Source organism: Furipterus horrens, unplaced genomic scaffold (assembly GCF_987537825.1).
Source record: "Furipterus horrens unplaced genomic scaffold, mFurHor1.1.pri manual_scaffold_12, whole genome shotgun sequence".
Taxonomy (NCBI): Eukaryota; Metazoa; Chordata; class Mammalia; order Chiroptera; family Furipteridae; genus Furipterus; species Furipterus horrens.
Genome location: NW_028327182.1, coordinates 91596213 through 91737891, shown reverse-complemented (window position 1 = coordinate 91737891; position 141679 = coordinate 91596213). Strand labels below are relative to the sequence as shown.

The 141679-nt window shown below is 47.7% G+C and overlaps 4 protein-coding genes, 1 long non-coding RNA gene and 1 pseudogene across 12 annotated transcripts; 3 read left to right on the top strand and 3 right to left on the bottom strand.

Annotated features, from left to right (window-relative positions):
- Window positions 1-5096: 5096 nt before the first annotated feature.
- Window positions 5097-11812, bottom strand: CASP3 (caspase 3). 2 transcript variants are annotated; one of them, XM_090258389.1, is made up of 6 exons: window positions 11708-11796; window positions 9596-9720; window positions 7865-7993; window positions 7133-7308; window positions 6739-6859; window positions 5097-5354 (listed from the first exon to the last, which is right to left on the bottom strand). In XM_090258389.1, exons 1-6 carry the CDS (start codon window positions 11758-11760, stop codon window positions 5125-5127), a joined length of 834 nt encoding a protein of 277 aa, XP_090114515.1. In that variant the 5' UTR covers window positions 11761-11796; the 3' UTR covers window positions 5097-5124. The 2 variants fall into 2 exon arrangements, with proteins under 2 accessions (XP_090114515.1, XP_090114516.1); XM_090258390.1 differs by lacking the exon at window positions 6739-6859 and having other exon boundaries at window positions 5232-5354; window positions 11708-11812.
- A 13831-nt stretch (window positions 11813-25643) lies between these two features.
- On the top strand, window positions 25644-47225 carry PRIMPOL (primase and DNA directed polymerase). 4 transcript variants are annotated; one of them, XM_090258843.1, is made up of 11 exons: window positions 25644-25742; window positions 26645-26774; window positions 29228-29375; window positions 33479-33775; window positions 37902-38064; window positions 38451-38539; window positions 40222-40311; window positions 40391-40499; window positions 44178-44260; window positions 44342-44388; window positions 46836-47225. In XM_090258843.1, exons 2-11 carry the CDS (start codon window positions 26754-26756, stop codon window positions 47082-47084), a joined length of 1296 nt encoding a protein of 431 aa, XP_090114969.1. In that variant the 5' UTR covers window positions 25644-25742; window positions 26645-26753; the 3' UTR covers window positions 47085-47225. The 4 variants fall into 4 exon arrangements, with proteins under 4 accessions (XP_090114969.1, XP_090114968.1, XP_090114966.1 ...); XM_090258842.1 differs by lacking the exon at window positions 25644-25742 and adding an exon at window positions 26281-26497; XM_090258840.1 differs by lacking the exons at window positions 25644-25742; window positions 26645-26774 and adding an exon at window positions 27840-27909 and having other exon boundaries at window positions 46830-47225.
- CENPU (centromere protein U) lies at window positions 46547-64059 on the bottom strand. Its single transcript, XM_090258235.1, has 13 exons — window positions 64019-64059; window positions 61190-61235; window positions 59387-59504; window positions 57238-57340; window positions 56433-56493; window positions 55730-55957; window positions 53054-53123; window positions 51851-51959; window positions 51581-51659; window positions 51312-51359; window positions 50464-50525; window positions 49490-49646; window positions 46547-47701 (listed from the first exon to the last, which is right to left on the bottom strand). The coding sequence occupies exons 1-13, from the start codon at window positions 64057-64059 to the stop codon at window positions 47588-47590; spliced, it is 1236 nt and encodes a 411-aa protein (XP_090114361.1). The 3' UTR covers window positions 46547-47587.
- Window positions 64060-64454: 395 nt separating this feature from the next.
- LOC149996590 (uncharacterized) lies at window positions 64455-66898 on the top strand. Its single transcript, XR_016507494.1, has 3 exons — window positions 64455-64759; window positions 65506-65605; window positions 66355-66898. It is a non-coding gene; the product is annotated as an uncharacterized LOC149996590 (long non-coding RNA).
- A 5799-nt stretch (window positions 66899-72697) lies between these two features.
- ACSL1 (acyl-CoA synthetase long chain family member 1) lies at window positions 72698-127342 on the bottom strand. Of its 4 annotated transcripts, none has more exons than XM_090258447.1 (21): window positions 127259-127342; window positions 109527-109753; window positions 100182-100296; window positions 97420-97484; window positions 94532-94633; window positions 92314-92413; window positions 91923-92101; window positions 88458-88490; window positions 88279-88330; window positions 87683-87756; window positions 85258-85335; window positions 83302-83436; window positions 81873-82007; window positions 81121-81216; window positions 80415-80487; window positions 78805-78893; window positions 77740-77856; window positions 75952-76095; window positions 74901-75002; window positions 74738-74809; window positions 72698-74369 (listed from the first exon to the last, which is right to left on the bottom strand). In XM_090258447.1, the coding sequence occupies exons 2-21, from the start codon at window positions 109719-109721 to the stop codon at window positions 74229-74231; spliced, it is 2097 nt and encodes a 698-aa protein (XP_090114573.1). In that variant the 5' UTR covers window positions 109722-109753; window positions 127259-127342; the 3' UTR covers window positions 72698-74228. The 4 variants fall into 4 exon arrangements, with proteins under 4 accessions (XP_090114573.1, XP_090114574.1, XP_090114575.1 ...); XM_090258448.1 differs by lacking the exon at window positions 127259-127342 and adding an exon at window positions 111378-111441; XM_090258449.1 differs by lacking the exon at window positions 127259-127342 and adding an exon at window positions 85112-85189.
- A 9316-nt stretch (window positions 127343-136658) lies between these two features.
- On the top strand, window positions 136659-137445 carry LOC149996588 (ribosome biogenesis protein NSA2 homolog pseudogene; annotated as a pseudogene).
- The last annotated feature ends 4234 nt before the right edge of the window (window positions 137446-141679 follow it).

The window sequence follows — 141679 nt, the reverse complement described above, 5'->3', positions numbered from 1 at the left end:
GAGGGGCTCGCTCCAGGGCAAAAGGCTTCCCAGGACAGTATTTTTCTCAGGGTGTGGTATCTGGGAATTTTGCTGTGATTCATAGAGTATGTTCATTTGGCAAGAAGGAAAACCACCTGGCCAATTTTCAAGTGAATCAAGAGCTGACTCCACTGTTAGTCAGTCCGTCGCCTGTGCCTCTGGAGGCCCGGAGACACCGAAGGGGAACGCTGGTCTGCTTCTTCCCTCCCCGCCCCCCTCCACGTGCAAGTCCTCTCATGTTTTTTTGGGGGGGTGGTGACCTGGTGAGCAGAGCACCAGAGTAAGTCACTGGTGTGGGCCTCAGAGAAGGGGCCCTACTCTTCAGCCCCTTGGATTTGGGGTTCTGCAGGGACTGGTGCCATTTCCCACTTGGAACCCTGGAAGAGAAGCTCCCGTGGTGCCCTCTGTCCCTCCTGGTGGCTGTAGAAACAGCTGTATGGGAAGTGGGCCTGAGACCTTCCCTCCAGAACAAGCATGCACCACATGAGTATTAAGAGCAGTCCCTAAAAAGCTGGGCAATGCTGATCCAGTTTGGCCTGAAACTTAGTCTTCTGTGGGAAGTAGGGTATACTGAGACCCATCAGTTGACCTGCTTTAGGATTGGCCAGAATCATTTCTATTTGTTAAGCTATGGAGTTACCCAGATTCCCTTTGCTTTCTTTTTTTATGACAAATAGGTTGAGTTTAGGAGGCTGGCCAAAAGTTACCTAGGATTAAGTAAGGGTTCTGGAACTTTCTTTGACTCAGCTTACTCTTACTGCCCTGAAAGGAAATAGCCTCTTATCAGATGTTCCCTGTTTATACCACCCAAGTCCCCGACAAACTCCTCAAGGGCATGATATTTCTATAGTCCTAGCATCTAGCACAATGAAAACTTTCAATTCCCCAGGTCTATTCTGCACACTTAGGGCTAAACCTGCCTCCACGGGTGACAAGTCAGGAGGCTCTCTCACGGTAGCTGAGTGCAGTCATTAAGTGGGCAGAATCTACAAATAAACCTCTGGGTTCAGATCTTGACCCTGCCACTTAACTGCACTGTGTCTGTGGTCAACTTACTTCATTTTCCCCCCCTCTGAAAATCGGGGACATCTCATAAGGTTGGTAGAATTACATGACTTAATACGTAAAACTACACAGAACAGGGGTCACAAATTGGACAGCGATATGACTTGGTGAGTAGTTTCCCTAGCTCCACTGACATTTTCAATGACAGCAAAGGGATGGCTATCCAGAAGAAGCTACCGTGGTTCTGCAGCGCTTTGTCAGACAACTTCTCCAGCATTATCTTTCCAAAAATTGTCATGTCCCTCCTACTGGAAGGAAAATATCACTGCCCCCATTTTAGAGAAGGAGAAACTGGAGTTCACACTGGGAAGAGGCAGCTAGTTAGCCAGTTCCAGAGCTGATTCTATCCAAGCTCCATGAAACCCAATGGAGGAAGTGTAGGCGTGGGAGCTCTGAAGGTGGGAGGGAGGGATTGTGAGTTGAAATGAACTGTCTCTGGTTTGTGAAAAATATTTCTTAGTCATAGCTACGATCAATGACATAAACCCAGCCATTTCAGAACAGTCTGAACCGCCACTCCAGAGGAATTGCCTTGCACGTCTTGTTCCTTGAATGTTTTGACTGGGCTAAAATCAACGTGGTTTCACAGATAATTGTTGGTTAAATCCAGTAGGAAAGCAGACAGCCTGACCCAAGGACTGACGATTATGGTCTCACCATCTGAGAAGGGAGAATCAGTAACCCATCATGCAGAGCCAAGAGGAGCCCCTCCTGTTAGCGCCAATAGGAATCCTTTCTTCTTTTCACGTAATTATTTACTTTCTCATAAAGCCCCCTTGCCTTCGCCTTGTAACTGGGACACTGCTGGGATTTCTGCCTATATCCATGTCCCCAGATTTCAATTATTTGATCCCAAATGACACATGTTGCTTCTCATTTGGGCTTTTTAATTTTAGTTTAACGTTGTTGGCCTTTAATTCACACACTGAAAAATATGGCCTGCCCAATGAACCTACCACCTCCAAGTATGGTATCTCCTGGAATTTGCCTGATGCCATTTGAAATTATGCCTCTCTTCACCTAAGGTCATTGGGGTCAGTGTTGTGATTTGATAGGACATTTACGTCAGGGCCTGAACACAAAGTAGACGCATCGTAGTTTATTGATCCCGTCTTTACAGTTGGGTTGCTGCCATTTTTTAAAATCATTAAAGCAATGTTGTGCTGAATAATTGTGTATGTAATTTTGTACGTGGGTATGGGTATTTTGAATTCCAAGAAGTGAGGCTGCTACTTCAGAGTAAATAAGTTAATAAGTATTGCCAGATTCTCCTCTACAGGGAATTATACCATTTTGCACTTCCACTGATGGGAAAATATATTCCCCCATAGATGTGCCAACAGAATGTTACCAGACTTTAGGGTTTTTGTCAATCTGATAGATGAGAGATGATACCTTAGTTCAATTGCATTTCATTATAATGGAGGTTAAGCTCTTTACTGGAGTGTAAGGGACACTTGGTATTTTTCTGTGAACTGTCTGTTGATGTCCTGGTTTTTTTCTGTTGAGTTGTTGGTCTTTTTATTTTCACAGATTTTATTTATTTTTAGAGAGGTGGGGAGGGAGGGAGAAAGAGTGGGGAAAAACATCGATCAGTTAGTTGTCTCTTGTATGCGCCTTGACTGGGGACCAAGCCCAAAACCTAGGCATGTGTCCTGACTGGGAATTGACCTGGTGACTTTTCATTTTGCAGAACGATGCCCAGCCAACTGAATCACACTGGTCAGTTCAGTCTTTTTATTTTTAGTATCTAAGACTTCTTATATAGTAAACAGATTAGAATGGGATCAATTTTCTCAACACATTACAGGACTATAGCTTTAAGAGTCTTAAAAATGTTATTCACACCACCCTCTACTCCTTGGCGACAGAAACTCCCAATCAGGAGAACTTTATTCAGTCTTCTGACTTAAAAGTACTATCTATTCATTAGAGAAATACTGGAAGAAATTTAAAACCACCATGTTCACACTTCCTTCTATTCTTTTCTAAGTATGTACACATAAAAAGGGATCATCTTCCCTTGTCACGTCATCACCTCCCAGAGGTGGCCATCTGTGAACATCAATGGTTTGTTGGGTATCCCCCTAGTTCTCGTCCCCCCCCCCCCCCAAGCCATATTTAAAATCTATGTGGTGGAAAATGTTTCATTTCAGCCACATGCTTCCCACTATTGCCTTTCCACAGAGCAAAGAAACAAACACAAATTTGGTCATGTTAGGGATTGCGATCTATGCAGACCTCGTAACCTTCCTGGGCTCAGGGTCTTTTTTATGAACAGGGCCTTCTGAGAGGGCTGGGGAAGCACAGGTTTCTGCTTACCCTATTGGGTAATGCACCACCATCCCAAAATATGTGACCTTAGGGTCCTGTTGTGTCCTCTTCGGCCCTTCCAACTGAAGCTGTTGCTTAAAAGGTATTTTAGCCTCAGTTGGTCACACAACAGCAGGAACAACAAAAAACACAAACATGTTGGTAATTTCGTTAGAATTTATTTATATTTTGGAATAAAAATTCATAATAATGAATTTAGAAATATTTAAAAATCATCACATTGCATGCTTCATTTACCTAGAAAAAATTATAGACGCAGTAAAAAATGTAGCTGTTATTTATAAATGTGAATTTCTTTCTGAGCAAAAGGAAGCCCGCGTGTAATGTCAGGATGACGGCAAGGACACGCGACGCTGTGACGGCTCTTCACCGCCCTGAGCGGGGTGGGCGGCTTGGAGCCCGGCCCCTCACGCTGGGGGCTGTGCGGCTGCTGCTTCTCCTCGCTGGCCTTCTGGGCACCAAAGCAGGGAAGACTGGTGACTTCTAAAGTCCTGTGTGTCATGGTCCTTTCGTTTCAGAGGACAGTATCTAATTATAACAGTATCCTTTCCTTTGATCATAAACTTCGGCTGAAAATAACACGCTCAACAATTTTGCTACGAAGGGGACTCTGGATATTATTGTAACTCGCACCATCTTTGGGAATTTTCCATTTCGTGAGTTTCTGATTTGGTTCACTGTCTTGGAGGTCCCTGCCCTGCGGACGTTGTCCATGCGTGCCAGGACACAGGAAGAAAGGAGCAGCCTCTTCTCTGAAGCCAGTCTGTGCTCCTGCCTTCACCGTGTGCCTCTGCTCAGGCCTAAATCTCCTTCCAGTTACAAAGGGCCCAGCTAATGGGCTTAGGATTTCTTCCTCACACCTCACTGTTGATCATACAAGTTGTATTTCACATGTCCTGATAGAATTTCTTCGGTTCGTGATGCTATCGGTTTGATCGACAGCCTGAGGTTTGTATGTAACAGCTCTCCAGGCGGTGCAGGGACAAACGCGGGGCGCCTGGGCTGGTGGAGGAGCTGCCTCGGAGCCCCTCACAGTTCTGACTGCATGTCCCTTCAGTGGCGGGGCACGCGGCCTTAAAACTGTCAACGTGGATCACTCACGCGTTCAAGTAGTTTTCAATATTAAACATGACTTTGTTACAACAAATACAAGCTCAGAAAAAAACATTACAAATCCATATGCTCAGATAAATAATCTACACACATAGTTAATATTTCGCCAAAGACCAATTCTACAATTAAGGTCTCCACGCCATGCACATGGCTCCGTAAAGTCTAGATACGTTATTCCATCATTACACGTTATTCTACCATCATTTCTATAGTTTGACAAAAACTAGGATGCAGACTCAAAATGAGAGCATGTCAATATCATTGAAATTCATTACTCAATGTTCAACTCTCACCATAATTACGTGAAACTCATGGCATAGCATTACTAAAACTTGCTAATAATGACAGCTGTTCACTTACAATCAGTTTAATTATATCACTACCGCATATTTATTCCTAATTCAATTCAACTACCTGATTCTGAGTCTGAGGTAATTTCATAGCAGTTCTATTTTGCTATGAAGGCGGCATGTTTCAAAGCACACACGGCAGTACCCGATTAGATTGAAATGGTGGGGAAGTACAGTATCAGCTATACCATTTCCCTCACTTGGCATACAAACTAAGAAAAAAAAAACCAACCATATTGCTTTAGTGATAAAAATAGAGCTCTTTGGTGAGCATAGACACAATGCACGGGATCTGTTTCTTCGCATGAAAATTAGAGGAAAAGGAAAAGGACTCAAATTCTGTCGCTACCTTTCGGTTAACCCGAGTGAGGATGTGCATGAGCTCCAGCTTGTTGGCGTATAGTTTCAGCACCGCGCAAAGGGACTGGATGAACCAGGATCCACTCTTGGCATTCCGCCAGGAATAGTAACCTACGAGGCAAAGTACAACCAAAATACCATGAGTCTCTGATTATAAATTACATGACCATAAAGCTAAAACAAGCACGAACTACCCCACAGGCACTACTAGCCATCAAAAGAAAAAAAGAAATGACACCTCCAGTTTCAGGGAATGACGCAGGAGAGAAAAATCCCAGAACACAAACATGTGTCGTACAGACACCGCTGCTTTCGACATGGCAAAAGGAGCCGTGGACAAACCTCCCCTCTGAATGTCTGGGAGTTCTACTTTCTGGGCTTCCCTCCCGAAGGGGAAAATCAGGCAAACACGCAGATGAAGAGGCGAAAGGATCCTTATAAGTAGCACAGTGTTAGGGAAGACTGTTGGTTTACCCAAGAAATAAATGGCTTCTCTGTGGCCACACCTGAGCATCCTAAACCTGTCCACAGGGCATCCTAATCAAGTATAATAAACACACTACAGAGTAGCAACGCTCATAATGGGAAAACAGTGTATTGACTGTACTTCTTTCAGATTCACTATTGGATCCATTGCTTTTAATTTGGAAGTACTTTATCTGGAGAGATGCCTGGAGGTTAAAAAATCATATTGCGCATATTTGGAAACGTGACACTGCTTAAAAATACATCTGTCTGACATTTCCAAACTCTGTGACATCCTAAGTTAGTTGTATAATCAATAAATAACTGCACGCTCGATGGTCATCCACACGATGCCATGTGTGGCACCAACACAAGAACGTGGGAATGAATAACCTAGTCATGTATCATTTTTTATTTTCTTTCTTTTCCTTCATTCCACTTCTACCCTCTCACATACCATTCATACTCATCTTTTCTATTTCACATATTCCAAAGAGTTCCTGGAAAACCACCTCTTCCCTATTCCAAGAAGCGGTTGCACCCTAAGTCGGCCTATATACAGTATCCCGTCTGACATTAAGTTCATGAATGACACTGTGTGAGCTGCTTTCTTTTATATGCATATTTTCTAGCCAAACTTGGCTAAAAATCACTTTTTGAGACTCCTCTGTGGTTCATGTGCCCTAAAATACAGACAAGTCAGCTATTTTTTATGGGTTTCAATTTTTTTTTTTTTTTTTTTTTAAGTTTTGAGAGAGAGAGGAAGGGAGGGAGAAAGAGGGAAACAGCAATGTGTGAGAGAAATGTCAGTTAGTTGCCTCTTGCACGCTCCCAGCCAGGGAAGTAGCTTGCAACCCAGACATGTGCCCTGACTGGGAATCGAACCAGCGGCCTGCTGGTTTGTGGGACGATGCCCAACCCACTGAGCCACACGAGTCAGGGCTGGATATCAAAATCCTGACAGCCTTTGGGACCGCCTCTACATTGTTTAAACCCCACAGAGAACGCCCATGACCTGTGACTGTCTCACCAGGGGCCGTGGAGTACGCATACAGGAAGTCCGCCTCGACGGGTATTTTCTGACAGCCCATGTCGTCGTCAGCGCCACTGTCGGTCTCAATGCCGCAGTCCAGTTCTGTGCCTCGGCAGGCCTGGAGATCAGGGGGTCAAACATTTGTTTTTAAAGATGTGTACACACATACCTAATTTCTAAGCAGTGTAGAGGCTATGTCAAAGTTGATGTTCATTGTGCAGAGTCTGTTTGAGATACGTCTAAAATTTATTCTATACCTCCTAGTGGTAGTTACACAGAAAAGTAACAACAGTTCAGTAGCTCCAGGGGAAAAAGTCCTTTGGATAATCTACAATTGAGTGAATCAATCCCCAACACATACTTCTAACCAAGTTGCTCAATTATGTATTACCTGAATAATGAAAAGTTTGGGTTTTCCAGTCAGACTTCTACAGTAATCCCCTCTGAAAAAACTTGTTAGTTTTTTCAGCTCAATGGGTCCGTCTGTTCCAAAAATTACTCCTTCATCGCCATGGCTTAGAAGCACACAAATAAAACTGCTCCTTTTGCTATGATCTTCTTCAGAAACTGTAAAAACATGTACAAACAAGAAAAAAAAATCCAGCACAACTTTATTCACCAATCTCATATATATTATACGGGAATACGGTGAAGAAATCTGAGACCAGAACTACAAGATTGTCTACACCTAACCTGGAGCAGAGGAACACACCCCAAACCATTTTAGAGTTAGAAAGAGTGACTTTTAATTTATTTATTTTTTAAAAGATTTTTATTTACTTATTTTTAGAGAGAGGGGAAGGGAGACAGAAAGAGAGGGAGAGAAACATCAATGTGTGGGTGCCTCTCAAGTGCCCCCAACTGGGGACCTGACCCGCCACCCAGGCATGTGCCCTGACTGGGAATCGAACTGGCGACCCTTTGGTCTGCAGGCCGGCACTCAATCCACTGAGCCACACCAGTCAGGGCTGTATTACTTATATAAGATATATAGAGTAGGGTTATGTACAGTGTAGTTCTATAATTCTTACACTTTATTATTATATGTACAATTATAGCTAGACGTTGGACAATAATTGTCCTTGGATAAAACTGGATAATGAATGTTGCCACTTTTTCTCACCACTGTGCATCAATTCCTCCATTTCTTTGCATGTAAGATCATTTCTGTTCCTGACTTCGTATTTCAAGTTCATGAATGTTTGCCTGAGGTTTTCTGCATCTACATCTGTACCAGACCGAGATGCCATTCCTTAGAACAGAAAAAAGGTACTATTAATTATATATTTTTAAAAAGATTAACTGCTCTGAAATGAACTATTCAGTGATTCACACAGTCCATAATAAACTTCCTTTCAAATGCTAAGAGAATTCAATTATTTTTCCCATAGCGACAGTCTTTTCAATCTCTTACTACACAGGACACTTCATAAGCTACATCAGTTTATGTGAGCAATGGCCGTGTGTTGTAGCTACAAAGATATCTTTCAGGGCTGCTGAGTGAAAAACAGAAACAACTTAAATGCTTAAAAGAGGGGTTTGGTTAAATAAGTTACAATTCAGTCATACAATGGAATACTATGTTGCCATTAAAATTTTGTAGACAAAATTTTGCCACAGAAAATGTCATTAAAAAAAAAAAAAAAAAGACTGGAAAACAATAGGATCCTACCTTTGTTTAAGAAAAAACAGTATATATCTAACAATACACACATCTCACACACTCAGAGGAACTGTATTTCTTTTTTTTTTTTTTAATAATTTATTTGTTTGGTTTATTTATTTTTAGAGAGAGGGGAGAGGACAAAGAGAGGGAGAGAAACATCACTGTATGGTTGCCTCTCACTTGCGCCCCCAACTGGGGACCTGATGTGCAACCTAGTCATGTGCCCTGACTGGGAATCGAACCAGCGACACTTGGTTCGCAGGCCGACGCTCAATCCACTGAGCCACAGCAGCCAGGGAGGAACTGTATTTCTTTGATTTTTCAGTTCCCCACAATGTTAAGATACATCACTACTTCCACACTATCTTTTCAGAGTGCACGCGCGCGCACACACATGCACACACACACACACACACACAACCTGTTATTCTAGTTCATCAGCATTCTGCTATGGGCAATCTCCCTTTCTCCTTCCAGCCGCCATGAGACCGTTATCATGACTGGCTTCACTTGTACAGATGCTGGACATGGAGCACATAGGAGCTCAGGCACTTTTCCCAAGTAACAAAGCTAATGTTAGACCTCTGTTGACCCAGAGGGCCTTGGCTTTCATGGCTCCTTTATCGTACCTTCCCATAAATGCACAGTTTGCTTGTTAGTAGGCCCTCAGGTTTGGAACACACCTTGGAACTGAGTAAATTTAAGATCCATAAATAGAAAAAAGAATGAATGTATTTCCAAAATATTATTTCTGATTAGTGTGATTGTGAGTGATTTTAATTTTTTTCTTTGGCTAATCTGTAATTCCTGAAATTTCTATATGGCCATATATTATTTTTATAAATTTTTCCCAAGGTTTTATTATTGGAAAGACTGAGGACATGCAGCTGTGTAATAAAGTGACTGAATTCTGGTCCTGTTTGTGGGCCCCTAATGGGAGGACAGAAGACACCAGACTGCCAGAGGTCGTTGTGAAAACCTGCCCTGCACGTCTCAACGCAGAAAAAAGGTTCACTCTGAGGCTAAAGTCACATGGCTGGTCGCAGCGCTAGGAGAGTCCCGGTCTCTCTCTTACTTCATGGCTGCTCTATGTCACAGCTGAACACCATCAATACTATTTTTTCATATTATACCAAATGTTAATGGTACAAATACTTGAAGAGTTAAAAATTATGTTAGGATACATACCAGTCTTTTCATTAAAGTTCTTATTATTGATTATTATGCATAAACCCATTTCAGGATAATCCATTTTGTAACTATCATCCAAGGATATTCCGGAGTCCATCGATTTGCTGCCATGTATGAGCTTTCTGTTTGGAAACCAAACACCGGTTTACAAAGGTAGAAACCCATGAATACCAGTCTGTAACGAACACGAGCAGTTAACGTTTGCTGAACCCGTTGCACAGATAAGGAAATGACCACCAGAGAGCTAAGTAACGTGCTGACGGTCCTGCAGGTAGGGCCTGGGCCCAGGCCGAAAGCATGTACTGACCTCCAGAGTGCAGGCTTTTAATGTCTATACTCCATGTTTTCCTCTAAATTCTATTAAAATTTCATCAACTACATTTACTTTAAAAATTTCTTCTAATTTGATGAAATAGTTTATCTTTCAAGGTAAGAGTAAGATCTTAAAAATTATCCTGAAATGATAGGAAACCAACAAGGCAAGTATGCGTCAAAGTCCAAGATTTAACACAATTCCTAAATTGTACCTTAAAACCTATAAGCTGAACAAATCGATAACTTAATAACACATAGAATCACTATTGTAAATAAATGAAAAACTTGTCCAAAGTTCACTTGTCCAAAAACCTCTGTTATCTAGACCAGAGTCAGCAAACGTTTCCCCCAAAGGGCCAGATGCGGAGTGTTTCAGACTTGGGGCACAGTGTCTGCGGCACCACTCCCTTCTGCAGGTGGGGGCAGCCCAGGGCAACATTTAAACGAATGGGTGTGGCCGTGTTCCAAGAAAACTTGACCCAAGTAGAGTGAAAGCCTGAACCTTGATCTAGATCAAGAATCAGGAAATAACAGGTCTAGGTAGAAACATGGCTATTTACGATCCATGTACTCATGCATTTTATCTGAGAGCATTTCACATTGTACTCGATTCTAAAAAAATTGTTGGAAAAAGATTAAAAGAGTAAATTGTAAATTAAAGAAGTCAATGTCAGAGACCAACTACTACATTTAACTAAAGGTGAAGATACTCACATTTTACAGGTAAGAAAATTAAAATTCTGAAAACTGACACACTTGTTGAAGGCCATACAGATACTGGGTCACAGAACTGTAGTTCCCCAACCCCTCCGGCTGCCTCCTTAGGAAGTAGGTGCTTCTCTGAGGCTACACTGGGAGAGGCCACGCCCGATACAGAGCAGAGACTCTAAAAGCCTCAGAACATGGTAACTTATCACAGGACCATAATCGACCTAAATCTATTTTGGGTTCCCATGCAATTTGCTATTAAATTATGCTCTGTAGGATATGAGACAGTAGGAAAATGTGTAAATCACTTTAAGTGGGTTAAAAAAAAATAAAAACCCTCTAAAATGAGGTTGTATTTCAAAGTTTAATTTCTAGGGAAAGTCCTTTGCTAAGCAGTCATAGCTAAATTCTTATTGGTAACATGCTAATAGCAACGCTGTTGTTTAGTAGTAGAATTAGTGTATAATTCCCTGGATGGTCCAGAATAATAATGCTAGGTCTCAGAAATAAAGTTTTACAATTAAAAGTATCATAAGAGAACCCAAATGGATAACAACAGACATAATTTAAGAGTGTTTGAGTTTTATCTTTTTCCTTTCTCTATCTGCTGGTTATTGGAAGTATTCACGTACAGAATATTCCAAACAGAAAGAGAAAAATAAATGGTAAAAGATCCTCTATAACCAGGTAATTCTTCCTCAGACTGAGAACTGCCATTTCATTTTAGTCTTAAAACTCATAAACAGGAGGCCAAGAAAAAAAAAAAAACCCTCCCCCAAACACAAAAGATCTCATCCTACGGGGCAACTTGGGAAGGTAAGGAAGGGGAGCTGTCCACACCCCACTCCCACCCCATGAGGTCCTTCTGCTTCCCGGACAGGTTTCCGAGCCCGCGCCACGCACTGGATGTGGTCTGTCCCATCTCACCCACACTTGCTGGCGTTTCTATTTTAGAGACGAGATTCAGGGGAAACAGGTTCGCACATGCAAAGCCACACAGCTGTTAAGGTAGAAAGCGCTCACTCTCTCTGCTTCCCCTCTCCTCAAAGTTTGCTGATTACATGCAGATCCCCTTTAAATACTCACGTGTCTGAAGTTTTAATGGACTTTGAATCCACTGAGTTTTCGTTGTCCTCCATGGATACTTTTATTAACTAGAATATAAAGAAGTAGAAGTTGGTCAAAATCAGTCACTATAAGATCCCTGCACTATATCAATTATTCCAGAGATCATGTCTCCAAACTGATACGTAACATAACACGGACATTTTCACAGGAGGCTTCCACGTCCTGCTCACCTGTGCCGTTGAAGGTTTTGTGAGGCACACCCCAGAACGCACCTTTGTAAAGGCGGGTGTGGTAGAGCCTCTCTCTCTCTCAATGGCTTTCATTTTTAACTGAGGAAGAATAATTACAGGTTGATAAGAAGTTGCCAGGGGCTATGAAGAACATAAAACAGGGTCAAGTAAAAGAGACTGGGAGTGCGAGCTGCTTTAGCTACTGTGGTTGGAGAAGCCGTCTCAGAGGTGACATTCGCACTGAGATCTAAATGACATGAAGGCCACCAACAGGGTCTGTCCTTGCTGGGGGCAGGACCAGCCAGGACAGAGTCCTCAGGGCGCCTGGTGTATGCATGATGCAGAAAGACCAGTCTAGCTAGTGCATGCCGAAGGAAGGCATGAAGGGAAGTAGGAAACGCAAGACCACACATGACCTTGGATCCAAGAGCAGCTTCCATTTCTATCCCCGTTGGGAAGAGAGACCACGGAGTGTCTTAGGCAGAGGAGAGACAGCACGCTGTAAAAGGGTCACTCTGGCTGCTGAGCGGAGGGGAATCAACTGCGAAAGGCCAGAGCAGAAGCACACAGGCCAAGGAACGGCCTTCTGGAAGAGTCCTGGCAAGGGACGATGGTAGCTGAACTAGAGCCGCACAGCAGATACAGGGGTGGTGAAGAGGCTGGAACGCAGGGAGAGGGCAGGCTGGAGAAACACTGGGCCACTCAGCTATTTAGAAGTTCCTAGAGGAAGGAGGGTCAGCAAGAGACTCAAGGGGGCGTGGGGGTCAGGTGAACGTGGTCTACAAAGCACGCAGGAGTCTTTCAAGGCGTGTTCCACTGTGTCAGAGCCTGCTGAGAGGTCAGTTCAGGAGACGACAGAAGATCACGGAATCAAGGTCCTGGGTATAGTGGGGGCTGGGAGGGAAAACTGTCCAAGACCTGGAAATGGGGAAAACACACTACTAGATGTAATTTCTGCGTGGTGCTGGGCACGGTTTCCACTCTACGGGAATCTCTGGGTTATCTAATTTTATAGGATGTCCTAGCTTTACCCCGAGATGAGACAGTTTTGTTTCAGTGGTTGGTAGCGGAAATTAAAAATTAAAACAAATTAAAAAACAAAACAAAAAACAATGAATTCTTTCAGAACAGGATTTAAAACAGTATCCCATTATTTGACACTATAATGTCTTTTGTTCCTTCATTATTAGTACCTGAATAATACATACTGCAACAGTATCGGTCAACCGTCCTATACCATTAGAAGATTACAGAACGGTAAATAGAGTCCTCATTGCATCAGACATGTGCACATTTGCTCCGTAATTGTCACCATCTGCTCTTCCCGCAAGAAAGCAGCAGCTCCACACTCCCGGGAGCTGAGCTTTGCCTCCTGCAGAAGTCAGTGCCGCACTCGGCGTGACCTCACGCCCATTAGCTAAAGCCCGGCTGCACACATGTTGTTTTGGGGATGATGATCTCATCCTGGAAGGATAAAAAATTATCCCCCGAGGGAAAACTTAAGGCTCTAAATGACGGCAGGAGTTTACGTTCTTAGAACATTTCCATTTGACAAAACATAAATAGAAAAATATACAAGGGGTTTTAAAAATATATCTGGGCACAGCAATGGCTTCACACCATTTGTTTTTTACTGTACTGATGTATGTAATTATTTCCATCAATTCAGGATGTTGGTGATAATAAATAAAACTTCTAAACATATATTAGTTTCCAGAGAAATTCTAAGTGTACCAAGTGAAATGAGACATCAACTGGAACTCAGGTCTTAGAATCTTCTCTAGTTCCTAGATCCCTTTAACACTCAGAAGTGACACTACCACAGTCAGAACTTCAAAAATTAATGCAATAATAAGTAAAGCAGAATAAATCATCTACAGAGTTAAGGCAGAGGAATAAAAATTAATTTTTTTTCTTTTTGCACACATATGCCCACTTTCTGTTTTTCTAAGAAAGAAGTGTTCAATCTTTTAACAATTCTTTCCCTGCAAAGGAAAAATTAATTTCTAAAACTGAAATTTCAAAATGAAGTTAGAGGGTATTAAACTTTTGATTAAAAAACCCTTGGCATTAAAAAGGAGTAGTCTGAAAGTGTGAGGATGGTAGAGATTTCAAAATGAGATATGAAATCAGTAGAGCCGGTCTGAGAGTCCTGACCAGCTAACCTGTCCCCCACCAGGAGGCTGTTTGTTCCTGGTGCCTGGTCTCTGCCCTCATCTCAAAATGGGACAAATGAACTAACACTGCTCATTTTTGGATCACCTCCATTAATATGAAGACCTTAAAAGAAAATTATATTCACCAAAATGGGTCGCCAAAGGTGAAAAATTCACAACGCTGTATGTGACTTGAGTGTTGGGTACAAAGTGTTACGTAACAGTTCCTCTTACTATTGGCTCATAGGGGCAAGGCTCAGGGAGGAGGTACTTTATGGATGTATTCTTTGTTGATGTGTTTCTGGTGAGTCCTTCCAGCCACGCTGAGGCAGAATGATCCCACTGTACAGTCTGGGGGGCTGAGGCGTAGCGCGGTTCAGTAAATCTTTAGTGGCAGGATCTGTCTGGCTTGAGAGAACAGACTCCCACTCCTCTACACAGCTAGTTATGCATAGAAAAGGTAATATCATCGACAGTTTCAGAGAAGCAAATAAAAACCCATAACCTAGAAGCTCCAGGTAAGAAGAGACAAGGAGAGCTGGCTGGTGGCTCAGTGGGTTAGAGCACCGACCTATCCACCAAAAGGCTGAGGGTTCGATCCCCGGCCGGGGCACCTATGGGAGGCAACCGATCGGTGGGTGTCTCTCTCTCACATCAATGTTGCTCTCTCTCTAGTTCTCTCTCCCTCCCTCTCTAAAATCAGTAAATTAAAAAAAAAAAAAAAAATGATGCAGAAATAGTCTAAAGTAGGCTTACTCTAATCAATGAAGAAATAAAAAATGATGACTGTGGTGTTTCTGATGCCTCTGGGTAAGTTACTTCTAAAAGTAAAATAACTAGTTTCATGTTAAGCAGTCGGTATAAATCATTAGGACATATTTTCAAATCTCTATTGGCCTCTCTAGGAAAAGTAAAGCCTTCACAGTATGACTTCAGGGAAGACGACACCTCTGCCACAGAGCATGAAAATCACCAGGATTTGTATATATCACCTGTCAGAGAGGGCAGAGTCTCAAAAGCAGTCACATTTCCAGATTTAGTAAGTGAAACACGAAGGACATACTTTTCACCATAGTGTGGGAAATATTTCAGCTGAAATGTGCTAGCTAGTGGTTTTCTGAAATTGTTTCCCATTTGGTCTCCAAATTTCTTTGGGGACTTATAAGCAGCACCAAAACTGGATATTGTCACTGGCCCTGACAAAGTTGATCTTTTAATATTTATTTTGTAATTAAGGTGAAAACGCACTACTGGCAAATTAAATTAAGCACACGAAAGGACAGACTGGAGTGCTGCCCACTATTAAAAGCCATACGCCTTGCATGGGGTCTGCCATCCCCTCACCTGAGGTCCTAAGGTAGTATCTTTGCGGGACAAAAGGAGAAATGGGGAAGTCCTTGCAGACCTCAGTTTTCTGTATGATATACAGGTAGAGTGAAGGATCTTTCCTAAACATCAGATAATCTCTAAGGTGTCCTCCATCCCTCTGCGAACCACTTAAGTAGATTCCGGTTGACAACTACCTGATTAAATACGCCCTGCCTACTGGCAAAGGTTTGAGAAGAGTTAGTGTCAGTAGTAATGCTTCATTTGTCCCATACTAGTCTACTGAACACCAACTGTGTGCAGGGGACTGTAGTAAACCCTGAGTGTAGCCAGTAATGAAACAGACAAAGATCCCATCCATAGGTGGGACTCACACCGATGCTCAGTGGTCTTCCAAAGTGGCTCAACAAGGCAGGGGCCAGACAGGGTTAAGTTTGTATCAGATAACGCTATCTGTCATCTTACTCTACTTCAAAAGCTCTGTTAGCAGTTGGAAGGCAAGACCAAAACAGGCAGAGAAATAACATTACCCAGAGGTTCACGAAGCACTGTCACAGACATCTCATTTCGGACTCCAACAACCTCAAGATGTATGTATATTACTTATGCCTGCTTTGAGGATGAGCTAGTAAGTGTAGCCCTGGCACTTGGCCTCTATTAACATTTGTGTTCATTAAAGGTGTACAAAAAGTATCTAACAGTCTGTTCGTTACATGTGTAAAAACAATATCTAACAGTCTAAGAATTCCTCTCTTCTCCCAGGCCCTCAAACACCAGTGCTTCCCATCTTTGAGGCAGAGCTTAAAATACTATCCAATATTAGGCACCAGGAACGATTAAATGCCACTCAGGAAAATAAAGACTGCTTTCTAGCACTAGAAGCAGGAGGGACTGTGTTAAATTAGGTTTGAAAGCAAAACAGCAAAGAAGTATTGTAAATGTCTACATAAGATAAGTCAGTCTTTTAAAATGGCAGGAGGCAAGGTCTTTTTTTTTTTTTTTTTTTTTAGAAGAGCAAAAGCAAATCTGATTTAATTAGGTGCAGCGTTTCACCTCTTTTTTAGCGTGAACAGATTTTACTGCCAAACTCCAATAAATCGTTCATTCATTCATTCATTCATTCAAACACATGATAACTTTCAACAGCCTTCTTTTAGCAAAGCAAACCCGAAGCTCGAACACCAGGCTGTGCGGTCGCAATGATTTAAACTTTCCATTTCGGACTTAAGAGATCATGTATGGGCAACACACTCAAACTGGCTGAGCGCGCTCTGACGCAGGCCGCTCTAGCCGCTTTGCCGAGCACCTGTTACCAACTTGCACACCCACATTGCCACCAGCAACTCCACATTTCGCCTCTTACCATCCCATTCTAATCCACCCCTTTTAACTATAATTTGCTAAGTAATCCTAAAACAGGTGGTATTTTTTTTTCTGGACAGGGCATAATTATTAAAAAACACCACTTTGCTGGGCGGGCATTCATTTGTGCCAGGCCCTGGGTGCGGGGAAAGATGGTAAAGAGCAAGCCAAGGAGATAAACACAGTCCCTCGTGGACTCCGCTTACAGCAACTGCAAAGGCTATGAGTTTTTCCCCTTAGGTGATGACACCTACAGAAGGAACATGTCATAGGAGAGCTCAAGGCTTAAGTGTTTAACGGGAACAGAAAGGTGAGGGGCTGATGTGACGGCGGGAGAGAGGGTGCAGGAGTGCTGCAGGCACAGAACAGGTACTCGGATCCGCAGGGCTACGGATAAAGTGGGAAGGTGCTGTAATAAAAGATAAGGCGGGGGGTGGGGGGGACCAAGGAGCCAACCGGTGCTCGGCTTCGTTAACCACGTTAAGTGACTGGGTTCACCACCTGGGCAAAAAAAAAAAAACCCCAGCTCTCTAGATTTCTATTTTGTAGCGACCTCTCGGCTTGTGCGACACAGAACGGACCGCGGAGGGGCAGCCGGGCCGAGGGTCTGGAAGCACGGAGCCCGGGAGGCGGCTGCTGGGGGCAGGGGAGAGCCTAGGGCGGCTTAAGTCGGCGATGGAGAGAGAAGCGGGCCGATCTAGCGCGCCTTTCGGAGGCCGAGGAGGCTTGGAGGGTGGCTGGGGGAGAGGCTGGGGGGAGACGGCGGAGCTGGTTTTTTGGTTTGGGTGCCCCAAGACAAGCAGCAGCTGCCTGGGAGCAAGGACACGGGGGTGACCAGGGCGGGGGATGGGGAGGGGGTTCATGCAGCTCCCAGGTGACGCCGGCCTCGGATACGGTCACAAGGATGAGCTGGAAGGGTTCACGAGGTCCGGAAAGGAACCGGAATGCTTCCCATTAGTCCTCCGGAGCGCGGAGTCACACAGCGAACGCGAGAAAGCCGAGCCCAAACCCTCTTCCCTTCCCGGGCGGTTCGGCCCCGAGGACCAGCTCCCCAGGACGGCACCACGCCCGCCTCCTGCCCTCCCGGCGCTGCCGCTCGTCGCCGGGCTGCCATTCCGCCCCCCCGGACCCAAGCCTCGGCCCGCGGTCACGGCCACGCTCACCGCCCAGGGACCGCCGCCCCCCGCTCCCAGGCCTCCCGCCCACCTCCCCAGCCCTCGCCGCCGGCCCGGACGCTCTGAGCCCGGCCTCGCGGCCCCCAGGCTGCGCATCACCAGCCGGGTCTCCGCTGCCCGGCCCCCACGCCCCCCGCCCGGCCCATCCCGCGCTCCGCGGGCTTCAGTGCACGTCCTCGCGCCCCTCGTCGTGGCAAAACAAAGGGTCCGCCGCCCGGACCGTGCCCATCTCCTCCGTCGCCCCGGCGCAGCTGCAGGCACGGGCGGGTCCCACTGGCGGGCGTCGGGCTTGGAGGGACGCGGGGAGCGGGTCCAGAGCTGACGGCCCCGCGGCGAGAGGGGACGAGGGCGGCACTCACCGCACAGCCGCCGCCACCAGCCACCTGCCTCCGCAGCTCCAGGCCGCCAGGGTTTCTGCGGCCGCCGCGAGTAGGTGGCCGGCCTCGGCGGGCCCCGCCCCCCTCCCGCGCCGCCACGTCACCGCGCGCCCGCCGCGCCCCGCCCCCGCCGCGCCCTCATAGGCCCGCGCGCTCCCGCCGTCCAGCCCGGACGCTCCGCCCCCGCGCGCAAATTGAATCGCGGATTCCGGCGTCCGGGCGCCGCCAGCTGCCGAGGCCGCCCGGTCTTCCGGCCGCGGAGCTGCTTCTGCAGGTAAACCGAGGGGGACCTGGGAGCCGCGTCGAGCGCCAGGGGTGGAGAGCAGGGAGCCCCGGGCGGGCCGGACGCGCAGCCGGAGCTCCGGCAGGAGGGGAGCGGGCCGCGATCCGCTCCGGCGTTCCCCGCTTCCGCGCAAGCCGCTTAAATCAAAAGCCCGAGCTGCCCCGCCGGGCCCGCGCCTGCTCGGGGTCCGAGCTTCTTCCCGACGTGGCGCAGACGCCGAGTTGTTGTCGCAGTGGACAGCGAAGCTCTGCGTCCCGTTTCAGGGGCTTCGGGACCTTCCGATGAGTCGGGGCCCCGCGTTCAGAACCGCGGGTGTCCCCAACGCGGCGGCGCGAACCGGGCGCTAGTTGTGTGCGCAGGCAGACGGCGGGAGTTACATACACGGCTGCCGCTGGTGGGGTGCTCGCCCCGGGCTCTGACATTCCCACACTTTTTCTTATTTATCCTTTCACCCGGGCCTGCAGCGCGTAGGTGGTTTGCTTTTGCTAAAAGCGGAGTCGCGGGAGTTAACCTCGGATCCCGGGAATAAAATATAAGCCTTTCTTAATTCCGCCCAACTGGGGAGAGGACCGGCGTTGGCAGGCTTTATTATTATTATTTTTCCTGCAGGAAAAGTGAAGACGGGGCCCCCCGGCACCCGCCCGGGGGCTCGGCCTGCAGTTACTGCTCGGGCGGCGCCGGCGACCAGCGCCCCTCGCTGCGCAAACCCAGCCTGTCTGGGCGTTTCCCAAACGAGGCCCCAGTTTTCTGGTTTCCCGTCCATCAGGCTGTTGCTCGGTCTGCAGACACTTTGTATCAAACAGTTGGCCGGAGGCACGGTCTTCGGAGTCAGTGATTTTTTTTTTTTTTTTTGGTATATAATTTTTATAAAAATTTATTGGGGTGCCCTGGGTTCAATAGGATCATACAGGTTTCAAGTGGTCGTTTCTATGCGACCAGGTCAGTGTCGCACCGTGTGCCCGCCCCCGGAAGTCGCGCCATCTCCCGTCATTTCTTTTGGGATCATAATTTCTTTTCACGGAGGGCTCCCCGCAGGTGGCAGGACGTGATCTGGCTGTGAAGGGGGAGAGACTGGGAAAGGCAAGTGGGACCTGAGAGTGACCCGGTGCAGGGAGTGGTCCCTGTCACTCGTCTGGGGAGAAGGCTGGACCACCAGAAAGGAGCCGGGTGACTGGTTCAGGGCTCGATTCTGCAGAGCGGGGGCTCCGTGAGGCCAGCCCCGGTGTGAACTGAGCGATGCTCTGAGTCGTCACTGACGATCCCTATAAAAAGTCGCTGGAATGGATTTAGGGGTGATTAGTCTGGCAGATGGGAGATCCTGGGGGCATGGTGCAAAGCGGGAACTGGACAGGAACATATGTCTTATCCCGTATTGGAGACTTTTAGGAAATTTAAATAGGAGTTACTTCTCTTCAAGCCTAGACAGGCATAGCGAAATGGGGAAAGACACAAAATTCAGTCTGTTGGTTTTATTTAATTCCTTAAAGCGTTATTCCTCTGGAAAGTAAACTTACACAATAATGGTACTATAAATTAATTTTAATGACATACTTTATTATGACTACTTTAGCAGTGGGAGCAATAGCATAAATGCTATTGCCAAGAGGCCATAAAAGGGATTATATTAAGAAAACATTGCCAAATACCAGAACATTGTTAAACACTAGAACACATGTTAGAAAACACAAAATACTGATCTATCTATTCTCAAGGCAGGGAAGAATTGGAGTTGGGGAATAAGAATTGATTAGGCCGAAAACAAACAGACTAACAACAACAACAACAAAAAACCTCCAAGAAACAAAGAAACGAGGAGAGCTGGGCGAGGGAGAAGCGTGGCAACGGCCGGCTTCAGATCTGCCTTGAAGCCTGGGCCCCGCAGTCCCGCTGGTCCTGGGTACCAGGCCAGGAAGTGTCGCAGGTGGGCAAGTCTCTGCATAAACCCCGGGACCAGGGCCATCGTTCAGCCTGTTCCTCTGAGTCATCGTCCCCCGCCCTTCCACCACTGCAGGCGCTGTCATCCTTTTAGAGCAGGCTAGCCTTTTTTCTAGCCCGGCCACCTTCAGTTGTAAAATCCATATCAAGCGTGGCTAATAAAAGTTTCTGGTGCAGTGTTGAGAATTAAATAATAGAGCTCCTAAAGCCCACTATTTCAAGATACAACAAATATCTTTCTTTGGAATTTGGAAACTGTTACCAAAAGTGGTTAAGGCCCCTACGTGAAAAGGTGTTGCTGTGCAATTATATAAAAGACAGCACTCTCTCCCCAGCAGGAACTGGAAGCCTGTTAAAATTTCCAAACTGTCCAGATACCATGAGGGCACAACAGATTTTGAACTTCTCCTTCTACTGTGACTCCATGACTTCCAAGTTGGAAGCTCTCGTGGTCATACCAATGTTTTTACTAAATCAAAAGAATATTTCCTGCTCAGTGTCGTTAAATGTGACTATCCACATGATTAGGTACTAGAGCTGGAATTCACATCAGATTGCATTCTGTGTTTATTTTCTTCATTAAGTAATCTACGGGCTTTATTTAATGTTAAATTTCATAGGAAAGTCAGTTTCTCAATTAGGTTGTCTAAGTGTGGGGATTTTTATCTGTATGTGAAGCCGATTAAAGTGAGCTGAACGCTCAGACTCTAGCAGTAAGGAGCCATATCACTTTGTATTGAAAAATTAAAGCAGTTTTACTAAAATTCGCCCCATTTCTTCAGTCCAATGAAATTACGTTCCTTTCCTAAGCATATCTGTTATATTTGTTTCTTGATTGATACTTTATAATTTCCCTGTGCATTAGCTGTAATTTTGAGAGAAGAATCTTTCTTGGATCTGTTACGTTTGAAGTTAAATTTGAGATCTGTGGATAATGTCTTCTTTTTCTGACCATGTCATGACATTCCTACCCTCTCTTAATCTTTTAGGGTAATTCTTTTTTTTCCCCCCCCCTCAGGGAATATATTATTTGCCAGTGAGTTTGTGTTGTTGCAGAGTTTTCTGTTAAAATTCAAGAGAACGTTTATCAACTTGGTAAGTACTGGAAAGACATTACCAAAGGTAAATGGGAATTTTACCCTCAGATGCTTTAGTTTATATTATTATTTCATTTAAAAGAACTAACATATATGTTTTCTACATAGAAAAACTATGACATAGATAATATTAATGAAGAGGGAAATGATATCAATTATCTCTGTAAAAACCAGGCCAAAACTTACTGGCTTAAAAAAAATTTTTTTTCCTTACAGTGCTGTGGGCTGACTAGGCAGTGCCTGGGCAGGTCTCACCCGAACTCACTTGGGCTTGCTCCGCCATTGAGTTCACCTGATGGCTGCATAATCCCAAACAGCTTAACTCACATCTGATAGTGGGTACTTTGGCTACCCCCCAGATGGCCTGTTATCCCCTAGGAGGCTAGAGTCCCAGCACAGCAGTCTCAAGGAAGGGCTCCGAGGCAGCCCAATACAATGCCACGGCACTTACTAAACCTCTGCTTTACATATGTTGATGTCACATGGCCAAGCCCAGAGTCACTATGGGAATGGGCTTAGTGGCATCTCCTGATGACAGGCATGGCAAAGAATCTGTGGCCATTTTGATCTACAGCGGAAACCCCCCTCCCCTCGCTGTCTCCCCCCCTCCAAAAAAAAACCTGTCCTTTTTCCTTGTAAATAAACCATGATCCCAAATTGGAAAGGTACTGCCTGGCCTCCTTACCTTGGCATGGCTGACATGAACGCTTGTATGCAGGCAAAAGTAAATGCCATTAATAAACAAGAGTTAAGATGTAGTCATTCACATCGATGCATCACAAAGTACAGTCATGAAATTAACAGACATGAGTAAAGATTTATCTTTCTAAAATCATACTTGTGATTACTATAGACATCCCCAATATTGTAATTTCTATTCATCCACTGAGCTATCCTCCAATCTAATAGTTGTGATGCGAGGTAAGAGCAATGAACAGAAACAGGAAAGGGGAGCTAAGAGCTGCACACTGGAGCCTAGACATGAACTCTATGCTAATAAATCATAGCACAAGAGTGACAGCCAGGGTAGTTAAGTAGCACCAGCTGGGGGACGGTAGCACTTGATGCAATAAAATGGTTATAATAAAAACCATAATGATACAAAAACACATCTACATGAGACTTTGCAATTTACAAAATGTTTTGATATGGCTTATCATATCTGTCCTCAAGATCATTACATAAAGTATTCAAAAAGATACTGATTTTCAGTTGAGTGAGATTCAGGGAGCTTCATTAACTTGTTCAAAAACTACGTATAGCCCTACTAGATGGAAGAGCCAGGATCTGAAGGTTTCTGAGATCCAGTTCTGTTCTCATTTACATTAAAACTTCATGCGAAATGTAAAATATAAAGCAGACTAGGAAATGAGTTTTGAAGTTTTACCAAACGAAATATATTCTAAACAAAGACATTGATGTCCTTGTTTGTTTGTCTTGGTAGTAATCGATAGAAGCATTACACGGGATAGGATTTAGTCTCCCCATACTTCTGAATCAATGAAGAGGAAGTGGGAAGCAAAGCTGAGGCAAATTGAAGAACAAGCAGCCCATTTTGGAAGGAAACCATTACCTTCAGTGTACAGACCCAGGCTGTACAAGCCAGAAGAACCATCCCCTGTCTGGGAACTGTTTCCTCGGCAAACTGAAGCTTTTAGTTTTGTTAAAAACTGTAAAGAGGTAATTTTTTTATCTACTTTTTTGTAGAGCTTCTTACTGTAATTTAAGATTTCTAAAATAAATAAATCAATAAAATTTATTGTTTGTGTTTATTTCAGGCCACATACCTACCAAAAGAATTTAATTGTGATCTTAATATCCTATGATTTAGGAGAAATATCCTTGTGAATCATTAGCCATTTAGGTTATATTAATAATGAAAAAGAATGATATAGCTACTTCCAATTAGTTTTTTAAACTGTAATGACATTTAAATGAAGCAATATGTAGAGGAAGAGTGACCATATTTATGGACTGAAAATAACAGAATGAGCTTTTCAGAGTAAAAATTAAAACAAAACAATACAGAAATACAAGGACATGAATGAGTGGAGTATGAGATTTTTTCCTAAAATTCATTTTAGAGAGAAAGAAACATCAATTTGTTGTTCCATTTATTTATGCAATTTATGCATTCATTGGTTGCTTCTTGTATGTGCCCTGACCAGAGATTGAACCCACAACCTTGGCATAGTGGGACGACATTCTTAACTAACTGACCTATCCAGCCAGGGCTGGCGTATGAGGTTTTTAAGGACAAAATTAGGGAACGGAGAATTGAATTTAAACAACAGGAAATGAAAATGTCTCAAATGTTATAGCTTAGATTTAATAAGCTCTGGAACTGACATCATAGTGCCAAAGCACCTGTGTTTATCTTTCTTCCATCTTTGAAGTTGCAGAGTGGATTTCTGAACAACTTCTAACACATTAAGCAAGTGGGAAGAAGTGCTTCCTCCATGCCGGCTAGCTCAAGAGGGACCCAGAACAGATGTGTATCGCACATCATTTGTTCTGGGGGCTTCGTAGGGAATGTAAGGAAGTACCATCGGCTCTTGGACAGGTTTAAATTGTATATGTTCATTTGTTCCCAGGTTTTTGGTTTTTTTTTCAGTATATACTGTAGATATATTTTATCATTTTTATAATTTTCCTAATATTTTCGTTTCACTAGCTTACTTTATTGTAAGAATACAGTATATAATACAGGCGTAGCTCAGATATTGCGGCTTTGGTTCTAGGTTACCACTGTAAAGTAGGTATTTCAATAAAGCTCGTTGTGATCTTTTCGGTGGCGGAGGGTCTTGCCGTCAGTTTATAAAGCACACATCTGTGAAGCGAGGTGTACCTGTACGTATACAAAACATGTGCGCCGACTGTTTTTGTTATTGGCAAGACTTCTGGTCAACAGTAGTTAACTTTCGGGGAGTCAGAAGTTACAGACAGACTTCTGGCTGCGTGGGGGTCGATGCCCTGACCCTTGCATTGTGCAAAGGTCAACTGTTTAATGAAAAGATGCGTATATGAAATCTAGCATACATATATTGTGAGTCCAATCATCGGTGCTATATAAAAACTCAAAGTGCTAAAAGTTTTTAGGAAAAGGACCCTTCTTTGCCCAGTAAGGAGAAACTCAGGTAGGTCGTTTCAGACTGGTTCGGGAAATATAAGAAACACTTTTCATGCACAGTCTGTGTAAACCAAATTCAAGTATCAGATTAAAATGCTGACAGATTCATTTGATCTTGAATTGAAAAGTATATAGAGGAGTGTGATGGCTGGACCTAACCAGTCACCGGCCTATAACATTTATCTCGGGATTTTTAATAGGGTTAGGCCACTTTGCCCACCTCCGATTTCTCATTCGCGAACATGGAGGTTGAGCTCCTTGATGGGCTCCATAGCTGCCTTCAGCTACGTGGGGACAGAAGAAATGGAGGATTCCTTTATCAGAAGGAGCTCCTTATGGCAGCAGACACAGTTATATCAAGTGCCACAGCAGTTAACTTTAAAAAGATCGGTTTCTCACACGAAAGACAATTTATAGTTACTTGTTTGTGTTAAGCCTTTTAACACTTCTTCTAAGTTTTTAAGATTAACTTACAAATATTGTTTAAAAAAATGGATTACCACATGTTCTTATATCACTAAAGAATTTACTAATATTAACACAAATCATTTATAAAGTTTATGTAGTTTTATAGATAAGTTTAATTTCATAAACTAGCAAATAAAATTATAATAGGCAAATGACTGGAAACTGATTTTTCTCTTTAATTTGATTATGCTAATTATTTCTGCCTTGAACGTGTATTACTTGAGTGATTAAAAATAAATACAAATAACTATTTTGGCATAGATCTAGTGATTACTTTTGTTGTTTTTAATAATGCAGATGTCCAACTTCCAGTGTTTGAAAATTTGAATAGTAAAATTCTTTATGAACATTTAACAGGTATAGTTGATTTTAGATTTTCATCTTACTAATTTTTGAATATTTTTGATTTTATAAAGGACGTTCATGTATTTGCTTTGGAATGCAAAGCGGGCGATGGACAACGTCTTTACCTTGTAACAACCTATGTTCAGTTTTGGTTTTATTATAAATCCCGGTAAGTAGTGTGTAAAGGACAGCACATTCAAGTTACATCCACTTCATCTAGTGCTGTGTCTCAGCTGAGTTTGGGCTGAGGCGGTTTTGGTAGCAATCACACGCGTAGGTCCCACCCCTGTACTGTTAGAATTGAATTCCAGAGCTCCCTTGTCATAGTGGCACTGACTCATCTCACCAGCCGTTGGGAGAAAAAAATTGTGTGCGTGTGTTTTGAGTTTCTGCACTACCTGTGCCGCATGATGACACAGTTCCCTTATCACTTCTCGTTCAGATTACTACAGACCTTGTATTTGTGTAGGAAGCCATCCAATTTCACCTAGAACACGTTATCATTTACATATCAGGACAGTATCTGTTCTTATTAATCTATGTTAAAGTCATACCTCTTGATGCCAGCCAGAGTGTAACTGCCAACGTGAGTATCGACGGCTCGTTCAGGTCAGGTGATTTCAAATATGTTTTTAACTAATTTTAAAAATATTTCCTAATGGAAATGCGTAAATTAAAAATTCTCATGAAAAAGTTGGGATCCCAAGAATATGTAATTCTGGGATCCAATTTGAGAAAGTTCTCAAACAAAATTTGCCTCATGTTGACACCAAGAACAGATGTCGAAGTGTTACACAGTATCGAAATCATCTGTGAATGAATAACAGTCTGAAGTGGAACATATTTTCCAATTAAATAATGTTACAAAATACGATTCCTAGCTCCGTTTGATGGAATCTCAATAGTATGGCCCATAACCCTGTGGTAAGTGGTTGTCCACTTCGTGTTTTCATTATGTCATAGTTCTGTGCAATTCAGACAGTTAATGCAGTACATGTAGATACAAGGTCAAGTTCTGTGATTTAAAAGGTATAAGATACAAACCTAACAATCAGGATTTATTCAATTCAGGAAAAAACTCTTACACTGCTATGAAGTCATTCCTGAAAATGCTGTCTGCAAGCTCTATTTTGATTTGGAATTTAACAAACTTGCCAATCCAGGAGCTGATGGAAAAAAGATGGTTGCGTTACTCATCGAGGTAAGTTACGGACATGGGTTTTTTCCGTAAACCCATCTGTCTGTCTTAACTCTTACTCATTAAGTGAATCTGACCTATGTAATACATAGGTTCTGTGTGTCTCTTCCCACTTTTCCTTTTGACGTTAATTTCTTAATATTGCTTCTCTGAGTAAACTTGTAAAAAGGAGGAAGGTTTGGTTTATGTTCATACATTTTGTAATATTACTACATCCAGTAGTAATATTGAGAAGGGTGGCAGTTGAGGGATTTTCTGTTTTACATTGTTAGTAGCTGACTCTGGAAAAGATTAGGCAAAGTAAGTCCTACTGTAAAAATCGGGTATTGAGATGAACTTTAAGAAAACATTTTTGAGCTGGCAGGAATTTTAGAAATTATTTTGTCTTGCACCATGCAGTATTGTGATTCATAAGAAATACTTGTATATATCTGATCATTCAGATAATCAAAATATATTTCACATATATTTGGTCCTCATCCACAGTCCTTGGTTCGTTCACAGGTACCCTAACCTTCGGGATCTCCTAGTGTTGAGGGTGATGACGGTGGTTTTTGTTATGTGAACGAGGTGCTTTGGGGAGTACCCAGGGCTGGGAGTTGGAAAGAATACCTGCTGATGATGTTGGACCTTTACATGTTTTATTCTAAATTCGTTTGAAAAATGTATGCAAATACTGTTTTTAAAAAAAGTCATGTTCGTTTTTTCTGGCTTTGAAGCAGAAGAAATATACATAAGTCCCTTCCCCAAAAAACAATAACAGCAAAAATTATGGTTTTCTTAAAATAGCCGTTGGACCCTTAAACATTTGATTATAGCTTTAGTGTATGTGCTGCCGAAGCGAGGACTTATTTTATGATAGTTGGTAAAGTGTGTTTAATTTTGAAATTTAATTATGTTTTTAATAATTCATATATACTGACTTTTTTCTGGTGTATGATACACTTCTCTCTAAGGTAGGATTCATTATGTGGGCTCTATGTGGTTAGAGATTTTCACTGGCACTTTAACATGGTGATACTGTTAATGAAGAAGGACCACATTGTATCAGAAAGCAGAAATGTTACTAACGGAATCAGCACCAGTGCAAATCCCATTTGCAACACAGATTAATAAACACTGGTGTGGCAAAGATCATGTAGGTGTTTAAGGTTTTTTCCCTCCTGATTCTTCCTTTAAACTTATCATAATTAGTCTTGAACAGCTCATCCATATCAGCAAAAGTTGGAAAGAGTTGTAGAAATATGAGTTTAAAATTATATATCATTTAAATAAAATAAAATAAAATTATGTATTTTTATTTAACGTGTACTATACTGGTAGAAGTCATTAGGATGATTTTACTTAATATAACCTTCATAAATTATTGCACTAAAATTTATTTTATTTGTTGGTTACTTTGTAACAACTATATAATCCAGTAAGTACATTTCCTTTTTCCCCTTTGAGGAGTTATAAATTAGGTTAGCTCTTATAGTAACAGATGGCTAATAAATAACTGGCTAATAATTACTAGTGATAATAAATAATGCCCTTTGATGCAGTGATGTAACTGACAAATTTCAGATTGCTGCTTTTGCCAACTGAAATGAATTCTGGTGCTAAAGCATTTTACAAAACTATGTTGACAGGTAACATTGCTCATATTATTTTTAACTTCTGGATTTTGAGACTTAAATACAGGGTGGGGCAAAAGTAAGTTTACAGTTTGTATGGAAAATAATACAATAATTAATAAATAATAATGCGAGAATAAACAGCTTCATATCTCACAACTGTAAGCCGGCTTTTGCCCCACTCTGTCTGAAGAACTTAAAATTTCATTTAAAGTTTAACTTGGGAAAGAGAACTTAGGAGATTATGATTACTTTTATTACCTACAGAGTTACTACACTTGGCACAGCTCCAAAGTGTGAAAGTAGACTATTCATTCATCAAATTTTTTTCAGCCTCAACTAAGTGTCCCTGTTCCTGGCTGGGTACCAGGACTGCAGTGGTCCCTCCAGGATCAGCGTCTTCTAGCTCCAGGGGCTGTTTTCTTGGAGGTAGACTTGGGCTCCATATGCTTGAGGAGCTTTCTGAAAACTAAAATTATAAACAAGAGGACTAGTGACTTTTTAACTCTTAGATGATATTTAAAGAGATGCTTAACAAGAAGTATTTTTATTGTGATTTCAGAGGAGATTAATGTGTAAGTTAAATGAATCCAATTCTAAGAGGTCTTTAATCCTGGGAACCTATGGATTTTGAATAAAACATATAATTTAAATATATATAATTCAATACATAAGTAATTTGGTAAAATTGGATAATAAATATTTTCATAGTAAATCAAAGCAAAATATGAATAAATAAAAAAATAAAAAATGAGTTATACCAATATATTTGAATTTTTCTCAAGGAAAAATTTTAAAACAAATTTTAAAATATTATTTATGTTTTACTTGTGTTTTTAGCATGTTTGTAAAGCACTTCAAGAGTTATACAGGGTTAGTTGTTCAGCCGAAGATGTTTTCAACTTAGATTCTAGCACCGATGAAAAGTTTAGCCGCCATTTAATATTTCAGCTCCATGATGTGGCGTTTAAAGATAACATTCATGTTGGTAAGTATACTGTTTTTCAAACAGTCATGGAGTTATAGTAGAAGCTTATGTTTTCCTTTTCTTAGTTTTGTATTTGTCAGGTTTTAGGGTTGTTAACCTATCATAAAAAATGAAACATGATTCCCATTTTTAGGGTTTACCTTTAATTCTAGACCTGTCTTCTTCCTATTCTGCACACATGAGGCTACCCGTGATATTCTTGGTCTTAGTGCCTTTTGGTGCAGATGCTGGGATGACCGTTGTGCCCTAGTGCTGGTTTCTGCTCAGCAGGAGTGATTTCAGAAGTCTTCTGGCTGAGACACGAGAGGCCTAATTCAAGTCTTATCTGTGATATCTCAGATCTGGGTTTCCGGCCTTCGAGTAGGCCTTAGCTTTTAGTACATGAGAACTGGGCTTGGTTTCCAGGTTACGTCCAGGAAGGACTGTTTATTGTTGCACATCAGACCTTAAGGTTCAGGAGTCTTGATGAATGAGCCTAAAAATGCAAGCACAGTACTTGTTTCAGGATCGGAAGTTTAGAGACAGAGTCCCAGGTATAAGATGAAGTCAGTTCAAAGGGAAACAAGTAGGCAGACTGGGAACACCAAAAACCAAAGTCTAAATAGAAGTCAAAATCCTGAGCGTTAATCAAGCAGGACCAGAGCAGAGATTCTTAAATTCGAACAGCAGGCAAATGACAGAAGTTCAAGTAACAGGTAATCCATTCCAGAACTGCAGGGTCTGACAGTTTCAAGGGCACCTACGGCAGCAGGCATGAACGCAGTCACTCACGGGCTGGCATCAAAGGCAGGACCTCGTGGACTGTGGGCCTCGCGCTCCTTGTTGTCGCCCTGTTTTCTGTCAGCTGCGTTGTTCTTGGCGTCTCTGGTCTCTTATTCCTTAGGCATTAGTCCTTGTGGAATCCGTCTTTGTCCCTCTGTGTACACAGTCTGTGACCTTGATGGTTTTCCGCTCTCATGGCCCCAATTTCCAACAAGTGTCGGTGGCCGTCAGAACTTCACCTTCAGCCAAGATTGTTTCTGACACCAGATGCACACAGTGAGCTGCTGTTAAACACAGACACTTCAAACGCAGCGTGTCCCGGCCCAGACGACGCACCTTTCCCCTAAAACTTGGGTTTCTCCTGTGATAAGTATACTGGTGACTGGTATCACCAACCACCCAATTGCCCGAGTAGCAGTGGGTGTCCCCTTTGACCTCTATGTGTCCTTCAGTTCACTTCCTTAGTCAGCTGGCTGGAGTGAGCTGATGGGTCCACTGGGGCCCCTGAGACCCTTCCGGGAAAATCAGTGCATTGCTTTCAGGGGAAGTCCCAGGTCTGTGTTTGTGCAGCGAGGCCCACCGTACCCCCGCCGCGTCTCGGCACGGCCCTCCCACTCCGCCCTTCCCTTGGCTCCCGCTGGGGCCCTGGCTTCGCTAGTCACGGCGTTGGCAGCTTGTGGTGCGCAGTCTCAATGGACATGCCCGCATAGACTCAGTGTAGATAGCATCCGAGAAGCCATTTCTGTCCACCTGAGATCAGGTCAGCGCCTCTCCTGGGTAGCAGGGAGCACCCAGCGCTGGTTGTCACAGCACTCCCCACTTCCTGAGGTCATTTCCTGTTTTCGTGTGGTCTATTCCACTCAGTGTTGCTTCAGGCTAGCGACTGTTCCTTACTCACTGTTATATTTTTAGTGCTTATTACATGATAATGTCCTTATCAATAACATTAATAACATCCCTGTAGCAGAAGCCACAGTAATAAATACGAGTGGGCACTAAGTAAATATCTGTTGAGTGAGGGACTGCACATCGAGTGGGCTCTGCTGTGGGGGCGGAGGCAGAGTCCTCAGCAGGAGGTCTGACTCCTGTTCACTCCTCGTAGCTGCTCTGCAACTCCTGCCACGAGGCTGAAATTAAGGTGCGTCGCCAGGGCAGAGGGGAGAATGAAATGTGTCAGGTAGTCAGCAGTCTCCACTCCACGTACCTGCTGAAAGCAGACGCGTCAGGCTGCGCTTTGAACCCAATTCATCCCACAGGCAAAGTAAGGAAGGCTCTCCTGTCAGAACAGCATAAGCAGAGGCGTCTGTGACCAACGTGGGGAGCAGCGGGAGTCACGTGTGGCGGGGGTGAGAGACGTGATGGGGCCTGACGAGTGGGGTGCCAGCTGGGGGTTCCCCTCTGAAAGAACGCCCTGCCAGGCCAGCGGCGCAGAGGGTACGGAATAGTCCGAATTTCCCCCGTCCATCCCCTCCCTCATCGTATCTCCTGGTGACATTTCTAGTTCCTGTTGTTAGCCTTTCAGAAAGGGGAAACAGGGTCAGCAGAACAAAGCACAGAATGTGAGCAAAATGCCTAAGTTGGCTCTGCCTAAAAGACTCTTCGGCCAGCCTGCCCTAGGACCTGAAAGTTCTGTGACCCATATGCTCTTGGAGTTATTTCCAGCCAATCACGCTGTCCCTGTGTTAATGAGGCGGTGAGGGTGGCAGTACTGGGGAGGGGTGTGGGCAGCAGGGTAGCTTGTGGGGGGCCTGTGTTAGTATTTATGCCCATTAGGCTGTCCTGTCCTGCCCATGTTAGCGCCCTGCCAGAGGTCACAGGCCTGCGCGGCCGCCGCGCCTCCGCTTCGATTACTGCCGGCTGTCAAGTAGCTACATTCCCAGGGGAAGTAACTTGATCGTTTTATGTCTGTTGCTTTATTGTCCTCTGCTATTTCATGATTTCTCTCTATTCAGCATTCACTTATCTCCCTTGTTCCAGAAAGAAGCGTGTTTGCCTATCATTGCAAGGATCAAATGCCTTTGCTTTCATTTTGATGTTTAGTGTTTTATAAGACAGTAGATTTGTTTCTTTGAGTAGGGAGAAAGATTTTTTAAAATTTAGAGCGTGTATAGCTTATAACTTAAGGATTCAAGCTGTCTGGTAAATAAAGTGACAAACCCAAACTATACCAGTTTTAAAGATTAGGTTTTTTTTTTTTTTTTTTTTTTTTTTTTTTACAGTATTGCATCTCTCTAGTATCGTTTACATGAAGCAACTTAACCAAATTACTTGATTTTATGGTATAAATAATATGGTGGAACCTCAGTTCTCAAACTTAATTCGTTCCAGAAAACTGTTCAAGAAGCGGTATTTTTGAAAACCAAATCTTTTTTGTTTGCCGCTGAGAGACGCGTGACTGATCGTGCAAATATCAGCATGAGAGGGCTGTCGGGTAGAGAATTGAGACCCGAGGTTTTGTTAGACGATTGGGACATTTTCCGTGAGCAACCTGGTCAAGAACCGAATTGTTTGAGAACCGAGGTTTGAATATGAAGTTTGAAGAAGTTCCAGGTTGTCATACTGCCTGGTCTTGGTAATTATTGGACCACTAATATTTAGAGCCCCAAGAATAAATGTTGAAATAGACTAAATGTATTTAGTTGCTTTAGTTCTGGACTTGAGTTCAGAGTCCTGACCCACGTCATGAGCAGTTACAGGGAGGGGCAGGGAGCATTTGCTGAACTGAGCTGTGACTGTCAGCCCTCAGGGTATCTGTGGCCGGGAGAGGAGACACCAAGGCCCCCGAGAGGCTGGCCACCATCCCGGCTTCAGGAGGATGTGGCCGAGTCTCCATGGTTTGTGTGCATTATGATTATCATTACATTATCATTATCATGGCAGCACTGTTTATGCACATAAGCCTTCATTCTTTTTTTTTTGACAAGATTTAATTTTCTTTTTAAAGAAAAAAAACCCTTTCATTCTTTAACCTTTGACTGTGAAGATAAATTTTACTTGATTTACATATGAATAAAAGTTGTGTTTTTTGGTAATTAGTACATTAGGCTCAGTCCCATCCTAGCAACATTGACACATCTCAAATTAAACTTCCTTTCTAAGGCGGCTTGTTTACAAGTGACACGGGGCTCCCCCGGCAGTGGGGATTGCAAAGCACAAGGTTGCGTAAGAGGAAGGGAGGAGAGGCATGCTACAGTTTGTAGTAACTCAGTTTTAAAACCCAAAAATAAGAAAATAAAAACGAAACAGCCTTACTGTGTAAATCGTCACATGTAGATTTGTGCCTAGATCTTAAGTTATCATTTGTGGAAAAGAAGAATTAATCATATTTTCTCCCCCCTTAGGTAATTTTGTGAGAAAAATTTTGCAGCCTGCTTTTCATTTAATTGCCAGTGAAGATGACAAAGATGATGGTGGGATTCCTGAGACAACAGACTGTGGGTTTTCGCACTTTTCTGAAACCCCAGTTAAACAAGGACTGTCCTGCGGCAAAATGTCCACAGATAAGGATCTAGGAGAAAGCTGGACATTTAATTCGAAGAAACTGGAGAGGCTGGGATCCGCTGGGCAAAGCAGTCCTGAGCTTTCATTTTTAGTTGTGAAGAGCAGCACAGGAAAAAAGTGTCTTTTTGTAGACCTAGGTAAGTGACATTCACACCCGCGGGCTTCCGTGAGAGACGTCAGCACAGGCTGGCCTGAGCTCCGGGAGGAGCGGTCACGGCCGCTGCTGCTCTGGGACGCCCAGAGGACCCGCATCGGGCCTCCAGCACTGCAGGGGGTCTGACCACATGGAGGAAATATTAGAGACAGACACGGCAGGGAAGCGGTGCTCTGAGGTGGCAGAAGAAGGCTGTTCTCTGCCCTGAAGGGCTTGGCGGCTTTCCAGCTGCCTCGGACCTGGTGGCTGCTCCCGCTGTGCCCTCTCGTGCCCTGCTTGCCTCTGGTCCCTGACAAAGCACCGGGCAGCCAGGGTGCAGCCTGTGAGGGGCACCCCGGCCAGGCGGACTCCTCGGTCACCCGGCCTCAGTTTGAAAGCAAAAGCGAAATCTCATTGTTATATTGCAGCTCCAGCTTGCGATTTGAAAAGCTGTAAAAGCAACACCTTTGCTAGTGACTGCGAAAGCAGTTCAGAGAGGTTCAGTGTCTACAGGTTCAGGGTAGGTTTAATTATAGGCAGGACTGTCATGCCAGCCAGGCCAACATGGAGGGGTTCCTGCCGATCGGTGCAGCGCTCGCACTCCTGACGCCGAGTGCCACCGTTTGGAAGTACAGTCAGGTGCAGTGTACTGGTTTGGGTGGGAACAAACCTGCGTGTAAGGAGTAAAATGACCCTTCCGAGTTGGATTGACATGCAAGCAACTAGGGAAAAAGCCCAGCGGGAGGTTGGTTCAGGGAGAGTACGGTAGCCACCACTACTCTACCTCTAGCCCAGCCCAGCCATCCCCCAGCTTATGACAGTTTTGACCTTGAAAGCCAGGTGCCTGTGCTGGCAAGGAAGTGTCTCTGGGTGCGTAAAGGAAGTATTACAACAGTGTACCCAGATTTACTCACAGAGCGAGCGGATGGGGAAGTCATTCCCTGAAGCCTCCTTCGAAAAGTTCAGAGTATTAATAGTACACGCCAATTTTATTTTAAACCATTTTTTTTAAAGATTTATTTTTAGAGAGAGGGAAGGGAGGGGAAAGAAAGGGAAAGAAACATCAATGTGTGGTTGCCTCTTCGCACACCCCCAGCTGGGGACCTGGCCCACAACCCAGGCCTGTGCCCTGACTGGGAATCGAACCGGCGACTGTTTGGTTTGCTGGCTGGTGCTTAACCCACTGAGCCACAGCAGCCAGGGCCAAATTTTGTTTTAAAAAACATTTTTATTGAAGTATAACATACAAGCAGAAATATGCATAATTTATGAGTGTACAGGTCATTGAGTTGCTAGAAAATGAAACATAACCTTGTCACCACACCACACCAGGAAGGACCCCAGCACCTCCTCCCCTCCCTAGAGAGGTGATCACTAATCTACCCTCTAACACCGTAGGTTGGTTTTGGCCTATTTTTGAACTTTTTATAATTAGAATCATACAATGTGTGTGTGTGTGGCATGCGTTTTCACTCCCTTCATGGCGTCTCTGACAAATCAAGTTGTTAACTTTAAACAGTAGTCATCTAACTTACCAACGTTTACTCTTGGGTTAGTGTTCCTCGTATCCCGTTAAACAAATCTTTCCTATCCCAGGGTCATAAAGATACTCTGCTTAGCATCTAGAAGCCTTATTTACTTATTTTTATCTCTCATATAAACCTAAATCGACTTGGAATAGATTTTTGCTTCTCGGATGAAACTGCAGATAATACTGAACCCTGTGCACAAGGTCTGTGCAGAAGGCACCTAGCCTTTTGTATACTATGAAAAATAGAGGCATTTATTGACGATACAAGAAACATTGTATGTAGGACAGTGACACCTCAGTCCCTCTCCAAGTAGGCACGTTGGGACTTCACACAGCTCTCCCAATTGCATCAGCTGCCTCGTCATAGTTTCCTGAATCTCATTGAAGGTCTCAAATCTCTTCCCTTTCAAAGGTGATTTTAGTTTGGGGAAAAGCCGGAAGTCACAAGGCGCCAAATCTGGGCTGTAGGGGGGCTGAGTCACCTGGGTGATGTGATGTTTTGTCAAAAAATCTTCATGAAACGTGATGCATGAGCAGGCGTGTTGCCAATCACCATTTGCCCATCTACTTGCTCAGTCATTTTGAATGTGACAGCCACACAACGCACATGCTCACTCAGCGTTGTCTACCACCTCTGCTGACCAGTACAGTGAAGTCCTCATTGTTCCCACATGCGCATTGCAGTCCACTCGCCTTGGGTGCCAGGTCACATCGATGTCTCGCTCACCAGTCTCGTTATATTAACAGTGGCTGGAATTTTTCAGGACAGACCTCATACACTTTTTTTTTTTTTTATACGTGCATACCTGTGATCAAGTTTAATTTATAAATCAGGCACAGTAAAAGATTAACAACAATAAATAACAAAATACAACAATTATAACGATATGCTAAAGTTACGTGAATGTGGTCTTTCTCAAGATCTTATGGCACTGCCCTCACCTTTGCACTTAAATGAAGTGCTGTGTGGCTTTTCTCTGACACCTGAATTGCCAGCGTCACTACTATAGTGTCTTGGGGCCATTATTACATAAAATAAGGGTTACTTGAACACAAGCACTGCAGTTTTGCAGAACTTGATCTGATAGCCAAGATGTACTAAGTGAATGGGAAAGGGATGCTCCCTGTCCCTCGCAGGACGACGCAGGGTGGCGTGGGACATCGTCACACTCCTCAGACCAGTACACAATGGAAACGTATGCATCGTTGATTTCAGGACTTTGCATTGGAATTCTCAGAACACGGTCAGGCCCAGGTAACTGAAACACAGAAAGCGAAACCTCAGAGGAGGGGAGACTGCTGCATATATGTACCGTGTTTTCTTTATCCGTTCACTGCCAGCCCCGTACTGTTCTGACCACTAAAGCGGTGTCATAGCGGTTGGAATCAGGGAGAGTGATGCTCCCTGGTTGGTCCTCTCGAGATTGCTTTGGCGGCTATTTGTAGCGGGCAGGGGGGCGGGAGGGGGTGGTGGTTCCATAAATTTTAAGATTATTTGTTCCATTTCTTTGAAAACTGCCATTGGGATTTTTATAAGGATTGCATTGAATCTATTGGGATTTTTAGAAGAATCGCATTGAATCCGCACCCTCCGCAAGACAGAGTTCCTTTTTAAATGGGAATAATAGCACCACCGGATGGCGGGTAGTTGCATAGTCCTCCCAAGAGAACCATGTATCACTAGGTCAAAAGAGAAGTTAAAGGGTAACGTCGGGCAGTTGCTGCACTCTGTACTTTCCTTTGTCTTTGTCTGTGGGCTGCATTCGGTTTTCTGGGTAGTCAGCCAAGTGTGAGGTCACAGAGAGTTCATTATCTCCAGACGCCTTTGCTGCTGGAGCACCTCTAAAGTGAGTTCCCCCCTAGCCAGGTAGGCTATTCTTGATTGGAAGTGTTTTTCTTTCAACACTGAATATATCATGCTGCTCCTTTTGGCCTGCGAGCTTCTGCTGAAAAACGTGTTCATAGCTTTATGGAGGTTCCTTCATATAATCCACTTGTTTTTCTCTTACTGCTTTTAAGATTCTCTCCTTTAACTTTTTTTTACATTTTAATTGTAATTTGTCTTGTTATGGGTCTCTTTGGGATCCTCTTATTAGGAACTTTCCGAGCTTCCTGAATCAGTATGTATATTTCCTTCCCCAGAGCCCGGCTGCGGCTGGTCGCTGCCCCATGGCTTGCATGGGGGTGATCCCTGTCGGTCTTCAAAGCCAGGTTTTTGGACGTTTCATGTCTCAGTTGCTGGTCTTAAAGTTGGGGTTCCCGAGGAGAAGCCCAGGGTTCCGTTTCCTTCCCGATGTGGGTGGCCATGCCAGAGGCGGGGTTTCTGGCCTCTCCTGCCCGCGTTGTCATGGCCTCCTTCATGTCTCCTGCCTGAGGGGGGCCTTGCACCAGACACTGGGCTCTGCAGAGGCCGCACGTCCGTCCATAGGCTGACGATGGCAGGTCCCGTGTCCGCGGGAGGCGGCGAGCTCAGGGCCTTTGTGTTTCCGTGTTGAGTCAGAACCAATGGTTTCTTCTAAGAAAGCTGCGTAGAATTATTATGTGCTGACTCTAAGCAAATCACTGAAAACATGCATACTGTCTTCAATTTTTGCTATAGGAGTTTATACAAGGAACAGAAACTTTCGGCTGTATAAGTCATCCAAAATAGGAAAACGCGTGGTGTTGGAGGTTGCTGAAGATAACAGATTTTCTCTGACACGGTCGAAGACTGTTTGTGAAGAAAACCAGTACTTCCTCTCTTCCTTGGTCAGCAATGTCAGGTACATAGGGTCCGTATTGACCTCACAGAAACGGGGCGCTCTTTGCTGAGCAGGGCCCCTTCGTTGTCTTGTGTGTATCCACGTAAATTCCAGGCACTGAGCCTGCAGCCCGCGCTGTGCGTGGGGAACAGAACGGAGCGCCGTCTGCACCGCAGCAGTCTTGGCCTCGGAGTCGCTGTGGGCGAGGGGAGGACTTTCAGTGGTCACCAGACCCCTCTTTTCGTGTGGGTAGGACCGGTGCTTTGTAGGCAAACACAGCGTGTTCTAGAACGACAGGTGTTGAACAAAGGATTTTAAAACGGAACCATTTGAAATCGTTTCTGCAGCCACGTCTCTTTAATTCTAATATAATGTTATTTTGTTTCTTGAAATATTTTCTTCTTCAGATTCTCAGATACTTTACGGATTCTTACATGTGACGTGTCCAGGGATAAACTAAAACAGGTTGGGCATTTTAATAGTACCAGCACCTCAGGTAAATAATCTTCTATGAAAATTTAAGGATATTAAACCTATTTTGCCTTTAAAAGCTTAAGCATTCATATCTACTGCCCTTTTAAACTGACTAGGTTTCTATCCGCCATGAAATAGTTATTTTTAAAGCTTATTCATTAATTTTCCTTTTATGGCATTTTTGAAAAAATATGAAAATAATAGATTGTATAAAATAAACATGTATGAAAAAAAACCTAAAAGTTCTCCCCATCCTTCTGTCCACAAAGACGGGCAGCCAGTGTTGTTTCCTGTTTAACCAGGAGAGTTTTCCTTCTGTTTCCAGTAACACGGAGAGTGTCTCCCTTCTTTTAATGGCTGTGTAGTGTCTCATAAAATGTATCGTACATATGCTTCATTCCTGTCCTGAAGAGCATACAGGGTTTTTTCCTAAGATTTCATATATTACCTCTCCAGTGAACATTTTTATATACATATTTTGGGCTATTATTATTTATAATAGTGAAAAAGTGAGAACAATCTAAATGTACAACAAAATAGAATTACATAATATAAAATACTGTAGTCATTAAATTTATAAAACCTATCTATGAAAAATTTCCATCCATGACGTTAAGAGAAAAAGTAGACTGAAGTTATATATGAAGTGTGATCACAAGTTTATTAAAAAATATGGATAACCTATTGCTTATTTTCTTCTGATTAACCATTATTTCTAGACATTGAGTCAAGTTTATTTCTCTCATTTCTGCTTTAACATATTTTCCAAATTTTCTCCAGTCATGTATATTACCTTTCTAAGTGAAATATAGGCTCTTTATTTTAAGTAGATTATTCTGTCTTTAAACATTGGATGAGACTTTTAAATAAACTATTCTAAGTGGTTTCAGTAGATGCTTAGATATCGGATGTAACTGAGCTGTCAGTTCCCTAGAGCCCAGGACCCCCTGAGGCACAGCTGTGCTGAGCGAGCCGCGCTTCCAGGCCCCGGGCGTCGCAGTGAAAGGGCCTTGTAGGTTCAGGCTGAGTCAGGCGCTTTTGAGGAGCGTCCCTCGGGGACAGTTCTGTGACCGAATACCTTGATAAGTCTTATCTAGAAAGAAGGCACGGTACAGGGAGACTAAAGCTGTACTTGGTAAAGAAGCAGCCATTGCTTACGTTAGACAGGATAAGGGGGTGTTTGGTCATTTTTGTGGCGTGGAAAATGTTCGTTCGTTTTGTCTGTGTTCAGGCAAGATTACAGAGCGTCCTTGTTTTTGTCTTGAACGACCGTGGTCACAGGACGGCCGTGTCAGATGCTGAAGTTCTGTGAGACAGTGGACGACTCACAGAGCGCAAGGGCCGAGCTGTGAGGGCCCGGCCAGCTTGCGGCAGCACCCGGCCTACCCAAGCCTAGGCCGGTTCCTGCGTGTAGAGGGTGCTTTTCTTTTCACCAGGACAAAGCAAGCAACTCACACGATTACAGATGCTCTCTGCAATAGTTAGCTGACATTTGCCTTAGCTGAGAGGTTTGAACTTTACCTGCTTCCCTGTAGGACAGTGAGAACACATGACTGGCTAAAAGGCAAACTGCAAAAATAAAAGGGCAGGGGGATGGGGTAGGGATGGAGGTGACCCATGGTTGTACTGAACAATGTAAGTCAAAATTTAACTCCTCAAGTTCTAGTCATTGTAATTTATAATTAGTGTTTCTTTCTGTTGCAGTAGGAAACATTGAAGGTTTTCAGGGTTCGCCCTACCCTGAAATCGATAAATTTGTTCTTTCTTTGGTGAATAAAAATGGCATTAAAGGAGGTAAAGATAATCTTATTCTTTATTAACTGTTACATGATACTGTAATAATGCTTTTAGAAACTTGTTATTTGCATTTTAGGAATTCGGTGTTGGAACTACTTTTTTCGAGAACAGTTATTGGTTTATGACATTTGTAAATATCGCTGGTGTGGAAACATTGGAAGAGCCCACAAGAGTAACAATATCATGTAAGTAATATTGTTTATTAATAAATTATATTTAACCAATATATGTAAAATATTTTAATTTCTAAAGTTGAGAGTATAAAAATGATTTTTATAATTGTTACAATTCAATTTATATTTGTATTTAGTTTGCATTATAATATTTAATTGGAAAATTTTAATTATTACCTTCCGTCCAGCACCTGTCCCTGACTTGTGGCTTACTTGGTAAGATAATCCCGTAGATGGTAAGATCTTGCCAAGGCTGAGGCAGCACTCGGTGGGGCTGACAGAATGAGACAGCAAGCAGACGAAGGAGCAGTAGGGAGGCGCATCTCCGCCAGTGCCTCTGGCCCTGACGCCTGACCCAGTCTCCATGGAAACAACTTGGGCAAGAAGGAAACTACCCAGTGTTAGGAGCTGCAGTTAAGGTTATGTTAACACGTTCAAGACACACAATGGCCCTGAGGGCTGTAAATGCCTGGCCCTGTTCTGAGAGAGAGTTATGTTTTTGTTTTTTTTTAAATGCCCCTGACAGGAGCGGAAGTGAAGGATGAAGTGAAACCAGAAACAGACTTTTAAATAAAAAGATATGGTTAGAACGGGAGTAAAGTAGAAATCCAGTAGCTGTGTTATAGAAGTCTCACTGTGTTTACATGTTTAATGTCAAAACTGAGACTTCTGCCCATCAAGAAGATAGAGCACGTGTGCCGGACACGAGCAAGTGATCATGAAGCTTCTGCCAGAGAGCCAGAAACACGCTGGGTAGCAGATTCAGTGCTAAACTTACATATGTAGATTAATTCAGTGAAAACAATTTCAAAAGCTATCTGCTTAGTATACACTATAAAATAGAAAAGAACAAAGGGAAATATCACCCATAGTCCCAGAACCAGTCATAACTATGGTGACACCTTTGGTATATCTTTCTAGACTTTTTCTGTGCAGTTTACCAGAAAATTACCATAGGATGGCCATCTCTTAACTTCTTGAAATTTTTGGGTTTCCATATATTTCTTTCTGATTACCAGGCTGTATTATATATCCACAATCTAATCTTCCTTAACAGTGAAATATCCATGTAAAAGTGTGTATATCATATACATGAAAAAGCGTGTATATCATGTACTTGTACGTTTTAAAGACTCACGCTGCAATGACCATTTCTCACATCTGCCACCCGCTGGATGAAGCGGGACTTGAGCAAACCCAGGCACCTGGTGTGCCAACCCATTCATTCTCCTTTCCCTGGACCTCAGAGGTAACAGCTAGTATCCTGCATTTTGTGCTGATCTTTCCCTTGCTTTTTAAAATGTGGTTTTTTCTCTATATATTTGTATCCCCAACTAATATATTATTTCATTTTACGTGTTTTTTATGAAGTAAGTGTCAAAGTTTTTATGTCCTAGCAGTTGAGTGGCTCTTTGAAAAAATAATATCAATTGAAAGAAAACATTTCTAGTTCATTGTTTTTTTATTGAGGTATAACTGACATATAACATCAGTTTCAGGTGGACAACATAATTTGGTTCTTTGTACACATAGCAGAATGCTCTCCACAGTCAGTCTAGTTAATATCAGTCACCATACAGTTACAAAATATTTTTTTCTTATGAGGTTTTCTTTTAATAATTTACTTGTTTATTTTGTTTATTTTTAGAGAGAGGGGAAAGGAGAAAGAGAGGGAGAGAAACATCTCTGTGTGGTTGCCTCTCACTCGCGCCCCCAACTGGGGACCTGACGTGCAACCTATTCATGTGCCCTGACTGGGAATCGAACCAGCGACACTTGGTTCGCAGGCCGACGCTCAATCCACTGAGCAGCACCAGCCAGGCTATGATGAGATTTTTTAAGACTCACTCTCAGCACCTTCTAAATATGCAATACAGTATTATTAACTATAGTCACCATGCTATATGTTATATCCCCATGACTGATTTATTTATAACTGGAAGTTTGTAGCTTTTGGCCCTTCTTAAATATAATTGCTTATTGGGATTTGTGTCCTTTGCGTAACCTCTTAAAACATGGCAGTCAGGTTGGACACTGCCACCTCCGCCATCAAGTCTGCAGGGGCATTCGGTGGCGTCAAAGCCACCACCAAAACCCCAGCTCTGCAAAGACAGGACATGCACAAAGGGAATGAAGGGTGTGCAACACTGAAGCTGTGAACTGCCGAGTTGTTTGCCAGGCGCTTGGCAGACAGCAGGCATCACTGTTGCCTTATAAAACTGTGGACGTCCGGCACAGCCATGCTGTGCCGTCTGGGACGGCGGCGTTAGCCAGTTGCTAGGAAGTCTATTATTGGACTGTTCGTGGGGCGGTTGGCCCGGGTCACCTGCATCTCCCTCTCCTGGGTCCATGTCTGACTACCACGGGGAGTGTTAGCCGTTTGGTTTCCTTTTCTAGGAAATGTAGGGAGCTTTTACAGTATTTAAATTTTACTTTCAGTGTTTAAAGGATTGTTTAGGTGTTCTGTAAGTTTAAAATTTTGCTTAGTTTGGTATATTTTTATCTAGTACTTTGACTAGCAAAAGTTCATAATACTATTATTTTTAGTATATTCCACATTTTAGTTACAACTGTACTTAATTTCTAACATTTATGTCTACCTTATTTTTTGATCAATCTTACAAGTATTTTACCAGTTTTCACATTCTGGCCTTGTCGATACTTAAAAAATTTTTGTTCTTGCCCTGGCCACGTGGCTCAGTTGGTGAGAGCCTGTCCCATACACCAAAAGGCCGCAGGTTCGAGCCCTGGCTGGGTGCATGTGGGAGGCATCACACAGATGTTCATACCTCACCCACCCTCTCTCTCTCAACTCAGTAAACGTATCCTTGGGTGAGGACTTAAAACATATTTTTGGTCTTTATTACTTCCTTTTATTTTATGGGGTTTACTCATTTTCCAAGTTAGTTACTCATTTGTCTTTAGTCATTTTTTGTAAACAAGCTTAATATTTGAAAGAAATCCCTCTAAAGATTACTTTAGCTCTCTTTCACATATTTTAATATGTATTTTCAATTCCACTCAGTTCTGACCAGGATTTTTCTTTGAATCATTGGTTACAAGTTTTTAATTTCAAATCATGGGTTTCCAGTAGCTCTCTTTATTTCTCAATAATTTGCTCTGTGATCAGAGCATTGTGTGAATGATTTTAAATTTGAGATTCGCATTGTACCTAGCATAGCCAATTTTTGTTTGTAAAGAACTTTTAATTAATTGAGTCAGTATTCATATGACTGTTACATCAAACTTGTTGCTTTTTGTCATTCTATTTTTTAATATTCTTACTATTTGTTGTATCACTTGCCAAAAGTGATTTTCAAAATCTTACAGTGGGGCAAAAGTAGGTTTATGGTTGTGAGTACATGAAACAGTTTATTCTTATATTATTTTCCATATGAACTATAAACCTACTTCTGCCTCACCCTGTATTCTGAAACTATCCTATTTGGTGGGTACGGAGTGGAAACGGCATCTTCCTGGGATGTGTATTTTTTGTCCTAAAGCCCATTTTTTTACTTTTGGCAACCACAGTTTTCGTTTGCTTAGTGTATCTATTTCTATCCTTTCGATGTTTAGGTTTTCTCCATCTTTATGTCTTAGGCATATCTCTTGTCAACAGCATGTAGCTGAATTTTGTTTTCTATCCAGTCTGGCTATTAAATAATCATTTTTTCTTTCTATACCATAAAGGATTTTGGTTGATCTGAAAAATGAAGTTTGGTATCAAAAATGTCATGACCCTGTATGTAAAGCAGAAAACTTCAAATCTGACTGTGAGTTATTAATTTTTACATTTACCACTAAGTAAAAATTAGATATCTATATAAAATAGTTTTCCTGTCTTTCTGATTCAGGTGTTCCACTACCTACTGAAGTATGTCTACCATTTCTTCTCAAAGAGGTATGCGCAGATTTTAGTTTCATTCTCCTTACTGAGTAGTTCTTGGTCCAGCCGCACACATCAGCTGTGAGGAGTGTGCGCACATGTCTGGAGGGCTTTGAGACACACCGTCAGTACTTTCTGTTTAACCAGTCCCATACATATTATACAGAGCTGCTCCTGTTCACCAAAACACTCACTTTTGTGTTTCTTTAAAGTGTACCTGCAGGAAAAATTCCTAGAAGTAGAATTATGTCCAAGGGTAAAAGGGTGTATGTAATCTTTCCTTTACTAACTTACACAATGTAGAAAAAATAAATACATAAAAAATCAAAAGGCGAAAAAAAATCCTCACAATTTGACCAAATATAACCGATGTAAACATTTTGGTATATGTATATGTGTGTATATATATAAATATATATATATTTTTAAGTTAAGTTACATATGCTGTTTTGTAGGCTTTTATTCCTAAATTATCACATTTTCAGTAATTCATATCATCAAATTGCTCTCCATTTCACTTTGAGAACACCTATTAGCCTACATTTTTGCCAACATTGCTTATTTTTACCTTTTAATCTACCAACCTAGCAGGCAAAAAAGTGGTATTTCAGTTGTTTAAATTCACACAAGTTGAACTTTTTCCAGATTTACTATTTGTATTTCTAGATTGCCTGTAATTGTCTGTTGTTTTATGTGGTCTTAATATTTTACAAGAAGTTTTTATTAAGTAGTCTTTAGTCATGTTATCTTCTAGACTACGTCATGCCCGCCACACACACACACACACACACACACACACGCGCGCGCGCCTTATCCTTTATAGTGTTATGGTTAGAAAAGTTTCCCAATATAGGCTGAGTCAGGGGTGCTTGGGTTTACATACAGTCTAGATAAGTCTGGTACCTATTAAATTTTTCTTTAAAAAAAAAACTAACATTCAAGATAGAAATGTAGAAATCTCCTTCTTGGGTCTCTAGAACTTGGACGTAAAACAGCTGATAGGCAGATTCTCTGATAATAGTAGATTAAAAAGTGTTTTAAAATAATCAAGAACAAATTAATTTTTTAAAAGTAAACTGCCTCTAAGGAAGAATGTCATCCTTTCCTTATTCATTTGGGGTATTATTTTGATGCATGTTGTGGTTTGTGGGTTTTTAAATTTTTTCTGCTTATCCACTATATCAGAAATGTCAGGTTGAAAGTACTTTTGGTAGACAGTATTACCACTGCTGTATAACTTGCTTTCGTTTTTTATTTAAAATTTAAAAATAGAACAGTACAATGAACATCCGTTGTACCTATCATAGTTTTAATGTTAATATTTTGTCATTTGTTTTGTGTTGTTTAAACTAAATTACCAATCATTACTTGCCTGCTTACCATTGCATTGATCATCTTAAACAATTAAAAAATTTGAATGTACAGAAACGCTGCACAGGAACAAGGAACTTCCCCATATGCCCATCACCTGGATCTGCCATTTGTTAACGTTGGGCCACATTGGCTTCCCCCCCACCCCCACCCCCGCCCCGTGCCGGCACGCACTGTTTTGATGAATCTTAGTCACTTGGGCAGCTCTAACACCGCAGACCAGGTGGTTTACCAACAGTGGTTTCTTACAGTTTCGGAGGCTGGGAAATTACAGTAAGGCGGTGCTGGCTGACTCGGTGTGGGATGAGCGCCAGCTTCCTGGGGCAGAGACGCAGCCGTTATGTTGGGCAGAGTGGGCCCTCTCTGGGGTCTCTTCTAAGGGCACTAATCCTGTTCATGAGGGCTCTGCCTTCATGACTGGGTCAAATCCCAAAGGCCTCACTTCCAAACAGTCACATGGGGTGTTAGGGTTTGACACAGTCCGTTCCTAACAAAGCTGTTGAAAGGGGGTTGCGAGTATCAAACCCTTCACCTCTTAAGATATGTAAGCATGTAGCTGGAGAATAAGGACATTTTTATATAGCTATGGTAAAATTATTAAATTCAGAATTTCGATGCAATACTGTTACCTTATAGTCGTATTTTAACAACTGTCTCAAAACTGTTCTTTATAACAATTTTTTCAACCCATGTTCTTAATTTTTAAATTCTTCATAAACAGGGAGATAAGTCTGTTAAGATAGCAGATAGTAGATATATTTTTCAATTTGACTTCGGCTGGACGCAAAAAAAACCAATGTACCCTTGCTCTGGCGTGTTTATTGAACAGGATGCACCATAGAACTGCAGGCATCTCCGCAGACGGAGTTTCCTGCGTCGTCAGTTACAATGGCAGCAGCATCTGAACAAACGAACTTTCCCGTGGTGACTGTATCTGAGACGATACTGGGCAGCATACCCATTTTAATGTGTGTTGTACTGGTCTTAGTACTTTAATGCACCAGAGATTGCAGTGAGGTCATCAGACATGGCGACTGAGTAACTGGCACTTTCTTCCATTCCACCTTCCCTTACCCTCTTTGGAGCTAAAGGAAGAAGAATTTACAACAGACGAAACCATGAACACTGAAACCAAGAATCCTCAAAAGCTGTCATCTAGTATGTTGTCGAAAAGTGCATGTTCTGATCCTGACTGGGATAATGCCATTGATGATACTTATTTTTTGGAAGCTACTGAAGATGCTGAATTAGCAGAAGCTGCAGAGAACAGTCTTCTTGATTGTAATGGTGGAGTGGATGAAATTCCTGATGAACTAATTGTAGAGGTATTACAAGAATAGCTCATTAACTAAGGACACTTATGTAACCTTAAGCAGGCTGTCATTTGCCTCAACACAGATTTTAATAACGAACATTGACTTATAGTAACTTATTGTAAATTATAGTAACCTATTAAATCTGTTTATATCAATTAAGTTTTATCACTTTGCTTTCCAATTTCTTTTTTACTTACGTAAACCATTTATTGAAAATTAGCTTCAGTGTACTTAAATTCAGTAAAATCTCCTTACTGATTGACCAAAGTTAAGTCTGTATTCACATCAGCTTTTGCATATTTATTTATGTCTGTGGCTAATGAGGATCAGGTGTCAGCATTTTAAGACACTTAACGGGAAATATTAACATGGCCTCTAAAACTATACAAACTGGTGATCAGGGCACACAAACAACCCGAACTATTAGACAAGTATCCTTTGTCACATGTGTCCGAGAATGTTGCTCTAACAATAAACAGTTTCAGAAGGCAACAGGCAGCAGCATGGGCCTTCTCTTTCTACTGGCTTCATTCCTGGTCAAGGAGCCTCTCTAATTGATAGTTGATATTCTGAAGATGGCTTTGAGCTCCTAGAAGGGTTCTTCCTCTGACTAACAGAGCTGGAAGGCTGGATGAATCATACTGTTGAAAGAAAATAATGTATTTAGATGAAAAATACCAACAATTGTTAAAACCCTCTTTGTCTCACATAGCTCAACATTATGGCCAAATGCCAATTTTAACAGCACTTTCCACTAACTCCTCCCTCCTCTTTTTCTGAAGCAGGACCCTTAATTTGGTTTCAACCTGTTTCCTTAGGACGTAACTAATAACAAGGTTTCGAGGCAGCCGCTCTGCAAGGCTTGAGCTGAGCTCATCCCGGGATATCTGCTGGCTCAGGGAACCGTGGCTGGGAACGGTCGGAAACAGAAATTCATTCCCGGTACAGATCAAAACTGGGTTTCAGCAAGTCTGCGTGACCTCGTGCCCACTTTAAATAGAAAACAGTAATGCAGAGTTACTTCTACTGCGTGACTTCATGGAATGAGCACACCAGCTCCTACAAGTTCACGAGAAGAAAAAACCACCTAGAGAAGTTACTTAAGTGGAAGACAAATTAATGTCTTAAAAGCTGCCAATCCAAATTTCTTAATGGTTAAAGACAAAATCAGAATACAAACCCAACCTAAAATAGAAAACAAAACCCAACTAATGATTTTAAAATAATTAACAAAACCAAACATCACATTTTAAGTTCTATCTAAAGGAGAGTGACTAAATCCCCCTCACAGAACTTTGTAATTTTGAGTTTGTTGTGTAATGTGCTTTTCTTAGAAATGAAAACTGAGCAGAAAAGCTGTCAGACTATACCACCCACATAATAACGGAATTCTTTCTAGACTGTAACCTACCATATTACTATGGAATGTAGTAAAATATTTGAGAGCCTAAGGTGTTCAAGTTACCAAAGGGCAGGTGACCTCAGGGAGGAGCGAGACCGAAAAACCAATTCTTTGTCCTAGATTTTTCGTTTTGGAAAAGAGGTAAGACACACACCCAAATATCTAAATACTCTAACGCAAGGAGGACAAGCACTGCAGCAGAACAAAAAAGGCACCGAGGGCCCGCAGAGAGCATGCTGTTAATGAGAGAAGTGTGTTCCAAACAAGGCAGTCATTGTATCTCAGTTTTCACCAAACTCTTCAAGTTTAGGAGCTAAATCTCCAGCTTCCAATGGTAAGCTTTAGACTAGCTGGATACTGTCACAGGAAAAAATAATATAAAAACATTCTATTTCCAGATCTCTAATCTATAAAAAACTTAAGGCTTAGGAGGATTAACTTTTAGACCTGTGTCAAAACCTTAAAATTAGTTTTAGAAGTGAAGAATCCAAGTATGCTCATCAGATACATGTATATGATACAAATATAAATTTTCTTCTCTAACTTACACATTTCTCTTCTGAGCTGGGTCTCACAACAGTAGCAAACTGTACAGCAAAAATCCAAAGGAACTATAAAACTGATTAGAACAGTATGCCACACTTTCTCCTACCCTGTTGCCTTTTTATGTTTCTCAACTGCTAATATTACACCTGCCATCTTATGGGACAATGACTTGTTTTTCAGGTAAAAAAAAGCTAAGCACGGGCTGAGCAAGAGCAAAGGCAGGCGGTCTGGGAAACCGGTCAGAGCGGCCTTCCGTTGGCGGTTACAGCGAAGCCCGGCTGTTCACCGGAGGCTCTGCCTCTGCTCCTCTGGCCTTCGGTGACTGAAGAAGCGATGGCAGCACACATTTCAGGGGTGCAGAGTGGCGCCGTTTTGGGTGACTAACGGGGCACCCACGTCTCCCTCCTCGGAGCTGCTGGTGCCCAGCCCCGCAAGGCCCCGCGTCCTCTGAAGCGCAGTGAAGAGTGCAAGTGGGACTTACCGTTTCCGTCACGTTTGGTTCTCTCTCTCGAATATCCGAATAATCCTGATGAAGCTGCTGTAAGTTAGATAAGAAATGCGATGCGTTCCTAAAGGAAGATTTCTTCTCCTCCAGCTCATCATGTTTTATTTGTAGTTGCTGCAGCTGTGGTTCTAACCTGAAACAAAAGCACAGTTTCCCTAAAAGTAAATGACATCATCAAGTGTTAACAGCCCATCGTGGCTGAGGAGACTGAGTAAGGACACCGAGCGAAGTTAGGACACGTGTCCTGGGAGCCGCTGAGTGGCAGCACAACTGGGTCCCTGTGCAGAGCCTCAGGTGGGGTCGGCAACAGCAGGAGCGGGAACAAAGTGTCTGCCTTCTGGTCCCCATGGCCCAGTAAAACCAGTGGGAGGAAACACGACCCCAGCGGCGTGACCTTTGGAGACCCACTCTCCCTCTGGGGGCATAGTTCCCAACGCTGGGGACTGGATTTGCGTGCGTGTCACGCCAGGTGCACGTTTCAGTACCACGTTAATAAAACTGTGCATCTACTTCTCTACCCGCCTCTGGGAAGCGCTTTCTGTCCTTCTGTCCTTACTCGCTGAGCTCTCTCGACACCCTGGGAGGTGCAGGCGTTATGATCATTTACAAAGGAAGGAACTGAGGCTCTGGGAGGTTAAATAACCCGCCCCAGGCTGCACAGCCAGTAAGTGGCAGAGCCCGGATTCAAACCCCAGGCAGTCTAGTTCTAGTCTGTTAATCTCTTGTTAGGCTGCCTCTCAGGCCAGAGTTGAGACCCAACTACAGACAGATCCGTGCCGAACTCTCCCGGGCTGAAAACCCCAACTCTGCAGCATGGCTCACCGTCCCCGAGCTTCCAAGCTCAAAGCAAACCTGGGATTTTAATGGACCACAGCAGCCAGTTTTACTAGCCCCCCATGACGTATCGTCACCCTTCCAGGTAGTCCTCAAAAAGGATTCTGGTGTCTTACCCAAGCAGTTCATGCTGGACTTCAATCAAACGCTGCTTTTTCTTTTTAATATCTGAAATCATCTAACACAATAACTTTTGTCAATATCATAAGCGAGCACCATGTACCCTGTGCCAGGTGTATGGGAATACGAGTGGGGAACAAGGCGGGCCCCACCCTCCGCATCACGGAACTGTGGTCTTATAGGGAGGACAGGTGGTACAGACACACAGTATGAAATTACAACTTCTGACGCGTGTCCTGGAAGAAAGAAGGGGAGGGCTATTTACCCCAGGACTTTAAAATAAAGTGGGGGTCAGACCTTTACTGAGATATTGAAGAATTTTACTATACTAGATTTTATCTAGGTACACTAGGAAAATATTGAAACAGGTTAGCAGGGTCAAGACACATTTTTGGAAAGAACGTTTCAGTACAGTAAGTTTTACTGTCTTAGCCATTACTGTTGGTGAAGGCAATATTCCCATGCTGGGCACTCAGACTATTCCACTTGCTTAGAAGCAATGCAGAGTTGACCAATAAGAGATTAAAACGGAAGGGAAAAAAAACAACAGCCAAGTTTGTGATCACTGGCAAATGTCGAGGGGAAGCTGCTCCTCCACTCCTGCACTCCTGGGCTCATGCAAGCTTAGGGCCAGAACCTCGGGGGTCATCTGGTCAACCACACACAGCCAGGGCCTAGTGCTTGCCGGCCTGTCTGCAGCACCCCTGCCGGTGGTGTTCTCAGAAAGGTGGTAGGACATTCAAGCAACAGAACAAGGACAAGTAAAGAGGTCTCCTGACCCTTCGCCCACAGCCAAGTCTTAACTGTTCTACATGACTACATGCTTCTAATCATAGTGATTTACCTTAGCATTCATCCTTTTCAGACTTTTCAACCTCTGGATTTCAGTAAGCTACACAAAACACAAAAGAAATATCTGCATGGCATTTTCCAGAATTAAATGTTTATTAGTTTATAATATTTCACATTTATTTTAAAACACGTTGAATACTGATAATTTTAATGAGTTCTTTACCACACTGCCAGCAAATGCAATCCTTCTAAGATAACTGGATGCGACCTCAGGACTAGCAAAAATAATTTAGACCAATAAATTTGGGTCAATGAACTTACTATTTTGGTGAGTTCTTCTTTCAGATGAGCATGAAATTTGCTTATCGCTTCCTTGCACATCTTAGATTGTATATTTTGTCTGTAACAATTTTTTAAAAAAAGATAAAACTAAGTATCAAAAACTGGATTGTAAAAGACATGTTTCATTTGCTTAGCACATCAATGCACAATTATGCACACAGTATTCTGAATACCTAAATCAGCTGTGGGATAAGCAAAAGCGGTCCTTCAAGGGAGATCTATTAGTCCACATGTCGCATTACAACTTACTTGTACTCTAGAATGGTTTTCTCAAATGCTGACAAAACAACATCTATGTCCATGATGTCACGGCTTGTCTTTCCTTTTAGACACCAGATATGTGTAGACTCAGAAACACCTGGGACAGTAAGGAAAACCAATGCCATATATTTATCATCAATAAGTTGGCTTCAGTCCAGGGCTCTGCATGCCTACAACAGAAATCATCCCATCAGGCTGCTGAAAATAGCCACAGTGGAAGCAGCACAGTGGGAGCCCCCCCGGCCTGCCCCAGGGCACAGCCTTGAAGCCCTGTCCACACTGGCCCCCCCTCCGCAGTAACTGCGGTCTCCTGTTTCTGACAGCGCGGCCTGTCGTCCCTTTGCTGTGCCTTTATGTGGCAGCCTGAGACTACGGCACAGACCTCTCCTTTGTAAACTACACTTCCTTAATTTTAATCTACCTGACAGGTCCCTTCTAGAACACAGAAAGGTCACTCAGTGTATTGATTTAGACAGCGGTAGTAACTATAGTAAGAGATGAACAAAACCACAGTACGTTCTTGAACAAAATATCTTCTAAAAAGGGATTGCAGAATGTTTAGGATATGCTAAGACAAGGTATGATCCCTTTTTGGGTAAGAAAAGCTCAGTAAAAGGATTAAAAATCAGAGACAAAAAAACATGGCAGTTATTTTGAGGTGATGGAATTACAGGTGATTTTATCTTCCTTTCCATACTTTCTAAATTTTCTAAAATAAAATTTTTTATAACAAGAAAAATATGTAACTTATTTAAAAGAACTGAAAGAAAGAAGGAAAATGCTTTATTTTCCTCCAAAACATTTTTCAAAAAACTTTGGGTCAAAAAATTATACAAAATAACATGGATGATTCTGAGAAAGTTATGCAAAATGAAAGAAACCTTATAGAAAAGATTACATACTAAATGCTGTATGAAAACAGATTAATGGATCGGTGATAAAATAATAAACTTTAATTCTAACGTCTAGGTGGTGAGTATATAAATATATACTGTGAAATGTTTTTTTTTACCTTTGTTGTACATTGGAAATTTTCGTGATAGATGCTGGGGAAAACAGTTACTCCAAAGTCACATATTTTTAACTTTTTAAAGTGGCAGTTTTATATGCTTAAAATTATTCTTTAATGAATTAAAAATTTTTAAATGAAATTCTTTAACCACTGTCAAAGCATAAAATACTATTTTGTACCTGAGTGTAGGGCTTCATCTGTTGATTTCTTTCTTTTGCCATAAAACACCTTTTCCCTTTTCTGAGTTTTCTACAAAGGAAAAAAAAAACAGCAAAGAATTTTACTTAAAAGCTTTTCTTTTCCTTTTTTATGGGGGAGAGGATAAGAACTCACTGGAGCCCAGCTGATGGCAATGGCGGGGAAGCAAGGTCTCAAGTGCTGTAAGGGTTTCCTAGAAGGAGCTGGGCAGTTTCATCAAACCCTGTCAGTTAGCATTTTAGCTACAATTCTGATTTACTACTAAGTTAACATATTACATAGTGAACCCTATAAATTATCTAAAAAGGGAAACACTGAGAAAAATTTAACCTACCCACCCCCGCCCCGCCCCGCCCCGCCGGCGGCCCCGGCAGAAATACCCCTTCCTGCTGGTTTTTGACGACCGCCTCGGAGGAAGACCAAGTTTTATCACTAAGGTCCTGTGTGGAGTCAGCAGTTTCCGAGTGATGATGAAGTAGCGCTTCCTGCCACAGACAACTCCAAACTGGGGGTGGGGCGCGGCGGTGATTTTTTTAGGCATCGGACAAGAGGCAAAACAAGACCAGGAAACTCAGAGAGCGAACCCTCGCCCCCGCCCTGTGCCTGGCTGCGGGGAGGACAACCACACGTCGGAGGCGGGTTCTCCGTGAGACAGCGTCACGCTGACCAGAACGTGGCTGTCGTGGGACTCCGAGCCTCGCAGACGACAGAGGATAGCAGCGCCGCGCAAGGGCCGCGGGCCACGCACGGACCCATCGGAACCCGGCCGCCGGTCTGTGGGTGAGAGCCGCACTGCGCAGCAGAGTCCCACTCGGGAGGGCGCTGTTGCCAAGGGGCAAACGCGGAGTCCTGGGGTCCTGGGGCGGGGGTGGGACGCAAAAGGCAACAAGAAGCCCCAGAACCTCAGCTGTTGCAAAGGTTTGGAAGCCGCCGAAGGACCCGAGTACGGAAACAGTGATGCAGTCAGTACGCAGCGGCGTTAGAATCTAATCGTGTGCGCGCGTGTGCGTGGTGGGGGGAACCAGGAGAAACACTGTCTCGAAGGGCTTCTTAGGGCAGACCGCAGCGCGGACGGCTTGGGAAACGCTGCCCTTGACGACGGCCAGCTGAAGACCCTCCCGAACACGGCCCGGAGCCTGTCTCTGACCAGCGTCATCCGGGAGCGCGCCTTGCGGCTGCGGCCCAGGACTAAGGTGACCCCCCAATGACCTGTGGGACTCCCCGGCCGCAGTGTGCGCGGCACCTGTGCACACGCTTAGGTTACACTCCCCTCCACTGGGGCCGGATGGGGAAAGCCTCTCTGCCGGCTTTGAAGATACAGGGGCCGTGTGACGAGGACCGAAGGGCAGGCTCTAGGTGCTGAGGCGACCCCAGCTTCGGCCGGAGAACCTCAGGCCAAAATAGCAAGGAACCCAATCCTACGGAAAACCTGAATGATCTGAGATGAGACCCCGAGTCTCAGGTGAGGTTTCAGCCTTGTGAAACCCTGAGCAGAGACTCCAGCTAAGGGGGGCCTAGACGGCTGACCTGCAGAAACTGTGTGTGGTTTTAGGTCACACGGGTCGTGGTAACTGTTCGTGCAGCATCTGAAAACACAGATAGAGTCCCACTGAATCACCGAAGCTTGGAAAACACCTTAGGCTTTTCAAAGCTTGACTCTAACAAAGAATAAAACCGAGCCTCCAGAAGTTAAAACTGATCAGCCCATAATCAAACTACGTATAAAAACAGAAGTCCGCATTCAGGAGATGTTAACAGAATTCAGAGTCTCAACAACCTGTCAACAACAATGTCCAGTGCAGAATTATAAAGTCCGAGATCTAAAATGTTACACAAAAAATGTGACCCACGGTCAAGACAGATAGCCCAGATCCCTAATATAGAAAACGACTTTAAAGCAGCTATCATAAGTATGTACAAAGAAGTAAAGGAAATGATGATCCTAATGATCAAACAGAGAGGGAATCTCAGCAGAAACTATATTTTTTTTAAAAAAAGGAAATTCTATAACTAAAACCACATAACTAAAAAGAAAAAGTCATTGGGTAATGTTTTAGTTTCTTGTGGCTGCTGTAATAAATTACCACAACTTGGGGCCTTAAAACAGAAATGTATTCTCCAACAGTTTTAGAGGTCAGAAGTCCAAAATCAGTTTCAATGGGCCAAAATCAATGTGCGGGTAAAGATATATTAAGGCTTGACCAAAAACTATAGCTCAAGAATCTTAGAACACATATGACCCAGAAATCTCACTGCAGCATTTTTTTCCTGAATGATCAAGGGTACACACAAAGATTTAGCTAGAAATTCATCCAAGCACTTGAAATGTTTTTAAATGCCACCACTCATGAGTAAGAGAGTAACTATGGCACTAACAGGAATGAAATGCCATGCCTTCCTGAAAACGATGTCCTAGCACACTAAACAAGAACACAGTCCCACTTAGGACAAGAAAAGCTCAGTAAAAGGGCTAACGACCAAATGTGGGTGACAGAATTTCCATACCTTATAAATACTTTAAAATAAAAATATTTTTATAAGACATAAAAAGGTCTCTTTAAAAAACTGGAGGAAAGAGAAAAAATGTTATTTTCCTCCTAAACATTCTTCAATCAACTTTTTTTTTCTTGCCAAGGGGATGGCAGACACTCTCTTACCAGCTGACTTTCTGCTGCCAGGGTGTCTTTTCCAACAGAGGACGCGGCGCCGAAAGGCCCTGCCTCTCCGGGAGTGTCCGACTCAGCTGCGTTCTCTGACAGTTCTGAAGACGCCGCGGCTTCACACTGCTGGCCACGTCTTTCCTCTGCTGGCTGACCTTCCGTGATAATATCCCTCTCGTTATCACTTTCAGATTCATCACGGATGGGCTTGGGTTTTCTTCTTGGCTAGGTCAAGAGAACAGCATCACTGGCTCAGAAAGTACAAATGCTTATCATTCTCACTGTAACAGGAGCTAAACCTAAAGTTCCCACTTCTCATTTCTGAACTTCACGATGGAACATGGCAGGGAGATGACAGGGTCGGTGGACGGGACAGGAAACCTGGAGCTAAGCAGCTCCAAAGAAACACCCCCACAAGTCGGTCTGCCTTTCCGAATCACGACCCGAACACAGTGCTCGAGTGTTAAAATAGACAAGGTCATGAACACTTCAGATAAAAAACATTTCACTTGTTATTTAAAAAGTATCTTCTAAAACATAATACTCTTTAGGAAAAATACTGCTACAGAACTTTTTCTCTCTGCATCCAATCTAAACAGGGTATGAAATATTTTATAAAACACGTTCTCTATTTGCGTCCAAACTAAGTAGAATATGAAATATCTTACTAATGAAGGTAGAAGAGAGAACTCCTACATACCTTTTCCGCACTAATTGTCACGAACTCGTTTTCGCTCTCTTCAATTTCAGAAGTGTTCAAACTGTACCGAAGAAGGAGCCATCAGCACCTCGCACACATTTCATTGTTACTCACGTCTTCTTTAAGTTGCTCGTCCACCAGGAAAATAAGCTCAGGGTAATGAGACTTGCTGCTAGTCAAGGGCAGGGCTGCCGCCTTCCCAGATTCACTGGTCGTCTCCCACGGGACCCCACCCCCGGCCCCGTGAGTTTGTCCTGGGCAGGAAAGCCCGGTAAGGGCTATTCACAAAATCCTCCTTGTTTTATCTCAGAGTCAAGCCGCCTTCACAGGCTGTGTTTTCTAGGATAACCAGCTGTCAATTACAGTTTGGTTATTAAATTACCTATTTTTACTGAGGTATAACTGACATATAACATTAGTTTCAGGTGTACCATGTAATGATTACATATTCAGAAATACTGCAAAATGAGTCTTAACACCTGTCACCATGCGTCGTTAACAAAATTTTCTTGTGATGAGAACTTTTAAGATGTACTCTCTGAACACAGGCAGTACAATATTATTAACTACAGTCACTATAGTGTACATTACATCCCCATGACTTTTTTTTAATAATGGGAAATTTATCCCTATAATTATTATAAATAATGTCAATTTTTGAAAAATTAAGTTTTCATGTACCAGCCCTCTTAAGGAAAAACCTAAGTTGGCCCAAAACATCTTTTAAAACCTTTTTAAAAAACTAAGGTCCTATCCTAAGAGCTTCTCGGCAACCCCGTTACCCACGAACGAAGTGTAAGTGTACCTTGTGGTCGCTTCACCCCCCGGAGGAGCAGGGGCAGACGCTCTGCAGTGCTGGGAGGGCTCCTCTTCCTCGGCGTATATAGCAGTGCTGTGTAACGGAGGCTCTGCAAAGGATCGTTTTTTAACGCCGACTTTAGGAGTCGGCCAGGGCAGGTTTAAGCGTGTTCCTTCACCACAGGGCGCAAAGCAGTCTTTGTGGAATCGGCTCACGAAACCAAAGCCTAGCCTACAGCCTGCCTCCCCGTGTTCCTGATCTCGCCCCTCGGCAACGAGACACTGACACCGTTTCACTAGTAAACACAAACCAGGTGAGCTGTCAGTGGATGTTTGTCAGCTACAACCCGCACGGCTGCACCAATACCCAGTGTTTCAAGGAGATAAAGGACAATTACTAACAGGAAGTCTGACTCTGTGCTCCCTCTCAGCAGCTTATGCATGACAGCCAGAAGGGGGACACAACCCAGCTGGGTGAGTGTTTACACAGGACGGAATCCGACTGTTTTAAAAGAAAATTCTGACCCATGCTACAACGTGGGTGAAACCTGAAGACGTGATGCCAAGTGACGAAAAGGGCGCGAAGGGACGAACACCGCAGGATCCCTCTCACGTGCGGCGCCCAGAGCAGGCACATTCACAGAAACAAAAGCTGGGCTGGGGGAGCGGGGACGAGGGGCTGCCTTTAGTGGGTGTAGGGTCTCGGTCAGGGGAACCAAGAACGTTCTGGAGCCACATGGTGACGACGTTTGCGTAACGAGAGGAATGCCCCTAACGCCCCAGACTGTTACATTAGGTTTTACTGCACCACGGCAACGAGGTGCCACGTTACAGCGAGCGGGCGCCGGACTGTCAGGCGGACAGCAACAGGCAAGCAGCTGTGGACACCGGACCCCACAGACAACGCTGGTGGGAAGGGAAGGAGCAGCAGTTGTGATCAGCTCCTCAAAAGCTGGAGCGGAGGTACCGCCTGACTCAGCAACCCCACTCCCAGGTGTGTGTCCACGAAAGCACCTGTACCTGGGTGCTCACGGAACAATGCACAACGGCCAAGAAGTGAAACCCACCAACGCACACACACCAACGAAGAACGGTAACAAAACGAGGGAATCCAGCTACGGATGGTGGAGCTGTGCAGACTTAACACATGTGAACCTTGAGAACAGCACACTAAGTGCGAGAAGCCAGACACAAATCAGCACCCGAGGCAGGAACAGGTGCGTCCTCGGAGACAGGACGCGGACTGGGGGCTGTCGGGCTGGGAGGAAGGAGGACTGAGGACTGACCACTGACGGGTACGGAGTTGCTTCGTAGGGGGATTTAAATGTTCTGGGATAATGGTGAGTTGTACAATTAAAAAAATACTTCCATTACAGTTTACACACAATATTGGTTTCTGGTGTGCAACAGCGATTAGACGTTTACGTAACCGACAAGGTGGGCACCCAAAGAGGGCCGTACAATTCTGTGACTATTCTAGGCCGCCACTGAACCACACGTGTGAAAAAGGTGAATTCTTCTATTAATAGGAAATTGGTCTGAATAATACTGATATCGAATTAAAACTATGCGAGAGGATATATATTTTCAAAATTCCCTTAAAACCTATTCCGGCAAAACGTCCCATCACTGCTGTTCTGCATGTGTGGGCAGCTGGCGCTTTCTGTATCACTTCTGGCCTCTGGAGTGGCCCAGGGACAGAGGCAGGCCCACCTGGACACGCTCCACGCCAGCCTGGCACCAGCCTGGCTCCCTCGCATGCCGGGAGCCCCGGCGGAGTATTCCATGGGCTCCCCAGCCACCGCCTTTGCCTCAGTGGGTTTAAGAAAAGGGAAAACTCCCCCCTCTTCTCCCTAAACTCTAGACCCTTACCGGTGGTGTGGAGTGAGAAATACATTTTGTATTCTTCACGTCACAGGTACTATAATAGGTGTCCTAACACGACTGGCATGTTGTTAACAAACCCTGCTAGAACAGTTCTATTTTGATAGTTTAATAGTTCTTAATTGCAATGTGTTTAGAAGTGAGAAAAATTAATTCAAATTATAAAGAATGACTGAATATCATATTCATAGGCAGTTTTTATTAGTAACTAGCCTAAATGTTGTTGCTTAAACTACTTTAAAGTTGTTTGGATAAAGGTTTGAAATACTAACCAAAGGATTCACAGAGTTCTTCATCTTTCTCATTTTCACTCGACTCTCCCACGCTTGCGACGTCAGAATCGTCGGAGGAGTCACAGGCTTCAGTAGGCCTGGGCCGCTGGCCGGCTTTCTAGAAGTGAACGCAGGCGGAGTCATTGGACTGGCTTTATGAACAAGAATGTCACATAACCGACTCACGCAGCTAGGGTACCCCTGCTCTCCCTGCTGCCTACAGCAGCGATCCTCATTACTTCTGGGGACGGACGCCTCCGATCACCAGGGCAGGAGCTGGCACGCTTTCCTCTAAAGGACCAGAACGTCAGCACGTTCAGCTCTGCAGGCCGCAGGGCCCCCGCGTGTGACGGCGCAGAGGGTCGGTGCAGAGAGAAGCGGCCTGGCTGTGCGGCCATCAAACCTCAGAGGCGGATACTCCGAAATTTGAATTTCACACCATTTTCACATGTCATGACAGATTTTTCTGTTGATTTTATTTCAACCATTCAAAAACATAAAGATCATTATTAGCTTGCAGGGCTTTACAAAAACGGGGGGCAGGCCAGATTTGGCCCGTGGGCCATAGTTTGCCAGCTCCTGATCCAAGGGAAGTGATGGGCCTCTACCCAGAAATATGCCCACACGTCTGAAAGGCCACCAGCAGTTCTGAGGATACACAAGGTTAAAACTCCCGACTGAAGGAGACACCAGGGCCTGCAGTTCAATACACTAATAAGCCCCATGACATTTGCTACCCCAAATCCTCCTCATGAAAGGTCAAAACACAAGAGAAAATGAGAAAAACTTCCACAGTAACTCTGGAAAATGTGGAAAGGTGTCACTAACAGGTGAGAAAATTCTGGAAAATATAAAGAAGATGGAATAAGCAAAACAAAAGCCTGACCACTGACGGACCCTCGCTGGAGTCATCTGTGGAGCGGTAGGGCTGGAACGCCCAGGGGGCGGCACGGACGGACCCTCCGCCCTCCTGAGGCAAACGCCCCCAGCCCGGCTGCCTCCCACAGCGGGGAGCGGGCAGGAGAGCCGAACTTGAACCTGGGCCGCCAGGGCTGGGAGCAGGGCTGCAGAGCGCAGAGAGGTCCTCCAGGCACTCTGGACGTGGGCCGCCCAAGGCGGAGAACCGAACACCCACCAGAAGAACAAGTACCTGGGGCTGGTGGGAGCACAGAGCTGGGGGGCCTTGCAGGAGCGCCCCGAGGCAGAAGAGCCGCCCCTTGAAGGCAGGTGTCAGGGCAGCAGGCAGGAGACCACACCAGCCAGCCAGCCAGGGAGGGACAGACAGCCAGAAAGCAGAGAGGCCTCCCTGACCCTGGCAGGCACCCTGAGGGCAGGCGCCCTCCCACGCCGGCCCTGCATCTTCATGTGACCTGGCACTGCCGAATGGGCCCACCCTGGAAAGCCATTTAACATTAGCTGGGAAGAGTGTTACAAGGGACGCCCCTGCCTTTCACACAGGTTTGTTCTAAGATTCTTCCCTAAAGTTAACTATAACGTGGACTAGGTAGAACATTGCAAAATCCTCAAAAATTGTTTAAAACTCTAATAGAGAAATGGCTATAAGTGAAAAATAGCATATATGAAGTTGTACCATTTTAAGTAATGTCTGTTACCCAAACCAAAGTAAAACCAAGCTATGTCTAGGAAGATTAACGGAAGAGTAGGAGGAAGAACACACGGTCACTACAGCCAAACGCTGAGCTTACCCAGCAAAGTCCACAAACTCTGAGGCTCCCACCGAACGTGTTATTTTGTACTGTCAATTATGAGAAAATCAAGGTAAAATATAAAACAATAACTTACATCTTCTGTAGACCGTGTTCTTCCTACATTGTCTGAATATCTTGCTCTGTTAAACAGCAAAAAACACACAAAAATGTTAGGAAGTATTTTAAAAATAACTGGGGAAAACACAAACGCAATGCTTCCCAAGCATTTTCTTTCCAAATTACCTTCCTCATGACCTGTGCTAATAATGTGCAAAGTTCAGGTGAGGCAAAATCATTTTAGAAAGCAGAACCCACACCTCAGAAACTTAACTGTGATTTTATACGTCAGATCACACTGCCCACGTGTAAAGCAGCCCGCCCCCACTCGGGAACGTGGAATGGTCCTGCCGTCACAGCGAGGGCGGAGGCGCGCCGGCACTCGCGCAGCACCGACCCCCGGGAGCGCGTCCCCGCGACAGGGGCGCATGTGCCCAAAGCCACACAGCCGGGCAGGAGAGACGCCCGCGTTACGAGCTGCCAGTTCACGCCCAGAGACGGCCCCTTCTCCCGTCTCGCTGGAAGGGAAGGGCTTCGGGTCTTCAACGACCTGCAAGTCAGCCGGGTGAGCAGCAGTCCGGGAATAACACGGTAACGAAACCGCCCCACCCGGGAACTGCTGAGGGTCCTCTGTGCGCGGGGGCCGGCGCGGGCAGGGCACAGGCTGCTCCTACAAGGCCCGCAGCCCCTGACACGACACAGGCTCCGCAGACACCCGTGTACGCTGTGCACCGTTTCCCCGAAATACCTGGGCGCCTTTCCTAAGACAGGGCCTGGTCACAGTCTAATTTCCAAATCACGAATTGTCACAGTATGATCTAATCCCCAGTCTATATTCAAATTTCACCAACTGCCCCATAATGTCATGTAAGGTTTCCCCCCAGTATTTAGAAAAAGGAAGTACATGCAAGAGAATATAAAATATAAGACTGCTGGACACAGCATGTTCGTAAGCCTTCCGTTAGGCATGTGCACGCGTGTGTACGAGCTGGGACCGAACAGTGAACAGGAGCCGGAAAACCGCTTAGAGCCGTGGCTCTCAGGCTTCCCGCACTGGAACCCCTGGGGGCCCCGCCCGAGCCTCCCATCAGCCCCCCTGGGATGGGACCTGGCCCGTGCCCTCTAACGAGCCCCAGCTGCTCCATGCTGCGGGCCACGCCTGGAGAACCACCGCTTCGTTTGATCCTCAGACCCCCGCCAGATAGAGTAGGTTCCACTTGACGGCATTTGATTTGGGGGTTCTGAAGGGTTAAAGGACTCAACGAAGGTCACAAAGCCAAGTCCCGGAAACAGGACTGGAAGCCAGGCTGCCACTGTCACCTGCCTTGACTGTGCTCAAAAAAAAAACAAAAAAAAAACAAAAAAAAAAACGGTAAAGTCAGGTCCCAAAAGATGGCAAGTTCTGGGACGGTATCACAGGTAAAAATTTTGGTGTACGCACACCAGTGCATTTTGGGGGGAGGGATGAACAAATCTCATGAGTCTCAAAGATAAAAATGTTTACATCTGTAAATACATAAGTAAAATGTTATTCATAATATATAATATATAAAACGTTATATGTGTGTGTGTGTGTGTGTGTGTGTGTGTGTGTGTGTGAGAGAGTGAGAGAGAGAGACCCCGATCACTGGCCCAGCAAGGCATGTCTAACTGGCCTGCTGCCCCTTCAGGCCCCTGTATTTTGTTCAGTCGCCTTCCCGACTAGGGACAGACTGTCCTCTTGGGTCAGTCCACCTCCCGGCTCGGTCCCGCCCCGCTCCTCCTGTGCTGCTCCCCGCTAGGCTCGCCTTCCGCCCTCACCCCACCTCTGCAAAGGCCGCCTTCTCCAGGCAGCCCTCCAGCGCCCAGCTGCAGCTCCTCAATGCGGGACCCAGCGCACCTCCCTGTGAGAAACGCTCACAATAAAAACCGGGACGCAGGACTTGAGCAGTAAAGCGAGGCCTTCATTCACGAGTCTGCAGAGCCGGGCGCACCCTCGCAGCCAGGAGACAAAGACGGCCGGTTTTACAGTCTTGGCTTCCCCACCCTGGAACTGCCACGGTCAAGTGAAACTGATCAGCTTCCTGGCCCTAAAGTGAGAGCGATCAGCTTCCCCGCCCCTCTCCTCCCCGTTTCCCCATGACTGGTCTTTCCGGAGTTAACGCGTTCATCTAAATGCTCCCGTTGCGCTCTGTAAATATGTCAATGCTGTCAACTCCCTTCTCAGAGACCCTGTAATCACATCTGCCCGTTGTGACCAATGGCTTTCTCCTGGGTGGGAGTCACGACGCCCTTGTTTCTTACACGCCCCGACAAGCTGAGGCCCTGAACCGCGCACGGACGCCGTCGGAGGGTCGTTGGCCAACAGACCCCCGACGAGCGGTTCGGAGCGCAATTCTGCAGCCCGTTTTTGCATGCCGGCCCTTTTTCATTAAGAACGAGACGGCTACCAGCCCTACGGCGGTAATCGCCTCCCAAGCACGGAAACTTCGAAGCCCTGTGCGCGCTCGTGAGGCTGCAACATCGCGCGCCAACCGCCCCCGAGTGAAAGGGGCGGAAGCGCCCGGCCCGCTCCGGAGCGCCGCTGTCAGCGAGAACAGGGAGCCGCTCTGCCGGCCCCTCACCGCCCCCCCGCCGCGGTCGGGTTCGGCCGTCCTCCCTGCCCGCCCGAAAGTTTAAAACTTTAACGGCTGTAAGGCTCAGGGTACTCATCACTGTCCCCATTTCACGGACGGGGACACCGCGGCGCCGAGCCGCACGGAGAAACTAACGCGGCGGCGGAGCCGGGCCGCCCCGCCACGCAGCACAGCTCGGAGAAGCAAAAACCGCGGCAGGATGGAAAGAAAGCCGGTTCCCGGCCCGCGCCCCCAGAAGCCCCAGGACTTACCCCGCACTTACGCGGGCCGGCAGCCGCCACCGCGAGGCCATTCCGGCGGCGACTGCTCTCGGCGAGCGGAGGCCACAAATCTGCCGCCAATCCCCGCCGCTCCGAGCGCCCAATGGGGGAGCAGCGCACGCGCACGCGCACGGGCCCCGCCCCACCCCGGGCTCCGCCCCGTCCAAGAGCGCGGGGGAAAATGCGGCCTGGAATACAGCAAAAGGCGGAGTTGGAGTCCGCGCCTTACAACCAGTTGCCGACGGGCCCTGAGACGCCCCCCTGCGCCCTGTGCCAGTTTTCAAGGTTCCTCGGCTCCGGAGCCCGGAAGGGGAGGACCCAGCGCTGGGAAGTCCCAGGGCACTCAACGCAGAGGCGGATCCAAACGCGGGGTCGCGGCTCCTGCGGCCTAGGCGCCTGCGCAGTTGCCGAGTGTAATGCCCTAGACGGGCTTCGGCTTCTGGTCCGCTGCGCTTAACTAGTGGCGTGAAATTGCCATGTCCCTTCATTCGTCAGTAGGGAGGGCCCTCACCACACCATAAATAAAGGTCACCTCAAAATTGGTCGAAGGCTTCATTCTAAGAGCTAAAACGATGAAACTCGTAGAAGACAGAGGGCAAAAGCTTCGCGACGTTGGACTTGGCAATGACTTTATGATGAAGACGTTCCCGGAGATGCATAGCAGGGGGTGGCGGTGCAACCCTGTGAAGGAGTGTGCTTAAGCAGTGCCGCTGAACTGGACCGTTAAAAATGGTTAGAATGCTAAATTTTGTTATGTATGTTTTGCCACAACAGAAAAGTCACGTGTTTCCTGCATACACAAGAATCTAACAATGTAAACATTAAAAGGAGCGCCCGTGGATTCACTACTGGCTCAGGAAATAAATCATCGTTCCTCCCAAGGATAAATTTTATCATTTCCACGCTTTTCTACCTGGTATATCCCTAAAGAATGGATTTAGTTATTGTATATTTCTAAACTTCATATAGATATCTGGTATGCCTTCTGCAAGTGCTCTTTCTTGCTGAAAGCCATGATTTCTCCACATTGATGCACATAGCTGCGGTTCATTCATTTTCATTCTTTGGAGCGCATTACATAAATATGCTACATTTTATTAACCCTTCCTCCTGGGTATGAGGACGTCAGTTGTCTTGAGTTTCTTTACTGTTACCACAATGCAGCACTAAACGTTTTCGTGTGTTGCTGGGTACATGTCTAAGAGTTTCTCTAGGGACAGACTCGGTAGTAATACTATCACCTCATCATCTAAAGGCATTTTCAGCGTTCCGTGATAAAGGCCAATTTTCACACATTGTTTTGTAGGCTACAATTTACACTCCCATCAGCAGTATGTGAAAGTCTCCTTGGCTCCATATACTTGTTAATAGTTAAAATTTTTTATGACTTTCAAATTTTACGTAAATAGTGTGTTGAAATAGGATCCTGTTTTTGAATTGCATTTCACTTGAGTTGGTCATCTGTTCATCGCTTATAGGTCCGCCCTGATTCCTCTTCAGTGACATGCCTGTGCACCCCACCCAAGAATCATTCGGGCAGTTGCCAGAGAAGAGGAAACCACCTCTGAAGTAGTGAAGGTAGTTCCCACTGACGGGTTCCTGGAGCTTGAAAGTTGTCACCATTAAGAAAGTAGATGGGCAGCTTCATTTTTCCGCTATGGGTCTGAAAAGTCAAGAAGAGGTTGAGCACTCAGGATGGAAATTAAAACTCAACCCAAATAGGTTTACTTAACAGAGGAATTTATGAACTCATGTCCCTGAAAAGTCCAGAGGGTAGGATGCCTGTGAACCTCACTTTGAGCAGGAAGCCCCCAGGGTTCTGAATCCATTTGCTTGCCCTTCCTGTGCACCAGCTTTTTCCACAGGCTCATGTCTATCATCACTTGAATTTGCTGAGCATTTGCTACGATCCAGCCATTGTTCTAAGTGCTCAGTCCCTATTAGGCCCTCTCATCCTTTCATAATAACCCTATGGGGTTGGCACTGTAACCCCACTGTACACACGAGAGGACTAAGGAGCAGCCCTACAGCTACTCAGTGGTGGTGCCTGCACTAGATCTTAGGGTTCTGGCTCAGAGCTTGCACCTGACAGCCATTCCAAGCCACACATCTGAACCCACCTTTCCGAGGAAGAGCAGCTGCGTCCCCGCATTGCCAGGGAAGTGCCTAGGGTGTTCTCCAATTGGCCCAGCTTTGGTGAGGTACCTACCAGGGTTCTCCAGAGAAACAGAACCAATAGGATATACATGTCCGTTCCATATTTTTGGAATTATTAGTTTGACGTTTAACTGAGAATATAAACAAGGATATTTTTATTTATTTTACAGGGTTGTTGTGAAGAAGATTACGGAGGTCCCTAGATGATCTATCATTTCCTGCTGCGCCTCTGTTTTTTCCCCAGTGGACTCTTCTGTTGAATTTTCTGTTCAGCACGTGTCCACTAGAGGTCAGATAAAGAACAGGAGAGGAGACTTGGACATTATTTGGAGACCAGAGCTACTCATTTGCAGACATTGTAAATATTAGCTCAGTTCAAGGTTAATAAGACTAGATGTCTTCAATGTCCTTGCTCAACTCATTTTCCCCTTCTTGTGCATTATCCTTTCCCCAAAATTATCAAATCCATGCCTGTAAGTTTCCCTTAAGCCAACGAATATGATTTTCTAATGTAAAAAAGAAAATAATATACTTCTCAGATTTTCCAACTTTCTTTCTGAACTTTCTACAGCACCAACAAATTACTGGGGACCCGGGAATAACCCACTAACCTTGGCAGTTTTCGCCAGGGAGAAACTGAAGTCATTATCTCTTTGAAACAGACTGACTGCTCAACATCTGTAATTATGACGCAGCAAAACAAACTCAAAGCGTCCCAGGGGCAGAGGAGGAGGAGACCTTCACTTGGCTGTTCCCTTTAGGAGGAAATAAAATTCAGAAAGAATGTTTTATTCGGTGTCTGTTGAAGTTGAGGGGGCAGAAAGGTTTTTCCATTGTAGCAACCGGCCGTGACATGAGACACGTCCCTGTGTCACACGCCCTCTGACAGCCCCCTGGCTCTAAGCAAGGACTAAACTTAATCGCTCTGTAACTCATGTTCTACTTTTTCCAGAGCTAACTGGCTCTGCTCCTGCCCAGGCTGAGCTCCCAGGGCGAAGAGGTCGGAGCCCACATCAGGCCTGGGCAGTCACGTGGCTCAGATTCCATTCCCAGCTCCGTGCAGGGCTGGGGGGGGGGGGGGGGGCTGGTCAGGAACCGTGGCAGGAGCAGTCTCGCAAAAGCCAGGACTTCTCTAGCCAAGGCACAGCTGACGTCCAACCGGCAGAGCCAGTACTTCCATAACTCCAATGAGCAGAGGAAATAAAATGAAAGGACAGCCCAAGGAAAAATAATGTCTTTAGGAAAGGAAGGGGGTGGGGGAAAGGGTCCTGGAATAGGATTTCTACAGCGGAGACATGTCTGCAGGATTCTCACCCAAGCTGTGGTGGAAAAGAACTTTCTGGAAAGGGTTTCATCCTTTCAATGACCTTGCTCACTCTGACACTACTTTTGGGTGGCTTGAGAGCACAGACAACCGGGAGGCTGACCTTATTCAGAGAGTCCTGGGCAACTCTTGTCCTTACTCCTGTGATCCTTTCTGCTCAGCCGAAATTGAGTGGGAGAACCATCAGCCTTCAGAGAAGCTCAGGTCGGACAGGCTTCCCTCTCTTACCCCTGGGTGATGCAAAAAACCTTTCTAGAACCTTCTCTAGGCGGAAAGACCCCCCACCCCATTCTCTGGCTGCCCACTCTCCCCTTTGACTTTGTCACAGCTCCTCACACCACTGCTGGCCACAGCCATGCTGGGCAGCTCGTTTCCTGGGCTTGGAGAATCAGAGAAGGCTTCCCAGAGGAAGTGACACCTTCGCTCTAACTGAAACGAAGGAATAGGAGCCAGCCAGGCCAGGTTGAGAGGGTGCTCCTGGGAGGAAGGGCATGCAGAGTCCCAGCAGTGAGCGAGCGAGGTGCTCTCCGGGAGCGAGAACAAGTTTGGTGTGGCTGAATGGAGTTGGGGACCTGGCGAAAGATGAGGCTATGGAGACAAGCAGGGGCCCCCAGTTCCCTGCAGCATTAGCCTCACCTGGGGGCGTCTTCAAAATGCAGAATTTCAGGCCTGACTCCAGAATTATTGAATGAGAATCTGAATGTTAAGATTCCCCAGGGGATTGGATGCAAAATCAAGTTTGAGACGCTCACTAAGTACATTCGCAGTTCAGACAAGAGCGCACCAGGAAACCTTCGAATAATGAAGCAGGGGAATCACGTGGCAAGACCTGGGACTTAGAAAAACCATTCCTGCTGCAGAGGCGGGGGGGGGGGGGGGGGGGGGGGGGGGAAGCAAGTGGGTTACCGGACGCCAATGTAAGAGATGAGGAGGTGCAGCTGTCCTGTAAGGGCTGCAGGAATAAGGAGCGGGCGGCACGGGACGGATTCCACAGGCGACAGGAGACAGATTCAGTAAGCTGGGGTCGCTGCGGCCAACGGGGGCCGCCCCGGAACTTCTCCCCAGTTCAGGGCTCAGTGAGCTCCGCGGGGCGGGGAGGCACCGGCTGCAGCGCAGCAGGGCGCAGGGAGGCAGTATGGGGGGTGTGGGAAAGCAAGGCGCTCAAAACCAGGAGTCCCTCTGGGTCTTCTGCACCTGCCGCCTGGTGCAGAATGTTAGCAAACGGGTTTCACGCGCTCTGCGTGGGTCCTCCGCGTCCCCGGCGTGTGCTGCCCAAGCACCCCTGCAGCCCGGCTGGGGCACCCGCCCCTGACTCGCCCTTCACTGAACAACCAGGCAAAACCCGAAGCCTGCCCGCAGTTCTCCAGGGGGATGCAGTTAGCTAGACAATTCTGCTAGAGAAATCGGACAGCCCCACCCCCACCCCACCCCCGCTTCCCCACTTAAAAATCTCAACAAAAGAGAAGCTGATAATGTATATGCAAAACATATTTGTGGGGGAAAAAACCCCATTCTGTTTCTGGCCAAGAACAGAATCCCTCTGTACCTGGAGAACAGGGCTGAAGAGCAGAAATCATCTGGCAAGGCTTCTACCATCTGCCGTGAGAAGGAGGAGTTAAAAGGCAAAGGGAAAATTCTGGATTTCTTTTCATGCTAAATACACGGATAGTAAGAACTGGGAGTCGATCCCCCAAGTACCCAGGCTGAGTGAAGAAGTGAGTGCCGTGGGAACACAGACGTGGCCTCTGCTCTAGGACTCAGGGTGAGAGGACAGCTGGGGGTCCCTCCTGGGGCAGTGTCTGTAGGCACCAGCTCACCTGGGAGACCTGGAGGGTCGGCTCTGTACTGGGAACGGTCCTCAGGAGAGGCTCCTGAGGCCAGACTGCAGGCGCACCCTCTCCACAACCACAGAGGGGCTGGGGGCTCAGAAATGGGTGGGGTGCTCCACTCTGCTCCCCTAATGGACGCACTGCCTCCACCTGTCCGGGTGGTGCGAGGACCTTCTGTCCTCAGCTTCCTGCTCTACTCAGCAGCTGGGGACGGGCCGCAGGTCCCTCCTCTGCTTATGTGGCCGAGAGAAGAAACAAGCCCTGGGAATCTGGATGAACATGCCCAGAGGAGCTTCCAGGGTCCAAGATGTTTACTCTCTCCCACCCTGCGACGTGGAGAGTTTGGCCGCATCTGAGAACTGGCTACTGAAGAAAACCCACCTGACGCAGCAACTGGGTGCTCAGGGACAGCCCAGTGGGTGCCCCGGGCACAGACAGGCCTGGGGGCAGGACGTCCAGCTGCGCCACTTACCGGGGCTCCTGAGCGGAGCTCTGCAGGCTCCATTCTCTCATCTGTAACTAGGAACAGTGCTCCAATGGTAGAGAGAGGTTTTCAGGTAGAGGCTCCCAGGCCCCGTGGGTCTTACACCTCTCCTTACAATTACACGTTCTCTATCTCCCAACACCCCCCACACCCCCATGTTGTGATGGGAGGACTATCCTACTGATGGCCGATCTCTGAACCTGACTGTGGGTTTCAGCCTTCCCAGCCTCTCAGAACAGCGGTCTGCCCCTCTTCCCCACATTCTCTCCCATCCCCCCGACCTTCCTCGTGGGCACGCCATCACACTCCAGCAGCTCCCATCTGAGAACCCTCTGCCACCAGCAAACACAAGCACCTCTCTCAGCCTCCCACCTTTCCCCGGGCCCCGTCTGTCCATCTAATTTCCTTCAGGGAAAACGTCAACACAGAGCTGTCCTCCCTCCTCCCTGACGTCCCCGCTCAGGCCTCCACGTGCCCCCAGCAGGTTGCCGGGACACTCTCGCCAAGGTTGCCACCACCGCTGAACCCGGCAGCCACTCTGCCCGCACCTTATTCCGCCATTCAGCAGAACTGCCCCTGCCAGGTAATTTTATCTCAGTCACCAGCTCCTTAACTTCAGTTCAAACACCAGGGACGCTGGGGCTCAATTTGGGGCCCTCCTTTATTGCCCATGCAGGGTTCCTGGTGCCCCAGGTAACCCGATCAAGTCCCTGGGCCCATCAGGGGTGTTGCGGAAATGAAATGAGAGCAGAAGAACAATGGCAGCGTGCTGTCCTCGGTGCACCCCCAGTCCCCGCGGCCATCGCTACCTCCGCAGCTGATGATTCCGAGAACTTCCTGGGATCTCATAAACCTGTCACATGGCTGTGACACAGCTTTACACGTATTTTCCTGCTAAGACAGAGCAGCTGATTCTACCAAATTTTTGGTTCTTAATGGATCTGTAATTATCAACATCACAGAGAGCAAACGTATTTAATTTTGGATAAGCCATAAAATCAGACTAGCCTTGGCTCGTGGACTGAGTGCCGGCCTGCGAACCAAAGGGCCGCCGGTTCGATTCCCAGTCAGGGTACATGCCTGGGTTGCAGGCTGGGTCCCCAGTTGGGGGCACACGAGAGGCAACCACACACTGATGTTTCTCTCATCTCTTTCTCCCTCCCTTCCCCTCTCTCTAAAAAAAAATAATAATAATAAGTAAAATCTTTAAAAAGATCACATAGAAATGTTTTTCATATAGAAAGAAAAAACAAAAAGGACTAGAAGTCTGTGAAGTGGTATTAGCCCTGCTATGACCAAGAACCATCCTTAGCTGGGAATCAAAACCACTTTTACTGAAGCTTAGGCAGAACTTCTGACACCGAGAATAATCAGTGACATGCGTTGTCAGAAAGGTCACTGCCAAAGGGAGACAAGAATCATCCACAGCTCAACGCTTAGAGTTCAGTGTCTACAGCCAGACTTCCTGGCCCCAATTCTACCTGACAGTGATCAAGCTATTTGTGCGCTTCGATTTCCTCACCTGTAAAATGGCGACAACAGTCACGTTTGGCTTGAAGGGTTGTCAACAGTAGATGGGTCATCCATGTAAAATGCTAAAAATGGTGCCTGGCACATCGCAACCCTTCTCACCATTCAGCTATGGGTAATATTCCAAGTAATCAAAAGATGGAGTGGGGCAGAAACAGGTGACTGCCAAGTGCCAAACACACTTAAAACAAGCTGTATTTCTGAGTTTGGACAGTGAGGTGTGTCACTGCTGGGCCTGCAGGGAGGGGCGAAATGAGCCGGGGACAGCAGGGTGACTACAACACGCTGCAACATGGATGGTCCTTGAAGACATCACGCTAAGTGAACACAGCCAGTCCCAGAAGGACCAACTCTGGGTCATTGCCCTCAGGTGAGCACCTAGCGCAGTCATGTTCTCAGGACAGAGAGGAAGGTGGTTGTCACGGGTGGAGGGGACAGATGGGGGTGGGGCTGAGCGGGCAGCGTTTTAGCTCCGCGACGTGAGTGGAGCTCTGTGGACGGAGCTCTGTGGACAGATGGCTTAAAGCCACTGAGCTGCACGCTTAAACGCGGTCCAGATGGTAACGTGTATGCCTATTTTGCTAGAGCTTTTCAAAATGAAAAAGAAAACAGGGTTTTTATCCACCTCGTTACAAAGAGGAGTTTTGTTCAAAATTTCGGGTGTTTGTTCAAACAAGACTTATTTAATGAACACCTACTAGTTTCCAAGCACTGTGTTGAGCACTGAGAGGGAAAAGGAAAGGTAACAGGGAAAAATGGAAGAGAAATGTACGCTAAGACCAGGTAAGGGAGTTAGAACAAAGGTAAAAAGGTGGAATGGACTGGGAGCCTTAGCAGAGATTCAGAGGGAGAAAGCAAAGGTCACCACGCCAACCCCGGAGGTCGGGGGCGGAGGCAGCGAGACTGACTGAAACTCAGCAGGTCACGTAAGAAACTGGAGGCTGATTAATGAACACCCGTGAAAAAGAAAGTCTTTAAAGTGACAGTGTAGGATGGGGGGAGGAAAAGAAACAGAAGAAGTGGGCTGCCTCGGAACCAGGCAGAGGATAGTAAGGGACCGAGTCAAACGGTCACAGAGCGTGACTGAACCAGAACTCACCACAGCCAGCACCTCCGGAAATGTAGTTTTCCAGCACACGCTGTGCATTTTCAAGAAAACCGATGTTCTTCCCACTGTGATTCTCTCTGCCCAGCCCAGCAGGACTGTGGCCGGGGAGCCTGTGCGCGTGACCGCGTCGGAGGAGGGGAGGCCCGGGAAGGAGGGGCGGCGGGCATGCCGCATGCCCGGGGCCCAGCGAGGGCTGCCCAGATATTACCCCTGACCCCAAAACAGAGGCTTCACTCACTTGAAATGCAGAAATATTTATTTTGGTTTCCTTCATTGTTTTTGGAAATTCTGTTTTGGTTTATAAAACATAGAAATAGCCAACACTTACAGCAAACATTCAAACCCCCAGTGTGACAGATTACTGACTGCTGTGCAATGAACACACATACGACGTCAGGCTACCGACCAGTGTCACTACGGTGACGCCGCTTCGGGGCAAGCCCTCCGCGCTGTGCAGTGCGTGCGCCCGCGCCCCCCGGAACTGCTGCTTCGCACGCAGAAACGACGGCGCAGTTCAGTCGCGTGGCAAAGGCTTGCAGTCAAGTGCAATGAACGCTAATTTCCCAAATTAACTTTTAAAAAGTCCCCGGGGAAGGGAGTCCCAGGACATGAGTTTTCCAGATTCCTACACCCTAGAATTTTGGCTTGTCAAACACATTTCACAGAAACCGGGTAGCATGACAGGAGAGCGTTTATTACTGTCCGTTTCGGTAAGTGCCCAAGGCTCTCTACTCCCTTAACAGTTTTAAAGACATGCCTTGCCTGAGTTTATTTGGAGGGGAAGCCAGTTAATCACAACATGAACTTGGGATGAGAAAACCACGTGAAGAGCCCGCTGGCCGTCACAAACGAACAGGGCGGGTGCGGTGAAGGTCAAGTGGACAGTTACTTAGGCGTCACAGTCGAGCATGGTCAGTCCAGGTAATTCTCTCTTTCTTGAAATGCTTGTCTTCGCGGCAGAGTCTAAGGCAGATTCCCCCCACAGCCCTGGAGACGGAGCAAGGAACCAGGTCTGCAGAGGGGGCTCCGAGGGCATTCTGCTCTGCGGGTGTCAGAACCCACTCGCCCCGTTGAGGAGCGGCTCACCCGAGACTCAGCATCTACCATGTTCTGACTTGGTCTGTCCTCCGCTTCACTGGGAACCTTCTGATCCGTGGGGAGCAACAGGGGATTGCTGAGAAGAGCAGGGGGTCCATCAGCCTTCATCAGAAGGGGCGCGGGACAGCGTGTGAGACCGGGGAGGGGCGGCGGCAGGGATCAACAAAGGAATGTCTGGTCCACTTGTGACATTCTCCAGCAGGGACAGTTGTTCCTCAGGGACAGTTTCCTTCCAGTGCACTGCACTCTTCAGAGCAGTGGACAGCTGCAGAGTTTGCAGCAAGCAGCAGACATCTCAGAGAGAGCAGAGTCCTGATTCCTTGGTTAGAAAAGCAGGGACACCCACGTTTTCACATCCGCCTTTCGAACTAAGGAAGTCGTGAATAACTTAGCACATTTGCAGTTTCCCCTTTACAATTTTTAAGGCTCATTTTGGAAATTGTGTGTCACCATATATATGTGTACATATATACATGGTCTGCCACACGAGGTGACTGTAAGGCAGTGTCCCGTTTCCGCTAATGTTCCTGTGATGAGAACCCCGAAAGCACGAGTCAGACATGGACGCTCCTTCCCTTCCCTATGTGCGCTGTTGTCAAAGTTACCAACGTGAAGGCCACCAGGAGAAGATCGTGGAGGTGTGTGGTTTCTTCTGAGCTTTCCTCCTTCCATTAAACTTTGATGGTGGAATACAGTTCATCTATCTGCGGCCTGAAATAATTCCGAAGCTCTGGTCTTTTAGCCTTCATCGTCGGGGTCAGAAGGCCGTTTTCGATAGAGAATAATTCAGGGTGGAGATAAATGCCTTTGACCTGCAAATAAACGAGGCTGTTTTAGGAGGAGAGGGGACAGATGAAACCTGAGTCCAAAAAGCACTTCAACCATGCAAGACGGGATAAAGGCCCGTCTGCTGGGTCCAAACCATCCTCTACCCTCTGGCCCAGCTGCACTCCCTCCGCAAGGGCAGCGGCTTATTCTCAGGACAGGAGTCAGGGCTGTATGCTGGCCTCCACCCCAGTTAGGAAAGTGCCCCCACCTTGTCCCTCGCCAACCAATGCCATTACCCTTCCCTCACGGACCTCCTTAGGTCATCTCGTCACCTTCTGTGACCTACTCGTGAAACCTCTTCAAGTCAAAAACTCATTCTACAAGAATTCATGCACTTTCACCTAAGTCTTACCTGTTCAAATGCTTTTAGTCCAGAATCCTTCCCAATTCTCACCATGTCTTCTAGAACAGCTTTTCTGACATCCTAATAAGGGAAGAGAAACAAGATGCTCCCTGTGCCTCGCACTTCACGCGACGGGAAGATACAGGGGGGACCGCGTGCCCCAGCGCCTTACCTTGCTCTGGCACAGGTCTTCAAAGGTCCCTTCCAGTCCTCTCTTTCGGGCCCAGCGGCCCAATGTCTCGACGTCGGGGACCACAATTGCTATGAGGAACGCCTTTAACAGAGACACGTCAGTTACGACATGGCTTGATACAGGTGGTCTGGAAACGGGGTCCTGACGGGTTCGTATCACAGACCCCGGGAGAAACCGATCGGAGTTACAGGCCCTCTCTTCAGAGCATATTACCAGCCCTAAGGGGTCTGTCGGGCCCAGGTTAAGAACTCCTACCTCTAAAATGTAGACAGCACCAGGAATTTTATAATAAATGTTTTAAAAGAACCCCTGAGAATCAAAATTTAAAATAAAAACTCAATTTTTACTTATTTTTGTGTGTACATTAAAAAAAATGGAACAGGGTCAATAAGGAAATAAGACAGTAGATAATAGATGAAAAGATAATAAATAAATGAAACTCAAAGGCATGGGGAGAGTCTAGGTCAAGGAAACATAGGCGCACTCCTTTAGAAGAAAAGATTCCTCTGAAGTTACGTAAGAATCTCGAGGTTTCCCACGTGACTAACCTCAGGGAAACCAGGCCCCTTCCCTCCCTCGTCACCTCTTGTCCAACACTCTGGCAAATGGGTGTTTCCATCCGATATCGATCTTGGTCTCAACCTTACAGGGCTCAGGGCCACCACCGCTCAAAGGTGACTGAGGCGGCATCTCACAGGTAAGCCGGTTTAATGTGTCTGAGAATTCTAAACTTTCCTGTAATCTGCATGTCGATAATGTCCCTCATAATTAAATTAGAAGCATATCCTTACCCACCCCTCGTGTCTTTTATCCCATCTCCCTCGGCACATCACATCACTCTGGGTGAAATAGAAACGTGGAAACTAGAGAGGAAATTCTTTGCTGAATAAGAAATGCCCAACAGCGAGAGCCAACGATGCGCCCTCCACACTCCAGCGCCCCAGGTGAGGAAGTCAGTTCACATCCGTGGCCAACTCGCCCCTGGACACCGGCACGCGCCAGGTCTGCCCCCAGCTTGGAAAGCACCTACCTGCAGGCTCTCTCCGTGGACGAACACCTGGGCCACAGGTTCGCTCCGCACGTAGACATTCTCGATCTTTTCAGGCGCTATGTATTCTCCTTGCGCCAGTTTAAATATATGCTTTTTCCTGTCGATAATCTTCAAGGTGCCATTCTGTGCATCAGAGAGGAGGGCTGTGAGTGGGCCACGCGGCCTCCCACCCAGGCTCAGGCGCGCCCGGCACAGGCCACTCGGGGCGCCCTCTCCCTTAGTCCTCATCGCGCCCCCTTTTCAGAGAGGAAAACTAAGGCTTAGAGAAAGGGAGCAGCTTGCCCAGGCCCCTGAGCCAAGACGGAGCCCATGCTCACTCCCCTGCACCCATACGCACCGGCTGGCAGTGCCTTGCTCGCTGCCTTCCGCGTGGCAAGCTCCATGCGTGCAGCCTCATGCCTGAACCAGGGGCACACACACCTTCCTCTCCAGCGGAGGTAAGTTCCTTGCGAGCAGATTCCCCCTCCCCAGGGCACTGCACAGAGTAAGGACTCACTACGTGCGGACCCCACCAGGGCAGAGTGTCCGTTCCTTTCTTACAGTTTCCGGGCGGGGGAGGCAGGGGTGCTCCTGGCCCCTTTGGAAGAGTTGGTCAACCGCCCACATAATAACAGTGAGGACACTGGATTCTCTGGACCAGAGCAGCCAATGGCCAGAAAGGCCCGCTGACTTTCAACTATCCCGACCCTGCGGTCACTGCTGCGCTTCTGAAAGTCATCTGCTGGAGACTTTCCAGGCTCCCATTCCACATCCGTTCTCCATTTTCGGTGGAGCAGACCGGGGGCCAGAGAGGTTAGGAGCTGTGCTCATTAGAGCCAGAATGAGAACGGACGCTCAGTCCCTCTTGAACTGGGAAAAGGGACTTAATCTGGTTCTAAATAGCCCGGGTATTCTGAAATCTGAATGAATTAGGACGGCATTTTTCAAATCAATAAAGATTTCAGTTTTAAGCACCGTAAATGTATAAGAATCAAACAATATGTAATACTAAAAATTACATTAGGTACTTTGCCCTGACTGGTGTGGCTCAGTGGGTTGGGCACAAACTGAAAGGTCGCTGGTTCAATTCCCGGTCAGGGCCCAGGCCTGGGCTGGGGGCCAGGTCCCTGGCTGGGGACCTGCGAGAGTTAATCGATTGATGTTTCTCTCTCACATTGTTTCTCTCCTTCTCCCTCTCCCTCCCTTCCTCTCTCTCTAAAAGTAAATAAATGAAACTTTAAAAAAATACCTTAGGCCAGTGCTTGCAATTAAACATAGGAGCCACTTTAAAGAGCTGTGGCCTCTACCACAGCAAGCAAAACCGGCCAGCTCCCGGGGCACCGCGTCCTGCCCACGCCTCCCGCCCCCAGGATGGCTGCTGGATTCCTCTAGTCAGCGGCTCCGAGGCTAAACTGGAAGGAGCTGGTCTAAGCTGTGAAGCCCTGTCCTGTCTAACCAGATGGCAACTTAGGAAACACACGGACGCAGCCTGCTGCCGACCTGCATGCCTGGCAGCCCACCCAGTGGCCCACACCCCGTTCAACTAAGGCCTCATCTCCCAGGCACACTACCGACGTGTAGAAAAAAGCCAGTTTCTCTGGATGTCAGACAGGAAGCAGCGACCAGAATTGATGTCAAATATCAAAACAAAACCCCTCCGCTGCAGCCGGCCGGAGAATCCCGCCTAAGGGCATCCCTGTGCCCTGCGGGAACGGGATGTCCACACCGCAGGACGGCAGATGGGGTCGCTCCTTCCTGGCCTCTCAGGACGGGGCTGCGGCCACTTACCGGCAGCCATTTCCCGATGTCGCCCGTGTGCAACCAGCCATCTTTGTCCAGAGCCTCCGCTGTCTTGGCCGCGTCCTTCAGGTAGCCTTTGAACACATTTGGCCCCTTCACACACACCTGACGGAGAAAAGATCGGGGTGGGGCTGGGGGTCGGCAGAGGGCAGGCGAAAGGCGCACACTTGCAGGTGTGAGATAGATAAGTACGGGGGAAGCGCACAGCGTGACGGCCGCGGTTAACTGCCGCACTGTGTATCTGAAAGCTGTTCGGAGAGTCTTCATCACAAGAGAACGAACTCTTTCTTTTTTTGTATTTGTATGAGGTGATAGATGTTAACTAAACTTACCGTGGGAATCACTTTGTGGTACATGGAAGTAGGTCAATACGCTGTGCACCTTAAACTTACTGTGCGCTGTGTCAGTTACACTTTAATAGAACTGGACGGGGCGAGGGTGACGATCTGTTAGCAGCATTCACTGGGGCTTCTCCAGAGAGGAGGAGTGTGTGCGTGTGTGTGTGTGTGTGTGTGTCACAACCCTAAGCCAGCAGCCCTGGATGCCATGCTCCAGAGGAGCTACCAGAGCCCCTCCCAGGCCCCAGAACCCTTTCTTAACAACCTCAGGCACAGGCAAGCTGTAGGGCTAATGCTGGCTCCAGTTCTGGCTCAAACCTGTGGGAAAGCCCCAGAGGGGATGAACTCCCTCTGAAGTAATCAGACTTTCCTCCCACTGGCCAGCAGCTCACTAAAAGCAGGTGCCCAGGGCGATCGGCAGACAGGCTGGGCCCCAGGACTCGGGCCCCTGAGCCTTGCACGCTCTTGGGCCCAAGTCCCTACCGTGTCTGGCAGAAAAAGGCAGGCATTAGTGGCCCTCCTCTAACACACCCTCTGGGAGCTAAACATAAATGTACTTCAAAAAGAAGCTTGCTTGACTCCAGGATCACTAATAAAACTGAGCGCAGCGGCACAAAGGCGTTACACAACGCTGTGCCAGGAAATGGACGGCGCTCCTCACGGCCAGCTCTGGCGGAAGCAGCGATGACGGGAAGGACAGTGGGGCCTCACTCACCTCGCCCTCGCCCTTGGCAGCCAGGTAGTTCATTTCTTCCACATCAACCAGTTTTATCAAATTGCAAGGCATGGGGGCACCGACATGGCCTGTGTGTCAAATAAAAGAAGGGTTATTCCTGATGCGACTATACTATCCTCAGGCCAAATTATTTTTATAACGAATTAGCCTGCTCATAATAAGAGGTGCTGGTGTATAAACTTCTGGTTTCTGCGGTTACAGCCAGTCTTCCCTTGGGAAACTAATTTAGAGAATTTAAACCTAGAACAGAGACAAAAATATTCAGAAGTTTCCCCAGGACCTTTCCCAAGTTCGATGCTCTCAATTATTGTTCAATGGACACATAACTGGCTGCTGATTTTAAGGGTTTCCACAAACACCTGGAAGCAAGCACTCTACAGGCGTTTCCCTGCCCCGCTGGTGTGACGGCTCCTGCCCATCATTTGTCATCTCTCCCAGAGAGGCTTCTTAATGTCCCTGTTCTTGGTAAGAAAACACAGGCAGCTGCGGCAAACCTCGATCATCCTCCCACATACCACCTGGTGCTGAACAATGTGGCCATGTTTTATGTTTAAGTTTATTAAGACAGGATGATGCTTCTTTTTTACAGCTAACTTATCGTCTTGCCAAAGGGCGTTAGGATTAGGTTCTCTTCCCAAGGCAAAGCTAACAGAAATTAGATACGTTGCAAAAGCATCGCAACTAATCCTTCCTCCAGTTTAATAAGTTCAGCTTAAAGAGATCCTTTTCCGAAGTCTTTGGCTGGTAAGGAACCAGGGATTAAAAATTAAACACGATGAAAAAGGTTCATAGACTGTTGGTGCCAACCCCAGCAGAATTGTGCTATTAGATGCTCACGTCCATGTTGCTGCGTAAGTGCTCGTGTTTATAATGCACCAAGTAAATCAAGGGCCTGATGCCCCTCAGTGCGGCACACACCGGCGTGGTACAGGGGAAAGCAGCAGCGTCAGCACTCAGACCTGGGTTGGAAACCATGGCTCCAAAGATAATGCTGCGTCAATTCTTGTACATTATGTACAAGCCTTTAATCCCCAACCGGTCAGCTCCTCTCAGAGCGGACAGGGTTTACTGGCGTCACTGGGATGAAACACACAGCACGTACACCTTAGCCCCTAACAAGGAACCTCATCCGTGACAGGTGTTCAACCAGTTATTTTCGTGTGTGTCTCCACTTCGTCCTTTTAGGATAAAGGACCTGAGTTTATTTTTCTCTGTAGTCTCAACATCTAGCACAGCACACAGTGTAAATTTAATTAAAATTTACCAGCAAATCAGTGGACCCTAATCAATTACTGCTCTGCTGGGCCAAACATCCGGAAGCTGGCTGGAACAAAGGCGCCACCTCCTACGGCCGCCCCCTTGGGGATCTGCGTAAGTCTCCACCGCCACCCAGCTTTCCAGTCAGAGCCTCAGACCACATCCCCACCGGCCACAGTTTCCATGCGGCTCCTGATTTACAGGACTGGGTACCCCGAGGCCTAATCATCTGAGACACAGCACTTGTTGAAGGTGGTTGATGAACCAGCTCATGACTAACTCAGTCACATCTGAATGACAGATGTCACAGGACTGTCCGCCGCCCACCGTACCTGCTGTCCAGTCTCCAGGCATGGTCAGGGAGCAGCCGGCCGTGCACTCGGTCTGTCCGTAGCCTTCATAGAACTGGGTCAGCAAGACATGAAACGTTATTAGAAGGGGGACACCTTTGCTGGAAGCCTACAAGTAATGAAGTTCCTCCAACTCCTGAGCGAGGGCCAACCGTGGAGAAACCTCTTTTCAAATTTTGTTTGGTAAATTCATTCAACACTGCAACACGCTCCGTCATAGCACCGAAACGTCATCACCCTCACAGCAGGCCCAGCCCAGCCCTGTCCATTTTCTGCTAGCGTCTGCCAGAGGCGGGGAGAACACTGCCGCGGGCAATGGCCCCTGCGCCCAAGCTGCCTGGGACGACCCCATCCCCGGGTCCTGTGTGTCAACTGGGCTCTGCTGTCTCCCTGCCCCTTTAAGGCAGGTTCTCTGCATGGCGTGTAGGCTGGCTGCCACTTAGGACCCATCCCAGACAGACATGCCTGACTGCAGAGGCATGATCTGTGCCCTCCCTTTGGGAACACGACACCGTGTCTCTGCCTGGGGTCAAAGATGCATATGCTTCTTTCTCTAAGCAGCCTAGGAATAACGTGGCCTTCCAAATAAAGATAAAAGACATGCACGGGGAAACTCAGAGTGACTTTTGGAGAGGACACCCCGGGGCGACAGCATCTGGGACGGACAACTGGGGAGGGGCCGGCTCACCTGGCAGCCGAGCGCCGCGCGCAGAAATGTCAACACGGTGGCAGAAACGGGCGCGGCTCCCGTGACCATCAGCCGGACCTTCCCTCCCAGGCTTGACTGAGGAGGACAGGAGAGGAGAGGAGGAGAGGAGGAGAGTTAAACGGCCCAAGTCGGTGGGCTCCTCAAAGACCCTTTCTCGGCACCCTGTCCCCTGACCCCTGCTCCCTCTGTGCAGGCTGCACAGAGCTTGCCGATGCCCCCGAGCTCACGGGCGTCCACGAGAGGAACGCATGGCTGGGGCGTTTCTGTCTCACCTGAGACTGTACTATCTGCTCTTAACCGGGACAGAAATCACCGGCATCCCCACTTGCTGGTGTCTTAGGAATCAGAACAAGAGTGTGGTGGACTCGTGGCAACCACTACACTTTCAGCATTTTATTAGACATACTTTATTATTCCTTATCACTCATGCCTCAAATGTTACCGCAAGAGTGATATTCTTATTCCAGAAAAGTAAAAGCAAGTGGAGAATAAGAGAGGCTACAATACCCTGACTCCTTTTCTGCCCTTGACAGCTATAATATTGTTCAGCTTTATCTTGGATCCTGAGGGTTACATGATTGATGACTCTGCCTTTAGAAATGTGCCAGAATTAATAAAAATGTGTCATTCTCTCTCCTGTTCTCATGAAATGCTATTAGAAAGGGACTCATTGAAAATCTGAAACCCCAGTGGGCTTACATGACAAACACCAGTGCGAGTCCACCTGTTACCTGTATTTTGCGGAAGATGAGCTTGTCCCACAGGCTGTTGTTTCGAATGATGCCGCTGCGCAGCTCCGCCTCTTTCCGCTTGGAGGCGAAGTCCAGCAGCCATCGCTTCAGTGTGGTGTTTGCCTGTCCAAAAATCTAGTGAGTCAAAAAGACATAAGGTTTCACAATTACTGGGACGGCTCGAGGCAGGAAGTTAGATCAGAACACGTGCTGGTAAAGACGCGGGGACACTGGGACCCTCCTGCCCTGCTGGTAGAACTGTGATATGGTTCAGCTTTAGAAAACACACAGTAACATGATGCAGCAATTCCGCTCCCAGGTATCTGCCCAAGAGGAACGAAGACACATGTCCACACAGACACCTTGGCAGCATTATTCATAACAGCCAAAAAGTGAAAACGACTCAGATGCCCACCAGTGGAAGATTGGATTAATGAAATGTGTGGGATATTGTTCGGCTCTTAAAAGGAATGAAGTACGGATACATCCTACAACACAGAATAACCTTGAGAACATGTTAAGTGAAAGAAGCCGGTCACAAAAGACCACATGTCGCATAATTCCATTGACAGCAAAGTCCAGGATAGGCAAATCGATAGATTCAAAAAGCAGATGATTTTTGCTTAGTGGTGGAGGCGGGTAGCGGGGTGAGGAGGACGGCGAAGGGTAGGCAAAGGGGTTCCTTCAGAGCTGGTGGACTGCGGGGGCGGCCGTATGTCTGTGAACATGCTGAAGACCTCTGCGTTGTGCACTTTAGTGGGCAAACTGTACGCAGTGTGAATCGTATTTCAACTGAGCTGTTTTATAAGTTGTTTTTTTCTAAAAGAGCCATTAAAAAACTAGTAGGTTCTCACAGATGACAGAAGCCATGCCTCCAAATACAGAGCACTGGGCTGCCCGGTCCGGCCGCGTGGTCCAGGCCGTGCCGGCCCCTCAGAGCGGGGGCCTCTCGGTCCCTGGTCTGAGTCAGGCACCCCTCTCGAGGCGGCTGAGTAATATTTTACGTGTGCATGGAGCGCTCCAACTTATAAAACCGTTGCATGGTTATTAGTCTCATGTGCCGCAATGAGCAGCTTCATGGGACTCTCAGCAGGGGTGGAGGCGGCAGTCCGTGGTACAGGTGAGAAGAGAGGCCCAAAGAACTGACTGTAAAAGCAAACGGCCCCGCCTCACCCACGCTGCGCCTTTAGGGGAGGCGTGTGTGTGTTTCCTCTTACAGCCCTGGAAAGCAGCCCTGTGAGCCACGTGGGTTCCGCGTCCAGGAGGAGTAAGCCCCAGTTCCGTGTGGTGGAGAGGGCCATCTGCGGTCACACAGAAGTGTCTGCCTGCACCCGATTCAAGCCTGGGTCTCGGACTCGAGGCCCAGCGCCCTGCACCCTGCGCCCTGCGTCTTGCACCCTGCGCCCTGCGCTCTGCGCCAGGAACTTACTCTGTCAAACATCCGGTTCAGCAGCCTCGGGACCACAGGGAAGATGGTGGGTTGAAGCGTCTTGAGGTCGTCCATGAGCAGCCTGATGTCTCCTTGGAAAAACCCTATCTTGGCTCCGTGGCACAGCATCACGCACTGCGGGGCAAACACACACGGCCAGCCGGTCAGCCCTGCAGCGGGGTCTCCGGCACACAGAGAGGCTAAGGCTCCCTCTCAGCACTGCGGGGCCATGTCTCGGGGCCTTAAAGCTCCGAAACGCAGGCAGCTAGAGAGGTCGTTCTTGCGCTCTTTGGTCACTGTGCCCTCGCCGTAACCCAGGGCGCACTGGTTCTGGTCGGGATCATGGGGGATCTGCTATTTTAGCTTCATCATAAATACTCTGTTGACTGAAGGCCCTGGCATTATATAATCCAAATATTTTTAGTCTTTCAGACACTTAGGTCTAATTTATTCTCAAAACAAAGACTTAGCCACTTGCCTACAGGCCAAGCTTATCAAAGTCTCATTTTCTTTGACTCGAATTTAACTAAAAATTTCTTAGAAGCTGTTGAGCGTGTTGCGGCTGAGACACTGAGGCATCTCAAGCCAGCGTGGCTTGTCGCTCAGCCGTCATCTGTTGCAGGGCTGTTTCCCTCGTGGATGCAAACGGCACTGGCGAACCGTATGAACTTGGCAAATAGTCTGCCTCTTTTAAATTTTAAAAAGAAAGACTCAGCCCTGGCTGGGGGGCTTACTTGGCTGGACTATCAACCTGTCCACCAGGAGGTTGTGGGTTTGATTCCCAGTCAGGCACAAAATAAAGGCAACCAATTGATGTTTCGTTCTCTCTCTCTCTGTCTCTCTCTGTGTCTCTGTCTCCCCCCCGCCCCACTTCTTCTTGCTCTAAAAATCAATAAACATATCCTTGAGTGAAGACTAAAAAAAAAAAAGGAAGATTCAAAAAATGATGCAACAGGAGTACACAGTCTTGGGCCTGAAGCAGAAACCACTAGAAAGGCACACCAGGGTTCATCACTTAAAAATTAAAGCTCCAAAGGCTTTTTTCAGTGTGGCCTGTTTCGCAGGCAGGGGCCTAAAACTGCCATCAGGCACATGCGACCCACTGTCACCCATGTGACTCACGTGGTAGCTCCCAGGCTCCCCTGAGGTGTGTGGAAAACAGAAGGAACAAAGAGTAGGTGGGGTCGAATGGTCCCTGGTCCTTAGGGGGTGAATAAATCCTACAGGGCAGCAGGCAGCCAACCAAAGGGGGGACCCCCTCTCAGTCACCTCTCTGTGTCTGTCGTCCACACCTTGTCCAGGGCATGACACTTGGGTGGCGCCCAATAAAGATTTCTAAATGAATGGATGGTGCTCGTTTTTCCTATAAGCATACAATCCAGAACTGTCCAAGAAGGAAGGAAAACAGGGGGTTCTCGGCCAGTGTTCAGACAAGTCACACTGTTGTGCACAGGCAACCCAGGCAAAGGTCAGCTCAAGATCATCCTGCTTTCCCAAGGTCACTTGGATTATCGGTGAAATAATTAGTCTTAAGCCAACACGGGCATTTATGAACAAGCACAATAAAAATAGAGCCTTCCCACAGAGAGGAAGCCTCACTAGGCTTTATCGGATGGTATTCATAAAAATTCTGCTTTCACAGTTAATCTTTCTGGAATCATGCCCAAGCTTCTAATTTTAAAATGAATAATTCAAGTTCAAGTGTCTAGACCCAGAAAACAAGTTACATGCCTGTAAATACTAAGCCCCCATTCTAAAGTGGGGCTTGGCGAGGGCGGAGCCCGGGTGGCGGGGCACACGTCAGACTTACCAGCAGGATCTGCTCATACATGTGTGCGAGTGGTAAGAACGAAATGTGTGTGTCACTGGCATTCAGGACCAGCACTGTCTGTAAAACATGACAACTCAGGGCACAAACAAACAAGCAGGTGAGAAACACAGAGTTCAATGCCTTACCTCGACAACTCTCTCAAACATATGGGCAAGAGGTAAGAAAGAGATCAGGGTATCATCTGGGGAGGGGTGGACAGAGTTCTGCAAAGCAAAGACACCGGCAAGGCAGAGAGGTGTTAGTGTCCCAGTAGGTTCCACTCTGTTGAAAGCACAGTCCTGAATACTACGGAGAAGTGGCTTTTGCTTACGATCTGAACTTATTTCTCACCAAGTAATTAAAGCCATACTTTAATTACTCAAATAGTGTGGAGGTCATTTCTAATGACAAAGCGAGTGCACTTGGCACACTTGTCAAAATGAGGAAAATTTTGCCCAAATTTAGGTGTTCAAGTTTCATGTGTTCTAATCCTTTAGTATTTCAAAGTTATAATGCCCAATCACCCAGCAAACTCAACTCCACCTAAAGGTAAGAAATGTGAGATCTGGCCCAGCATAAGATACCATTTTAGGTTGCGGGAATATAAGATCCAGTCCAACATAAGATAGCATTTTATGTTGTAAGGGAAAGAGGGAGAGAAGAAAAACTAGATTTCTGAGCCCTTTGATCTATAGTATAAGTGCAGCTGGAATATTTTAGTTTGATCAACATCAGTACCATAAAGCTCCCCTTTACCCAGGAAAAACAGCCCAGTTTGTCTAATGCGAGCTCTGATCCGGCACCAGGGGATTTGCCTTCCTAGAAAATGCTGATTGCAATGGGTCTGTATCTAGATTAAGTCTGCTTGTCTGGTTTCCATTTCGTGGCTCTAGATGGGCCTTCCTTATGGCCAAGCACAGTGAGGGTTTGCGTGTAGAGGGTTCATGTTGTTAACATAACAGTTCTGGCCAAAAAAGGGGGCTGCCGACCGCAGCTGCCTCATACCCAGGCATTCTGTCAGGGCCTAGGGGTGGGGCACCCACTTCTGAGCCCTGCCACCCCTCCCCAAAGCCCGGCAGCCCCTCGTGATACTGTGATATGGGTACAAGCACCCGGCCTGAGCAAACAGGGGCCCCAGATGCGCCCAATGCAGCCTAAACACGTCATTTCTGGGGTTAATTCCATGCAGGTATGACCTGCACCCCAACTAGCACTTCTCTGTGGCAAATGGTTATATAATGGGAAACCAGACTCGATAATAACCACAGTTTTCAATTTTCTGATTTAGTGCAGCATTAGCATGATTAGAAATTGAAGTTGTGAATTCCCCTGGTAACATAATATTTTAAACAAAGTTCTATGACCATCTGCCTCAATAAGCCACTAATGTATTTTAAGTTTTCTTTGAAAGACAATTAGAAAATTAAAATTTTACTTTGGTAAGGTACTAAATGCTGAGTTCCGTCTGGAAAGTATATACCAAGAAAAGTGTTTGCAACTACGAGAGTGTGAATATAAAGCGAGATCAACCTTCTGCAGCCCCAGACACGCCCATCATCCAAACCCAGTAAGCACAGGCTCCTGCCACAAACAGAACCCACCCAGAGACGGACATAGCAAATTACGTAAAATGTGCAAAGGGTCTGAGAGAAAGGCCTTAGACTGTTCAATGGTACCTCCCCAAAGGCAAGTCTGAAATATGCCCTTGGGGTTACGGACTGCATCACGTCGCCCCCCAACCCCTCCAAATTCATAGCAGAAGCTCTAACCCAGTGCAACCACATTTGGAGATAAGGCCTTCGGGGAGGTCACTGAGGTTAAGTGAGGTTATAAGGGTGGGACCCTTATGCAATATGACTGGTGGCCTTGTAAGAAGACACTAGACACCTCTCTCATTCTCCTTGTGCACAAGAGGAAAGGCCAGGCACAGCAGAGCAAGAAGGTGGCTGTTTACAAGCCAGGGAGAGAGCCCTCACCAGAAACCAAATTTGCTGATGCCTTGGTCATGGACTTCTAGCCTCCAGAACTCTGAGAAAATAAACGTCTGTTGTTTAAGCCACTCGGTCTGTACTATTTTGCCATGGCAGCCCACACAGACTAAGACATCTGGACAGCAACTGAAGTTCGAGGCTTTCATCCTTCTCATAACATGGAAGTCACACCGACCATATAAACAATACTAATTCAAAATCCACCAGCAGCATTTAACATTTCATTGTCAACTGAAATTATTTTTCCCACACTGGAGTAATAGGTAAAAGAACAGGAGAGTCATTTCTTCTCTGTCCTCTCCTGAAAGCATGTATAGGGCAGTAGCCAAATAAAGTTTTACGACACCCAAGTTGTAATAAATTCTATCTGCCAATTCACTTAACAGTCAGAGCGGGTGAAGAGCAGGCCCACGGAGCAAACGAGGGGAGGGAGCAGCACCAAGGTCCAGGCCTCCTCCACACCTCAGAGTCCACACGCAGCGTGCACTGGTGCGGGGGGACTGCCTTCACCACTGTCCTTCTTGAGGCCTAGTGCCAATCAGTGAATACGAAGAAAGACAGTGACACCCCCAAAGTTTACCTGTGTCATTTTCACAAACGCTGAAGAATCGCTCACTATGTTTCGGTGGGTGACCATGGCCCCTTTGGGGTTGCCTGAGGAACACAAGGAGCAGAACACAGCTGAGGACAGCGACTCCATCCAAGAGGGACCCACGTGCAGGAAGCCCAGAGACCCTACGTGATCAGGGCCCCAGGAGCCCCCCGTGTTAGGTACGCCAGGAAAGCAGAACGTTGAGGTCCACTGAATTCCTGGGCAACTGGCCCTCCTTTAGATGAAACTTAGTACCTTAAAACATCTTTATGAAGTGGTTACACTTTAGAGGGTGCGTGGCGATAAGAGAAGAAAAACTGGGAGTTTTCTTGTGTTTCTGTAAATTACTGATAGTTTGCCTCAGGAAGTTGGATCAAGCGTCGCCTTCAATAAATGTTTGTGGAAATATGTGACATGCTCAGATTCTCAGCCTGCCTTACAGAGTGACAAGAAGACAGAGCCTGAACTGCTTCTGTCTCTTCTACCTGCAGCCCATCTACAGTTCTAATAAGTCATCCCAAGAAGGGGGCAGGAAGGAAGCACTTCTGGATACCACTTAGAGGTAACTCCGTTGCAAAACTTACCTGTGGTTCCACTCGTGAAACAGATCACCGCAAGATCTTCAGGTGCTGGAGGCTACAGCACATTAAAAAAAAAGGGGGGGGGGTTAGAAATCAGAATAGAAAACCCAGGATTTCTACTTGCCCCCAAGATGACTGGGCCCTGGGGACGGCATAGGGGCAGGTCTGACACAGCGTCTTACCTTGGGCTTCTTTCTGTTGGCTCTTCCCAGGTCCTTAATCAGAAGAGAAAAAAAACCTTAAATGGAAACCTTTTCTAAACACAAAGAATAAGGTCAATCAAGTGACTTCAAGCTGCCTTCACTGTGGGATTTGCTGCCAGCCGGCTCACAGAGAGCATGAATTTCCCATTAAATAAACAATGGCAACTTCAATTGACCGGGACAAAAAAACGTACCCATTGCTCTAAGAAGCCACTTTCCAGTCGTCTTTTCTCTTATACAAGACTGCAGAAATGGTATGAGGACTGGCCTTTGAAATAGTGTTTATTCAAAAGACAGGAACCAAAGTCTTCTAGGTGGACTGCTTGTCCCCACCCCGATTTCCTATTCTGGCCTTTCACAAAATCCAGCTCCTAGCTGCCATCAAAGGACCACAGATGCTCAGCACGCCCCCAAATCAGAGCAGAGCAAGGTATGTGATCACCCAGCTCTGCGTAACTGACATCTTCAGCCCAGAGAGAAAAAGCAGTCTCTGCTGGATTTCAACGCTGGCCGTTTTAGAGGCTCAGATGCTGTGCTCCTCACATGGAGCAGAGAAAGGACTGGGAACCCCCATGCTGACAGCCAGAACGGAGATCGGAGGCCGCTCCTGAAGGGACGTGCAGGTGGCACGCGAGGCTGTCGCCTGGAGGCAGGCCCGCCCGCAGCTCAGCACCAGGGGGTCACTCTGTTCAGTTTCTGGCAGAAGGCAGGCTCTGTTGCAACTTTAATATCTATCAATTTTTTTAAAGTGAACCATTTCTATTCTTTTCCTATTAAAACTGAACAGCTTGAGTGAGCACATGGCGCGAGCCTGCCTACAATTAAATAAAAAGTAGATGGTGCTCTCAAAGCTCAGTGAGCTCCTGCCCAGCATGCAGTTTTAAACGGCCTTTAATCTCAATCGCATTTTAAGTTATATACACAACAGACCACTGATTGAAAACAGGAATACTAACATCCAAATCGAAGTCAACTAAGAATTAAAGCAATGAGAGTTCGACCAATTTTTTTTCAAAATAATCTTTATCAGATCTAAATTTCCACTCATCTATTCAAAATTCTTACACAACTTCCTGAGCTCTCCAGTTCTTCAAAACTTGATATTAAAGAAAATAAACCCATAGTGATATGCAATTTACTTTCCAATTTATTGGGAACAATATTCATCAAATTTGTGCAGAATCTGCCAGGACAGTTTCACTGCCTGACACCTGCCTCATGTCATTGTTTAGGAAAAAGCTTGGCGATCATAATAAGTTGCCATGTTTAGGTTCCAGATGTCAAGAAAGAAGAACCACAAGCAGAAGAAACTGAGTTCTAGCTCAAGGTCGGCATGCTGCGTATCCAAGGGGATCAAACCTGCAGCCTCCCGAGAACGTAGGAAGGAGAAGAGGCTGATGAACGAATACAGAGTTCAGAGTGAGGGGCTCAGGAGTGATCTAGCAAATGCATTAAAATGTTAATTGCAGACTCTTGGAGGGCACATGGCTCTACTGCACTATTCTTTCAACTTGTTTTCATGTTTTAAATATTTTATAATAAAATATTGGAAAAAATGCAAAAATTCCAAATACCAATGTTTATATTTTTGATCCCATATAACTATATAGTAATATAAATGTGACCACAAGATCAACCATAAAGCTATTTTTAAATAAGTCTGTGTGGTGACAGATGATTACTATAATTTCAGTGGGTGACCACATTATAAGGTATAAAAATATCCAGTCACTACACTGTATACCTGAAACTAGTACAATATGATATTGAATACCAACTGTATTCAAATTTTAAAAAGCTAAGACAAGTTAATAGTAAAATCAACAGAGATATGAGGCATCAACTAGAAATACACTTAACAATTTTTACAACAAACATAAGGTTTCACAAGGCCAAAAAATTCATTTCTTAAAAACTTAATCTTTTCCTTACAAAATTTTAAAAAACAAAATATGAATCATATTACAGAGGTGAGTATAAAGCAATGTCTTTTATAAATAAAGGTTTTAAAACAAATTTTATATTATAATCCTCGTTCACGCATCCAAATGTTTTTAACCTTGAAATTACTTCTTTATCTTGCTGTAGTCAAAAAAGACAGAAAAACTTCCTGTGCGTTGGTGTTGGGGGTGGCTACGGAGAGGTAGACGGAGGAAAAGAGAGATCATGGTGCTGTGAAGGGGACTGACGTAAAATAAACCAAAAGCTAAAACCCCAGTTTAACAACACAGCACACTGACCAGGTCTTATGGACTCCTGTTCTGTGCTGCCATGTGTGCGTGTGCATGTGTGTGTCAGTGTATGTATGTGAGCATGCAGTGCACACGTGCATGTGTCTGTGTGAGCACTGTGAGCACAGGTGTGTCAGCGTGAGGGTATGTATGTGAGCATGCAGTGCGCACATGCATGTGTCTGTGCAAGCACTGTGTGCACAGGTGTGTGCATGTGTGTCAGCGTGAGGGTATGTGAGCATGCAGTGCACACGTGCATGCGTCTGTGTGTGAGCACTGTACGCACAGGTGTGTGCATGTGTGTCAGCATGAGGGTGTGTATGGGAGTGTGCGTGTGGACAGGTGTGTGCATGTGTCGGCGTAAGAATGTATGTGAGCATTGTGCGCACAAGCGTGTGTGAGCATGCACATGTGTGAGTATGTAGGTGAGCATGTGATTGGTGAGGCAGAAGGCTCTGTTACAACTTCTAAGTTCCCCAGGAACGGCTTTATAAATCCTTCTTTATAGCCTCAAATTCTTTACAGAAAACTATAAATAAATATTAAAATCCTATTTATAACCGTTCCAGGAAAATGCATGACGTTTTCAGAAAGGGAATTGCTGACTCTACTGAGCCTATTCCTTCCTGTGATGTGGGCTCATGAGATGCTCCTCCTGCCAGCTCCTTGGGATTGAGCTCTAACCCAAGGTCAACAGGAAAATTAGCTTCTTACAGGAGCTGGTGTCAGACACCAACTTAAATAGGAGCCACGCTTGTTCTCCTAGAACGGTCTCCTTTAAAGTAGTGACGAATGGGAATCTGAAGAAATTTAATATGAAAATAAACCAAACCAAACATCTCTGCTGGAAATGCACTAGGCCTCTACAAAAGCAACTTGGGGGAAAAAATAAGGAGGCAGCAGTCCACACTGGGCTTCATTTGAGAGACAGATCAGTAACTTAAAGGCACAAAAGCCTCAGGAGGAGACACAGACTTAACTCTCTGCCTAAATCTGAGGCTCCCATTCCCGGCACTGCCTGGTGGCCTGTCAGGCTCTGCAATCAACAGGTGCACTGCTGCTCGCTCTGGGGAAGGACTTTCTGTAAGACGTGATGCGCCCTCTCTGGGCCAGCGTGCAGAGTCCTTCCGTGCGAGACGGGGGTTTGTGTGCGAGACCTTTCACGGACTGCGGGACCTGCAGCCAGGGCTGAGACGGCGGGTGCAGGACTCACCTCCATGGCCTTCATGCTGGTGACCTCCACCCCGCACTTCTTGCCTCGCTCCAGCAGCTCACTGCCGTAGGCATCCATGACAACTATGACTTTAAGGCATGGTGTTAGCTTGTTTTCTACACCTTCTAATAACATGGTGGCCTTCTCTGGCTTGTCAACAAAAACCAGAGAGAGTTCAGCTGAAAATAAAGAGAAACAATGAGCAATACGCTCTGGGAAATTTAAAGCTTGACTGTATAATTTTTTAACTTTAAGATTATTCTAAGTACTACATTTTAAAAACAGAAAGGTAGATGGACACTTAAATATAAAATCCCTATCAAATCAAGTATAAGCAAATGGAAATCACTGACTCTAACAAGTAACGTCCACCCAAAGACCACAGACGCACCTTTGTTGACTATGTAAGTGATTGCTTCGGCTCCGAGGGTGTCATAGAGAGGCACAACCACCATCGAGAAGGCGAAGCATCCCTGTTCAATGATCACCCACTGAAGGGACAGGAAGGGTGGGGGAGAGAAAACGAGACGTCAGCATGGAACCTCTCGACGGAGACCACGCTCTAGGTCTGAAGCACAAGCACTAGACGTAGCTAAATCACTGTGTACCTCTGCTGCTCTGCTAGGCCAGGCACCGTGAGGGATTCACAACAAGGACAAAGTACTAGTCTCCTTCTTAAAAGGAATGGGCCACCTTTGTGGGGGAGGTGACTGAGCTGTCCCTTGTAAGAGCAGCACAACTTGGACAGACACGAGAAAGACAAGGAGACCCCATGAGTAGAAACTGCAGAATTAAGAGCAGGAAGGAGGTCAGTGAGCGACGGGCCGGTCTGGTGGTCCCTGCAGGGAGTGGGAAAACTGAAGGCCAGAGGGGGGTGGGGCAAGCCCTTGGCTCTGGAGGAGCCCGGGTCCCCAGGCCGTGCACAGCCACTAGAGGCTTCTCGGCAGAACGGTGACCATGGATCTGCGGAAGACCCATCTGGCCACAGTGTGCACTAGAGGCTGGAATGGGGGAAGGAGGGGCACAATGTCAACGGGAAATCTGTCAGGCACTATCTCCCCAGAAGAGGAATGATGGAAAGTGATGTCGTAACTGGTCATCTGGCTTCCAAACTCAGAAGCCACAGAGCACCTCACCAACCTACAAGGCGAATGTGGCGAGGTCCTGTCACATCCAGCAGCCGTCCTTACCTTCCACCGGCTGGACTCTGCCAAGGCACAGATGGTGGCAGAGCGGCCTTGGGAATGAAGCGCACGCGCACCTGGCCTGCAACTGGTTTTTTCTCCTCGTTTCCCCCCGGGAACCAATTTCAAGCTACCAACAGGGAGGTAAGGCCCAAGCTCCTTAGCAGATCCAGTGGTGCATATGGTCCTGCCTTCCCTGTCCCTTCTCCTGCGACTCCAAGCTCTCCCATGTTAAGATGCTTCATTCCCCAACACAAACGTGCTGCTTGATGGAACATTTCTTTGGCTTCCATCAACAGTCCACTCAGCTGCCACCTCCGGAAAGTCCTCCTTGATGGAGCTCCTATAATCCTCCTGTCCTTTGTCCACACTTAGCATGTTACAGAGAAAGCATCAGCTTGGGGGCTGCCTTTCCTTACGCAGAACCTCACGGAAAGGATCCAAGTCACTGTTCTACTTTGGTGCCTTGCTGAGGGCCTGGCATACAGTAGGTGCTCAATAAACACATGTTGAACTCATAAATATAGGAAGAAAACTACTTCTTTAAAGGAGTACATGTCCTAACTGTAGAGGCATTATAAAATTTCCCTTAAACAAAAATTTTGGATGTGTGCATTTGAATAGATTTCTCTTCAATGAAAGAAGTTAAATTCCATAAGCCTGGAAATGACCCAGCAGTGGAAAATGCCGTTTTTCCCTTAGCAGGACATAAAATAGTAAGAAACCATTCTAACTTATAAAACAGGCAGTAGCACATGGATTGAGCCAATATACCTTCTGGACACAAGCAGGTCTAAGAATCAATTCAATTTCTCCAAGCCAGGGGCTTGGACTTTGCCCAGCCAGCTACGCCATTAAGTGGTTCACGAAAGCTACAAGCAATGCCCCCAAAGAGCTATTTAAATTTACCCAATACAAAGGTTTATGGAAGCGCCATGCCAGGGCCTGCATAGCTGAACCACACACTGCGAGGCGAGACTCGGGCAGGGCCAGTGTGGGGCACTTTCCCCGTCATCCATGGTATTTAAAGCTTTGTAGCATGATCAGAGGGAAGAAGTAAACCTCTCAGAAAGGAAATAGGAGTTTGCTACTGAAGAAACTATATCCCAACTTTATAATTCGTTAACACTACTTTTCTAATCACAGAAGACTTCTTTGTTAGTTACCTGTTGCAAAGATTTTGTTTGGGGATCTGGTTTAAAAAAACAAAACCAATAATTTTTTTAAAGTGATTTTTCCCACCCAAAGGCTAAGCAGGCTGTGGTCTGGGCTTTCATGTGTGTCCCTTTCTCAGGTGAAACCTGAAGCCACGCGCTCAGTAGGAATCAGACCACAAATCTAGTCCCAAGCAGAGGTAGGTGTGAACCCTGGTTGGCTCTTCAGAGAACTCTCAGAGCCAGGGACAGGCAGCCCGACGGTCATTACCTCAGGTCTGTTCTGAGCAAAGATGCCGATGAACTGGTCAGGGGAAGCCTTGAAGCCCTTCTGGAGCAGCGCGGAGCCCACGCACTCGGACATGTCCGCAACCTAGAGTGGGAGGGAAACCCGGACAGCGTCAGGCCTGACGCGGGGAACGGAGCCCCCTGGGTGGCAGCCGGCGGGCGCAGGAGCAGACCAGTCCTCCTTCAGTGACCCTGTTCCGAACAACACAGGGCTTTATGCGCCAGAACTCACTTAAGAGAACTGACCACACCGTTCCTTCCGCAAGGCCAAAGCCGCAGCTCATGGAGGATTGTACGCCAGGGTTTCTTTTCTTACCCAGTTCCACTTCAACCTTCGGTTTTACAAAATCTCATAAATGTGTGAAAGAAATACAGGGACACAGAAAAAAAATTTTTTGTATTTACAAAGAGCAGCAAAGCAGCCAAAACTTGTCATTTGGTATAAACACAGAAACAACAAGTTTTGGGGAGATCTTAAAGAGAAAGAAAGAGAAGAAAGAAGGAAGGAAGGAAGGAAGGAAGGAAGGAAGGAAGGAAGGAAGGAAGGAAGGAAGGAAGGAAGGAAGGAAAGAAAGAAAAAGAAAGAAAGAAAGAAAGAAAGAAAGAAAGAAAGAAAGAAAGAAAGAAAGAAAAAGAAAGAAAGAAAGAAAGAAAGAGAGAGAGAAAGAAAGAACCACTGGCGTACAATCACCCATGAGCTCTCCAATTCCGTTCTTGAGAATTTACTCTTAGGAAATAGTTCAATCCTAAAAGGAGGTTTAAAAACTTTTATGTACCACAAAACTAGGGGACAGAAGAGCAATGGCTGGGTGGTGATGTACATGATGGCAAACCTCTGGGAAAATGCCACATAGCCAAAAACTAGTACAGGTATGAAAGCCACACCAAACTTGGGATATCTGTAACAATCTAAGTAAAAAATACATACAACAATGCATACTAAAATCAGGCAGCACTATGTACTTGACCCCATCCTCTCCTCGCTGCTACCCCAAATGAATTTTAAAAAGCTTTTTAAATCATAATATTTGGAATTCTTTCCTTTATTCTCAAGCTGGTGGATTCCCAAGAGCACTCTGAATTCACGCCCACGCCCATGGGAGCCCAGCCACACCTCCTGGTGCCCCGGAACCTGGTTGGTTCTGGCACATAGCGCCACCGTCACTCTGCCCGTGGGAGGGAGAGCTGACACCAGGGAGTGACAGGGAGCAACTTGAGCAGGCTCCCCACTGCCACGCCCCGGGGGCCATTTCTCCCCTGTGGGAGGGGGCCTGCAGAGCTTGGTAGGATCACGCGCGTGCATTTCTCTCTCTTTTAGAAAGAGGGGCCACACTTTTCTTCTAAAGGGGTTGCTAGCCCCCAACAGGTCAGAACCGCGGGGGGAGTGAAAAAAGCAGCCTCAGGCTAAGCCAGTGCTGCTGTTCACCAGCCCGACTAAAACGCACGATCCATGGATGAACACCTGCAGAAACCCCAGGGATTTCCAATCTGCTGGAAAAGCCCAGTCTGCAACGGACGCGTCTCCTCCCTCCAGCCGACAGAGGGGAAGCGCCGTGGGGACGTGTTATGATGCGCAAACTGACGGCAGTGACCCAGGCAGCACCTGAGCATTCTGCGAGGCCGCCAGACCACGTGCCGTGCGACGTGTGTGACACACGTGCGCTGTTTCTACAGCACATGTGAAAATGAGGGGTCTTGAAAACTACTTGAACTCTAGTATTTGGACTTGGGAAGGCAAAATGAAAACACTGAAATCCATCCCGTCACCTGAACTACAGTCTGTCACTCCTACAAGCCAGGAATGCCACCGGTCCTGCCTCTTTGCCCTCTCGAGACCCAAGCAAAGCCTTCTGCAATGGGCTGCTCCCCGGGTGAGGGAAGGGAAGGTAAGGAGCCTGTCGGTCTAGGCAGGGCACCAAGCTTGACTCCTGAGCTGGCTTGGTGGCTCCTGATGGCGACCCCGTCACATGCCCACCCTGGGGCACGCCGGCTACAGATCACACGTTCACACAGGGCATGGAAGGAGGGAGTTCCCCTGTGCTCCCCCGTGCCCTGGGATGGTCGCCCCAGAGCAGGACCCGCTTCCTGGCCCGCTGCGCTGGAGACAAAGGCAGCGGCCGATGCTCCCGGCTGCGTCCGCTGCTCCGCAGGCACTGCTTGGACCGAGAGGGGCGGCGTGGGCACGTACAGTTATTGCAATCGTGATGACAATAGAAGGAAACAGCAATGCCTTCCTGCTCTGCCAGCGGCCGTTCACGAGCCCGTTCCCCCAGCAGCAGCTGTGCACGAGTGCGACTGCCCGGTGACAGGAGTGAGACCCCAGGATCCCACGCCCCAGGTGTCATCCCTGAACGCCTGTGCTGCTGCCGACGGCTGCCCCGGGGTCACACGTCACACCAGTCCCAAGCTGGTCCTGACGCACCGACTAGCTGAGACCGCGGCGAGCCCCACGCCTTTCCTGGGACCTGTTGCTCTCATCTATAAAGTGACAGGGTTGCCCAACGTTGGGCTTCTCAATTGTTCTAAATCTCTCCCGTGCGAGGGGAGTAATCCTACCCCTCCAGGGGTCTGGGAAGAGTCCCCTGCGTCAAGCACATTTCTAGAATTATCCTCTACTCCACAACACATCCACGTTAGTTTCAAACTGAAGTGCGCTGGAGCACCAGCCGGGTCACTTCACTAGCTTTCCCCAGGGTTTTGCCCCAGACCGCTCCCCGGGATGCTGCGCGAGATCCTCGAGCCCCGAGCAGCCAGGCACCCCCACCCCACCCCCCGGCAGGCCTCTCCGGCCCGGACACTCGGCGGCTCTAAGAACTGACCAACGGGAACATCACAGCCTGCCTGCAGTGTCCACAGAGCCCGAAAACTCACCTGCTTGTACGAAAGCCACTCGTAGGGCTGGTCTGGCTTCCGAGAGCCCAGGCAAGGGCCGTTATCTGCAAAGGGGGAAACGAAGAAAGGGTGACCCGCAGAAATAGCTCAGTGCGCTTCCTCCTCGTTCTACAGGGGTGGCGGGCTCAGGGGTCCTCAGATGAGAGATAGTGACTTCAGGTTGGACATCATTCTCCCTGGGTTTTAGTTGGATTTTTTCCTTGTTTATTTCTTTTTTGTTTTTAAAACAGGGCAGGAGAGGAGGAAAATGAGAGGCAAGAAGGCAAACGCAAAGGGTAAGAAGTATCAGTAAAGACCGGGCTGCCGCGGCCCAGTCAGTCAGTTCTGGGCACGTCACGCACCGCACGGTGTCTGCCGTTAGTAACGCGGTATCGCACATTTGCGGCGGGCTGTTCACTACGCTCATTGTGTGGTCACGTGCGGTACACCTGCAACTAATATAATGTTATGTGTCAATTTTATCACACACAAAAACCCCAGGCCAAACTGACAAAATACCTTGGCCATATGAAACGATATTACTTTACTCAAGAAAAGGAGTTGGCAATCTGCAGCCAGAGGCCAAATCAGGTCCGCCTCCTGTTGTCAATACAATTTTTTTTGGAATACTGCCTCACTCATTCATTTGCATATTATCTAAGGCTGTGGTTACACAGTTATAACAGAGACCAAATGGCCCAGAAAGTCTAAAATGTTTACTACCTGGCCCTTTGCAGAAAAGTTTGTGATTCTAGCTCTTGAACAGGGTAGTTAACCCCAGGCTCACCTGGGAAACTTCGAACTATACACGATACCCAGGCTCTCCCAACAACATTTTGGATATAATCGGACAGGGATGGGGCCTGGGCCTCAGTACGTTCCCGAAGCTCCCAGGTGGCACTGAAGTGCAGCCGGAGGTGACGACACCAACAAACGGGACTCATCCTTCACAAATGGCACCCCAGGTACAGTCTTAAAATGCTAGGTTTAAACGCTCTAGACTGGCTTCTCCCATCTTTCAGCAGCCCCCACCTACCTTACCTAGGTGCCAGCATTTGCTCTCCTATAAAAGTTTAATCTCATGGTCACCTGGGAAAATCAAAGCTTAGAATAAAAAGCTCCTCTGGGGGGTGGGGTGGGGGCAAGAATAAAATAACCTGCAAAGTAGCTCCCTTCAATCAGGACAGGTTAAAATAACTGAACTTATTCTTCTTTAACTTCTCTGAAACATTCATATAAGTCCTTCATTTTCCAAGTAAAGTGACACCCCCCCAAAAGTTACGTGACTCGTCGTAACATCAGGGGACACTAAGAAGTGTGATGTGAAGAGGCCACACTCCTAGATGAATCCCACCCTCTGCTAACAATGGAAAAACGTACGCACGTTTATACACCTGCATCCTCTGGGGCAGTGGTAAAGAACACACACACACACACACACACATATAATAGTTTTTCATGTGCCCTTATGTTAGGCTGATCTATCTTACATTTTTTTTTCACATACAAACCCTGACCCTGATACTAACTCTGAAGAAACTCCTAAATTCAATAATCTAGAGGGAAGTTTGCTTCCTTTTACAGCGGGGCTTAACAACCCTGCCACAGGAGTACGGGGCAAACGCACTGAACTGGGACTCCAACTCTGCCAGGATCGGGTACAAACAACGGGCACCGCTTGAGCACATATCACGTGCAACATTTTGTGGGGGACAGAGAGCAACCGCGTGGCAGTCCACGGCCCGTACGGAGACTACGACATAGTGGCAGAAATAAAAGCTAAGCGCCAAAGGATTTAAGGAACAAAGCGTGGACCCCAAGGACCACTTCTAGAGCAGAAGAGGAAACAAGTAAAAATAAAGAGACCGAAACAAAAAGAGGGGTGGGGGACGCAGAGAGTGTCCTCGCCTTCGCTGAGGGTACACGAATGAAGCACCTACTGTGTGCCAGGCGGTGTCGGTGCTGAGAGCAGCTGCTGGTGGGCCAGAAGGCCAGGTAGCCACTCCCGTTCCCTAAGGGGCTATTACAGAAGCAGATGCAGGATGTAGGGGGCGAGGGGGCGCGCCACACTTAAGGGAAGGGGATGAAAATGGATAGACTGGGAAGGGTTTACAGAAGAGGTGACATGCAATCTGGGTTCTACAGGATTAGGGAGACTGTATCAAGCCCCCTGGGCTGGGGGAGGAGAGGAGGGGCGCACAGAATGTGGGGTCATGGTCAGGGGGGAGCAGAGGTAGTCATGGCTTCACAGGAAGTCCTGTGTGGCCGGAATCTGGAAGACAGAGGCACTGGAAAGGCAGGCAGGTGCTGGATGTCGCGGGGTCTCTGCTGCCCCCATTAGTAATTAAGGGTAGTCCCATTTCCAAAGTGTTGCTGATGGAACACTGTTTCTTAGGGATGTCAGTATTTACTTCTTAAAATATGAGCCTCCTGGTCAGTAAGTCTGAAAACTATTGAACCAGGACCAATTAAGCAGGCCTCCTGACTGCAGAAAACAACAGCCCACAACAAGCTAATGTGTGTGGGACCCTCCATAAAATACATGACATACTCAACTGTGGAACCCACTTTGCTGCCACAGGGAACATCTAGAGGGGCCAGTGAGCCTTGGGACTCACTCTGGAGAAGTTACGGGAGGAGCCGGGAGGCTCTAATGATACTAAGCAGGCGGAAGACATGAGCAAATAGGCCTTTCTGAAGAAGGGCCACTCCTGAATGGAAATCCTGGAGCGTCAGCCACATAAATTCCGCACGATGCTTACTTGACACATGTATGCCCCTCTGGAAACCTTCGTATAAGGTTTTGACGTCGTCATAGAAATACTCCAAGGGCTCGTCGCTGTCAAGTAGCGGGGACCTCCGAGCACCACCACTGCCCTGTGGAAAAAGACAGACAGATGAGCCCCTTAGGAGGAAGCGTTAACAATGAAAAGCCTACCGTGCCCGCCAGGGTCCCGCAGCCCGTGGGGTGACTGCCCAGGGAAGGAACGAAGCGCAGTGTGTGGCACAGAGGACGGAGCCTGTGTCGGCTCCTGTGGAAATGACACGCCATTCGGTTTCACTTCCATAACGTTATCCACATTCTTTATTTTTTATCAGAGTTGACCATATTCTTTCTGAGATTACTTCCCCTGTTTCTCTCTCTGCCATCTGCACTGTAATGCGTTAGGAGCTCGGGTTTCTCACAGCGCATCTAACAGTTATGACCCGCAGCTGCACGAGGCAGGATGTGCGGCCCCGTCTGCGCCCTCACGGGCGCGCAGGTTTGGCACCGCGGCGCACGGTCCCTGTACTCTCTGCCCCTGCTCTGCGCCCGAGCTCCTGACCAGTCGCCTGAGTCCCTCGCGGGGCAGCTGCTCTCACCCTGGGAGCCGCTGGGCCCCCAGGGCCACAGGCCCACTGCGAGGGGCCCGGGTGTCCGTGGGAACGCCACGCATCCTTCAGAGGCTGGTGAATGAAAGCTCACCTACTATGATGCCAGAGCCTACAGCCTTTTTTTTCTTTTTTCTCCTTAATTTCAGAGCAGGGCCTGACATAGGCAACAGTCAGGAAACACTCTCTTGGGGAAATCAGACTCTAACGAGGACTTCTGGTACCACAAGGAAGGACTGTTCAGAAGTGGGAGCGGGCGTTTCTGGCTTGAGGTCTGAAGAAAGGAGACGGGAAAGCCTGCGCTAGAAGAGGCAGAGGGCCACGTGTCCCAGAGCGGATTGGCCGTGCTGGCAGGGCTGGCGGGAACGGGGCGGGGAAGAGGCGCGTGGAGACCCCTCGTAGGGTAACGACTGCAGGTGTGTTCGGCTGGATTCTTTTCTTCTCATTTTTAATTAGAATTCTCCACTCCTCCCACATGCCCTCTTGCCTCCCCATCCAAGTTATCATTTATATAGTGAAAACTTTTAAATAACAGAGACGTATATCAAAGAAAAATATGACAGCCCTGTTGCCAGTTTGGAGAGTCTCTCCCACTTCTCTCTATGCTTACACATTTCTATACACTTCTCAGGACCTACTAGGTGCTACATGTGTGTTTAACTCTTGATCTAAAACGGCTAATAATTTTCTGGAGTAAATATCACCCAATGATATATTCTAATCTTCACACAATCTCCTCTGTCTTGGCAGGAAATTTCCAATACCTGTATCTACGACTCGGAATATAGTTATTAACTACAACATGTTACTTCGGAAAACAAAGAAGGTATCCTTTGTGTACATAAAGATGGAAATAGAATCATGCATCATCAGTATTTAATCTCTGAGTCTATTTTCTCTTCTGTAAAACGAGGATACTATGTGTCCACGTCCAGGGCTATTTTTAGTTCAAGAACTTTCCTGTAAAATAGGAATATGTAGTGTATTACTCAGACACCCTACAACGTGCCCTGACTATAATTGCAGGCCTTCCTAGCCAACATATTTACTACAAAAACTATTCAGATAAAAATTGAGAAGCAATTTCGTGGCTTTATAGTAAAATTCAGAAACCTCTTCAACCCAGGAAGCCACCCAAAGACCCAGGGCATTGTGGGTAGGGAGGAAGAGAAGGGGTGCAGGGCCCGAGAACAGGAAGAAGGAAAAAGCTAAGAAAAGCAGGAGGCCTGCCTGGCGGCGAGGAGCCGATGGCCACACACGGAGGCGCAGACAGCCGGGCGGCCACAGGGAGCTCCTCCTGACCCTCTGCTCAGCCCTTCTCTGCGAAGGCAACGCTGCCCTCCTGTGCCCTCTGCTGAGCTGTGCCCACAGCTGTCACCTGGGAAGCTGGGACTCAGGGGATAAAACACAGAGCTTGTTCCGAAGGAGCCTGATGCCTGTCCTTACGTGACCAGGGCAGAGGAGCAGGGAGGAAGTCGGAACGAATGGGCAGGAGCACGAGGCCCCCAAAGGGAGGTTGGGGAACACACCGCCCCTGTGAGGAGGCCCATTAGTGAGCCCTTCTCCAGATGCACTGAGTCAGGAACCCCGGGGCTGCCACCCGGCAGCCTGCGCTTCAGCAGGAAGTCCTCATGCAGCCGGACTGTGGGCCGTGTGTGGAGCAGGACGGGGGGCCGGGAGAAGAGAGGCAGCCCGCGGTCGGGCCCGGAGCAGGGCAGAAGCGAGTGGGAATGGGGGGATGTGCCCGCTGGAGGCACAAGGCCCCGACGAGGGGATGTGGCAAGCAACTGTGTGTAGGGAGAAGGACAAGGTGACAGCTGGAGGACCGAGAAGGCAGCAGCTCCATTTTATCAGAAACAGGAATGGGGTGGGGAGGTTTGAGGGAAGAGACTGAGCTTAGCTTGGGGTGTACGGTGACCATATCCCTTCACTTTGGGGATCACTGCTCTAGGGTAAAATTGGATAGCAAACTTTTGGCTGAATAATTCTTTGGTTAGTTTAATTTTTTGGTGGTAGGGAATCCTCAGGACTTTGAGAAACATGGAGGTAAAACAGTCAGGTCAAGGTCAAAGGAGCCAGTTAAGTCCCAAATGCAGCCATCCTCTTGACAAAGTACCGTGAGGACAAGATACTTACTACTATTCTAAGCATCAGTTAGAATAATGAGCAGCCGTACGTGGGTTCTACTGACTGTAAGGCACAGCTGGCAAAGGGTAAAAGGTCACACTGTCACCTGACTGTAAGGCGCACTCCCCAACTCCACGAGAAGGGAATGGATGCAATGGGCTGGCAGAGACGAAGCGGCAAGAGCTGTGCTTTGAAACGTGCTGCTCTGTGAGATGATCGCGTTCCCGATACGCATGCGTGTGACCCTTCTTCCTGAGCGGAAATGTTCTGTTGTCAACAGCGGGTGTCGGGACCATTGTGACACACACCGGTGCGGGGCAGGGGGGCAGCGGGGCAGCTTGGGGCTGGGAAGCATGTTTGTAATGACCGGACCCGAAAGTGTCTGCATGTGCTATAAAAATCGAGCCACTTCCAAAGCGGGGGCTTTAATTCCTGGGTTATTCAACCATTATCTGCCTATTTCTAGGATGATCCACTTAAATGAAAAAACACTTCAGATCTGGCCTTCTCGACTTCTGACGTAAACTGTAGATTGGGGGTCGGGGTGCGGATGTCAGTTTTGCTCAAGAAACAGGGTGAGCTGAGCAGACAACCCAGTCGAATGTGCAGGAAATCAGTGAATGGGACGGAGTCAGGGAGGGGTCTGGGTCTTTTGTCTCTGCTGTTTGCCCTTCCCAATGTGGTCATGTAGTTTCCCTGTTCACAAGAGAGGATGGGGCGCCTAAGCCCCTACAGTGAAACTGCAGGCCGTGCGCACATTCTGCCGCATCTGTAAGAGTTCAGCTACCCCAGAGGCTGGTCCTCCTGGTGGCTGGAGTGGGACGATAAGTCCACGTTCCTCTCGGGGGCAGCAGGGGCGGGGCCCAGCCAACATCTGCGTGGTCTGCCATCCCCAGACGGGAATGCTTGCCAGCATTTGACAAAAGGAGCACTGACAACGTGAGGGTCATTTCGTGCCACCCCCATATTTCAATGCGAAAGCAAATCACGTCCTTGAAGATTGGGGGACAGAAAGGCCCAAGCTTTATAAATGGTGCGCTCACTCACCCCCGCCTGGAAGATGGACCCTGCAGGCCACGACAGCCAGCCAGCCAGCCCTCTGTCTCCTGCTCCCCTGCTTGTTCCTCTAAGGAGAGGGACGGGCGGGGCAGGGAGGGGCGGAGACACGCGGGACAGTGGGCGGGGAGGGGGGGGAGGCAGAGCGAGCTGAGGGAGGAAGACCAGCAACTTCTGAAGCGACTGTTGAAGACGTGGCTGGATTTTTATGTTGAATCCATCTCTCAGGGGAAAAGCAGAGGTGGAACCACAGTCCTGGGGGTAAAAAAAGAACCCCCCCCCACCCTTTCCAATTGCCTCCGCATGAAACAGACTCCTAGCACTTACACCTTACATGCACCTGACCCTGCCTGGACCACCATTATCTGCTTCTTTCTATAAACAGGCACCAAACTACTTTTCCCGCTGTGAAGAGAGGCTCTCTGGCCATCAGATCTCATCCAGCAACACCAGATCTCTGATAGACCAAACCAGGACCTTCAAAGGCCAGCCCACAGGTGGCCCTCCCACCACCATTTCTGAATGACAAGGGACAGGATATTTAAAAGAATGCCTAGACTCCCCCATTATGCTGACCTGTAAATGTCACAGGGTAGCAATGACCCTCAGGTTCACTGCTGGTGCTCACCATTGAACTAGCTAACTTCCCGAGATCCTTTGCACCCAACTGAGTCCAGAAAGGGCAGGACCGTGACAGTGACCATCGATGCTGCTGGCATCACCTGGGTGCAGGAAAGGTGGAAGGTGAGTGTTTACTGAGTGCTGGCTACAGGCCAGCCGCTTTGCAGATGAGAAAACAGACCGAGAGGGAGGCTTCCTGCCTCACTCCCACATCCAAAGCGTGGGGAAGCCACGCCCCAAGCCCAGCTCCACAGGCCACCAGGTAAGCTACGAGATCTGTCTGTGCTCACAAGCAGGTGCACACTTGCTCATGACATGCCAGGCACCTTCCTCTTTGAAGGGCAGGTGCACATCACCGGCGCCTGACTGGGGCTTTCAGTTCTTCAACCCTCTCCCCTAAACCTCTGAACGCTCTTCCTTTCCATTCTCTGGCTTCCAGCTTCCCAAGCTCCCACTGTCCCAGCCTGAGATTTGCTTAGGGAACTTAGCAAACTAGTTCTGTGCAGCTAAACACACCCCAGCTCATCACCAGAGGAAGTCGGCCAACCCCAGAAGGGAAAAAGCACGCCCCCATCTCTGTGGAAGGGGAGAAAGTGTGGTCACAAAATCCAGTCCAACTTCCCACGGACACACTGTCCCAGCAAAACAAGCGGCCCGTGCACCTCCCCATCGCCTGCCCCTCAGGGTGCAGCGGTGGAGCCCTAGGCCTGGGAGACGTCTGTGTAAAACAGGGATCTGTGGCCAGGGGCCCGGAAAGCTTACATTTGTCGTTTTTCATTCGGTGCAAGTTGAACCTGCTTGGGGGAGGTTATTTTTAAACTTAAATAAGCATGAGGGCACACATTTCTGTCATTTATGGGCACACACGGTCCCTGGCTGACACAGCCCAGGAGAAGCAGCCTCATTTCTACAAAATGACATGTGTTTTCAGATCAGCTTTATAGTGAACTTGGGCTTCTCTTCCTGGGTAAAAGGAACCGGGACTTTTTTTTTCCCCCCTAAAACTACCACCCTTCCCCTTTGAATTCCTAAAGGCAGCTACTGGATGCTTCCGTGGCTGGTCTTGGCACGAAGCTCAGAAACTCTCCCCAGGCCTCTGCAGTGCCCCCAGCCCACAGCCCATCCACCCAGAGCTGCTGCCCAGGACCAGCACAAACCTCCTGCGGCCACGTTTGTCCCTGGTCACTTTCAAGTTAGCGGGCAAGCCCACCAACACGTGGAGACTGGTGTTGAGTTTAGTTAACCCGGGAGTTCAGTAAGCAGAAAGTTAAGTTCGCAAGGTTTTCATCCATTGTTATTAAAAAGCCCAGGTTTTAGGCCCTGGCCAGGTAGCTCAGTGGGTTAGAGCGCAGTCCGGATGCGCCCAGGTTGCGGGTTCAGCCTCGCGTCAGGGCGCACACAAGCAGCAGCCAGTGAAGGCAGAGATGGGGGGCAGCAAGCTGATGTTCTCGACAGTTTCTGATCCCATGTCCAATCTGTGTGCGGAACCTCAGACTCCGCTTCCTACCTGACCTGCCCCCTTCCTCCTTTCATTTCCCTCGGGACCTTCAGACTCGTTTGCCTGTATATTCACTTTCAGAATAGCCTGTCCCTGGAATCAAAAGCTCTAGCCACCGACTTTGAATTTATCAAGACAGACCCAAATCGTCCTTGTTTAAATGTCCCCCTACCACGGACCCACGGTTATAATGCCTAACTTTCCTTTTTTAATTTTACTGTATTTTTCCATCACCATTTATTCCCTCATATGCTCTTCCACCTCCACCCGCCCTCTGCCCACTGCAATCACCACACTGTTGCCTCTGTCTGTGAGTTCTTCCTCTTTTATTTTTGGCTTGACCCTCCACTGCCCCCACCCCCACCCCAAGCTGTCACCCTGCTCTCTGTCTACGAGTCTATCGCTAGCTAGAGAGGCTCGTTCATTAGATTCCACACATGAGCGACATCAGGTGGTCCCCGTCTTTCTCTGACCGGCTTGTTTCACTTAGCGCGGTACAGAACTTCCAACTGCCGCAGCGAAGGCAGCGTGACCGAGCTCTAGCTCTGCCACTGATACAGCTTTACCGCTTTGGACTCGGCTGTTTTCACACGTATAAATGTGAGGGCTGAACAAGACCTTTGCAGAATAAGAAAACTGACATTTACCGAACACTTACTAGGGGCCAGGCAGACACTCTGCATGTCTGTACATGGTCCTCTTAACAACAGTAACAGAGGAAATGTACCAGCCCCTTTGTCTTCCAGACCAGGGATCTGAAGGTCACAAAAGTCAGGTGCACTTGCCCAGGGCTGCCCGGTCTAAGCAGAACAGCCAGGTCCAGCCCCCGCCCATCTCTGCGCCTCTCCGATCCCTTACAGCTCCAGCACGCTCTCCTGGTCCCATAACTGCAGCTACTGCGGTCGGCACCCTGACCAGTCCCAAAGGGTTTCCAGTCCCTCCAGGGAAGATGATCTTCCCTGGAGGGTCTGGGGACCACGATCCCAGAGAACAGGCTGAGACAAACAAACGCTGGAAAATGTGTGCTATCACTGTGGAGGCGGCTGAGAAAAGGGACACACGCACCCCCACTTGCTTCTGCCCACTGCTCACAGCTGCGGAGCAGCGGGGGCAGGACGCCGTGGAAGCTGGAGGTCCTTCCCTGGCTCCTGGGGAAAGGCCAGCTGCCTCCCCCCCCTGCCCCCCACCGCGGCAGGGCAGGGAGCTGGGAGCACAGAGGCACACAGCCCTCAAGACAGGGAGCTGATTGAACCATGCTTGCAAAGTCCAACAAGCCTCTGGACTCCGGGGCCAAGTCCGGCCCCTCTGTCCCGGTCCACAGCTCAAGTCCCCGTCGCCTTTCCCACACAGGCGCGGAGTGTGAGAGCTGGCGTCTGCTGCAGAACCCTGACGTGTAAAAGGGAATTTTACACGCTGTAACTTATTAAAAAAAACAAAACCCCATGCGGCTGCTTTAAACAAGTGCAGCTGGGAAACAGCCCATGTGGGCAGAGACAAGATGCTGCCAAACCAAAAAGGGCAGACTCTTCTCACGTTCACGTCCATGTAAAGTTTACAGGAAGCGGGTGAAGAACCTGCGTGTGGGCAGCGGGAGGTGGTAGGGGAGTGCGGACGGGCCCACGGGGCGCCCTTGGCACAGGACGGACCAAGCAGCAGCGCTTTCGTCTGGCAATCGGCCGCCCAGCAGCGCTAGCTGTACAAGCTCCTGATTAATATTTAATGAAACGAAGTTCCTCTTCCTGCCATAAAAGTCCGTACGAAGATGGGAGCTCCCTGAGAGCAGCTACAATCACTAAGTATCCTAACTCCAAGGCTAATCTCAAATTCAGTACTTGAGGTTCTTTTTTTTGACATGCAAAGCGCATTTTGTATACCTAAGACCTACAAATTCTGAAAACCTGAACTAAATCCATTTCTATAAGCAAAGAGAAAAATCAGGAAGCCTATATACCAGGTAGTGAAATTATAGATTTTAATTTTCTTTCTGCTTATCAGTAGTTTTCAACTGTTCTGCAGAATATATATGAGGAGTTCTAATAAGGCTCAGAGACTTCATGCTAAGCTGGGGCTTAAAAATCACACCATGAGTGCTTCCACAACTTCTCACACAAGAAATAAAAATCAGGCACTTCTTTACAGTCACTGCAAATTACAAATATCATAAGTCCACACGGGCCAGGCCCTCTTCTCAGTGATGGCTCTGTTGCCCTGAGACATCAGGTCCCCGGCCCCAAACTTCACACATTTCTATTGGAAAATACTAAATTCTACTCATGATTTGTACATGATTGGCTGAGGTGAAATATTGTTTACCTTTTATTTAGAAATAAAGTATCTTAAAGCCATCTTTCCTCAGTAGTTCAGTCCTTCTATTTTTACATTTTGTCATGAACAAGATTGACATATCTTTTACATATTTTAAGAGTTTCACATTAATGAGTCCCAGAAATTGTCTAAGAGAACCAAAATCCTGCAAGTAACCAGAAACTATGAATCAGCCCGGCTTTATGTGGAAGGACCCACTCTCCCCTGCATGCCCAAGAGCCCCAGGAGGGGAGGCCTCTCCCCTCCACCTAAAAGCAGCAAACGAGGCAATTCTGCATTTACAACAGTGTTTTTCACATATGGCGGAAGTAACGCGTACTGAAAGTCCATTCTGACTTGGGCAGGAAAGCAAGAAACAGCAAAGCAGAGAGTCAGTGAGGAGTCAGCGCGCAGCTGAGAATGTGGATGCTTCATCATGCAGCCCTTCGCTAACCTTGAGAAAAGATCCGGGGGTCGGGGGCAGGGTAAGAGCCCCAGGAAAGAATCCGCCCCGAAGGGTCCTCAGAGTCCCTCAGCCATCCCACCCATGTGGCCCTAATTCCGGAACGCACGCTCTGCTGGAGTTTTCCTATCGATGACAGCATGACCTTCAGTTGGCTCTCAACAGCCCCACCTCGGCCGACCCGAGTGCCCTTGTCTCTGCGTGTCGTATGCTAAATCCTGCAGCCATGTTATTCGGGTAGGTGCCTGTTCTAGCCTCACCCTATCTGAAATCCCAGAGTTCCGTCCGACAGCTGGGGGATGTGCTCTAACTCGCAGATAGAGCACAAGCAAAATCCTCCTTTCTGTGACATTTGACAACCCGCTTCTCCAGTGAAATGTGAGCCCTGTGGGAGCTGGGCCTCTGTGCCAGGCCTTCCCATCATGGAATCTTCTGGGCCCACCGCCGTGCCTAGCGTGGGGCGGGAGCTCCGTGGGGTTTCTGGAATGAGCCTCTGGGTGACACTGGGCAGACGCCCAGCCAACACCGCCTCATCTGTCCCTCCGCCACACATTTGGACGTCTACCTCCATTGATTACCATCGGCGAACTTCTGTCTGTGGAGCATAGCTTACCGTGCAAAGCGCCCTCGCAAGGAGGCCCACAGGCAGGCCAGCCCCCCACTTACCGCCACCTCCACCGACTGCATGGAGAGGTCGCATGGTGGCTTCAGGGCCTTGGGTCTCGTGGCGTACCAGAACGTGGTGAGGGCTGCGAACGCGCCGAAGCCCATGAGCGTGTTGGTGGGAAGGGTGCGCACGTACTGTCGGAAGTCAGCCAGCTCTGGCATTCGAAAGTAGCGGAACAACTCGTGGGCTTGCATGGTCCTGGGTTGGTGGGAGCCTAGGCTGACTTCTGTCGGGAGAGAAAAACGGCATGTTCATTCCGGGGGCAGGCCTCTTCTCCCGAGCTCCCACGGGCCAGCGTCCCCCCGGACGGCCCGCTGGCAACTCAGGGCAGCAGCCCTGCAGCCCAGGGGTCCGGGTCTTTGTGTGGCTCTCAAATTCCCTTTCTGCAAAACTCACTTTAGGAATTCATTTTACTTCTATCGGCTTGTGTAAAGTTTTCAAATAACCACATTTTAAAATGTTCACTCACAGAGAGTTCTTGCCTAAAATGCTCAAATAAGCAGCATAAGTTACCGTTTTCTTCCACCTAATCAAACAGATTCAACTCTCATCGTCGCAGCTAATGGGGAGAAGAGCAAAGAGGCACAAACAAGCCCAAACCACTCAGGAGCCATCAGCTTTCCTCTCGTCCCACGAAGCTCAGCACCAGCGCCCCGCCGGGGCACACACACCGATCCAGGGCCAGCGGCCTCTCCCCGTCCCATGCTCTGTACCATGAAGGTAACAAGACAGATGAAGGGAAAGTACAGCTGGCTATTCCTCAAGACAGTGTAGCTAAAATAAAACCACCAATCAATGTGTATAGACTTTAAACCAACCACCGAGTATCTGGAGACAGATTACAGCATCGTATTTGAGAGAGAGAGTATAGAACAGTATTTAAGACCCCAGAGTCTAAAGCTCAACCCTTGCTCGCCAGCTTGTCAGCTACAGGGACAAACGACCTCACCTCTCTGTGCCTTAGTTTCCCTGCGTATGATTGGAGATAAAAATAGTACCTGTCTCCTAGGGCTTTTATGACGACTAAACTCACATAGAGCTGAGAATGGTATGAGGCACAAGCAAGCGCTTGATAAATGGGAGGCATTATTCTTTCCTCTGCTGATCCTCTGTGATTAGTCCTGCGTGCCACACAGTAAGGTACCAGGGTGACAAAAAACAATGTTTGACACAGGAGTTTACAAACAAAATTAAGAAGCCAAAACGCACAGAAGAAAATTAGATGACAAGCAATGTATATTAAAGCCTCAAAGTGCATGTTATAGACAATTTACATAGACATCAGTATAGAAAGGGTAGAATACAGATAATAAATAAGAATAATTCTCATTAGAAAATTCTTGATGAGTAACTGTTCTACAGTATATTTGCCTGTAAAAGGAAGGGAATAACAATAAATGATCTGACTTTTCTCAAAAGCTTCCTGGCAATGCACTGAGTGTTAATTTAGCTATCAGTTTAGATGGCACTTAGGAGCTACTTATTATACGTTCTTTTAAACAGATAGATCACAGATCACAGACTGAAAATAATCCTCTTTTTAGAAATATAAAAATTCCCTTTAAATTTTAATCTGTACTGCTGCATTATTTTTAACAGAGTAGCAGAATATCAAGTGTTCTCTCTGGCCACCAATACTACAGCAGCCACTGTAAGGCACCTGTTCAGCTCATGCAATCTTGTGCTACAACAGCTCTGTGTAGGTGTATGTATGTACACACACATACACACACATACACACACACAGGGAATCTCACAGTTTGACACGACAGCAGAGAAGGAACAGATAAGCAAATTTCTTCAGGTCATAATTTTGGAGTGAGAGCACCCGCACTTACAAAGCCACTCACCATCTGTGCCGCCAGCAGCTGACTGCTAGGTGACACACCACTGCGGAGTCAGAAAAGGCCATGGGGGTGGGGTGGGGGTGGGGCAGGGGTTGGAGGAGCGCAGCCGGTGCTCGCCGGGCCTGCCAAGGTCTCTCGGGGCACCAGTCACATGCTGGGTCCTTTGCCGCTGCCCACTGGGCTAAAGGTAACTAGCAGGCAAAACCCACACTTGACTTTCCAGGAGAAGACAGGGTGAAGGGATGGGCCAATGAGAAGCTGGGAGCAGAGTCACCCCACTGCCCCACCCATGGGCAGGGACAGGCATCAGTCAGTGTCACTGCCAGGGCCAGTTCTGAAAACAGACATTGTTTTCTTTCTGCCTAGCTTCCCAACGAGAAGAGACAATGGCATGTTTTGAAAAGCCAGTGAAATGATCAGATGTTGGGTGGTGTGTTAGACCAACAGAAGACAGACCAAGAAAGAAACAGATTGTCAATAGAACACCCACAGCAGATTCTCTTCTAGATGAATTCACAGGAGCCGCGCGGCTCCAGCCATCGAGCACATCTGAGCAGCTGGTGTGTGAGGCGCGAGCGAGGCGCTGGGAAGACGGCGCTGAAGACAGGGCCGGGCTCTCCACGGGCCACCCAGCGGGCGGAGGGACAAAACTCAGCGAGCAGTCTCTACAAGGCGTGACGACAGCCACCACCATTAGGATCCACTGACCAGGCCAGGCCTCTCTGAGGGACAGAGGCTCAGATGTACTCAGGCTCGGCAGACAAACCGAGGCCCGTTCTCTTGGCACGGAACTTCGCACACCGTTGCAACTGTGCAAATACGTACGCCCTGTGCACACCTGCCTTCCCCCTCTCACTGACCCACCTGCCAGTTGTCTCTGTGACCCCCATAGCACTCTCGTCTGAATGGGAGTCACCCCCACCCCGCCTTCTCAACACCCCCGCCTATCCCTCCTCTCTCCCTGAAGTAATTTCCGTAACACCTAGGCCGTGTGGATTTACAGGGGGGTGACAGAATCGCGCCCCTGTGGGAGAACAGTAAGTAATTCCCTCACCAACAAATCCAGTCACAAACTGGTGATTTTTTTCTATTTTAAGCAACAGCAGTAGCCAAGCTACAGCCAGTGTTAGGCTAAGAATGAAACAAGTCTATTTAAAGAAATGCCTAGGAAAGAAAACTTCTTAAACACTTCAGAAAATTGCAGTACTGGATGCTAACCTGCCGTGCTCAGGGCTTACAGCCAGCTACAGCCTTATCTCTGTTGACAATGACAAGCCACAGCAGTTTATTTACTTCACGCCTCTTAGCCGGCGGCTGGTAACCGGCTGCAAACCAACCACACCGAACAAACTGGTTAATGCCGTATGTAGGACAACCACGGTCTACGCAGCAAAGACCTAAGCCAATGCATCGCCGAGGTTGGTGGAAAGAACACCTCTTAAGTGTGAAGAAAAGAGCACTGCAGATCTTTCCTCGTCTACTTCCCTGCTGTAAGGAAAAGGTACTTGGAATATTGAGAAGTGGAGACAGACCTACACCATCCAAAGAAAATGAGCCTCAATAAATAGCCTTTAAATGCTGTCGGTGAACATGAACACCCCGCTTTAAGACAGTCTCAATCAATAACTGGCCTCAAAGAAGTATCAAGGGTCATGAACTTGCCAAAAACTGGTTAAAACTCAGAACTTATTCTCATCCCAATGCTATTCTGGTTGTAATATTTTTTAAATTCTTTCAAAAGCAGATTTGCACACCATCATCTCAGGAAGTTTACAGCCCGGGACCATAATCATGCTGCCGCTTGCTAAGAATATGATTCAATCGGCTTAAAGGCTTACGCAGACGGCAGCCAGTATTTCTCAGCTGGTGCACAGGAGACTCCTGGCAGCTAACTTCTCCTTCCCCTCGGCTAGTCCTGCACACCTTCCTCTCCAGGGAGGGTTTGCTCCACTGGGTCTTTTGAATTTCCTATAAAGCTGGAGTCTCAAACCACAGAATGACAGGGACTGTGGCCAGGGTCACGGACACCTTTAAATAGACCTGGGCAGAAACAGATGCACAGGGCGGGGGACAGAAATGGGACTGCACGCTGTCAGAAAGCAGGAATCCTGGTTCCCAGCTGCCCGACCCTGGAGAAAAACAGCTCACCACACATCAGCACCGAGTTGGTGTTTGGGAAAGGATATCTGGAGCCTTATCACAACATCACAAACAAAATGATGATGGGGAAACCAAGGCTAGAGACTTAAAAGGCTTCCCCTGGTGTCCCCAGGACACCAGTCTGACTCTAAGTTCCTGTGTTTTCCTCCACATGAACAATCCTTAACTCCTAGTGGATCACTGACCCTCTCCACTAAGAGCATCTAGATATGTCTTTGCATGTGGGGCTCAGCAGCCCCTTCAGCCCTTCCAGGCTGGGGGTCGTTAGGAGCAGGTGGCTTCTCAGGGTCCTTCCAGCACTCACTCTCCACGGGATTAGAACTCGGCACTGAAAGGCTCCCTGTCCGGCGGAACCACGGGCACTTACCCCTGCCCCTGGCCTCTGAACACGTGGCACCAGCTCCACTGTGCACAAAGGTCCACCTTTCACCGTTTTCTTTGCAACAGGAAAAAGTGGTCCAGGGCGAGAGGTGACTCACAAGGGCAACCTTCTCTGAGGACACAGGGACACACACACACACACACACACACACACACACACACACACACACAGCTCCTGCAGTCCTGCAAACTTATACTTACATTAGCATTTTATTTTCTTCCTGTTACTCGCAAAGCAAACAAACGGGGTCTGGATGCCCCTCCCCTTCTGCAGTCCCTCAGGCTTCCCCGGCAGAGTCACAGTGGACTGAAGGAACACTTCACAAGGGACGCAGCCTCGCATGGCCCCACGTCAAGAGCGCCCCAGCCCCGGCAGCAGCCAGGGAAGAAACCCTGACTTCTCTCCCGAAAACAGCGCGCCAAGCTGGCGAAACGCTGCCATTCCTCCTTCCACCTCCTCCCCGGCACAAGAGGCCATTTACAGAGGCTGAAAGCTGCCCCTTTGTCCGGCACCGGCCGGGCACAGCGCGGCCTCGGGAAGAACAAGGGAGCGGCAGCCAGACCGCGTGCTGGCCTTTCAGCGCACCACTCCGAGCCGTGGGATCGCTGCTCCTTAACCCTGGCTGGCAAACTCCCCACAGCTAGACTGACTGAAGCCATCCCCTCTTGAACCCAAAGAGCAGCCGGGCTCTCCCTGGAGAGACGGAGGTACAGACGCTGGGATGCCAGAGGCCACCAGTTGGAGAGGAGAGCAGAGGCCGCTGCCCCGTCCCACCCCGTCCCACGCAGGCGTCCCTGCCCGCTGCAGGCAGGCTGCTGCCCTGGGACCACAGCCGCATGCTGAGCCTGCGAGGGGGAAAGACCACCGGGGTGACCTGGGACCTCACGTGGGCACAGCAGGCCAGTCGCTGCACAGGGGAGCGGTGACTCCCAGCCACTGCGCGGGCGTCCCCTCCCCAGCCCGTTAACCTGTACCCACTGACTCTGCAGGACGGCGAGTCTATGGACCACCGATTCCATTTCCACGAAGATCTTCAAAACGAGAAACAAAGCAGAGATGCTGTTTTCAGAAACCTAATTTACGAAATTATCCGAGTCAAGCTGACTATCTCTGCAGTAACCCCCTCCCTGGCTATCAGAGAAAGAGTGGGGTGCAAAGCTGCCAAGGGCAAGTGCAAGGCTGGACCAATTTTTAACCAGTAAGATTAGGGCCATGGCTCACCCGTTCATACTGGCCACAGGCCACAACTACCACATATGCCCCAACATAAAGAGCTTTGAAGATAAGGTATCCAACTTGAACAGATAAATTATTAGGAATTATATGAAATGGATAAATGTCAACTTATAACAGCTTCTGTACTCAGTAAGCTACATACGCATTTAAGTCGTATGACAATATAAATATTTTTAGAAATGGAAATTCCCTTTTTCCTGTTCACATTTCATTAATATTTTACTTGAATTCTTTTAACATGCTTCTTCAGACAGGGCCTTGGGCACCTCTAAGGCCGCTTTTGGGCGATTAACAGTTTTCTGCGGCCGTCTTCACATTTTTCTCTTCCACATAAGTTGTCTAAGTTGAAGCATTTTTTGAAGTCACATATGTGGCTACCACTGGAAAAAAAAATGTCTGAAGTCACAGGAACACAGGGGTATAATGTGAGGACAGTTTTGAAAGTGTGTCCTACGGGCCCATATTCATATAACCAAACCACACACTTCACTGTGTCTCGTCAAACACTTGCCCTTGTAGAGTCAGGCCCCAGAAATAGTTGCCCAGCCGGCGCTGAACCCCTGTGCCTCAGAAAAAGTACACTTTCGGTCAGGCGCCCTTCCCTTGGACCCAGGACTAGGACTGCCACAGGGGCTGTCAGCTGCTCCTGTACCTGACGTCTGTCAAAATAAAGTGAGCGAGAGACCCCTCCAGGAAACGAAGGGGAGTTTGGGGGAGACGCTCACCTTCTATGGCATGTACATGACTTAGTATTCACGTGGGAGCACGAACTGCAAACACTTGCAGAGCCCGCTTGTGAGGCTTGGAGTAAAGCACGTAATGCAAACGGCCACATAAAACGGTGACTACCAAGGTGGCAACAGTCACACGCTCAGGGAGAGCTGGAGTCGCAGGCCCGGGGCGCGGGCGAGCGGTGGGAACTGAGCTCTGCCTCTGGGGACGGGGACGGAAACAGGATGGCTGATGCAGCTCCCCGCCTCAGTGCTAGGCTTTGGGGTGAGTTAATGTGGAACAAGTGGCCAGGGAGGGAAAGCGAGACATTCGGGGCAGTGGCTGTGCAATGACTGTGTTTCGTGTCAGGCGCTGTGCTGAGCAATGACACGCGTGACTACACGTGACCCTCGTCATAGTCTTCCCTGCGTGGAGTTGTCACTGCCTTCAATTCAAAGATGGGAAAACTGTGTCGAGACGCGCCAGGTCCCGCCCCAGCTCCACACAAGAACAGGACGGGAGCCCAACTCTGAAAGCAACGCCCATGGACCCGAGAGGCAACGGCAGCGCCCCGAGCACCGGGGTGGCTCAAACCTAGACACAGGTGGGCGGCAGCATGGGGGGCGACAAAGAGCCGGGCCCCCCCGTGATGAAAGCCTGGGTGAGCCCCAGAGCCCATCAGCAGATGAAGAAACAACGGAAATGTGAACTAGGCACACAATGGCACACGACTCAGCCGTTAAGAAGGAAAGGCTGATACCTGCCACAGCACGGCTCAGCCTGGAAAACGTCAGCTAAGTGAAGGAAGCCAGACACAGACAGAGGCCGAGAAACGGCAGCAGGGCACCGCCTTGGGTCTGCATAAAACCACTGCCTTGCCCCCTGCCCATTATTTCTCAAACGGTTTCACTTATGTTTAATGTCACCCAAGGCCATCTAAGGACAAGGGTCCTCTCTTCTCCTTAGCAGACATTTAGACACACACTTAGACCCAGGACTGCAGGTTAGTTTGAAACAGATCAGGCTTTCCCACAGGGAAGGAAGAGAGTGAACACACACCTTTCTTGGGTAGAACGGCAAATGCCAGGAGGGCTGAAGCCCAGACCACCGCACCAGGGCTGGCCACGCGCTCCTGTGAGTGAGTGTCCTGTGTCAGGAGAGAGGCTCCTCCAAACCAGACAGACAGCCGGGAGCCGGAGCCCAGGCGGGACTCCGGGTAAACGCCGCGAGGGCCGGTGGGTGGCCATCGGAGAGGCGAGGGGTGCAGAAGACAGGACCTGCCCCACCTCCTCCAGAGCAAAAAGCAAGAAACAAAACAAAACAAACAATAAAAACCAACCAACCATATGGTTCTCCTGTCTTCTCTCCCCGGCACAGATGCGAAAACCTGTCCCATGCACCCACTTGGGAGGCTGGCGGTTACAGTCAGACGTGCCTAATGCAGCCATCACGCAGCCTCTGTGTGGGACAGTAAGGTGAAAATTCACTGCTATGGATCCAAGAGGGAATGTTTCCACTCAAAAAACTTCCTAAGAAAAGCAAGACGTTTCCACTGGTCCCGATGTAGTACTGTTAAGCGACTTCTGTCCGTATGTCATGGCAAGGCAGGACGTTTGCCCATAAGAGCTGGAGAGGGGACTCACCCCAGCTGCTCAGCTTCGCTTCAGCTGATGGGGACAAGGAGATCTGTGGGTTGGGGCGACCCCACCCTTCTGCAAGAACCAAGAAACAAGAGGCTCCTGCAGGGTAAGCTGCCCACTCGTCGCCTGGATCCAAGAGGGCGTGTTATTTCACGTGACATTCAGCACAGGAAGAGTCCTAATTACAGCTGTAGGGCTGCATGTTGAAGAACTTGCCACCACCGTCTGGGGTGTTGGGAAACATGGGTGGAGCCTGTTCTGATAATAGCTGGAGAAGGAAAGAAAAGGCCTGTTGCCACTAAAATAATCCAGAAGAAGAGACCCTCTACCCTCCTGGCACTGAAACAAGAGGCTCCACCAAGAGAAGGGAGAACCACTTCATAGGGAAGGGGACAAATGTCCTTTCACAATGGCCAGAGCTGGACCCAGGGAGGCAGCGCTCTTCTCCACGGAGGGGCATAAGCTCCGTCTGTTTGGGAAACTGCACACAGAGGAGGTGCCGAAGTCCTGGGGGCCCCTCAGATGCTTTGTCCAAAGCTACTCATTCCCAGTAGTGAACACGGGAGGCAGTGAAAAGACGGAACTGGCCGTGCCCCCAACAGGCTACAGAATCTGTGTCAGATTCTCTGCTGCTGTCTGTGTGGGTCTCAGGGGGATGGAGAGAGGAGTGGGGACTGCAGAAAGCTGTGCCCCCATCCCTCACCAACACCACGGAGTGCCCCCAAGATGATGCTAGAGAAGGCAAGAGCTAGACACAGAGTCCTGGCTTCCAGGATCCCACCCATGCCCAGAACCTGCAGGTGACAGAGGGCATATAAAGAAAACCATCAATGGGAAAAACCATCAATTCCATGTGGTGGGCGCATAGTATTTATGATTTTATTATTCTTTGTACTTTGCTGTATTGTTGAAATCTTCTCAAGATAAAGAAGCTGTAACTAGGTCAGGTCAGTTTCTGTGTGTTCCCCACCTGCTGCAGGAAGGGCGCAGGGCGGCAGCAGCCCTTCTAGCAGAAACGCCAGTGCAGGAATCAGCCCCTCCCAGTAGGTGCCTACCTAAGCTCTCACCATCGGCCCTGCGCTGGGCCTGGTGTGGCCACTGATCAGTTATCTGGGCAACTTCCACCTAAGAGTCCTACTGCAAAGAAACAAACGACACCCTGGAAAAAAAAATCACAGGTGAAGGAAAAAACCTGTCCCTTGTCAGTCCCCTGCAAGCAGAAGGCCACCAGCAGGAGGACACAGCACTCGCCGGGTTTGCTCTGCCTCCCAGTGAGGACAACGGCCCTGCAGGAGCTAAGCACACCGTACAGAGGGGCGTGAGCACTGAGGACGGAGGCCTCCGGGTGCCAGGCGTGCAGGGGCGGGAGGAAGCCCAGGATGGGCTGCGCCGTGGGGGGGTGTTGTCCAGAGCCTGGGGAGGCTGGCCAAGTGGGGGTGCGGGCAGCAAAGAGGAGGCCACGCGGAACAACCATGTCCTAAACCAGAGGCCACGGGCACCCGGCTCTCTCCCGGGACAGCACGCTGTCAACAGGCTGAGACGCAGCTGGCCGTGGGAGGCGGGCCCCACACAGCCACATGTTGTCGGCAGCCCCCGGGCCCTGGCAGGGGGAGATCTGGTGCGGGAGATGGAGAGACCGGTCCTTATGGCTGGAAGAAGTCACCAGGATCAAATATCAGTGACCTGGGTAAGGAGGCTGAAGGGACACAAGGTTGGGTAGAGTTACTTACACCTCTTAAAATAGATCTAGGTTTCAGAGGGCCTGTAAGACTAGAGAAACGGCGTAGCAGACAGGGTAAGTGGAAGACGGGGTACAAAGGCAGACCTGTCCTCAGAGAGAGGACAGCCAGCTACTCACAGGTGTGGGAGAAACTCGTGCCAGCCGGGTACTGCTGTGACCCTGAAAAGCACAGACAAATGGAACCTGTCCAACAGTCCCAGGCTGCGCAGTTCCTCAGGGCCCGACAGGGCCTGGGAAGAGCGCGGGACCCCGCTAAGACCTCTCAACTTCGTCAGCTCCGCACAAGCCCTCTGTGGTGGTGGAAGAAGCAACACGTGAAACGGAGGAAAGGTTAACCAGGGTTTAGCTTGTTGTATGAGGAGGGAGAAGGGAGGCGCTGGGGACAGCCACGGGACAGGAGCTAGAATTACACCCAGCGCTCAGGTACTGGCCCCGGGGGAAGCTTAACACACAACAGATCTACCAAGTGGCAGAGAATTATAGAATAATAAGCCAGTGTTTGAGAGAGAACAAGAAAGGAAAAGAGATCGTGCGGTCTGGCCTTTACCTACTTGGGTGACATTAGTATGGGTCTCTAGTTTCCTTTAGGTTTTGGTTGAACTTTTATTATGAAAATTTCCAAATCTATTCAAAAGTGAACAGAGTAGTATAACAAGCCACCATGTACCCATAACCGCAGCTTCAGCTTCAATAATGATCAACATTTTGCTAATATTGTTTCATTTCATATCCAGTTTTTAAAGGCAATTTTAAAGCAAATCCCAAACATCCAGTCCTTCGGGTGACACCTCTGAGCCATCCAGCTCTCTGCTCCTATAGCCTGAGGACCTGTCTGGTGTGCCCGACTGGAACAGGTGCTCAGTCCTGCCAACTGCCTGAAGAGTTAATCAAAGAAGGCCAACCTAAATATTGACTTACAGTGGCCAGCCCAGCATGACAGTTCATTGTCACGCAAGGAAAAGGTCCATATATTCAAACTGCAAATATTGATTGATTACCCAACCTACGTCAAGCACTGCTCTAGCCTTGGGGGACAGAACAGTGAAAAACACACACACACACACGCACACACACACACACACACACACACACACAAATAATCAAATCCTTGTCCTAATGGGGCTTCTACATTGTCAAGTTCTGGGTCCAGAAGCAAAGCACACTCTGGATTTAAGCAGAATATCCTGAAGTCAGAGAGCAATGTAACAAGAATCATGGCCCTGTTTCACAAAGCAGTTTCTATTCCCTGAACTGACAGATGGAGTGAAGGGCACTGCTGGGAGAGAAGGAGGTAAATTTCTGATTCCCTAATCTTTTGACAGGGCATCAGAAATAATAAATAAATGCATCCCTAATATGTAAGTGCATTTACTTATAAACTATGTACATATATTTTCTGAACATTATAAAACACACCAATATAAATGTTAAAAGAAGTTCCAGTATATCCACCCTGTACCCTCATGGATGGTTCCCCATGGTGGGGCATGAGTAGCCCATTGTGGGGACCACCCCTCAATCTCCTGGGCAGTACCTGCAACTCTCTGGTCACCTGCCTGGCTAGAGTCTCTGGCAGTTCCCAACTACGGCAGCAATAAATCAGACTGCTAACTGGAGCCCCCTGAAAAGCTTGCCACACCTCGGAGGCAGTCACAGTGCCTGCCAAAGCCTGTAAGCTGACTTTCCACCTGGGAGGGAGACCAAGATTCTCAATATCTCCCGTGATGGAGGGAAGTGGACAGGGTCAGCTGTTCTGGAGGACAGGGAATCATGGCCCTGGGGCCACAGCAGCCTCCGGGGCTGGCCTCACCTGAGGAGGTCTGTCCTGGGGATCCCACCACTCCTGCTCTGACCTCCAGGGTCCAGAACCCTCAGCTTGCCTGAACTCGAGAGGGTCTGGCATCCGGCGCGCGTTATCTCTGACTCGCGTCAGGAGGGAACAGCCCAGACTGGCCCTGTCCTCAGAGTCCAGCCTGTTTCTGGGCTGCTCGGCCGCGCCCCTGTGGACCTCGGTCCTGTCTCTGTGAGGTGGCGGACTGGACCGGGCCCCTGCCGGCCCCTCACCCGGCTGCTTCCGAAGCTTGCCAGAGGCCCAGTGTGGGTCACTGGCCTTTCGGAGGCACAAACAGCTCTTTGACCATTTTGCTAGAAGCTCAGAAACAAGGTGCGATTTTAGGTAGAAATCCCGGGTCAATGAAGACCATAGTACAGATATGTCCGATTATCAAGAGCTTGACCTTGATCTCCTCCCCGACCCCCTACGTCCTGCAAAGCCCACACTGCCTGAGGCTCAGACATAACTGAAAGCAATGCCTCAGATGCCCCCCCCCACCCCCCCCGCCAACACAATGTGCAGCCCACGGAAAGCACAGGCTTTGCTCTGGAGATGGAAGCTTGGCCCAGCATCGTGACATACGAACGTGGAACACTTACATGTATATTTCTGTTGCTGGCCCTTCTATGGGACAGAGACCACCTGAATGTCTCCTGGCCTCAAGCAATCATCAGACAGTATTAAGTGCTCACTGACACGAAGGTCCTACGGCAAATGCTGCTTAGAAACCCAGACGAGGACGGGCCCAGAGCCTGGACTATGGCGGGGTGTCCTACTGGGGAAGCAAGGCACACACACCTGGAAAGGCGGACGAGGGGCCGAGAGGGGTGCTATTCAAAACACCAAATAGCGAGTATAGCTAGGCACCACCAAGGGGAGGAGAGGCTGAAGCCCAGAACAAGGTTCAGGAGATCCTCTGCGGGCCAAGCACTAACCCCCCGCCCCGTTTATGAATTAGGGCTGGGGCCCATTTCCTAACCAGTATGGGAGGATTTTAACACGTCTATGTCGACTGTCAGCTGAGCGTTCTAGTGAGCGATCTGGAATCTGAGGACAGTGATAGCTCCAGGAACGTGCCTCTGCGCAGCAGGGCTGCGAGGAACGGGGGCGGGTGAGGACCGTCACTGCTGATGGGTTGGGCAGGCATGCAGGGCCCAGGAAGGCTGGTCAGGCAGGGCAGAGAGCCCACGTACAGTCCCGGGGTGCAGAGACCTTGGCTGAGCCCAGTGCCACCAGACCCTGTGTGCCAACGGTCCCAATACATGGTGGTTTGGGAAGCCTAGGAAACAGCAGCTGGGAACCAGATTCTAGCAGCCCCGACAACCAAGCTAAACAAAGACCTGGGACCTCACAGAAGGGGCCCTGCAGGCTTCTGGGCAGAGGAGGGATCTGATCAGATATCTGCATTAGGAGAACTCCTCATCCTCCCCCTCCTCTTAAACTGAGGGCTTTTACTGTCCACACTGGAGGCGACAGACTCTGGATTAGGCTGGTGATACTGAGCGTGAAAAGGGAAAGGGGGGTGTGCTGGCACTATGCACAGAGAGTGGCTAAGAATAAGCAGAACCCATTGGCCAAGTGGATTTCAGGGCACAAGTCAAAGACGAGATCAAGGTCAAGGTCCGGCCATTCCTCAGATACAGGGCTCAGGAGCAAAGCCACTGTGTGTGTCACGGCCTGAGTCCCCTCTCTGGCACCAGGGTCCACGTCCGTGGTGTGAGTGAGTGAGGCTGTTTCAGCTCCGGGGACCCGGGCTGCTCTTATGTGCCTCCCATGTCTGTGCGATGTGGGGTTCCCAGCCTTTCGTCCCCTTCCACCATTGCAGCCCTGCTTTTGTTGATTTTAGATGTTAGGGTTCTACCTAAAATTGCACTGGGAAAAAGAGGCCATAAGCACTAGGCAATGCCTTCAAACCCTGGAAATTCTCCATTCTATTCTCTGGCCTGCTGAACACCTTCAGCATGACTGAGGACGTGTGGAGGAGCTCTGTTTCAGGTAAAATACCCCGAGGCGTGCAGCAGAAAGCAAGCCTGTGGGCCACAGGGAGGCCAAGCCCCTACTGAAGTGGGTGACAATGTTCCGCAGTCCCTGCTGAGCCTGGGTCCCTGTCCCCATCCCATGCACTCTCTCCCTTCGCACACAACGGGCTTAATCGTTAAGCCTCCACTGTTCTCAGGGGCAAGCAAAGCCTTTAACTCTTTAATTCTCTGCAAAGTCATAGCTGTGTAGCAGCAGCTGATCTTATCATTCCTGAGCCAAGCTGAATCACAATTTCTTGTCCTTTTCAGCATTCTGCTGGTCCAAGACAGAGTGCCCATGGGACAGGGAGACGTCAGGAGCAATGGCCCCGAAGAAGACCCAGCTCTGTCCTCAGCCTGGCCACCCTCTGGCTAACCTGGAACAGCCACGCAATTAGGAGCCCTGGCCCTGAAGGTAGACTGCCTGGTTCCCTCTGTACCTGCTCTTTTATCTTTTGTGAACTAGGGACAATAGCAGGACCTGCCCTCCAGGGCTGCTGGGAAGAGTCCCCCAGTGGGCACATCTGAGGCACTGAGAACAGTATCTGGAGCTGTTTGCTATTGTCACCACCTATTGTGCTCAGCCTGGGGCCTCCCTGTCAGTCAGCTGACACTGCCTTGCTTTGCAGTTGAGGGCTGAGCCTTGAGGGACAGACTGGTTCCTACAGCAACTTTGCCTTTCTGGTTAGTAAAATGATGAATGCACTCAGGGCATTTGGGCCCTGCCATTACGGACATCTCTCCCTCAACAGACCTGAGGGCCAAGTGCCAAGGCTGTGCTAATGGACAGATAATACACATATCAGAAATCCCTCCCAGCATGAGGAAGTGGTACAAGAGGCAATTCACATTTCCTTCTGTGATGCCCTGACTTCTTTCCACTTATCTTTCCAAACCATGAAATCTTTATTTCAACAGCTTTCGACTAGAACACATGAACCCAAAAGTACATTAAAACCATTCATTTCATAAAGCAATTTCTAAGCCATTGTCAGTTTCAACAGCTTTAAAGCAGAATGTGCCTCAATTTCTAAAAGATATATTAAAACATGGAAAAAGGTTCACAGTAAAACTTAATGATTAAAATTAAATTATCAAAATTTTTATCTTCAATGAAAATATATGCCTAAGTTTTTAAAAAATTGTCTAGAGAAACAAAAAAGATATATATAAGAATGTTAATAGTATTGAATCTCTTTAAGACCTTTATTTTTTTATAGTCCCAAAATTGTCTGTAATAAGCATAGATTCCTATTATAATATAAAAAGTATATAATATAGAATTATATATTTATGTAACTTTTCTGAGGCAAATGGTTTTGATTCAGATAACTGAGAGCTTTCGATTTTTTACTTAAAAACTTGAAGACTGGCACCTAATTCATGAAGAAAATCAGCCCAGGTATCCACATGGAGCCACCCCTGTGGAAATCTTAGATTTTGGAGATGAGACAGGCGCCTCCAGCGGAAAGTCTTCAGCCTGTCCTTCGGAGGCAGGAGAGCAGAGTCCTCACCTCCACCTAAGTCTTTGTCTCCGGAATGTGCCGCTTGTCCCCGGCAGCCACGTTTCAAGGAAGGCTCCCGTACAACTCCTCTCCCCTGGGGACTCCACACAGGTTACAACAAACAGGGTTCTGCGCCAGTTGCCACACACTCAAGAACTTCCAGATGTCAGGATGGGAAAAAGCAGAAAATGACCATCACTCCGATTATGGACTAGTTTTCTCTCGTCACTGTGGTATGCGCTATGGTTTCAAGGTATGTGCCCCCTTACACACACCAGAATTTCTCATTCAGCGCTTTAGGTGAGGAGCGGCAGGCCCAAGGTCAGTCAGTCTCCAAGCTGTGGCCACAAACACTGATAAAACTGCCCCTGCTTCTAGTTCAAGTCCAGTTCCTACCTCAGTGCCTGTATTTCTTCAAAAGCTCTCAGAAGTCCCTTTAAGTACCAGAATACTGAGATCAGCTCTGGTCACTGACACTTAGCCTCCAGGCGTGAGTGTCAAAGTGACCCTTGTACCTTTGTCTGATCACCTGTTGGACTAAACTATTTAATAAAAACTCTGGCACCTTCCGTCTACCACCTGACTAACCACGGCCTGGAAGGAAGGCTTGACGTGGCCTCACGATACCAACGGTTTTGAGCTGCCTTGTATTGGTTAACACACTCATCTCATTCACGACGTCGTTCAAACAAGACCTCTCATGAAGTGTTATTAATGGATTCTAACTTAATACAATTTGGTTATAAGAGACAATAAATGCAAAAGAAAAATGGACATATGCTGTAAGTGGCAAAATTACCCATTTTTCTAAGAGGTGATTGAGTATTAACATCTGGAAATTACTACTATTCCTATAATCTTGCTCTTCCCAGAAAAGTGAAACGTGAAGGGAGAGAGAAGGAGAAATTCCTAGCTGTGATGACAAGACACCCTGACCTTTCCCCAGCCCCTCCCCAAACACACGACAGCTTCCCACAGGGCAGCAACATGGAAAGGAAAGATGTAGCAAGAGCTGGACCTCAAGCATGACACCGTGCCCAGGTGGTCCCCTTTCAGTTACCCCAGAGTCATCCAAGAGCAGCCACAGCTATGAAAACTCTACCTGCATGGCATACGCAGACACCTGTCCCTGCCTGCACTTATCACAACTGTCTATGTCTTAAATGCCAAACATTAAAAAGTCCAGGGATTTCTCTTTAGTCAGGCTGCCAATAATAATAATAATAATAATAATAATAATAATAATAGAGACAGGAAGAAAATATATCAAAATACTTATAATGGTGGGGGAAGGATGATTTTCTTTTTGAAAAAAGGGTCTTTTCTATAACATGTCTATATTATTTTAAGGGAGAGAGGGAGGTGTGAGATGCGCTGCTTTTAAGTTTCTTTGTTTGTTTTTCTCTAATCTAGAATTCTAGCTCCTGCAAGGCGTGAGCCCAACGGTCCCTTCAGAAATGAGGCGTCAAGGTGCAGGCTGGGAAGGACTCTCCCCGCTGAGTCAGAACGAGGCAGAGTGGGAAGCAAGGGCTCCTTTAAGAGTTCCGCCTTCTCAAGCACACCCCGCGCAGACGGTCAACTCCTCGCTCAAGTTTTAAGCCAATCTAACCGGCACCTCCACCTGCAAATGCGGAACCAACCAGAGGTTTTTGACTGGCTTTGTTTGTGTGTAGAAATACTTGTTTACACGGGGGGAACCGAGGCGCAATCTGTGTTAGAAACTGTGGGATCTAACCAGCTTCTCTCCGGCTCTGCAAAAGCCGGGAGGTAAAAGGAAGGATATTGACAGTGGGGGCACTTTGGGTATTCCTGCGCCCACAAGAAGCTGGAAAGTCTTCACTTGAAAAGGCAAAGGGCACTTGTGTAATAGTCTTAATTAAGCGCCGCAACCTTGACAGTGAGCGGGGCGGGGAGGGGGTTTGCAATGACACCGGCTCCCGGGCACCTGCCGCTGGGTCCTAGCACGCTGTTCACTCAAGTCATCCGTCAGCGCCCCCCGTCTGCGATGGGGCACATGCCACCCTACTTGTTAAACAGAAAAGGCACGCCAGCCTCCTTACATCAAGGACTCCATCACGGTTCTGGCGGAGGCCACCGGCAGTCCTCGGGAGCCACCGCGAGGACGCTACATACGGCCACCTGCTTTTGATGGGGCACCGGACCCTCCCGCAAGCGCTCCACGCAGGGGCCACCGTCTCGCCGAGGCAGGAGCGCGGTTCCGACGCACCCCGAAAACCCTGCCGCGGGCGCAGGAGGGATGCCGGTGGCCGAGACCCCACCGATCATTTCCTCGCACCTGAACTCGGGCTCATCCAGGCCGGGCCGCTCCCCGCTGCCCCACAAACGAGCAGGCGGCCCCGTGGCACACGTCACTGGGATCCCGCAGTGAACCAGCGCCGACACCCGCGGCTCAGGCTCAGGGGGCGGCGGCTCCGGCCGCACCGAGGCCTCCCCGGCCGGGCCGCGGGCTGGTTAGCCGCAGGGCAGAGGCCGGAAAAGCGGAACGTCTCGGCTAACCGAGCGATGGCTCCCGCGCCTCCCCACGGTTCTCAGGCTCGCGCCGGTGGGGCAGCGTCCGGCTGGAACCCCCGCGGAGCCCACGGGCACCGCGGCGGGCACGCTCCCGGCTCCCGGCTCCCGGCTCCAGGAGCACTCACCTCTTTGGCTGGCCCGGCTGCTACGTCGCCGGCTGTCACCGCAGACCACTGCCTGCCCCGCGCCTGCTCCGGATGCTATTTAAAGGCGCCGCCGTCACCTCTGCACTGTGGCGGCGCACCAGCCCCTGCCAGTGCGCGTGCCGCTCCCACCCCGCCCCTGGCCCCGCCCCTGGCCCCGCCCCTGGCCCCGCCCCGGCCGCGCGCCCACCCAGGCCCCGCCTCCGCCGCATGCCCGCCTTCCAGTCCGGGCGCAGGCGTGTAACACTGGCCGCTGGCGTGTTGCTAGCGGGCGGGTTCGGAGACTGGGCGAGCGACGGCGACCCGTCTCCTGAACTTCCCTTTGATCTTGTAACGAATCTGAGGAGGGGCAAAGGGTAAATTGGGCCGGCGCAAGCCTGGGGTCTGCGGGGGCGGGAGACGCTCCTTGGCATCTTCACCCCCCACGGCGTGCCCTCCGACTTCTTGGGTGGCAGGCAGGCTATTCTGCGGAAGGCGCCCTGACAGCCCGAGAGCTTTCCTTTCCTATTTTCTTTGGCACCGACGTGCGCGACTCCTTTTAGCCCGATTTCACCACGTTCCCCCTGTGGGGCTTTGCCACAGCCCCTGGACGGCAAGACAGGTCTGCGCTTCTGCAATGCCCTGGCCATGAAGCAACGCTGGGCAAAGCAGCCCCGGGTGGGTGTCCTTAGAGCAGGAGGCAGCCCCAGCGTCATTCAAGTTTGGTGTTCATCCACCAAGTTCTTGCGGCCCCTCCACCCCGCTCAGCCCTGGAGGTACCGTTTTCAGGGGCTCTGCGTCCAGGCGATCCCCGTTTGGGGGTGTTCAGAGGCCAATGCAATTTATTTTCAGGCCGGTGTCACAGATATTCTCGTTCCTCTTGGCGCCTGAGGCCTGCCAGTCCCCTTCCCCTCTAGTAACAGCAGTCCCAGCGGCAGTGGCGCTCGTGCGCAGCATCGTGGAGGAACGCTGTCTAGTGCAGCTTTGGATCTGAGTCCTGAGAAGAAAGAATTCTCGTTATAATAAACGTCCCGGATAACGACAGGTACCATTTATTGAAACCCTTCCTACACATCATCCTGTTGAAATGTCATAACCTGAAGGGGGGTGCTGTTATCACTCCCCCCCCCACGGATGAGAAAACGGAGGCACGGGCAGGGTGAATGCTGGTGGGGGCAAAAGCACACTTGGGACTCAGGCAGCCTGCCCCCAGAGCATGCGCACGATACCCACGGGGATATGTTTGCACAGCGGGCCTTGGGGGAGGTGGTCTAGCATATTCAGTCAAGTGTAGATTTAAATATCCAGGGGAAAAGGTGAGGTTGTTGCCTACGTGTGCTGTGCACCTGCACCGAACATGTACAGACTTCTTCTTGTCATTATCCCCTCAATAATACAGCGTAATAACTATTTACGTGGCATTCACATTGTGTTCAGTACTATCCGTAATCTAGAGGTGATTTAAAGAACACAGAGCAAGTGCCTGCACATACCATGCCATGTTACACAAGGGCCTTGGGCGCCCACAGATGTTGGCACTCTCGGGAGTCTTGGGAAGAATCCCCCACGGATGCTGAGGGGTGACTGTGCTCACGCCAGGCCTCCAGCACACTCAAGTTGCCTCTACCCAATAACATCCTAAGGACTTCCCCCAGGGCTGTTCTCACTTCTGCAGGACACCTGAACCCGGGGGCAGTCATTGCTGCCTCCATGGCCCCGGGACGGGGAGGGCAGTCCACGCGCCAACGGCCTCTGTAACAGCTCAGTTCTCCTCGATCCCCTCCTAAGTCTAGATCTTCTAGATCTAGATCTTCGTTTAAAAGAAGGAATGGACTCCACTTTCATTTTCATTGGTTTACACTTGGCTGGCTCATCCTCGGTTTCTCTGCCCAGGTCTCTTTCTCCCCATCCATGATTTCATCATTGTAGCCTCTCCTTTTCCTCTCCTCCAACCAGTCTTTCAGCACCAGGGCCTCCTCAGGCGCTCCCCAAGTTCTGTGCTAGGTTAGTCTGCTAGTGCTGCCGCAACAGACTAGCACAAACTGGGGTTTTCAAACCACCGTTCGGTCTCACAGTTCTGGAGTCTGGGAGTTCGAAATCAAGGTGTAAGCAGCATTGGCCCCTTCCAAAGGCTGTGTGGGAAGAATCAGTTCCAAACCTTTGGTTTGGGCTTGGCAATGGCCACCTTCTCCCTGATGGCTTCTCACATGGCTTTCCCTCTGTATGTGTGTGTCACAATTTCACCTTATGTGGACACCAGTCATATTGTGTTAGCGTTCACCCTGATGACCTTGTTTTAACTTGGTTACCTCTGTAAAGACTCTATTTCCAAATAACACATTCTGAGGTACTGGGGTTATGACCTCAACATATAAATTTGGAGAGGAGGGGCACACAATTCAAACCATAACGCGTGACAATTGTCACTGGTTTGCTCTCGTCTTCCCTGCCCACCCCCAGAACACTTGCCTGCCAATCGCCTGCCTCTCCCTGGGTTCTAGCGTTTGGGTGCAGGTGATTGACAGCTGTCGAGTGGGAAAGGCACACACCCAGGGGTCACAGTGTCACAGTGGATTCTGTCCTCTCTGGCCGAGGCTGATAGGACATTGGGAAACAACTTCATTCTCCAGAAGCTCAGGTGACTCCTCTGGAAATAAGGGGGCCAGACTAAATGTTTTCTCAGGTCCCTTTCAGCACTAACACTCAAAAACAAAACAAACAAAACAAAAACACACTTTTCCGCCTAATCATTTCAAAGAGCTTCACAATTTATCAGGCTGTCCTGTCATGGTCAGACAGGGGCTGTGATGGGAGGCAATACTGCACAGTGTCTGGGAGCTGGGCTACTCTGCACTAAACCCCAGCTCATCTTCCGTAAGACAGGAATAATAGGCTCATTATTACATTAATAATAATCTTATTCCTGTAATAATAATCTATCACAGAAGGGCGCTGCAAGGACTGGCAGCCCATGACCTCAAGTTTTCTCATTAAATGATGGTTCCAGACTCCATGGTTGGAGATTGCATTTTGGAACTCAGGGAGACGGAGGAGGCTTAAACCTCTTTTCTACTTTCTCTTTTCCAAGCAGCTCTTTAGCCAAGTGAACACGAGCCAGTTGGAGGTTGTAGCGAAGCAGATTTCCTCGTGGAAGCTTGAGTCTCTTTTCAAGCTGTTTTCACCGCCCCCCATTGCATTTTTGGCTTGATTAAAATTTTGTAGCAAATCTCAGCTAGACACAAACCTACATCTGCCTAAAACTGATTGATTGATCTTCTATAGACACTGAAGAGAGTCAAAAGTCCTCCTTGGGACAAGCTGAGGGGCAGGTTGACAATGGCCTTGTCTCGAAAGCTCCCACTAGTGATTGCCAACTGCAGACCTGTGATGATTATTGATCTTCTACATCTACTGAAGTTCAGCCACATCAATTTATAATAACCAATGCACTTTTAATTCCAGGCCTTGGTAAGTGGATGATTAAAGAAAGGGCTGGCAACAGTGGCTGGGTGCCTGTCGTTCAATCTGTGTTGAGGCTGCATCGACATTAGGCAGGCCCTGTCTCTGCCATGAAACTGTCAGTGCCCGTTATCTTCATAACCCTGGACTCCTCTGCGAGTCCCAGCATAGTGTTTACCCATCGTAGGCATCATTTATTGAATCGGACACATTTTTTTTTTCTAACTATTCACACGCAATCAACAGCAACCAAAGGTGGATCTGGGTTTTGTGGAGTCTGAAGTTCACACAATTTAAGGGACCTTTTTTAAAAAAAGTTAAAGCTCTGACCAGTGTGCCTCAGTGGTTGGAGCGTCATACCGTAACCAAACCCACGCTTGCGACCTCTGGTTCAGCTGCACGTGATCCCTGGTCCAGGGGCAGATCACGGATCCGGGTGCACACAAAGGCAACCAATCGCCAATCGACGCTTCGCTCGCATCCAGGCTTCTCTTTCTCCCTCTCTCCCTTCCTTTCTCTCTTTAAAGAAGCAAATGACAAAATGTCCTCAGGTGAGGATTAAAAAAAAAAAAAATTACAAAAATTACAAAGTTTCATACAAATGTGAAAATTTTAGAATAAAAACAGAAATACAGTAAAATACAAATTTAAAAAGTTTATAATAAATTTATAACAACATAAATTTCACAAAATCTAGAAAAATAACCTAAAAATGTTATTTTTTCCCCTATCTCTATAAGAAGTTTTTCACCCTATCTTTTTCAGTTGCCTATGCATTAACTACTTCTTTACATGTAGTTTTAGTAGATTTTATTTATAGAACAGTTTTAGATTTACAGAAAAGTTGCAGTTTCCATGAACTCCACGCCCAATTTCTGCTCTCATTAACACCTCGCATTAGTATGGTACTTTCGTTACAATGAAGGCACCAGTATTGACACTTTTTTATAACTGAAGTTGGGCTTTGTTCAGATTTTCTTCCTGTTTACCTGGTGTCCTCTTTCTGTTCCCAATCAGGGCACTAGATTACATTTTGCTGTCCTGTCTCCTTAGGCTCCTTGTGGCTGTGACAGTTCCCAGATTATCCTTGTTTTTGATGAGCTCAACAGCTTTGAGGAGTACTGGTTACTTAATTTTGTAAACTGTCAATTTTATTGGGATTTGACTAATGTTCTTCTTATGATAAGCCTGGGGTATGGGTTTTGGGGAAGAAGACATTTTTTATAGCACAATTTTCTATATAGGAGAAGGAAAATGCATGATTGATGGAATTTTTTTTTAATTCATTTTCTTTTTCTTTTTTTAAAATTGTTTTCTATTAGAGTTGTCCCATTTTCTCCTATTGCTCTCCCCTATCCCGCCCACCCCCTCTCCCACAGTCAATCCTCACCCTTACATGTCCATGGGTTATTTATATTAGTTTCCCAATAAGCCCAGTTTTGATAAGACATTGAAGAGAACCGAATCCATTGAGTTTCATCTTGAAAGACTGCTGATCCGAAGAATTTTCCACAGTATAGCTTCTGGCTGTGCACCTTTCATCTGGGCTTCTCTTTTACTGCCCACACACTTCCAGATGCCCTAGGACATGCTGATAAGGAGAAGTGACTGTGGGACCTGAGCACCCAGACGCTGGAAAGTTCAGAGAGTGGGGAGGGATAGTCCCGGTGACATTCCTACACTGGGAAGTTTAGAAATACACACGCCAGGACTGGAAACCCCTTAAAAGTAATATATCCCCAGCTCTCGTTCCCCTTAGCTGGGTTCCAGACGTGAGCTGGCCACCTCAGCACTACCCGGGCAGTGGTGGTGGGTGACCACAGGGACCTGGAGTAGAGAGCAGCAACAGTACGAACTGACTGCAGCTGATTATCTTACTTTGCAGAAACATTAACTGTGTGAACACATGACGAGAGCCTCCTGAGAGTCAGGGGCCCTGGAAATGAAGCTTTGTTGGCATCTGCCGTTGACAGGTCTTTTGGCAGCGTTATTATTGTGCTACTGCTCACACTGGCTAGTACGGCCCTCTTGGGCTTCCGGCAATAAGGCAGGCAGATATTTCCACCAAACGGGATGCCTTTCTGTAACTACTGATGATTATCACGTGGTCTTCAGTGGCTCTAATAAAGCTCTAGTCCTCCCTTCTCGTACACTCTTTTATTTTTTTTAAGTGTACTTGATCCACCGACTTCATTAACTTTACAAGAAGGTCCCCCAGCTCTCCCAGCCTCACTATCCAGGCTCTCCCCCAGTATGCACTGCTGCTCCAGAATAGTTCTGGATGAGGCCAGGGCTTCCAAAATTCATCCTGCACCCCCACAACACTTGACTTCTGGTGTCTTGAGGTGATATGACTTGAGTTATTCAATGCCAAATACAAATGATAAGTACCCCAATCTTCCAATTCAACTGGCATCTCATTGTCAACCAGTAAAATCCAAAGCTCTCTTTACAAGAACTTCTGAGATGTCCTTCCTAACCTGTTCCTGCTTCTTCACCAGCGGGTTCCCCACCACACCCCTCTCCAGCCCGACAGGTACGCGCAGCTTAACAGCAAAGACTCCGGAGTCAGACCACTTGGATTCAAATTCCACACCTTCCCAGTTACAGACCCAGGGCAAGAAGCCCTCTAATGCCTGGCTCTCTTATCTGCCAGTGAGAACGCTAATGCGCTGTATCCACCTAAATCACAGTCAGTTGTAAGAAGCACCATTATTTTATGTATCCCTGAGAAAGAAAATAAATGCTGCCCATTATAATGACAATTAATGAGCTTCTGCTGTACAACAAATCACCTTACAACTTAGCGGCTTAAAACAACCACCATCTACTAATTCGTGATTTTGGGGTTGACACTGGGCTGGGTAGTTCCTCTGCAGGTCAGCTGGTGAATACACTGGGGCTGGATGGCCTCACATGTCTGGCGGCTGCCAGGCTGCCAGGCTATTTCCTCTTCCTCACAGCCAGTCCCGTCAGCTAGTTCACGTGTGTTCAAACTGTGATCTCGTGACTCCTGGCTTAGCAAAGGGGACAAGCCCCAGTGTACAATTGCTTTTCCAACCTCTGCTTACACTATGCTTGCTGCTGTTCTATCGGCACGCCACAGGACCTGATCGACACTCTGTGTGGGAAGGGGCCACCCAAGGACATGGGCACAATGAGGGGAACTTCGATGGTCACATTACAATCTACCACACATCCTTATTCCGAAGAGGTTAAAATACGAAAAATATGCATCTAAGAATACACTAAATAATAATAATGATGTACGTTAGATACACTGATTATGATGATCATTTTGTAACATGTCCATACTCGTATATTGAGTCATTATGTTGTACACCTGAAACTAATATAATGTTGTACGTCAACTGTATCTAAATATTTTTAAAGTAAAGGAACAAAGAAACATATTAGGTACAGGAAACACAGAGTTTAAGAATATTTAGTTTGCCTGTAGCTTTACCTTATGGAGACGGGAGAGATTAGAGCACATATAAACCTATACACATCGCGTCAGAAAGCAGCAATACAGACGAGATCGAAAACAAAGCAAGAACGGGGTTGTTGGTGGAGGCAGAGCCAACGATGGAACAGACGGGAAGCAAACGTTTCTCAAAACAGGAAAACACCTTTCTCTGGAACTGGAGGGAAAGCGGTCCAAGTAGGTACAGATAGAATCTGAAGATAATGGAGTTGAAAGAGGAAATACTCTCGCTCTCCACTCTTATAACTAAATATGGACGCACGTGCTTTTCCCTCTTCCCACTTCCTTCTGAAAGAACAGTCCTGAAGTCCTTCTCTTTCACAGAAGAAATAATATTTTCACAGGAAAAACACTGCTCTGGGAGTTTTAGCCCAGAAGATAGCCCCAGTTCAGTGGGCACGGTAGTGGACGTTGCTTTCCTGGCGGAGTCTCTACTCCTGAGCATGCCTGGCGGGCCCCCTGTTGCAGCTCTTCGGCCTCCTGTCCGTTGTCCTGAAGCTCCCAGTTCATAACCACTGCTGCTCTGACAGAGCCAGGGCTTTGGAGTTTAAGCCCGAGTGTCGCTGTAAACAGTTTAGGACGACAAGACAAAAAATCTCACCAAAGAAAGCTCCTTTCAAGGTACTGAAATATTAATCACATCCCCATTTTCCAAACATGGCATTCTCTTTTCACTCAATAATCATTCAGCTGCACAAATGTAGGAATACATACGTTAATCCTTCTGAAAGTATACTTTCTGCTTATTAGAAGAAAACCAGAATGCCTCAAAGAACAAAATCTTGTATCTGATTTCTTAATAAGCACAGGAATAAATATGGACACATAGGTAGATGATGAAAGATAATGAGATAGATACATAGACAGACATACCTGCAATCAAGTGCCGTTAGGAAAGGACCATTATGTGCAGAAAAGAAAGTCACTCTGTGAGATCATGTTTGCAGAGCATATAGTACAGTGCTTGGCTTTGAGTGAATGCTCTATAAACACGTTTTTACTTCTCATTGGAAGGCCTTCGTAGCTCTATCTACACTTCTTTCTACCTGTGACCCTGTGATTCTGATTTATCCACCAATACCCAACTCAGGCATCACTGTCTCCAGAACACACACACACACACACACACACACACACACACACACACACACAAAAAATTTGTCGCTCCCCGCGCTACGAGACCCTGCCCTTCAAGCGCAGCGGCTTTGTTGTGGAGAGTTGTCATTTCTGTGTTTTTAGGCCTGCAGGCTGGCTTTGAGCTGCTTGACAGCAGATATTCTGCATCTAGACACTGTCCGTCCCCATGCCAACATAGCGCTTGGCACTTGATACATGTTTATTTCATCGAACTGACATGTCACCTCCAACGGAAGTACTTCTCCTTCCCCAAGGTATAACCATTCTTTTCTCTGGAGGGGCCCCCATGGCTCTTTATAATGTTTCTGCCATAGAACTTGTCACATTCGATTGTGATGGCTTGTTTGTGGAAACACATCCATAGAGAACGGGCCTCTTCACACACAGCCCCTAGCGCCATGCCTAGTGTTAGCAGTGAGAACTCTACAAATACCTGTTAAATGAATAAAAACAGGGATTCAGATCTCCATTCCTTGTACACCCGGGAAGGCCTGTAGCCCGATGTCCAAAGGAAAATCAGATTTAGTATTTAATTCACCAGTAGTTGTTTCTACTCCGTTCCTAGAGTCTGAGCTCTGCTGGTTCTCCTCTCCTTTTCAGATCGCAACACAGCTACATCACCACGTGCTCAAAAGACTCATTAATTGAAGCCCTGCCCCCATTCCTGTGACCTCTCTGACACCTCCACCCTACCAAGAACCCTGTTAGGTCTCAGGTCCACAGCATCCACCAGTATTCTAAGTTTCGCTCAGTGCGTAGAATGTGTCTACAAATACCACAGGTGTACATGGGACGTGGAACAGGTCATTTGTCACCCCAGGCCCCTGGAGATGGGATGCTGGAGTGGGTATGTCATCTCCGAGTGATAATGAAACTGGGTGAGTGGAACAGCATGAAGCCTTCTTCCTCCTCTGATCTCACATCTTCCTTCCTCTCCATTGCACCAGGCAAATGCCAGTCCAACCTTCTGTGGCCTCAGACCCCCAGCTCAGCCTTCCGGAGGCCAAGAACCCCCTTGAGGATCTGAGGAAAGATATGGATTTCCCCCTCCCAATAAAAATTCCCCATATGCTTTCAACAGGTTTCCTGGGATCCCTGCGTTAAGAGCCTCTGATAGAACAGAAAGCATATTAGATTTGTAGTTATAAAGATCTAAGTTCAAGGCCCGATTCTGCCTCTTACTAGCATTTTAATTCTTAATGATTCCAACTCAAAGGATGGGAGACAAACTAGAAACGGGAATATTTGGAGTTGGCTCATGGGTCTCAGAGACCCAAAAGTAGAGAGCTTCGAGCCCGGGGGACTGCAACCAGCGGCCCCATGGCTGTGACCGTGCCACAAAACAAATATATTGAGTTACACCGTGGTGCTATGAATATTGTCTGGATTACCATGAGAAAAAGAGAAAGAAGGAAGGTCGAGAGGCTCATGAACATTCCCAGAAGGCAAGAAAGATGTTTGGTCTGAAGGCTAAGCTCTACCATACACAGCACCATGCTGAGAAATTACAAATGAAAAAAATCCACCAAGGAGCATGAAAAGAGAGACAGCAAACAAAAGAATGATGAAAAGGCTCCACAGGGGGCCGTACCTTCGTATCTGCTGGGGACAGTCCTGAGCTATGGGACTTCCTAATAGGATTTCTAACAAATGGAAAGAGAAAGTGGAAAAATGGGAAGTCCCTCTGCCCAAAGTTTGTGCCCAGGCAGAAACAGAGGTACTAAAAGTTATTCAAACAGGAAAGAGAAAGGAAACTGCGTGGTGGAGGCTGGTTACCAAATTCTGTTTTGTTGGACGTGGCTTTACTGGAAAACTGCCTAAATATGAAAGACCCGTTAAGCCAACAGGCTTGTGTTTCACGAAGGCCCACTGAACACATCATGAACCGAAAGACACCTCTTGCTTGCCAATGCTCGGTGTAATGGAGAATCCCTCACTCCTGCCTTATATGACTTCGGGTGTTGTTACCAAAGGTACTGCCATCGAACGCAGCATGAGCAAGTTGGACCTGGTGACAGCAGGAGGCAAGGTTATCTGGGGAAAATAGTCGCAGGTCACCAACCATCCTGAAGACGATGGACACACAAATGCAGCCTTACTGGTTTGACAGCAGTTTCACACATGTGACTCCTTATAATGACGGTGGACTACGCGCCGGTCGGGCAAACTCCTCTCCTGTGATGTTGCCGAGCTCTGTCACACCGCTTCCACGCCTGCAGCCCTCAAAGAGCTATTTCTTCTACTGTAAGAAACACGAAAACGGTCCAGTTTTACAGAAAAGTAAAAAAGAAGCAGCCGAAGTTCATGTTAAAGGGTTATTTAGGCCAATATGTCCAAAAATAATATTTCAACATGTAATCAATACCAAAATTTTTGTGAGATATTTTGCATTCTTTTTTTTTTTTTTTTTGGTTCAGCCTTCACAATCCATTGCGTGTTTTGCACGTATAGCACACAATTCAGACTAACCATATTTCCAGGATTCAATAGCCACATGTGGCTCTTGGATGAGACAGCTCTAAAGGGTGTTGTACAACTTTGCTTCCTGACACGTAAACCCATCCCTTCTGCCCACTGGGCACCTCAAGGCATTGGGGTCTGCTTGGAGCTCCAGGGAGCAGGAAATAGCGATGCAAACTCTGCGGGTCACAGCCCCAGAGCACGCCACCCGAAGAGCACCAGTGGCAGCCTGGTGATGCAGGAGCTGTCACTGCACAGGGCAGTATCTGGCCACCCCTAGCCACACCTGGATTAATCAGTGATCCACCAGAGGATAATTGCTGTGCGTTTTAAAATGGGAACACTGCCACCACGATAAATGTTTATTGGCAAGGTTTTTAAAAAGTTAGGTTTTGGTGACTCAGGCTGTCTCCATCCCAGAGTCTCCCTAGACACCGCCCCCCTTTCATGTTTCCCTGTGACTCCATTCAGTGACCTTTCTTCTCTGAATCTCAGCACCTGGCCACAGGTTTAGTGAGTAAATGCAGGAAGAGGGGAAAGTGTGGGATATATTTTGAAACTGTTTCCTTCTTCAAACGACAGATACAGACAAAGACTAATGTCTTCTCCAACATCTCTCAGGCAGACTCAACACAGATGTTTCTTTCTTTAACAAGTATTCATCATAGCTGGTTGCCTCTTCCCCAACACATGAAATTCAAAGGTCAACAAGAGCGGGCTTTGAGGACGGAAGCTTTGAAGCAAGAGGGATACAGAAGGTCAAGTGCAAAGAACCGGTCTACTGTGAGGTGGGCTTCATCAGGGGGAGCCCTGTTAGGAACCACCACTTCTTCCTGACCACTTCAGGAAGGCTGTCCTGGGTCAAGTCCCTGATCCTTACTTACCAGTTCTGTGACGTCAGATAGAGTCACCAAACCTCTGAGAGCCTTGTTTTCTGGATCTTAAGCTAACATCTATCTCCCAGTGTGGTGCAGAAGGAAATGAACTCATGGTAAAGAGTGCTTTGTACAATATCCATACGAGTGGCTACGTTGTAACAACATCAACAAAGCCCAACTATTAAAGACCAGGGACAGGAAATCTGGAATTTGTCACAAGGGAAGTCTGTGGCAGTGACAGGGACTGTCCACCTTTGCAGTTACATTTGCACAACACGGCACACTATTTCAGCATTCAAATCTTACAACCTCTCAGTCACTCCGCAGATGTCCGTCTTTAACACTATGTTCTGGGCAGATGTTTATAAAACCTTTTAAATGCACAAGATTGGGAAAAATGAAGGGTATTTCAGAAAGGCCTAACATTTTGTAAGAGATGGTTATTCCTCAGCTGACATTGTCACGGCTGACAATGATTCATGGAGCGGGGTGGTAGCTGCTTCCTGCTTCTCAGCTTCCCTGGTCTAGATGGGAAGGCGCTCATGGTGAAAAGCTGTTTTAGTTAAAGAACATCCCTCAGTTTTTATTCTAGGAAAGTGTTGAAGTTTCACAGGCTGGGGAGCCACCTCTCAGAGATTATAGGGCGAGGTCACGGGCATAAGCAGAGGCTCTAAGACCTCATCCAGACACTTGGATTGCAGGGCAGACTCACGCTTTTTGTGAAGGATTCTGGAAGGCAAGGAGCATGAAGCTGGAGGAGCAAAGCTGAAAAGACTCTGGATTTATTTCTAAATAGTTGACGGATTCTGTGTAGGTTTTATTCTGAGAAATGAGGGGGGGGGGGTGTTCCAGTAGATAACCTGACATCGGAATCTGTGGTTCTAATGTGAACTCTGGGCTTCTGAGTAAATGGAATTAGAGGTTGGACCGGTAGGAACCAGGTAACCAAGGGTGGAGGCTGAACTCGGAGTGAGTCACACCATGAGCAATTTACTCGACTGTGAGGAAACAGATCACCCCACCCCAGGACACCCCCAGACAGTAGGCTCCCCAACCAGCCAGGCTGCCTGTCTCTCCGCTGATGTCCACGAAGCGTGTGTTTCGTTCTGCCTCCACCCAGAGATTACAGGCCGTGATTCTCCCTGCAGCCAGCCCTGAAGTTTGGGCTTCCCCAGCCTCGCGGTCCCGCCCCCCATCACCGCAGCCTGTCCCACGGGCACAGGACGGCTGCGTGAGTGGACGGACTGGGGACGGAGGAGGGGTCTGAATGGACAGGGCTTCTCCAAGTGTGCTCCTCACACCACAGCCGTCAGACTCCCCGGGAGAGAGATTGCATCGGCCCCACCCAGACCTACTGATCCAGAATGTCTGGGGGCGGGGCCCAGATCCGCATTCTCTCCCCGCCCCCACCCACACTCATTTTCCCCCAGCGAGTCTTTTGCACACAAAAGGGTGAGAACCAAGTGGAGCATCTGTGAGCTCTCAGATCAGACATCCTGGGGCTTTGTGATCCTGGTTTGAGAAGATTTATCTTATTTCTCAGTTATTGGCACTTTTCAAGTGTTCAGTTTTCACTCCTTTTCCTACAGGTATGATCTCTGCACCTTCTCTTTGACTAGTCAGAGATCTAGTTTTTCAGTCTCAATGAATTATATAATAATATACAGAGTGTGTTACATGCAGCCCCGTGGGGGTGGGGACACGTACAGGGGCAGATGAGGTGTCCTGCCCTGCAGGTGTGAGCGCCCAGGCCAGAGTGGAGCCGAGACTCTGTGGAACCAGCCTGGCCTGGCTGCAGGGCGAGGGCAAGCCCAGGACCGGGAATGAGGGAGGTCTCCCTTCCGGTTGGTTGGCACTCGGCCTTGTCAGCTGGCAAACGTGTCAGATATTAATCCTGGCAATAAGCACTCTATACGTGGTAGGAGGAAAGTTTTCCAATATTTCTGAGGGGGAAGGTAGCACAGCCAACGAGACCAATGAGGAGAGCTTCACAGAGGAAGGGCTACTGTGTGAGGCCTTGCGGAGAGACAGAACTTCAGGGGGAAGAGGACATTCTGATGGGAGATGGGGTACGAGAAGAGGCGCAGGGGCGAGGAGCTGGGAAGGGTGGCCATGGAACGGGGAGAAGCTCAGTTTGGAGTCACTGGGAAGATGGGTGGCGTCTTAGTTATCTATTGCTGCAGGACAAACCACTGCAAAATCTAAAGGCTTAAAACAACCATCATTCCTCTTGCTCATGAATCTTTAGCTTGTCTGTGTTCCACTCAGGGTCAGCTCACCTGGGGCTGGGGGTCCATGGTCAAGATGGCTCTGTCACACGGCCGGGAAATTGGAGGCGGCTCTGTTCTCCCTTGCATGGCCTTCTCTGTAGCTTGGGCTTCCTCCCGGCTGTGAGGTTGCAAGAGTAAAGCATCCCAAGGGAGCCACAGTGTGTTTGTAGGCCCCTGTGTTCTGTACATTTTCAGAGGTGAGATGTCTTAACCACAGCTGGTTAAGTATACTGTACTGTTTCCACCCCCACCTCCCTCCATCACATTTCTGCTTGTGCCATTGGAATGGTTACAGGCACTTTGGAGACCACGTTAAGGGAAACTGATTACAGGATACATGTAGTTTGAGTGGAGTGGTAACTGATGTGGATTTCAGTAACTTCGGCATGTAGTTCAGCTATTACTGGGCATCCTGAGGTAGAGTGACTTCCAGGAATCCTGGCCACTGGCTGACTCACACAGCGCTGTGATCCAAGAGGCCAGGACAGGGGTCAGACTGGGACGTGACTGTGTCCTGCAGTGTCCCGAAGGAGAATGACAACATGCGGGCAGTGGAGGAGAAGCAAAGGTTGGAATGTACAGAACCAGCAGCTAGCCTGTGCGGAATTCTTCCAGGCAGGAAATAGTCATTATACCTGCCCAAGGGCAGAACAAATGCAAGAAAAGTCAGCAAACGGGATGATACAAGTTGTTAAGAACAAGGCTCTTTCCCAAAACTCTCTGAAAGGAAGGC

Coding starts and splice junctions, on each gene's coding strand:
- CASP3 (XM_090258389.1), bottom strand. CDS start 11,760: ATGGAGGACAACGAAAACTCAGTGGATTCAAAGTCCATTAAAACTTCA. Junction 9,721..11,707: donor TCCATTAAAACTTCAGACAC/GTGAGTATTTAA, acceptor GTTTCCAAACAG/AAAGCTCATACATGGCAGCA. Junction 7,994..9,595: donor GAACTTTAATGAAAAGACTG/GTATGTATCCTA, acceptor TTCTGTTCTAAG/GAATGGCATCTCGGTCTGGT.
- PRIMPOL (XM_090258843.1), top strand. CDS start 26,754: ATGGTTGCGTTACTCATCGAG. Junction 40,500..44,177: donor CACAAGAGTAACAATATCAT/GTAAGTAATATT, acceptor TATACCATAAAG/GATTTTGGTTGATCTGAAAA. Junction 44,389..46,835: donor TACCATTTCTTCTCAAAGAG/GTATGCGCAGAT, acceptor TTGGAGCTAAAG/GAAGAAGAATTTACAACAGA.
- CENPU (XM_090258235.1), bottom strand. CDS start 64,059: ATGGCCTCGCGGTGGCGGCTGCCGGCCCGCGTAAGTGCGGG. Junction 49,647..50,463: donor GTCCAGCATGAACTGCTTGG/GTAAGACACCAG, acceptor CTTTTGTTTCAG/GTTAGAACCACAGCTGCAGC. Junction 47,702..49,489: donor AACCAAACGTGACGGAAACG/GTAAGTCCCACT, acceptor TTCTTTCAACAG/TATGATTCATCCAGCCTTCC.
- ACSL1 (XM_090258449.1), bottom strand. CDS start 109,721: ATGCAAGCCCACGAGTTGTTCCGCTACTTTCGAATGCCAGAGCTGGCT. Junction 81,217..81,872: donor TCATCTTCCGCAAAATACAG/GTAACAGGTGGA, acceptor TGTCCTCCTCAG/TCAAGCCTGGGAGGGAAGGT. Junction 80,488..81,120: donor GCGCGGCGCTCGGCTGCCAG/GTGAGCCGGCCC, acceptor TTGCTGACCCAG/TTCTATGAAGGCTACGGACA.